At 39.2% G+C, this 133,431-nt stretch overlaps 10 protein-coding genes and 3 long non-coding RNA genes across 23 annotated transcripts in view; 5 read left to right on the top strand and 8 right to left on the bottom strand.

The window, feature by feature from the left end:
- Positions 1 to 350: 350 nt before the first annotated feature.
- LOC103479629 (schwannomin-interacting protein 1-like) lies at positions 351 to 2,728 on the top strand (the record flags this gene model as incomplete). Its single annotated transcript, XM_081606711.1, has 5 exons — positions 351 to 488; positions 608 to 814; positions 1,168 to 1,291; positions 1,523 to 1,616; positions 1,701 to 2,728. Coding segments are annotated over 5 exons (615 nt in total), but the record flags the coding sequence as incomplete, so codon positions are not given.
- Positions 2,729 to 2,829: 101 nt separating this feature from the next.
- LOC103479630 (uncharacterized) lies at positions 2,830 to 6,682 on the top strand. The gene is made up of 7 exons (XM_008434176.3): positions 2,830 to 5,025; positions 5,136 to 5,296; positions 5,374 to 5,460; positions 5,614 to 5,655; positions 5,779 to 5,901; positions 6,027 to 6,071; positions 6,179 to 6,682. Exons 1-7 carry the CDS (start codon positions 5,007 to 5,009, stop codon positions 6,314 to 6,316), a joined length of 615 nt encoding a protein of 204 aa, XP_008432398.2. The 5' UTR covers positions 2,830 to 5,006; the 3' UTR covers positions 6,317 to 6,682.
- An 8,134-nt stretch (positions 6,683 to 14,816) lies between these two features.
- Positions 14,817 to 19,372, top strand: LOC145551760 (uncharacterized). 2 transcript variants are annotated; one of them, XM_081607445.1, is made up of 5 exons: positions 14,817 to 15,224; positions 15,329 to 15,691; positions 17,173 to 17,240; positions 17,736 to 17,779; positions 18,717 to 19,372. In XM_081607445.1, the coding sequence occupies exons 1-5, from the start codon at positions 15,191 to 15,193 to the stop codon at positions 18,817 to 18,819; spliced, it is 612 nt and encodes a 203-aa protein (XP_081463571.1). In that variant the 5' UTR covers positions 14,817 to 15,190; the 3' UTR covers positions 18,820 to 19,372. The 2 variants fall into 2 exon arrangements, with proteins under 2 accessions (XP_081463571.1, XP_081463570.1); XM_081607444.1 differs by having other exon boundaries at positions 14,817 to 15,233.
- A 2,516-nt stretch (positions 19,373 to 21,888) lies between these two features.
- On the bottom strand, positions 21,889 to 23,113 carry LOC145551759 (uncharacterized). The gene is made up of 2 exons (XR_014087670.1): positions 22,942 to 23,113; positions 21,889 to 22,850 (listed from the first exon to the last, which is right to left on the bottom strand). It is a non-coding gene; the product is annotated as an uncharacterized LOC145551759 (long non-coding RNA).
- Positions 23,114 to 43,753: 20,640 nt separating this feature from the next.
- LOC103465475 (uncharacterized) lies at positions 43,754 to 59,538 on the bottom strand. Of its 2 annotated transcripts, none has more exons than XR_014087668.1 (2): positions 59,355 to 59,538; positions 43,754 to 47,446 (listed from the first exon to the last, which is right to left on the bottom strand). It is a non-coding gene; the product is annotated as an uncharacterized LOC103465475 (long non-coding RNA). The 2 variants fall into 2 exon arrangements; XR_014087669.1 differs by lacking the exon at positions 59,355 to 59,538 and adding an exon at positions 55,253 to 55,543.
- LOC145551758 (uncharacterized) lies at positions 50,766 to 51,649 on the bottom strand. The gene is made up of 2 exons (XR_014087667.1): positions 51,546 to 51,649; positions 50,766 to 51,452 (listed from the first exon to the last, which is right to left on the bottom strand). It is a non-coding gene; the product is annotated as an uncharacterized LOC145551758 (long non-coding RNA).
- On the top strand, positions 59,103 to 61,759 carry c5h1orf50 (chromosome 5 C1orf50 homolog). The gene is made up of 5 exons (XM_008410354.3): positions 59,103 to 59,337; positions 60,090 to 60,205; positions 60,281 to 60,367; positions 60,454 to 60,585; positions 61,125 to 61,759. Exons 1-5 carry the CDS (start codon positions 59,289 to 59,291, stop codon positions 61,308 to 61,310), a joined length of 570 nt encoding a protein of 189 aa, XP_008408576.1. The 5' UTR covers positions 59,103 to 59,288; the 3' UTR covers positions 61,311 to 61,759.
- Positions 61,760 to 63,346: 1,587 nt separating this feature from the next.
- ap5b1 (adaptor related protein complex 5 subunit beta 1) lies at positions 63,347 to 67,968 on the bottom strand. The gene is made up of 3 exons (XM_008410357.3): positions 67,660 to 67,968; positions 65,747 to 66,541; positions 63,347 to 65,379 (listed from the first exon to the last, which is right to left on the bottom strand). Exons 1-3 carry the CDS (start codon positions 67,795 to 67,797, stop codon positions 63,487 to 63,489), a joined length of 2,826 nt encoding a protein of 941 aa, XP_008408579.1. The 5' UTR covers positions 67,798 to 67,968; the 3' UTR covers positions 63,347 to 63,486.
- Positions 67,969 to 68,380: 412 nt separating this feature from the next.
- nuf2 (UF2 component of NDC80 kinetochore complex) lies at positions 68,381 to 79,421 on the top strand. Its single transcript, XM_008410358.3, has 13 exons — positions 68,381 to 68,598; positions 70,387 to 70,461; positions 70,581 to 70,657; positions 70,843 to 70,904; positions 73,576 to 73,673; positions 74,517 to 74,590; positions 75,262 to 75,355; positions 75,444 to 75,506; positions 75,591 to 75,728; positions 76,247 to 76,387; positions 76,820 to 76,995; positions 77,077 to 77,212; positions 78,530 to 79,421. The coding sequence occupies exons 1-13, from the start codon at positions 68,476 to 68,478 to the stop codon at positions 78,620 to 78,622; spliced, it is 1,350 nt and encodes a 449-aa protein (XP_008408580.1). The 5' UTR covers positions 68,381 to 68,475; the 3' UTR covers positions 78,623 to 79,421.
- Positions 79,041 to 95,543, bottom strand: cfap57 (cilia and flagella associated protein 57). Its single transcript, XM_008410359.3, has 21 exons — positions 91,751 to 95,543; positions 90,127 to 90,440; positions 89,796 to 90,055; positions 88,314 to 88,488; positions 87,520 to 87,672; positions 87,179 to 87,318; positions 86,606 to 86,771; positions 86,401 to 86,514; positions 86,097 to 86,309; positions 85,836 to 86,009; positions 84,896 to 85,057; positions 84,589 to 84,744; positions 82,876 to 82,969; positions 82,596 to 82,786; positions 82,328 to 82,501; positions 82,070 to 82,228; positions 81,769 to 81,912; positions 81,062 to 81,178; positions 80,502 to 80,636; positions 80,263 to 80,397; positions 79,041 to 79,266 (listed from the first exon to the last, which is right to left on the bottom strand). The coding sequence occupies exons 1-21, from the start codon at positions 91,905 to 91,907 to the stop codon at positions 79,099 to 79,101; spliced, it is 3,501 nt and encodes a 1,166-aa protein (XP_008408581.2). The 5' UTR covers positions 91,908 to 95,543; the 3' UTR covers positions 79,041 to 79,098.
- Positions 95,544 to 95,697: 154 nt separating this feature from the next.
- efcc1 (EF-hand and coiled-coil domain containing 1) lies at positions 95,698 to 109,375 on the bottom strand. Its single transcript, XM_017304644.2, has 7 exons — positions 108,683 to 109,375; positions 106,042 to 106,463; positions 101,090 to 101,211; positions 99,816 to 99,957; positions 98,881 to 99,037; positions 97,350 to 97,508; positions 95,698 to 95,874 (listed from the first exon to the last, which is right to left on the bottom strand). The coding sequence occupies exons 1-7, from the start codon at positions 109,373 to 109,375 to the stop codon at positions 95,698 to 95,700; spliced, it is 1,872 nt and encodes a 623-aa protein (XP_017160133.2).
- A 2,176-nt stretch (positions 109,376 to 111,551) lies between these two features.
- acad9 (acyl-CoA dehydrogenase family, member 9) lies at positions 111,552 to 120,372 on the bottom strand. Its single transcript, XM_008410361.3, has 18 exons — positions 120,087 to 120,372; positions 119,374 to 119,467; positions 119,183 to 119,284; positions 118,761 to 118,867; positions 118,562 to 118,662; positions 117,832 to 117,910; positions 117,553 to 117,724; positions 116,665 to 116,738; positions 116,500 to 116,575; positions 116,358 to 116,428; positions 115,623 to 115,742; positions 115,420 to 115,548; positions 114,824 to 114,903; positions 114,348 to 114,474; positions 114,165 to 114,242; positions 113,514 to 113,642; positions 112,807 to 112,879; positions 111,552 to 112,135 (listed from the first exon to the last, which is right to left on the bottom strand). Exons 1-18 carry the CDS (start codon positions 120,264 to 120,266, stop codon positions 112,035 to 112,037), a joined length of 1,893 nt encoding a protein of 630 aa, XP_008408583.1. The 5' UTR covers positions 120,267 to 120,372; the 3' UTR covers positions 111,552 to 112,034.
- Positions 120,373 to 121,799: 1,427 nt separating this feature from the next.
- The window catches only part of iqsec1b (IQ motif and Sec7 domain ArfGEF 1b), a 77,012-nt gene continuing 65,380 nt past the window's right edge, over positions 121,800 to 133,431 (bottom strand). For 5 of the 9 annotated variants that reach the window (XM_008410363.3, XM_081607441.1, XM_081607438.1 and 2 more), the window contains 10 exons: positions 132,069 to 132,235; positions 131,433 to 131,572; positions 131,015 to 131,044; positions 130,157 to 130,282; positions 129,956 to 130,055; positions 128,868 to 129,029; positions 128,582 to 128,758; positions 126,682 to 126,731; positions 125,737 to 126,260; positions 121,800 to 122,298 (listed from right to left, as the gene is read on the bottom strand). In XM_008410363.3, coding sequence (XP_008408585.2) covers positions 122,220 to 122,298; positions 125,737 to 126,260; positions 126,682 to 126,731; positions 128,582 to 128,758; positions 128,868 to 129,029; positions 129,956 to 130,055; positions 130,157 to 130,282; positions 131,015 to 131,044; positions 131,433 to 131,572; positions 132,069 to 132,235 — 1,555 coding nt within the window. In that variant the 3' untranslated portion in view covers positions 121,800 to 122,219. Of the gene's footprint in view, positions 122,299 to 125,736; positions 126,261 to 126,681; positions 126,732 to 128,581; positions 128,759 to 128,867; positions 129,030 to 129,955; positions 130,056 to 130,156; positions 130,283 to 131,014; positions 131,045 to 131,432; positions 131,573 to 132,068; positions 132,236 to 133,431 lie in introns of those variants that run through there. The other 4 variants (XR_014087665.1, XM_081607443.1, XM_081607442.1 and 1 more) reach the window with 4 other exon arrangements.

The following is a 133,431-nucleotide window of genomic DNA, read 5'->3' as shown; positions in this document are numbered from 1 at the left end:
ATTAAGGCCCTGCATATGCTTAATTATTCCTGATTTATCTATTAATTAGCTTTAACATTTATGTTTTTACTTTTTTTTTTTTTGCAATCTACATTCTACAGCTTAGGCCAAATTTGTTGATGATGTGTTCAAAGCCATTGGTGGTGAAAAAGCTATTATTTGTGGATCTATTCAGAAACGATTCTTCTTTCACTTTTTTTTTATCTAAATATCTAATTTCCCTAACAATAGACATCAATCTTCCAAATTTTGAGGTTTTATTGCCGTCTTGTGCAAAAACAAAAAGAGAGAATGCACATGGAGTTAAAAGTTTTCCCTTTTAACTCCAACTTTGGTGTTGACTAAAAACCTTTCTTATTTTTCGTCTCAGGCTGCAGAGCGGGGTGAATCTGCAGGTTTGCTTCGTCAACGACAGCAGCAGCGACAAAGACAGCGATGCTGAGGACAGTAGGACCGAGACCAGCTTGGACACACCGCTGTCACCGATGGTATGCACCAGCAGATACTCCCTTAGGCATCCCCCTAAGCGCTCTTCACGCATCACAGTTGCATAAAAACGCACCCCGGCTGCTGCGACTTTCCACTAATTCCCCCGCTTCCCGTGCAGAGCAAGCAGAGTTCGTCGCTGTCGGACCGGGACACGGCGGAAGAGGACTCGGATCCGTTGGACGACTGCAGCGGCTTCTGGCGGGTGCAGAGAAGGCTGCAGGAGGAGGCACGGGTGGCGCTGGCACTGGCTCGACCCATGGCTCGCATGCAGGTGGAGGTGGAGAGGCAAATCCAGCTGCATAGACGTTCGCCTGTTGCCGACCTGGTTAGTCAGCGAGAAAGCGATAAGACTTATTGCTGCGCCTTTTTATAAGACAATAAAAGATCCACAGCAAATGAAAAGGGGAAACTAGATGGAAATGGAATGGCTGCTCTTACAGTAAACACAATAAAGATGACATTAGGGACTTGCTGGGCTTCAGTAAACTGTCAATTGTCTGGTTTGTGTGTGTGTGATGCAAGAGAAAACCCCTGGTAAGTGAAGGCCAGCATGTTTGTCCCACTTTTTTATAGATGGGGAATATTTGCAAGGCCCGTTTGAAGTTGACAAATTCTTGAAAACGACTCGATTTTGCTACTGTTCTGATGCGCAACAATTGGTTTGTATGCGTCTTTCAGCTCCCTCATCTGCCCCACATCAGTGAGGGGCTGGTGAAGTGGAACTTGAAGCACGGGGACATGCGGGACATGAGTCTGGGACAGCTCCAAGTCATAACAAACGACTTGCACTCACAGATTCAGAGTGAGTACGTCACACTACACAAGCATGCATGCAAGCTCTTAGACACCAGAGAAATGGGACTTCCATGACCTTCCAAATTTTGTGGTTACCTATGTCAATGATACTTAAAGGCAGTCATATCATAATTTGCTCTGGTACTTTAGTGGGCAACATATTAGTAAACAAAATTATTTTCGGTTGGCACCGTTTAGGGGCTTTCTGACATATAAAACTTTTATTATCTTCACGCAGATCTAAACGAGGAGCTGGTGCAGTTGTTACTAATGAGGGACGAGCTGCATGTGGAACAAGATGCTATGCTGGTGGACATAGAGGACCTAACCAGGTATTCTTCCACTTTGTAGCAGAGATCCAATGTTTCAAATGAGTGAATTTACGTGTCTTTAACTTTCGCTCTTCTCTGCTGCAGGCATGCGCACAGCCATCAGAGGCACCAGACAGAGAAAGCGGTCTCTAAATAAACTTCCTTATCCACATGTGTCCGTTTGCACGCCATCCAGCCTCCCATACCACAGACTGTTGACTGTGTTTTGTGTTTTCACTAACTCGAGCCATGGTCATGATGTTTGGAAACCCCCCCCCAAAAAAAAACAGACCTATAGCATGAACACGCATGCAGTTTATTGCATCGTGTGACTCAGTCTGAAAAGCCCCAAACCAAAGGCAAAAGAGAATAAGGTCACTAATTTAAAAATGGGCACAAATGAGTTGGTGCAGGTTTCTCATTCCCACTAGAGATAAGTCATGTTGTATGATTGTTTGGATAGGGGGGAACCCTGTTGCCCCATTTGTATTCTTGTCATTCTTTTAACATTTGGTGAATTTTTGCACAGAACTCTCATTTTTGGGAACAACTCTACACCCTTGTTTTCCCTTTTCCTTTTAGGACATTGATTTAAACCTCTCAGTGTGCCGCACCAAACGCTTGATTTTGTTGACGTGCTCTGTGTATTTGTAAAGTGTATCATTTATTCCACTATGAGCACTGCATCAAAGCCGTTTCATTACTGAAATTCACTTTTAGCATCTGCTTGCAACAGATTTTATCATTTTGTTTCTATCGATAGTGTAAGAACATCAAGATAGTTTAATGAAAAAAATAAAAATAAAAATGGAGTCGTGTAAAAGTACAAAACCTCCGGATAGGAAATATGCAAAATCATGTTTTATGCTTTATTTGCTTATGCCGACCATAAAACATGTCAGTTCCATATTAGCACATAAGAGTCAGAGAATAATCTATTTTATGTGTGTACATGTCTAAAGAGACTTTATTTAAAGAAGGATTAAATCGATTAGATGTTCGGTGTTTCCACACTCAGCTTTCTAAGAATGTCTATTCACACAAAGATGAACTTTATATTGTTTGCTTCATTAAGAAATGTACTGTACAACGATTGTAATAACAAATCCAGTAATAAATGTTTCAATTGTGAACTGAAGTGAGCTGCATTCAGTTGGATTTCAGAAGAATTTGTTCAAAACTGGTGCTTTGAAAGTCTCACGTTCCTCAGAAACCACTAATAGAATGTGCGATTTCCTTGAAACCGAAAGGCAGCATGACGTCAACTCTCATTAACACATTTATTTCGTACTTTAAAAACCAGCCACTGCTGGGTTTTTGTCCTCATTCACACATTCACGCTTCTGACTGTGTGACAACTTTTGAAAAAGGGTTACAGGAAGCATGCGGGAAACCACTCTGATGAGAATAACTAGGTAACCTACAAAAAATGACAGACATTAATAAATGACAACTAGGGAAAATTGGGCTGAAAATCAGACTAGTTACAAAGGCGGTTGTAGGTATAAGAAGACACTTTTGATTGGATGTTTCATGGACTCAATAATGCTGGTTGAAAAAGCACTTAATACCTATAAACAAGAATGAGTAAAAAATATAAGAAGCCATGGGAAAACCAAATTTAGCTTAAAAAATTCATTCGTAGCATATTTTATTGAATTTAAATGTAGTTATTTAAAGGAGCAGTATTATGCATGATCCAGACACAAAGTAGCATTTTATAGAACAATCAAAGAACCGATAAAAATACTGTACTGTGTAGAGCATAACTAATAATGACTTTGCAATTTTACGCCCTGAGCAACGAGGAACCAAGAACAGAACCTCCCGTACAGAATATTCATCTTGTTCACCAGTGCAAATACTGATTTCTGATCAAGATTAAATCTAACCTGCAACATACTGTCAGCATGTGACTTTATCTGGCAAAATAAATGAACTGCTATTGAGAAGAGTAGAGATCAGTAATTTAGGCATAACACCAGTTGTGTCAAATGAGACTAATATTTTGAAGCGAGAAAGGGCACGGTTATTACCACGTCGTGATGGCTGTTATCCAGGAAAGGCTGCTTGTTGGGACAGCATTTCGAGAGAATGTTGGAAGAAAAAAAGTGTAACAGAGTGACAGACGTTCAGTCTTATTCAAATAAATTAAACTGTGAATTCCAGTGAGGCTTGTTTGTCTGATTAAAAGTACAATTTGAAAACTGCGCAAATCTTTAACCAGGTATTAAACATACTTTTATGAAGCCCACATTTCTGTATTATAACTGTATGTTTATTAGTTTAATGTAATATTCTAATCCTAAGTGTAAACCCACAGTCATCAGTCTGTGTGTAATTAATCATTATAGTGTTATTGTGTGTTTTACTAGAATTAATTTACTGACATGCATTAACTTTCAATAATATTCCAATTTATTGAATATGGCTGTACAATAGTGTAATTGCACTCTGTGTGCTAGAGTAATGAATAGCATTAAAGGGTCATTTCCTCATTTTGTAATTTACGCACTTGAGCTGTTCTGGTTCAAAGTCTGAAACAATGTGAAACATTTTATTCTATATGTCATACCATAAAAAGGGAGCATTTTCAGTTTTCCTTTCATGAGAATTTTATTTTTATTATTTTGCCTGGATTTTTGTTTCAGGGTCAACATAACCATAATACACAACTGCATCCAATAAAAGAGTGACGCTTGGCCCTTGTAAAGCTCAAGAGCGTCTGCACAAAAGTGATTCAATTAGAACGTCTCATTCTTCAAAATTTATTTGCTGCTTTTTTTTTTAATGACGTGAAAATGTGGCCCAAAGTAAAGTTTTTCTCTTTGACCAACTTTGCTCAGATCGCCTTAATGAAAATAAAACATTCCAAAATGTACACAACATATTTCAATGCAGCTGTGTGAAATAAAAATTTTCAAAAGTTCATTTTAAAAACACAATTAAACATTATACTATTTGTTATTCGTGTAACAATTACATATGTGTGTTCTTGTAATAATATTTGCTTATCATCAACTTTTAGACCCCTTTTTTATTTCATAATTTATTTCTTTTTCTTTTCTCTTACAAGAAATGAAATGCATCCAGTTTTGCTTTGAAGATTTTTGAATGGAGAATTGTGAGGCAGTGGAGGGTGAAAATAGCATCAAATAATATTATCGCCCTTCCTTTCAGTATAAAGGTCAATGGTTAATACAAGAGTAACTCACAGATTTGCTAATGTTATTTCCAGTTTCACCCTGACATTCAGGCTCCAAAGGGGGGATGGTGTGACAGAGCACTTTCAGTTTCAAGAAATAAACAAAAAAAAAAAAAAAGATAAGAAAATCCCTACTTAGGGTATAAAACCCTTGAGGATGCCTGAGTTGAGACAGATACACTCAGAGAATTCAACTCAAGTCCAGGATGCCACTCATGAAGCTCTGTGAGTATCAAGTGATTTCTCTGTGTATCTCAGCAAGAAAATAATTAGAAAACTAGAGTTTTTAACATTACTCTGTGTTTATTTATTTTTTATTTTTCTTTTATTACCAGCCTTCACTCCTGGGCTGTTGCTCCTGGCACTCAGCTGCTCTACATGGGTGGTCAGCCGGTCACTGCCACTGATGCCCAGCGGTCAGACGACCGACTCCTGTGTCTTTTATGCAAGGATGCTTCTGGAAAACATCACAAATCTTCTGGCACCGGACGATCCGGTAGGTGACTCGGTGAAGGTCGACTTCTACGTCGTTGTGGCTGTGTTTGGGGAGCTAAACCTCTCTGCTCCCAACAGACGAGGATGTTCAGTGGGATGAACTGCACCAGGCACAACATGGAGCTGAACTTGGAGACCAACACGTCTACTGTGTGTTTGCCACAGGTACAGACAATAAACGTTGACATTGCGTGGCGGTATTTTTGACATTCAAATAATTTATTTATAAAGAGAAATCACAAAAGTTGTGCTGCATATCAACTTTTTTTTTTTATGAAAGTGGTTTTAATGGGTTTTTGTAAACTGTTTGTCCCACAGGGTTCAGTGTGCTCTGGGGAAACTACATCAGCGTTTGATCGGGTAGGCATCTAAATAGCTACCTAATAAAGTTTTATGTGATTAAATATACTTTTTTCTGTCAATAGAATTCAAGGCGTCACTTTTCTTGAGTCTGAAGGTGATATTTCTTGTCTTTCCATGTAGAAGTCATGTTTGAAAAACATCGAGAAGGACCTGAGCTACTACTACCAGGTTCTCTCCAATCAGCCGGATTCTGACGGTACTCTTGGTTCTTCTGTTCTCCTCCCCCTCAGAGAGCTCATGGAGGTTTGTCAAACATTATCACCATTGCTTTTTGAACCGATACTTGTTGCTTTGTACATACTACAAATTGAACTCTATGAAAAAAAAAAACTGAAGTAATTTTTTTTTTGTTATTTTGTAATCAACAGAATTGCTTCATCTCATCTCTACCAACAGACTTGACCTCAAAGGAGGTAAGCCTCAGCTGTTCACTCAAAAACTATTTCTGATAAACCCAAGCACAACTTTACCAGACGAGCCGCTTCCACAAAGCCCTAATAATGCCTCTGTATTTCTTCAGGGTTCTGAGGACCATTCGAGCACCAACGGCTTCAATCAACGGCAGCGTCTCTGCAAGATCATGAAAGGCTTCCACGTCCGCACCATCACGATCAACCGAGCCATTGGCTACATGAACCTCGGTGAACACACTACCTGAAGCCTCACCCATCGCTAGAGCAAGAAACAGGCAGCAAGGAACCACTTCTCAAACAGTTAAACTGCACCATGCTACTTAAAAAAAAAAAGTTAGAAAGAAAGAAAATCCAGCTCTAAAAGAAACACTGAAGTCTATGTTTTATAATGGAATATTATTTATTATTTTTTTGCAAGTCTGTGATGATTTTATTTAACATCAAGATGATGTGTGACAGTGTACTTTTATAAAGTATATTTTGGAACATGTGATATTTACATAATGTAATCATTTTTTTTTATTCGGGACTATTTATTTTAACTATTTATGGTGATGTTGTTTACTTGGTTCTAAAACTGATCAAATAAACATTTTTTTTCCTGCATGATACCTGATGTTCTATCTTGTTTTTAAATAATTGATTCTCGCTCGCCTTGTAAGACAGAATGATTCAATTTGGAATCAAAAATGGCAACTACAGTTAATAAAACCAAAATTTTATAAAAAGAAAAAAAAAATCTGTGCCTTACCATTCAAAAGAATGCATTCCCCTCTGGAGTGTTTACATTTTGTCACATTTAAAACCACAATCCTGCAGAAGTGTCAGATGTAAGATAACACACAATTTTCGGTTATTTATTTTTTTAGCTAATTAAAATCTGAATATGTATCTGTATCTGTGTGCAACCACAACTACAAAGACTCTGCACACTACTACTATTTATCTCTTCACAAAATTGCTCATGCTCAGCAAAACCGACTAGGAGGCACACGTAAACAGCAGCTTTCAATTCCTGCCAGAGATTTGAAATTTGATTTAGGTGTGAATTTTGACTTACACATTAATATTCTTTAACATTCCACTGCAGCTCCGGCTGTACATTTAGCCTAGTTGTCTTGCTAGAAGGTGAACTTCCACACCAGTCTATAGTCTTTCATAGCCTCTAACATGAGTTCTTTCAGGACTGTCCTTTGTTTTTCTTCACCTATCTTCCATTAACATTGGCCATCTTTATGTGCAAAAGAATTTGAACACCAGACTTCATTCTCATATTAAACTGCTGTTATAGCAAATCATTTTGATTTCTCTTGATTTAGACTAGTATTCAGACTTAGCATCAGTCTGTGGCGTTGTTTACATTCCTTTCCTATGTTGAGGAGCTAAAGTGTGAACATACTAGCTTTCATTTTCTCAGAACATAATTCTGAATTCACCAGCCCAGTCATAAGATTCATGAACAGTCTGTAAATGAGCAACTTGACCTGTAAGTTGTGCACGTAGGTTAGTTGAGGGGATGATGTTTCGAAAGCGCAGGTTATCCACTGTCTGTTACTGAAAAAAAATGTACTGAAAGTAAATATTTGGTTTTTTTGTGGCTGCTGAGGTTGAGAGAGACCTATGATGTCAGAGGTGGCTGCCTCTGTGGGAAGCAAGGATTACCCTCCTACAGAGTTTAATTCATCTTCATGAATTAAACTGAGGCAGGCCACCTGTTTTAAAACTACTTAAGTTAACCACAAAATCTCACATTAAAGTTACAATCTGTTAAAGTTTGCTTGGGGTATTATTAATGTTTGAGGCTCAGCAGCTCATGAAGCTCAAAGTTAAGAACAATCAAAGTACAGCATATCATTTTGTTAAAGAAAAAAAATCATCTTGAGTCTTCCATGATGTACATATTTTGTCATTTACTAATGAGCAAAACAGTCTTTGAAAATCACAGCTTATTAAATTTTTTAATTATCTGTAAATGTAGTCATCTGTGCTTCTCAAAAATGTGATTTTTATCAACTTCCTAAAATAATTACGAATGTTATTTTTTGTCAAGAGAAAATAAAATCACCAGCTCTTTTTTTTTTTTTTTAAGATCTTGAAAAAAATCACTTTAGGCAAAAAATGACTGAGGTCCTTATTTTAGGAAGGTGATAATAGTAATATCACCTTAATAAATAATAAAGCTATTTTTATTTTATTTTGTTCAATTCCTAATTAATATTAATACATTAATAATGATTAATACTAATAAAATAATACTGATTAATACTAATTTATCAATCTTAATTGATTAATAAATAGTAATTAATTGATCAATTAGTAGTAAACAGATCAATATATTGTGTAATATATTTATTAATATTTAATGAATAAATATACATTCATTAATATCAATTAAACATAACATTAATTGATTAACAGTCACTGATATTAATATTATTAGCATTATGATTAATAATATTTGATTTTACGTTGATGTTTACAAGCATTACCTAGGATTTACAAGAAGACCTTTATTTGTTTAAGCTGACGCTCTCAATCATTTGTTGATTTGGTTGCCATAAAACACATGATAACTTTTATGTAGAAGAATTTTCCTGTAACCACTACCTTGATTGTTTAATTCACCCTGAAGGCTTAGCTGTGCTTACGCATGCATCATTTGGAAAGTCCAGTGTCTTACAAGCCGATAAGTCTAATCGTCCCTGTAAAAGGCTTTGGGGTTTTAATAGAACTATTACAAAAAACGAGAAAAAAATTATTTTAGTTCCTCTCATCCAGCATTCTGGCTTTATATTGATAATATCCAGTGTAATCCAGAGGGCAACTTTCTTATTTACAGAAAAATGAAAACGAGGTGTTAAGGCGCCACCTTATCGACAACTTTTACCAGAGAACTATGTCCTGTACATCACCCAGTGGATGCCCTAAAATACCACTCGTGAGAATCATCATGGGATGCACATCATGCATCCCATGATGTGCCAACCTTGGGAGTGACTAAACTAAGGTTAGTTGCGGGAAGGATGTTTCAAATGTGCAGGTCTGCAACCTGTTATTCATAAAACAGTACTGAAAGTGAATAGTTGGTTTTGTTTTGTCAGCTTTGGTTTGTATTGTTTCCTTGTTGTGTGAACAAGCTCATAGGATGTTTGTGGTTGCTGAGGTTGAGAGGGACCTGCGATATAATCTCTGAAAATATATCAAAAGAAACAAAAAAACTGTCAAGTACTCAAGATATAAAATTCAATCTATTATTACTGCAAATTTATTCACCATATTAAGTGATACTAAGCTGCTATATCTGGGCAGAAACCACAGATGTAAAAAATTTTATATCTAACTGTTAAAAACTATTTTATTTATAGCAATGAGTTGTTTTTGAGGACAAAACAACTCAAAAATGAGTTATTTTGTCCTTGAAAAAAAAACTAAAGCAATCAAGATGTACATGTAGGAGATACATATGAAATCCCCTGTAATTCCATAATTGTTAATTATGAAACATTTTTACTTGCTGCGATAATACACATTATGATTTTATTTTAGAAATTTTCATCAGCCTCACATTCATTAATTTCAATCTCACAAAATGTTTGCAAGGAATCTCAGTTATAAAACGTTGCTACAATACTGAATCATACATGGTGCTCTAAATGTACAGAATTTCTTTTTCATCTAACTGCCATATGGTTATGGTCTTCAGAAAAACAACAAGGAAGTTACTTAATTTAACCATTCCAGTGTTAAAATGCAATTTATTAAATTCTATATCTGGTCTACTGAAAAGTGTATTTATTGAGAAAAGGAAACAAATGAAGAAGTGAATCTTTGGTAAACATATTTTTTCAATTTTTTTTCATTTTGATTCATGCTGAAATCACAGAGGACTTGCACTTCAACTTGGACTTTAAGGTCTATTAATAACTACTTAGACATGATTTTTTTTTATTCGTTTATGTTCACCAAACACATATCATGGTCAAATATTGCTATTATGTTCTTACACAAATAATGTCTAAAAAAATAAAATAATCTATCAGTTACATGAGTCCAAAGTAGCAACTCTGCCAAGCCCAGTGGCTTGAACCTAAAATTAAATAAAAATACATGAAAGCTGTGAAAATATAAAGAAAATGTTAAGCAGCATTTGTGAAGCTTTACAATATTATGGGCACTTAATCAGTTGTTTAATTATCAATATTTCTGTCTTCAGACAACCCAACTTTAATTTTATTACAAATATGTTTGAAAAACCTCAAAGTCATAACAAGGTAGGTTATGTTTGTTACAAACTGGTAGTATTATTCTTGGTTATTTACCGTCCCTGTAAACTCAAGAAATAATGTCATGCAGCTTTGTTGCCATCTTGTGGACTTTTAAGCATACAGCATTTATGACTTATGAGCAGAAACTAACAAATAAATAACAAAACAACAAAAAAATATGCTAAAGAAAAAAATTCATTATGAACTTTTATCCAGAGCAAAGTCGAGGAAAAACACACTTATAAAGAGCTGGTGGCGGTCATCAATATTCCTCCCTGTGTGTCGGAGGAGCCTTAATCACCTGCAGCTGCGACCATATCTTCAGTGGATTGAAAGCCCACTATCTTCAGAAGGTCTCTTAGAATGGATCACAACCTGCGACGAATCGTGTCCTGGTGGCTCATTGTATATTTATTCACTTTCCACGTTTACAGAAGGTCGGCTGGACTACAGCCGAGGTTCACGAGCAAAGCAGCCCACAAGCTTTGGTCAGAGCATATGGGGGGGGGGAGTCCAGCCTCAGCTGTCGGCCACAGGGCAGCAGCAAAGCTCAGTAGAGTGCTCTATCAAGTCCTGAAGTGCTTTACACCAGTCATTCACCCATTAATTGCTGATGGTTATCTACATTATTGGCACCGCTGCTCTGATGCAGCCTGGTGGAACCAAGGCTGCTATTCAGTCAGCGCCACCAGGCCCTCTGACCACCACCAGCAGACAAGGCAGGTGAAGTGTCTTGCCCATGGACACAACTGAAATGGACAGGGTGGATACTCAAACCAACACCCCAATGGTTACAGCAGAAACCCATTGCCTCATTCAATCTTTAAGGCTACACCACAGAATTTCCTGGATAATCATGTAAAGATCAAATATTTAGTCCCATTTTTTTATTGTGCAACATGTAATATAACACTAACCTCCTGCCAGTTTATGGGCCTTGATATAAATTGCCATATCATTTTATTTAGCATTGGATTCCCTTGAAACCACACACAGAGAGAGAAGTGTATACATGTAAAGAATGCATTGTTTGATACAAACAACGCATCTCTGACAAGAGCAAAGATTCATCTGCAGTAACTTGATACTGACTCGTGTCAATTTAGAAGACATCCAGACATGCTTTCAAGGGCCACTTCCTGCCATTACAACCCACAACCTAATCACGCAGTCACTTTATCGATTATCTTTGCTAAGCTCCATGATGTAACACAAAATGCTGGCTTCAGCATTGCCAGTAAAACGACCCCATACAGATTTAACTCCTTTCTCTTTTTTTTCTGGGCAGAATTAGAAAAACATATGTGCAGCGCTATTGTTTTGGTTTTTTTTTTTGTAAAATTGAGAAACTGTCCAATGAGTAGTGTTTTTTTTGTTGTTGTTGTTTTGTCTCCCCCATCAGTAAAAGGACATCACGTTGTGCTTTGTATCGACGTCGCAGTCTAAGTGGATCAACGAATTGCACTGCTGTGACCCAGCTTGACCCACAAGTGAATACTAAACCTTATTGCAAATGGATCTTACTTGCGCCAGAGAAGAGTTTTAGACCATTTGCTGTTGAAAAAGTCTACGTCAGCGCCACAGACAGCGTGACCCCCGCCCATTATTATTATTATTATTTTTTTTTTTCCTACTGGAGGGCGTATACGCTGTCCGTGGTCCTGAAACAATCCCACAACTCTTCTCGACATGGCTTTCCTCAAGCTGTTTTGGATTTGAAGACCATTTTTCTTTGTTTCCACGAGTCCAATTCTCAATTAGAAATTATGTCCATGAGAGGTTTTACGACTTACCAGCACACTGAACGTCTAATACATCGGAAGGACTTCTGAGTACAATAAAAAGTTCAAGCCGGGCTTGTTGGAGTAGTGTTTTTTGGAAAGAAAATAAAAATAAAAAAATTGGCTGATTGCCAATTGTTGAACACGTATGGCTCAAACTTAATCTGGTCGCTTTGTTTTTCCTCTGGGCATGCGGTGACTCGTTGGTTCTCTATTTCTATGTTTCAATCCGGGAATCTTTCGACGCATCATTCATCCACTCGTAGATTTTTAGAGCTTGAGAGTTTTTTGTTTGTTTGTTTGTTTGTTTGTTTGTTTTTCCGGTTCCGATCCCAACAGACATGTTTTCCAACAGATGCGGATCGCTGATAGTTTTCAGTGTTTGCCTCCTCACCCGCACACTTGTTTCCTCCTACCGAAGATGCGAACTGGGCATCTGCAGGGACGACGAGATCTGCTGTAAAAACACCACGTCCGTCCCTTGCTGCAAACCTCACGCGGACAAGACTTACTACAACATCGCCATGGTCACCCGGAAACTTTCCGGGGTGCTCATCATGCTGCTCCTCTTCGCCCTGGGATATTTTATCCAGAGGATGCTGTGCTCCAAATCCAGGCAGCACAGCCCGCCGCTAAACGGACAGCCGCCGGTCACTCTATCACAAGAAATGCTCATGGAGAGCTGTTCGCGGGACACCTTGGCTGATCCACCTCTAGCTTCTGCTGCAGCTGTGAATCTGCCCACATATGAGGACTGTAAAGATCTCCCGACTTACGAAGAGACCATTAAGGATGGAAGCAAAGGACGAGCGGGCCCCTTCAGGACGAATGACGCGGATATTGTTTGAACATGCTTGAACTTTAAGAAGTCATTATTTTGTGATCTCCTGACTCCTGCTAATGTTTCTGTTTTATGACTGAAACTGCTGACTTTATGAATTCACCGCATTCCCTTGTTTGACCATTGTTAAGACATCATTTGCGTGTTTACTGATCAGAGTAAAATAAGTTGAGAAATGGGAATGTTTCTCCCCGCGGCTTTTGTTGGAACATTTCCAGAAGGGTAATGTCTGTTGTTCTTTTGAAGTTTAAATAATGTAATTCTTGATATTGCGTTATTGAACAACGATTCGAATACCGGCTCAAGCTAGAAATAGTCAACACATTCTCACTCACAACTCGTCACATATTGACGTTTTTTCAGGTACCCTCGGCGTCACATATTGACGCCAAGAGGCTACCCTTGGCGTCAATATGTGACTTGAAGGGTTCTCCCATTGAATGTTGTACGGTTCCCTGAGCGTCCGATATTTACGACTTAGGAACGAATAAGATGACGTATCTAAATTTTTTTAAAAACCTTTATTTACAATGTGTGTGCTAGTTTGAACAGGATATTAATAATATTTACTACATAAACGTTCATAAAACTTTAATTTGGTATTTAAAAATAACTCAGTAAAATATAAAACCGGAGGGTTTTTGTTGTGGTTGTTGTTAAGTTGATTTAAAAGCCTTTTTTTTTTTTTTTTAACTTGATTTAAAATTCTTTATTTTAAATTTACCAACTTAATTTAAGAAAAAATAAGAATTATTTTCTTTTGTGATTGCATGCAAACAGTTCTGTGAACGTTTTAATATTTTGATTGAAATAATAAAAATAAGTACGTATCCGGCAAAAACCCATGAAGAAGAAGACGCTGACGTCATCGCATGCGACGCTGTGAGTACAAACCTGAATCTGTCCAAAATGTTTCTGTACTATAAAACTAAAAAATAACTAGAGTGTTGCGTTATAAAGTTGATGATTGCAGTTTTAGGACTTAATGGCAGTCGGACTGTGCCGCGAGTGGTTGAAGACATTTAGACACGTTTGTAACATTTATAAAAGAAATTTACCGGAAGAACTGGGCGGGAAGCTAGCTACATTAGCCTCTTGGAGTCCATAAGCTTCAACTGAACCTGCACTTAATACATTTAATTAGCCATGCTAGAGTCACAGAATTCTTTATAGTCATGCTTGTTGTAAAATTTGAGGATCGATATAAACGCCAGTGACCCTAGGCTGTAATGATCCTTAAAAGTTTGTCTATGAGCCCCTGTCTGTTTGCAGCTAGGCCATTTACTTCCAATTAAAACGAACTTGGATCATTACAGGGAAAGATCTCTCCACCTGTCTATTTTGTTTATTGCTGTTGCAACTTATAAAGAGAAATCAAGAACTTCCGAAATCTGAACATTTCTTTTTTTTATGTCAACAGGTTCTTCTTTGATCTCATCACCTCACGTATATTTCTGCTCTTTTATATAGCACCCACAAAAGGCACTTTTAAGAGCCACATCTGTTTTATCTGTTCATCATCTTTGTGTCCTTAATTTGTCTATTCTTAACTTGTCAACAGTACTGTCTGTCCGTCCGTCCGTCCGTCTGTCTGTCTGTTTGTTTCTCCATCTGAAGTCTTTGTTGTTTTGTTGTTGTTTTTTTTGCACTTTGCCATTGTTTTTTAAGTATGACACGGCCCAAATTCAGGCCATGCCCAAAGTGTGAAACGCCTAACCAGGCAAACAGAAAAACTTGTTTTGTCTGCCACCAGAGTCTTTCCACCAAAAAAAATCTAAAAGAAAAGCTGCAGATTTTTGACGATCAGTGGAGGGAAGCTGTTTTAAAGTAATATATTCTGCACAAATCGCAGTAAGTATACATTTTTAGACTGAAAAAGTTCTGTTAATGAGCAAAATGTACCCCGTACTCCTCTTGTTAACTTAAACATTCTTCTCTGACTTTTCCATATGAAATAGTTGAGATGTTAACACCACAAAACACACATGACTTTGAAAATATAAATTATTTTATCAATATGTTGCTAAAGATGAAAAACAACTGCTCTAATAGGATGGTGTGTTTAAGTAATTTGTTACATGTTCTTATCAATCGCAGGTACGCAAACTCCATGCTTTAGGCTTCAAGCCCATTTTATTTTTCGCGAAGCAACAATCATCTTCAAGCAAGTGGGTTGCTGACATAACTACACATTTGGAGACCACGGATACTACAAAAAATTTTTTGGATAAGATGCAGAGGGCTTATGAATTTCTTCTCTCTGTTGGTAATGCATGTATGTTTGTGTGAGAGTGTGTACACCTGTAGTGCCTTATATCAGAGAGCGAGCAATACTTATGTATTTTTTCTTTAAAATTATGTCTTTCCTAGGCACACCTGTACCAGTGCAGCCCCAAACCTCTACAGAAGATGCTTTTACACACAAAGAGCAATTGACTGGTAAAAACGCTGAGGACTTCATTAATGAACCAAAGGAGACCACAGCTGAGGAGCAGATAAAGATCTCACCACAAAACCAAGAAGAAACTGTGATTGTGCTTGATCTGGTTCCTGTTCCTCTTCCTCCTATTGTTCCATCCTCATCAGCTTTCCAGACGAAAAGGGCCCGAAGCCCCTCTCCAGCTGCCTCTCCCATAGACCAGCCAGATCAGGAGTCATCTCAATCACCTGCTGCTAATGCCATCTCATCAACTCAGGGTGGCCTATGTGACACTGACAGTAAGAAGAGAAAGCGTAAGTTTTGTTTTCCTCAGTCCTGTGACTATTGCTTTTACATCCATTGATTTTCTTACACCGGGGGGACCAACTACCTACTTAAGGAGTTCAGCACTAAAATGCTGCTGCTGCCTATCTCCAGCTAGAGGAGGGGGTCACCCTGCACAGGTCGCCAGTCTGTCCAGGGTGGTGACCAGGGCAACACAGAGACAGACAGGACAAACAACCATGCACACACACACACACACACACACACACACACACACACACACACACACACACACACACACACAGACACACACACACATACATCTAGGGACAATTTGGAGAGACCAATTAACCCGGAGAAAACCCACGCATGCAGAAAGACCCAGGGCCAGGAATCAAAACCAGAACTTCTTCTATCAACTGTGCCACTGTGCATTTAATGTACATTTCAGCTATACTAACTTCAAATTCTCAATTAATAATGATGCTTGTCTTGACCTTGTTTGTGAACCTGTGGACAAGTACACTGTATTTGTTAGTTAAACAAGTTTAACTAACTGTCCTGAAATCATAAACCAAGCCTTTGCAAATTTTACACAAGTGGGGAGAAGGAAAAGACACTGCTGGAGATGGAGATTAACAAAGATAGCGACAAAGCTTATCCACTTTGTTGCTATGTTCATTGATTTTTTCCTGACTCTTCTACTGACTGGTCAAAACATCTAGTGATATATGTAGCAACTCTTTTTTGTTGTTGTTTTGGAGACTCTTAAATCAGCATTGCTCTGTCATGAGCAAGCAGCATAGGATGCTTAGATTCCCCCTTGCTCCTAAAAGGACCTACAGTCAGTCTAACAGTTGTCTGTCCTGCAGAATTCCTTTGGCAGTAATCAGAGCAGAGCAGGCCCATTCCAATTTTGTCAATATTACAAAGAAACATTTGCAAATGAGAATAATGCTACTATCAATACAGTCTACAACACTTGCTATTCCAACTCATCTCCCCACTGCCCCGCTGCACCGTGTGGGGCAGTGGGACTGAAAGAGATCGCCATATACCAGAATGAGTGCTGAGTGACATGGCTGTGGTATTATTTCATATTTTAATGTTAATGAATTTCACTGTAACTATTAGAAAAACCCAACTACCAACTTGAGGAGTCAAGTATTGAAGTGTCAAAATTTTCACAGAATCAGAAAATAATTATACAGTTTATAAGTGACAAAACTTATTTTGGGTTTAGTTACACTTTAAGTATTATTTTTCAATTTCTTTGGCCAATAGTTAAATAATATTTAACTATTAGTAGTTAAAAATTAGTTATATTTAACTACTAATAATATAACTTTAACCTCTGAAATAATTAGAGAAAATGTGTAAGTCCATGTAAAGAAGATTAAAGTTTAGAATGATTAAAAGTCACCACACTAGTTTTCAGTTTTTCATTGTGCACACTTTGGCTGTATTTCATGTTTTGTTTTTATAATTTTTTTCTTTTCTTGTCATTAAGGTTGCCGGAAATGTAGTAGACAAAAGGTGTTCCTGTTTGACTCAATCACCGGGCATAGGACAAATGCGGTAAGACTAAAATTGTTACTAATACACCCTCTCAAAGTACATTCCCACCCTAGTCAAAAATGCCATGATACACCAAGAGACATTGCCACATGTGGAGATGAGTAGATGGGGGGAGGGGTGATAATTGGGACTGGTCTGCTAAAATAAGCACATTTGTTTACTCATAAACTTTTTGATCATATTTACTTACTCTCAAGACTCAATTGCTTTCTATTTTTCTTTTTTATTATAAGGATAAAAAGGGGCATTACAATAAGTCAGAGCAAAACAATTTCACACAAAAAAGTCAGCATTGGCACAGTAACAGAAGCATAGAGATGGAACACCAAATCACATAATTAGGCATTTTATTATAAAAGCCATGATTCACCACTCATCCTTCAATACTGACTGAAGACTCCTTCCACGCTTAAGTATTTTAGAAACACTTTATGGACATGTTTTTGATGATTGCTTTAATTAATTGATTTCTCTTTTATTTTATATGCTGTCTAGGGAAAAGAGGAAGTAAAAATTCATTGGTTACCCTGCTCTGCTTGGTGAGAAGTGTTTTTTGCACCTATTAGAAATATAATCTTGCTATGTCATGGGGAAATATAATGGAAATGTAAAATTTGGAGATGTATATTACGTTATAATGTCATCAAGCTTTTTGTGGCCTTTTGTCACAAGAGCTTTTCCTTAGGTTTTCAGTCTAGCTGAGATGGCGCCCTACCTCCCCTGATGCAATCCCTTAAGGCTAATGGCAGCTGCAATTAGCAAACGCCTGCTGGACCAGCTCTGCTGAGCTCATTTTGGGGATTGCTTCTCAGTCCAACGCTACTGAGAATGGCTGTAAACCACTTAATGAAGGTGTGATGACATCCTAAAGCCAGTGTCAGAAGAGGAGGTGCTTCTTAGAGAAACAGTGACCCATTTTGAAAATGGGTCTCCAGTAGACATTGGCTTAAACATGGCTACTCTTCCTGGGTTCTATACATTAAAGTGTGTAAATGACAAAGTGACATTTCTTTTAAGTCTTATTTGATATGTACAACATTTGTATAACAACTGAAGGTAACAGTCTTACTTTATTATATTATGAAAAGGCACTATGGTCCTAGAAATTATTTAATACTGTTCTTTTTATAATTGATACAAGCTGGAAATTAAATCTGAAACTGTCACTTTCTTTGAGTTAGGATTTTTGGTAGAATTTTTTCAAAAACTAAACCACTATGAGAGATTTTTCTTGTTTGTGTAGTGGTGAAATTACTGTGCAGTCAGTTTGTCATCGGACACTTAATAATTCAAGATAATATTGTTTGGGACACAACAAGATCCTGTTGTGTCCCAATAAGCTGTTAATTGGGGCAGGGGGTGATTTAGTCAGGGAAAAGTATTTGGCTACAGAAACTCTCTTTTAGAAAGAGAAAAATGTTTACCTTGCAGTACATAAAAATTCCATAACTTGATTTTACTGTTCATCTTTTCTAGTGGGAAAATCTGGGAAGACACATGGGAACCTGCATGTCAGTTCTCACATGTTGCTGTCCCCCAAGAAGAGCCACTTCCTTCAGACAACAAACAAGCGGGATGATGTTGCTTTTTCTTTTTTCTTTTTTTTTGTATTACAAAGTTCTAATTTTCATTTTTTTCTATAACTGCAGTTTCACTTTAGTGAGACGTTTTTTGTTTTATATTGTTTTTGTCATTCACTGAAATAAATGTTACTGTTGTAATGCAGTAGTAATAAGATCATCTTGGGCTGTTCATTGATACGTTTTTGTCATATTCTGTAAAAGCCTTAAGACATGCTGTGACTGGCTGAGTCACTGCATGAACTATTTACTTTGCCTGTATAGAGGTTTAAAATTTTGAATAGGACTGTTTTTACATAGTAAAAGTTGACAGTCTTAAATCCTTTAAACATGGCATTTTACACATTTGTTTTTGAGTGTTTTGAAGGTTGATATGGAATTCCAAATTCAAGTCCATAAAATTTTGTTAAAAAAACATTAATTTCAATATAACTTCTTGGAAGTGTTTTATGCCAAGAAGCTATAATTTCACCATCTGCTTTTTTGTATCATGTATGTTGTCTATCAATATTGTATTTGTAAAATGCTTTAATAAAATTGCTTTCAAATGCAGTACATTTATTTTTGAACACAGCTGCTTTAAGTGCAGTTACTGATGAAGTGGACATTAAAATACCTTTTTAATGTCCAGATCAACTGACCATATAACACATCACACATATATAAATTTAAATAAACCTATGTTGCAAATGTCATGCACATGTTGAAGAACACACATTAATTACTAAGCCTGTAATATATATATTAACCATTTATATATTCCTGCTCTGACCTGTAACTACCAAAAGAAGTCCTTTAAGTCCCGGATGTTGCTGGCTACATTTCCTTAAATGATCCAATGTTATCAGCGCCAGTTTAAATAAAGCTGTTTAGACAAAAGTACCTTGAGGAGAAAACTTTTTCAAACCTGATCTTCCATAATGAAATATAGTTAACCACACAAAATATTTTTGAAACATCACAGCTCCGCAAACTTCTATAAATTCTTACACGGCTGCTCTGCGGGAATTTGAAATGGAATTCAGCCATTGTACGGCAGACAGAGTAAAAGAATAAAGGGACACATCGCGCTCCATCAACACATTGTACCTTACAAGACTATCTCGGGGGACAGGGCACAAATTATCTTTGACAACTTTATGTGTCGGTTGTGAAATCAATTTAGTGGTCAACGAGAAACTGAAATGTTCCCTCAAACAGAAGTTAAAATGTGCATTTGTTATAGTAAGAGTCATAAAGGGATTTATAAACTTTTTTTTGCGTTTGCCCTTCTCAGTGCCTGTCAAGCTGGCCGCCGTTCGAAGTTGGTCAAGTTTGCCATATGTATTGTCTTGAAGGCATGAAGCCAGATTAACTCTACAACCGATTGATTTCCTCTACACTTGCAGTAGTGTGTGAAGCTATGTTATGTGTTTCATAGATAGAGGATTAGTCACCAGTCTTTGTTGAAGAAGGAAAGAAATTAAATCATAGATCGTGGGAAGTGCAGAGCGAAAACTAATCAAACTAATCACACATCAAATGGTAGTCTAAAAACATCACTATCAATCAATATAAGAAAAATATCTGTAAGAGTATAATTTGTGATCTCTGGAGCAGGCGCTTTGGAGCATCTTGCGCAGTTGATGCGCTTCTGCGATCATTTTCTCCTGCTGTGGAGTGTGTGCGGCATCAGGTCTTATCGACTTCTGATTACTTCATTTTGTAAATAAACCTTTTTGAAATGTTACCTGATCTCAAAAATATTCTTATTGTACAGAAAAAAAAAATTTCAGCTTGGCGACTACAGCATTGAAATAAAATGCACTTAGTGTCTCTGAATCATCTGATGTTTCAATGCCTTATGGTGTTCCGCAGGGCTCAATTTTGGGCCCTCTGCTTTTCTCTCTATTTACTGCCTCTGGGTTCTATCCTTAGGATACATGGGATGATTGTCAGATTTATTTGCCCATGAAGCAGAAGGATGTACATTCTATAAACATCTCTTTGCATGTCTAGGTGCTCTCACAACTGAAGCTGGTTAGGATGCTGCTGCACGACTTTTGACAGGAACTAGAAAAAGGGAGCATGTGACTCCTGCCCCGGCCTCACTTCATTGCCTGCCTCTATATTTAGGATTCATTTAAAAATTCTAATGTTTGCTTCAAATCACTGCATAATCTTCCCCCGGCTTACCTCTCAGAGCTTCTTCACCCCTAAATACACTATCGGTCACTCAGGTCAGCAGATCAGCTGCTCTTGGAGGTACCAATATCTAGGAGGAAGCTTAGAGGGGGCAGGGCTTTCTCTGTCATAGGTCCTAAGTTATGGAACGACTTGCCTTTGCAGGACAGAGAGGCCCCTTCACTGTCCACTTTTAAAGCTCGTCTTAAACCCATCTATTCTACTTGGCTTTCAAATCAAGCACAATCTAGTTTTTAATTGTACGTTCTTGTTTTTAAATTGTAAGTTTTTTTTTTTTTTGTTATATTGTGTTTTAATGTACATCACTTTGTATCAGCTGTGGTTGTTTTAAAATGTTTCATAAATAAAGTTGGTATGGTATGGAATGGTTAAAAGCCATCATTGTCTGACGCACTACAAAAAATGTATCTGCTCCAAATGAACATTTTAAACCTTCTGTCCCTTCTTCATTTGTTTTTTCTTTTAAGATGGAGGATCAGAAAATAACTTATTGGAGTTTTATAATCAACACCTGGCATGAAGTGTGCTTTATCTTCTGAGTTGCACCGCAACACAAGAGGAACATCCAGCAGAACTGTATTGGCTCGCTTTTATGAGAACAATTATAATGAAGGCTCTCGCATCTGTTACAAATCAACTTATATTATCACATGGCCTTAGTTTTATACATTTATTTGTATGTATGTCTTTAAAATATCTATCTATGCAATTATAACTAATTTTAAAATGTTCTCAAAAAGTACATAAAAGCTGAAAAACAAATTTCTTGAAATCAGTTTTTTTTTGTGCTCCATTACTGGCTTTTAATAAAGCCAGTAATAAATTAATTTATTCAGTAATAATAAATTCATCAGATATCCTACTTAGTAAAGTGTCCACAAAGGTAGATCCATTTTAGTTTATTAAATCATGCTTGACCATTTTTGTGTAAATGCATTTCATTAAAAATCAGAACCATGAGTACTAAATTATCACTGACAAGTACTAAAACTTTGTTACTCATTTTTCTTTTTAATACTGAAATTGTCAGAAAAATTGGAACAGCGCCGATGTCACCAAAGACAAGAAATCGTTCAACCACTATACACTTTGTTTTTTCATTGACTTCAGAAATAACTCAGAGCTGCACATGTTCATAAAAAAAGAAAAGAAAATTAGAACATCCAGAAATATGTTTCTGTTATGATGGTACAGAATCACTGGGACTGCTAAGTGTAGTCTTGTAGTCATTTTTTAAACTGCTAAACAGAAACACAAAAGTTATTACTCCATTTATAGTTAAAATAGGAAATAAAACAATTACATACAGAAAAATCACTTTTACTATTACATGTAAATACAGTAGACACTCAGAAACAAAAGTGAAAAAAAAAAGAATGACATGCCAGCCTATGTAATCACAGCTCTATTAAGCCTTTGTAGAAAATAAAAAGGCACAAACATATTAACTATTTATAAAGAAAAAGGATAAACAAAATGAAACAATACCAATTTGTAAACATGAAAGCATAACAACAAATTGGATGGTATGTTTTGGTGATTTATAAGCAAACAAACCTTACATGTGACATATGAGTCAATCAGAAGGAGCTGAACACTGTCACACCAGTGCAGGTCTTTGTCAGCTGTACATGCAGAAATGATTACAAACTATTATCAGAAGCTTCTGAGTCACTATCAAAGTCATCATCAGAAGTATCGTCAAAGCTAACACTCTCTGCTCCAGACAAAGTCTGTAGATAATATTCTCTTGCCTGCAGCTTCATCTGTTTTAAGTGCTGCAGCTCTCTAAGGATGATGCTATGGAGACCTCTTAGACCTTCATCGGTTAGGGCACAGGACGGACCTTTAAAGTTGAACATAAGTAAAAATAACAATTAATAAATTTTTTAGATGCTTTAACTATTAATATGTTTATACATCTGTTAAACACATACTTTTAAATTTGCCTCTCGATGACAGGTGGGAAAGGTCCTTCAGAGTGTCTTCTTGGGATAATAGAGATTTCCAATGATGGTCCATCTCTCCTACAAGGATGCTCTTTTCCTCTTCCAGTCTCTTTACTTTCATGAGGCCATCGAATGCCCTTCTTTTTGTGGAAAGACTGACAGAGTCTGAAATACATTCATGAAAAAGACAAATCAACTCAGTTTGAATTTGTAATTGAGTTTAGGTTTACACCTGGAGTATGTACTGACATTATCTGTCAGGTATGATGACAGTATAAAACATATTAGTGTATGTTTACATACCACTGTGTAGTTGCTGTCATGGTAATGTGTCGCCGGACAGGATGTCTTCCAAAGACAGTGCTTCTGTGCCTGCAACAGTCTTGTTGTATTCTTCCAAAGCCAATGCTAAAATGTTTTTCTCATGTTGTATTTTGCGACGAGCCTTGGCACGAGCTTTGTTTCCGTCTGTGTCTTTGTAAAGACGTTGAGATCGCCTTTTGATGCTTGCAGCCAGAACCTCGATTCTGCCTGCCAACGAGTCTGGATCAGTTGTTGTAGATGTTGCTGATGATGATAAATAACAGAGATGCAGTTACATATAAGTACTTTTGGAATGTACTCTAATTTTTAATCTGTAATAGCTCACCTTCTGCCCACTCCTTAATATCATGGACCCATCAAGTTGACCAACAGTCACTGAAAGCTCAGTTTTTAAGGACACCAGATTGTGATGCTGTTTTTGAAGAGCTTTTGTGGCCTGCATTGACAATTTCAAGTAAAAAAAAAAAAAATCAGAGCACAGCAATTATAGGAATGAACAAAAATCAAAAATTTCACTACCTTCTGGTATCGATGAGTTAGTGAGGTGGCCAAGTTGTCATGTTTTTGCTGGTTCCAGCGCATGGCCATAAGGGTCAGCATATCTGTCCGTCCTGTAAACACAAAGAAGCCCACGATAGTAGAGTTTTCAGTTATCATAGTTACTTATAATTTCAGGAAACCAATCTTTGGTCTTCTCACCAGCTTTTGACATATGTTTTGTCGTAACAGCGATCCTTGAAAGAAATGCATTGCACTGTTCAACTTCTTCCCCTAGAGTCAAACCAGCACCCTCTTGATATGCTCCACTCCATTTAACCTAAATAAAAGCATGCAAACACAAACAATTTCAACAGTCAAAGATGTTCATGCATTTATGCAAGGTTATTCAATGGCTATTCAGTGTTCCTTACCTCACATTTGAAGTCATGGGCTTTGGCATGGAACACTGAGAGAAATGGCTTCATTTGAAGCAGGTGTTGGAGCTCAGGACAGCTTTTAGATACTTTTTGAAGATATGGCCAGTACTTGCATGTTACATCCATGCAAAAAAATGTGATCTGTCTGTTGGCCAACCTTTGCTGCAGGTACAAGGGGTATGCAAATATCTCACCCCTATACATGTTCAGGGCACAAAGTAGGACCCCATGTCTACACACTGCTAGCTCCAATCCCTCCTCGTCCAGCTTGCTGCTGGATCTGTGAGACATCTCCCTGGCTGCTGACCATTGCCCACCACAAACACCTCTTCCAGAAATCTAGAATGCATAAAATTAAATCAGACATGCTATCATTACAGGGTATAAGGTTACTGTCATTATAAAGTTATAATCTGCAGTCTTACATGTTTGGTTGATTTGTGTATATAGTCCACAAATTTTACTACATCTTCATCCTTGGCTATGAAAAGGTCCTTAAATATAGCCTGTTCCTCCGATCTGGGGAAAAAAAGGAATAAAAACACTATATAGGTGTTATGGTCCACAGGTAGTGAACATCACTAACTTATACAAAGAATTGTTATATTGCACACATTATACAATACCCTGATGCATTCTTGAAACGGTAATGCTTGCGGTTTCCATCCACTGAAAGTGCAAGCATATCTGGGGTACAAGCTTGACATTTGAAGGGATCCTTTCTTAACATTTTATCTAACTCATGTCTTACAGCTTCCCACTCGAAAAAACTTTTCAGGAAGCTGTCAGCCGAGATCTTTCCTGTCTGATTTAAGATGAGAGACAAATTTAAAAAAGAAAAATTACACAAGGACATAGGTGACCAAATCCAAGGCATCAAGAATAGGTGTTCTTCAAGTTCTAGGTGTGTCCTTTGCTAAAAACAACTCATTCAATCAATTTTGATGTTACCAGGACTTCCGATGATCTGAATGCTGAATGAATGAGGTGATATTGATTCAAGTGTATGTAACCAGTGACATCAAAATGTTGAAGAACATAACCACTCAAAAATGGAGTCAGACAGACCATCTGGGATATGTACGTTAAAGTACTCACACGGCCAAAGCGGACAGTTCGTTGGCCCAACATTTTTAGAAATGCTTGACAGGAGAGACCTGGTGCTGCCATCTTCATTTCTTCAAATGTAAAAAGCACATCAGTTGCATATAGAGTGGAAAAGTGAAGGGTAGCTGGCCAGTAATCAGTTAAATTTAGGTCATGTACTCCACATGTCCAACTAGCCTCACATCCCTCACAACCCAGCTCTGGCATGCTGAGATCATAACGACCTAAAACACCAAAAAAAATGTAAAAGTTGTAATATTTGGTTATTGTAATGTCAGGTTGACATTGTGTCACAAACAATTTCTTATGGTCTGCAAAAAATTACTAAATAATTACATTTTGCTAACATTGGTTTTAATTATATTTTGGTTTTGATTCATGAAAAAATGAAGTTATTCATACCATTGATTGTGACCACAGTGACTGCCTTTCCTGGTTTGATCCTCAAACACTCTGATGGACAATCACAAATTCTAACTGGGATCTCCACAGGTACGAATCGTGCTAAAGAGATTGACATGTTTAAAATATGAATTCACATAATCTGCATATAAGATATGTAGAACCAGATGAACAAAAAACAGAACATTCAAAATACAGTCAAAAGTTAACAGTAAGAAAACACTCTGAAGAGTGTTTAAACAGTACAAATAAAAAGCTTACCATCATTGCAAAGAGTTGTATTTAAAACATAGGTAGTTGGAGGTAATGGCTGGAAGAACCCAGCTATGATGGTTTCTCTGTTGTGGAAGACATGTCTGGTGTGCATCATCACATCACATTTTTCACAAAAGAAGGGGTGTGGTAGGCAATCACGACACCGAAGTGCAGATGGATTTTTTCCACATTGTTGGCAAAAAGGGGCTGACACACTGTGCTGAGCTGCTATGGTGTTAACCAGGCGGGGTCTTTCTGCTTTCCAACTCTCTGAAAATATGCTTTTTCTTGTGCTCCAGTTAGTGGAAGCCAGAGGAACTTTTGGCACTAGTGGTTGACCTGCAGCATCATTCAGCGAGCTCTGGAGTTCTTGTAGAAAAGACTCTTTTAAAAAATAAAAACATTTTTAGATGTTACAAAAGTATAGCACATAGAAGCTTACTATATAGAAAAAATAAAATAAGATGTACTACTGACATACCAACAGTCTCTGGAGCAAAGGCAGCCTCACACTGAATGTTAGAGGGATGACAGGGACATCTGGTCTTCTCACTGTGGGACGCTATAATAATGAATTAAACAAATATAAAAGTAAGGAGTATATCTAACATCTTACTTAAATCCACATTTGGATGTCCAATTCCAATTTAATAACTGTCTTAAATTCCCATATCTCAAGATTCAAATTTGTAGTAGAAACTATTAACTAAAAATTAAGAAAGTAATTTAGATTGTCAGACAAATGGAGGAAAAACACATTTGTTTGTAACCTTTTGTAATAAGGTATGGTTAATGGATAGTGAACCATTTAAATTATGTTGCCTAAATTATCCAAATGTGTAGGCTATTTTTTGTAAATTATTTAAAGGATGTTGCAGACTGTTTAATAATATTTCTCTATTTTGATGAGAACTGGTGGTTTGTATTTTGTTTTGTTTAACTGTATTTGCACTTTGTAAAGTTTTTTTTTGTGTGTTATGTACCTCATGGGCTGCCGTAGCTAAATGAGGGCAGGTCCAATAAAAGCTGGCAGAATCACTGTATCAATGAACATTCAATGACTTGAATGAACTGTCAAAAGTGCTTGGCACTATCAACACTTAGTCGTCCCCGGTGAAAGCAGAAAGTTTTCACGGTGACTAAAGTAATCAAGGTGACTATGGTGATCAAAATGATTGAGTTGACCGATGATCCACATCAAAGAAAATTTAAAAAAAACTTGAAAATTAATACAAGTGCTGGGGGGCTGCTATGACTAAATACATGTACATCAACTGCTGGAAAAGCACTCACTCTGTTGCAACCACATTGTACTGTGTGTCAAAACAGTAAAACTCCTCATTTTTGTTATATAACTAACCTGTTCTTTGTTATTGAGTAATTTCTAGTCAACATACTCTTACCGTATAATTAAAAACAATTTTGTGTTGGGGAAAGATATCAAGCCTTTAACAGATAAATGTTTTACATCCACTTCTCTGGATGTAAAAGCAAACAGAATTAATTACTTGTTAGAAGAAATATATTTTGCCAAAGTATCAATTAGCATTAATTTACTAATATGTGTAAAAAATAGTCTACATGTGTCAGTGATCATGTTTTGAAAGAAGTACTTACTCTTAGGTAATTGATTTCTTGTTGATCTTGCCCTTTTATAAAGTTTGTTACCATCTTTATTCCTTTTTCTCCACCTTACTGTTGGTTCAGGTATCTGCATAGGTACTTGATCTTCATCTTTCTTAAGCTCAACAAGCAAGTCATCAAGTTGTTGAAGCTCGAGATTTATATTTTGCTGTTGTATCTCAGCATCTAGGACCATTAATGGATCAGATATGTTTGAGACACTCATGGTGAAGGACAGACAGACGGACGGACGGACAGACAGTACTGTTGACAAGTTAAGAATAGACAAATTAAGGACACAAAGATGATGAACAGATAAAACAGATGTGGCTCTTAAAAGTGCCTTTTGTGGGTGCTATATAAAAGAGCAGAAATATACGTGAGGTGATGAGATCAAAGAAGAACCTGTTGACATAAAAAAAAGAAATGTTCAGATTTCGGAAGTTCTTGATTTCTCTTTATAAGTTGCAACAGCAATAAACAAAATAGACAGGTGGAGAGATCTTTCCCTGTAATGATCCAAGTTCGTTTTAATTGGAAGTAAATGGCCTAGCTGCAAACAGACAGGGGCTCATAGACAAACTTTTAAGGATCATTACAGCCTAGGGTCACTGGCGTTTATATCGATCCTCAATTTTACAACAAGCATGACTATAAAGAATTCTGTGACTCTAGCATGGCTAATTAAATGTATTAAGTGCAGGTTCAGTTGAAGCTTATGGACTCCAAGAGGCTAATGTAGCTAGCTTCCCGCCCAGTTCTTCCGGTAAATTTCTTTTATAAATGTTACAAACGTGTCTAAATGTCTTCAACCACTCGCGGCACAGTCCGACTGCCATTAAGTCCTAAAACTGCAATCATCAACTTTATAACGCAACACTCTAGTTATTTTTTAGTTTTATAGTACAGAAACATTTTGGACAGATTCAGGTTTGTACTCACAGCGTCGCATGCGATGACGTCAGCGTCTTCTTCTTCATGGGTTTTTGCCGGATACGTACTTATTTTTATTATTTCAATCAAAAATATTAAAACGTTCACAGAACTGTTTGCATGCAATCACAAAAGAAAATAATTCTTATTTTTTCTTAAATTAAGTTGGTAAATTTAAAATAAAGGATTTTAAATCAAGTAAAAAAAAAAAAAAAAAAAAAAAAAAAAAGGCTTTTAAATCAACCTAACAACAACCACAACAAAAACCCTCCGGTTTTATATTTTACTGAGTTATTTTTAAATACCAAATTAAAGTTTTATGAACGTTTATGTAGTAAATATTATTAATATCCTGTTCAAACTAGCACACACATTGTAAATAAAGGTTTTTAAAAAAATTTAGATACGTCATCTTATTCGTTCCTAAGTCGTAAATATCGGACGCTCAGGGAACCGTACAACATTCAATGGGAGAACCCTTCAAGTCACATATTGACGCCAAGGGGGTACCCTTGGCGTCAATATGTGACGCCGAGGGTACCTGAAAAAACGTCAATATGTGACGAGTTGGGAGTGAGAATGTGTTGGAAATAAATGGTCCCCCTGTCTTCTCTCTGTCGATTATTACACTGAAAACTTGGATTTGTGATGAGTGTTTGCATTCCTCTATTCTTGCCATCAAACTGCTCAGGGTAAACTGTCCTGAATTAATCCCGGGGAACAACACGCTCCGTTTGCGGACGTTGTGCGGAAACGCGCATCTTGTTCCTGACTTATTTGCACATTCCCTCACAAAAAGCAAAATTCGCTCATTAGCCCGTTTCCTATTTCATTCAAATAAAAACATCGACTTGTGAGCGGCGAACGACGTGCGCGCTCGAACACGCGCATGTCGCTCACAGAGCCGACCTGCGCCCGCAGGCCGCGGGACACGAACATCAGTAAACAACCTTAAGCGGGCAAGTTGGCCTTTTCTTCGCACTCTTTCTCTGGATTTCCCTCACATCTGAGCGGCGGCCGCAATATCCACAAACACAAACCCTGAGTGGGAGCTTTACTTAAGGCGCGCGCCCACACGGCGGAGATTACGGGTCGCGGGAGCGCGCGCTAATCAGCTGTCAGCAACACGAGGACGTCTTCATACGCCCCCCCCCCCCCCCCCCGCCCCCCACCTCCGACGGGGGTCCGCCGAAGGGGGATTTAGACAATTTGCGGGCCACAAAGGAGCTCGTTTGGGACAGGAAGAGAAGAAAAGCGCGAGGCGGACTCTTTGTCTGTCTCAGTGAATTGATTTTAAAATGGGAGATTAACGGGAAGCTTCGTCTGCGGCCCGCAAGAGCCTCACTGAGGTGAAAAGAGAGAAAAGGACCAATTAATTCGACCAAATGTTAACTTACATGAGCTTCCCCTCTGTTTAGCCCGCATGAAATTCCAATTAAAGCGTCCCCGCTGTAGCGACGAGGACTTTTTCTTCTTAAGAGGATGAAGAGGGGACAGTTTGTGTCAGCGCAGCCAGTAGATAAAGTTCCCACAACATTGCAAAATGACAGAGAGCAGTGGCATGCACAGATATTTTGGGGGGCAGGTGCTCCAGTGGGAAAAAAGGGCACCTTGTGCGGCACATGGAGCTACCTTGGTTTTTGAGATTTTTTACATGGAAAACTGCAACACGATCAACTTAGCAATCAAATTGGCAGCAACAGAAAAAAAATGTAGCAATGCAACAGTACAGGATATGGCTAAGAGAAAAATTATTAATACTCAGAGGGGGGCAGAGTACCTGAAACTTGTACTCAAGTAACCATAGTGATACGTCAACTTAGTTTTACTCAAGTAAAAGTAAAGAGTAGCCGTCCAAAAAAAATTACTCAAGTAAGAGTAATAAAATATGTGGTAAAATAATCTACTCAAGTACTGAGTAACTGATCAAATTATCAATCATTTCATATTTAAACATTACTTAATCAGATGGATCAAATTTCAAGTTAAATGGAAATTTTAGATTTTTAAGGACCAAAATGACCATAATTTATAAAAGCAACAAAGAAACCCCCCCAAAATCAGGCAAAATATATTTTTCTCCAATCAGTTTCTTTCAATAGAAAACTTATAAAACTTTAACAAAAACTGCAGCTGTGTGTGTGCCTGGTGAATTTTTGGTTAAAACATGTTTGTTTTTCATTCAGTGGGTAAAAACTCCAGAAATTTTACTCAAATAAGTGTACTGATTCATAGAAGTAGAGTAGATGAGTAAAAATATTTCTAAAAGTACTTTTTTTTCTAAAAACGTTACTCAAGTAAATGTAGCAGAGTAAATGTAACTATAGCTACTGTCTATACTTCTGCATGTAGCCTGTGTGATATCTGACAGAAATTATTCTTACAATTAAGATTAAGCCCTGAGGACTGATAACAAGATGTCTCCTGATAGAATTTACATATTAAAATACTTAATCTAAATGTGCCATTTTTACTGAATGTTTATTACAGGTAAAGAAAGAATTATGTTACTCAGCTCATTTGTCCTTAGTGTATTTTAAATTAAATGTTTCCTAGACAGAGGTAGGTTGTTGTTTCTTTTCATGTTGAGAGGCTCTTGGTGGGGCATGTCATGTATGTGTGTGTGTGTGTGTGTATGCGTGTGTGTGTGTGTGGGTGTGTGTGTGTTTGTGTGAAGGATGGAGGTGGGGTGTGGAGATCTTAGGCAAAATTACAACAATTTGGAAATACTTGCTTTTTAAATCCAGAATTTACACAGTAAAAAAAAAATCTGAAAAATATTGGTCCAGAACAGAAACAGCAGGTGTCTGTCACCTCCTGGCGTCTAGTTCTGCACATCCCTGCTAGAAAGTAAAATAAGCTTGAAACAAACAGTACTCCACAACTCGGTTAACCGATTAACATGTATTAAATAGTAAAAGGAAAAAGATGACAAATAAGTTTATTATTGTCCCTTTTTGCTTCAGTGAGGATAACAATGATAAACAGAAAATGTGGACAAAAAGGCAACTTTTATGTTAATCAATCAATCAAGTTTATTTGTGTAGCACATTTCAGCAACAAGGCAGTTCAAAGTGCTTTACATCACAAAAACAAACAAAAAAATACAAACTGTTTTCTAACAAAATAATAAAATAGATTTGCATTATAGCACAGTAACATTTCAGTAATTCAACTGCTGTACGTTTTCAACCTGTTAGCAGGATGTAGCTCTGTGATCAGAGAACTCTGATGAATATTAATGCAAAAAATGAAAAATAAAATCCATAAGTAGTGATGAACATGTTGAATTCAATAACACTATAAATGGTATTAGAGGTCAAGTCCCTTTGAGATATGACCTAAAAGGAAATACAGCATGTGAAAGACTGCTAATGATGTACATTTACTTGTAATTCGACCTTTCGACAACTTCCTCCTTCACAAATCGCGCCGTGGTGAGGAGGTTTTCTACTGGCCTGGGCTGGACTCGCTGGGAAGAGACAAGTTTTGTTTTACATGAATATATCAAATGATGGCTGGCCGCAAACTGTCAGAAATGCTGTGCGCCAAATTCTTTGGTCTGTCCTCAGTTAAAAATGTTCAGATAAAATTGTTTCTGTATTTACCTGTCGCCATTTCAATCACGTGTTGCTCTTAAGAGTTATTGCTCAATCGACCGCTAATGTGTTTGGCACAAAAGTAAAACTCATGCAATTTCATTCTGCGGCTTTTGAGAGAAATATTGGATTTTACCATTGTGCTGGAAAATTGAATCCCCCCCAACACACACACACACACGCACACACACACACACCCCACCCCCACCCAGATGATACCTAGTTAGAGGAGTGCTGGCTCTTTGGCACAGTGCGCCTCCAGGACTCATTGTAAAGTGTGGAGGGGTTAATGAGCAGGGCCTTCTCCTCAATCCCTGGCTTTTTTTCGTCTTTTAAAGGAGAAGTAGTTGAAAAGACACAGAGTGGATTTAGCCACAATGGGTTTTTGGAACTGCTGAGGTGCTGTGTTTAAAAAACACGTTTACGTCAAGTTTCTCATAATTATCGAATTTGGCATCATGTTTGCAAAGAAATATGCTCCTATTGACCCTGGTTTGCTGGGAAGACCCAGACTATGGACGCCTTGGGGAGAGCACTTTGCTAATCCAGGGATTAATGCATATCAAATTAGACTTTCAGGAATTAAGCCCAATCAACCCGCTAAACATAGTACTACTTCAGCTTTGACTCACATCTGACTCGTGCTAATTTAAAAAGTCTCTTGGGAACTTTTCTCCATCAAAACTAGTCCAAGTATTAGGGATAAAGAACCCGCTCCGGGATGAGTCCGTCAGCGGACAAAGATATGACCTGGAGACGGTGCTTGGCTTGAAAAGTGTGGTGTTGGGAACTCAACCAGGCAGCAGGCTCTCATCACTGATCTGCTGTCAGACAATACTCACTGACCCCATGCGGCTGTCCATACAACCCTCCAGAAGTCTGCAGATACCAATGTGCCCACAGGCAAGGGTGAATGTGCTGCATGGAGGCCAGTATGGCTCAAAAAGTGATGCATCGGTACAATTCAGTTGCTTAAGTTGCAGCTAAAGCTTGATGCTGTTGAGGAAAAAGTTGCCGTAATTTCTGAAGAGTATCAGTGTGGCTAAATGCCCCGCCCGGTTGCTTACTGGATCTATTCTTTTTTTCTGTATTCATTCCTTGCATGAAACATGAAAATATTCTGATTTTATCTATAAAACACAACAAAAATAAGTTACAGTTTAGCTTTCTTAACCAAGTACTGCAATAACATTTTATGTGTTTATTTAAAGATCTTTTCCACTACAATCCTTTAACAGAAAGTGACACTGTTTCTTAAAAATGTTTTAGTCTTCAACTTGATATTGTCTATGATATTGCTTTATTTGTACTGACAAACACGAATGAAGAAAACAGTCACCACTGCAACTGGAAGGTGGTGCAAAGTTGGCAAATGTTTAACCACTAATAAGCTGCATGCAAGTTTAATGTCATTATTAAAATCAGTTATTTTGTGCTGCAAGCACTGGCTTCGTAAAACACATTCACACACACTTCACCTACGACAACTTCCTTCTGCCTCTGTGATTTTATTCCCAGTTGTTTTGCTTTCTAATTGATGCGATGTTTCAATATTCAAGACAAACATAACAAACAAGATAATTAGTTACAAATAGGCTCATTAGTCACCATGTGAAACATTTTCTTGGACCAGTGACAGAGATCCCTCATTAGCTCCTCAAAAAACAGAAGCCACAGCAAATCTGGCAATTTTTCAAATGACACTTACAGCTTGACCACATGTAAAGATGGAAGAACAAGATTCCATTCAAAGTAGAGAATTTGTGGCCATTTTTGTTTTTACATCTTTTTTTAATTATCAGAAATAAACAGAATTTGATTATTGACCACACCATTTTTTTTAACAAGGTTCTTTACTTTTGCCAAGAAAGCTCATATTTAAATCCAGTGTATGCATGTTCAAACTGTTTTAATGGATTGTCTGGCAACTGTTTGTTAAATATCGCCAAGGTAACAGTGTTTATCATTCTTCTTATGTTAATTTTTTTTCTACCCAGGTGAAAAAAAAGTATACTTTAGTATACTAAATTTTAACATACTTTAGTATACTTTAATTGATGTACTAAAACTGTACTATTTTGGAACAACTAATTTTGTGCTTAGTATACTTTAGTAGTTTTTAAATAGTTTTAAATTACAACTAATAGTATATTTTAGTATACTATACATACTTTTTTGGAACAACTTCAAGTATACTTAGTGTACTTAAAGTATACTTTTTAAATATATTTCAGAGCTTAATTATATTTTGATATAAATATATTTTTCAGTGTAATAATTCTGTCTCAGAATTATATTAAAAAAATATGATATACTTCAAATATATTTTAAATATACTATTAATATATTAGTAATGTATTAAAATTACACTTAATTTGTATTTTTGATTTCCTTCTATTAAATTTATCTATATAAACTACAATTTTAATTACTCGTGAAAGTCTTTATTAATACGCATCTATTTTGTAAATGACATCCATAACTACACGACAGTACTTACATTGTTTTAGTCTAAAATTACATGGGAAGATTAATTACACAAGATGTTCAAGGTAATTCAAATATTGTTTTATTACAGATATTTTAAAACTGTCCAATATTAATCAAAACATTATAAATTTAACACAAATGATCAGTTTACACATCAAAAGTGAGCACATGAAAATGAAAATTTAAGTGTGACAATAAAACATGATAGTGAGGATCAACGACAGAACATTCCATTCACTGCACCTTACAGAAACCTACAAACAAGAACAATAGAGCAATTAAACAGAGAAAGTATTTGTATTTAAAGAGAACAGAAAAATGGCAAATAAAAAAATAATACTTGCAATTTTAAGATGTTGTGGACTCGCCAGGTGTGTGACATCATCAGAACTGATGATGATTGGGACTGGATACCTGGGGTGGAAAACATTTCTGGGCGTCTTCTTTGCCTGTTTATGTTAGAATAGCGGTTCTCAACGTGGGCGGTACCACCCCCCAGGGATGTTCAGAGGACAACAAGGGGGCGCTGGCGGACATTTTTACAAAAGGGGGGTGCTGGGATTCCTTTGGGGGGCGTTTGGTTGAAGGTAAACTTTACACCTTAAATGCACAACAATGCCAGTTTAGACTTTGAGCACTTGGTAAAACTGTATTGTGTAACATTAAACCATGCTTGGCTGCAACGATATCGATGGCAGCTCTTCTTCTCCTTCTATTCAGTGTTTGTAGTTTCTTCAGTTCAGCGTTACACCGGCTGATGACGTTGCTGTGATTCACTTTGCCTGGTATTTTTGTACATATGTTTTGCCAGTTCTGTGATCATGTTAAGCAGCAACTTATATTAAAAAGTGTTTTATTTCCGTTTGAAAGCTGCCCGCTTCCATGGAAGGACAACAGAAAATCGCTCTTATAAACATGTAATTACTAAAATCAAGTTACTCTCACTTTGTATCCCTCTGAAAAAATGAACCCATTTAAATAAAGAAATCCCTCCATGGGTGATACCACGATAGAGAGCGTTCATTTTATAGAGTTAACCCCGGTGCTGTAAGTGGTCCGACATGAAACGGGTGTGATAGAACAACGGTACCACAGCACTTAAAATTTCAATAATCAGAATACCGAAATTGTTTCTGTTGTTTTAAAAGATTTATGTCAGTCTGCCTTTTCCCCATCAAAACGCTTCCCGACTGCCCTGCACCTCAGGGGGTTAAAAAAACAACAAAAAAACACAAAAAAACAAACGACGCGCACATTGCGCAAAACTCTGAAACAGGAGAAGCGGGACATAAAATGGAGCGACGAACTAGATGTGAATTATGGCATAAAAACAGAGAATCTGACGCTGAACAGTGAAAAATCAACACATGATGTGAAACATGACGATTAGGCGGCGCAGCAGGTGATGAGTGAAAATTACTGATGGTCAATAAATGATGAAAATAAATCTAGCAACTGGAAAGAAACTAAAGTGGACATAGCAATAAACCAAGAGAGAATAAAACTAATCAAATGAAACTAAATGGAAATGAATGAAGAACAAAATGCAAGAATAAACTAAGAAACTAAAGTAAATACAGAGGAATAAAGTGGTATGGCAAGACATTTTGAGCAATAATTAATACAGAGGACTGTATGTCAAGAATAAACAGACACTATTTCCAGATAAAAGGTAAAATAATATTGTTGAAGTGCCATGGGTTTGTTGAGACCACATCTAGTACTGAGAATAAATATATCTTACAGACCATAACAGTAAAGAACTGATCACTTATTTATGTTTTTAATTAGATTTATTATTTCTTCAATATTATTTTTCATGTCAGTGTTAATGTCATGAGGCTGTTCACTGACTCCATGACACTTTCAATTTGACTCATTAGGATTTGATTAAGAACCAGATTTGTTCTTTGTAATTTCTGTCCAATAAAACTATTAATCTATAAATCAATAGACAGATCTATATAAAGATATAATCCATGTTTCTGTCTCATATTTGTACGGCATTAAAAGGATCTGGAACTTTTGTTTTTCACTGAAAGCTCTGGTTTGCACATTAAATGCCATGTGGGTGAAATTTTATGGATGATACTCTGATGTCCCATTCTCCTGAAGGCAGCACAGAGCTGCACCACCAGAAACCGACAAACACTGATGAGAAGAAGAGTTATGATTAATGTAGTTACAGTTCTATCCATGTTTAATGCTGCAGAGCTCAGTCGTTTTGCAAATAGATCAAAGTTTAAACGGGCATTGCTGTACATATTTTATCTGGTAATTTTGTGGAATATTTAACAACTAGAAAATGGCAAAGAATAAGAATATTTTTTCCACTCTGACTGCCTGCTGTTAGGCCTAACAATTTTAAGTTGAATGTCCATTGCATTTTTTGTAGACGCCTGTGAAAATAATTTCTATTCATATGGCTTTTTTGTTCTCTGGGAAATTAGTTTTGATGATAATACAGAAACAAGCATAAAAATCAAAATATTTACAATAGTGATAGTAATATTAATAATAAAATCATAGTCAGTGCAAAGTAGCCTACAAATTCTTTGGTGAGGGGCGGTGAGGAACCTGGATAAAGGCTGGGGGGGCGCTGGCCCAAAAAAGGTTGAGAAACACTGTGTTAAAAGTAGAAAAAAAATAGTCAGCAATGTCATAGAATCAGTTGATGTTGGCATTAACTATGAAGCTATTTTAAGTGTGGACTTAAGGAGACAAACTACCTTAAAATCTTTCCATTCATGATCTGAACACACTGATCCTTGCAGGGTAGCGAGGGGAGCTGGTGGTGCCCATCTCCAGCAGCCATCAGATGAGAGGCAGGGTTCACCCTGGACAGGTCACCAGTCCATCACAGGGCCCTGAAAGCCAACAACAAATAAAAAAAAGAAAGATAAATGTTAGATTAACAAGAAGAGAAAAATTCTTTCCAGTTACCTTTAAATCAAATCATGTTTATTAAGCACTTGGTGTTGGTAACACAGCAGTTTTTGTTGTTGAAAATGTAGCTAGCTCCTCATTGAAAAAACAAACTTACATCATGAAGACGATGTGGAGGTTCATCCTTAGAGCTGGTTGGTGATCTGGTGGAGTCAGAGCTTCTTCTGAGACAGAAAGTCTTTAGGTTTTCTAACACCCGATTTCTCTGGCTTCCTCTTTCATCTTCATTTGCTTAGTTAGACCGCAAACATATGTTGAAGATAAAATCATTGCTGAACGAGTTAGAACAACAACCTCACAATATCAAAGTCTCTTTGTCTTATGGAGCTTAATAAAAACCAGGTTAGTTTATGAATTAAAGTATAAGTGGCAACAAACAGCTTCCTGCAACATTAAGCTGAATGATTCCTATTATAATAATCATACAAGTCACAATAAAATTGATAAAATTATTATTTATGAAACCAACGTAAGTTATATATCTTTACTGCACTGTTTATATTAAAAGAAGATAATTAATAAACAAACTTACCACCAGTTAGCAACACTTAGCAGCCTTCAACCCTCCCGGCTCCTTTTGTGACACACATTTCCTTTCTCTCGGTTGTTGTCCCGTTGTGTTGTCGTCTAACTCAGATTAGGACGTCACCATCTTAAATTGACCTAAATTAGTAACTATTGTCAAGGCCTTCTCTACTTTTAAGGCATTATGCGAGTAAAAATGGCGAATTTGAACAGCGTCTGTTATCTTCACTGCGTTCAAGTTTTTCTTCTCTTTGTGGCGTTTTATAAATAAATGAAAGTGTGCAATACCGCCACCATCTGGTCTGGAGTATGAACTGGAGCTAATGCCGTTAATTATAAGGTTTTACATCACACCTCTGAAAATGGATTGGATACTTTCTTAAAAATTACATCATGATTATAATTTTTTTTATTGTATGCAATTTTAATAAATAGTAAAAGATTATTAAGGCACTTAAAAATTCATACATATTTATATTTTTTGTTCACTTAAAGTTATGTAATATATGAAAAGTGTATTTTGGTACTATTATGTCTAAGTGTGTTTAAAGTTCTAATTTCGAAATTGGTACAAGTGTAGTACACTTAATATTTAGTATTCTTAAAGTGTACTTGCACAAATTTAAGTATGTTTGAAATATACTAGTATACTTTTTTTCACCTGGGTATCTTATAGGAAAACAGGTGAATAAATATGCTACATGTCTTCCATGTGATTGCCAAATGCTGAACATGACTGAACAATTAGCAGAGGCCAATATATTTACTATGACTGCAGAATATAAGGTGATTTTTCTAATCTTTTTGATGACAAGTCCAAAATATTGAAGCTGGTATGTTAGGCATTAGATTGCATTTATAATGTAACAGGTGAAACTCTTGGAAAATATGTCAGAATGAGTGAACACAGGAGTCGATGGCTGACAGCACTTTAAATTTCATTGTGCAGCTCGACAATCACAACCAATTCAGGCATTTGTGAGATGGTTTATTTATAAATGGCATAAAAAGGAACAAAAATAAAGAAGAAATTGTTTGCAAGACATTATACACTCACTCACACACACACACATACACACACGCACGCACACACACACACACACGCACACACACACACACACACACACACACGCACACACACAAAATACAATCTATTCAAATATCTCACATCATTGTTGGAGCAAATTACTCTGATCTTCTGTCGTTTTCTCCGCCTCGCTCTGCCGGCGCTCGGCCCTTTGTCGTCGCGTTAAGGAGACGGTCATTGTTGAGGCGGATCAGTTGATTTGGGGATGTCCGGTGCCACGGCTAATCCTTGTGACCTGACCTGTCTCCAGTGGGAAACATTCGCTCGCCCTCCACTTTGGGCAGCCGTGTTGACAACACAGCACCCGGCTACCTCAGACAAACAGCCGATCTTCTCAGGAACCAAATGAAACTCTACAGAATTCAGCATTGAATTTTAAAAAAACTTCAGAAATGTTGGAGATATAATTTTACGTTTGCCATTTCTAAAACTCGTGGGTATTAATCCGTTTTTTTATTGCACTGAGTAGGATTATTACAACTCACTCACTGGATCAGTCAGGCCTCCTCTCAGCTCACTCAGGATGCCAGTACCAGTTTTTTAATCATTACATCCAAACACAAATATGTTTTCAATGACATTTTGACACTGTGAGTTAGCAAAACGAGTTAGCTTGTTTTGCTAACTCACAGTGGGGCTAATGCCTGCAGCTAACAGATGAGTTATGTTAGTGGATAACCTGACCTTTTATGATATCTAGATTTCCTGTAGGTGACCAGTTATGATGTGAAAAGTACTATTTCTTCGAACCAGTTAGTCTAATAGAAAGTAGAGTAAACAGTTTAGTAATGATAAGGGGCTTTGAAACACAACACAGTAATGCCACATGAATCTACTCAGGGGAAAAAAAATCAATATCAACAAATGGCATTTGCACACAAACATCAAGTTGCTGCGTCCTTTCGGCGGCCCAGTCGATATGATTAGCACCACAGACTCAGACTTAACCAGTCACAGACAGCAGGATGTTACTGGAGGAACCGATCAATACAGTTAGCAACACCACTTCCCTCCCAGACTCTTCTTCTCTAACTGATCTTACACTAAGTTCAAGATCAGACCAGGTACAAATAAAGTCCAGTTTTGGGTGGAATCTTATAAAAACAAAATATGATTTGCATTTATAAAGACTTTTTTTCATTGCTGTTTATCATGAAAAGCTTAATTTGGACCAGCACAGTCAACATGCTGCTTTTGGCCCTACATTTAACAACAGCTGTTATTAGAGGTGCACCGATTGTAGTTTATTGGCTGATCCCCGGTTACCGATCTTTAAAGAGCCTGACCTGCTGATTCCAATTTTGGCCAAAACCAATTTTCTTTTTATCTAAAATGTTGCTAAATGTAGCAAGAAAGTCACTGAGCTGGCAACAGTGGGGTGAGTATTGTTAACTGTAAACATGACCTGGTGGACGGGGCTAACAGTCTTTGCAGAGGTAAATAAGATCGGAGACTAAAATTGGCTTTACATATTGACCAATCATCGCTCTCACAAAATTAAGGAAATCTGCTAGCCGATAAATCGGTGCACCCATAGTTGTTACATGAACCACAGTGAGGGCCCAAAGCATTGACATCCCATGCTTTGTAACACATGATCAGCGGGAACCCAGAAACTCGTCTATTTGCAGCTGGAAATAGACGAGTTTCTGTGATTGTGCAAAGCAGCACAAATCACAGGCAGATTCTCAATCAAAATGTTGCAAAACAAATCCTCCAAAAAAAAAAGTTAAATTGTGATTTGTAACATTTGACAAAGAAACTCAAGGTTCAGGAGTCAACTGTGTGGCAAAACTTTAAAGTGGCTGCAAACACGTACCGTGCCATTATGTTTTTTTTCTTCAGTACTTTCTCACACCCACACACTTGCCCCCACTACACCAGGAGCATATCACTGAATGAAATGGAGCTTGCAATTGCCCATTATTCAATTGACTGGAGTCCACACTTAACCATTTGCACGACTGTGGTTCAGCTAATTGTCTGTTGAGGCTCCCAGTAGGCTTTCACCGGCTGAACAACGTTGCATAATCTAATAGCTTCGGATTCATGGCACGTCACCAGGGATGGAGGGCAAAGGGAGAGCAAGGCTGCTGGTTAGATTTTAGGGGCAGTTAGGATGAACCTCAGTCCGATGGTTGCGAAAATTGGCAACTACAACCTCAGCACCCTTTGGGCCCAAGCCATTAGAACACATTATACTGATAGTTACTTGGAAAGGCTCCAGATTGTTCTCTTTAGAACCCTTAAGAAATTGTCATACACTTCTCATCCATATTTATCTTTCTCAATCTCACCCACCCTCTTCCTAATCCCTTCAGCCACCATTGAACCGGCCCCCTGTAATACCTCCCCTTCCTTTCTTTTAAATCCTGTCCTTGACCTCGCAGCACTCCTCAGTCCACCTCCTCCTCCTCCCCCATCTTTCCATCCAGCTCCTTCACCGAACAGTTCCCCCAACACCCAGCTCAAATCCACCCAGACTGGTCCAGTCAGTAGTGGCCCATGGCAGTGATGACCCCCCTCGGGGCCTAAAACATAGGGGCCCCAGCTGAGGAGTCGGGGCAGCTGCCAACCACCGGCCACTCAACCCCAGGCTGTCCGGATGATTGCGTTTGTCAAGCCGCCACTCTGAGTCAGCCTGTCGCAGATCTGATCTTGACAATTAGGGATACAGTGAGGGAGGGGTACGGACATGTGGTTAAAAAAACAGTGAGGGGCTTGTGGCAGGGTAGGTTTTCACCACCCCAGTGAAGCAGTGAAGAAGTAGGGACTTACATATTCATGAATTAAAAAAATGTTGTAGCTTTCCTAGTGGAGGTTCATGTCTTATCTCTGTACACACAGAGAGTGGCAGATAGATGAGAAAAACAAATCTCACATGAGTTGTTATGACCCCTGGAACCTAATTTTGCACACATTCATGACCCCTGAATGTGTGTTCATGGGACAAGCGCAACTGCTCTTATCACAAATTACACTTCTCCATGTCAAAATTTATATTACACACACACACACACACGCACACACACACACACACACATATATATATATATATGTATAAAATTATAAATAAAATGTCATTTTTTAATGATTTTCACCAAAGTGTTTATTTGCTGTGGATAGATGTTATGCAAGACCTCTTGCTTTCTTCTGCACTCATGCAGGTCATTTTAAAGACACACATGAAAGTGTGACGTCTTAAACAGATTTGACATTAAAACATTTCTGTCAAAAGGACTGAAGTGAGGATGAGAGAACATCCAGAAACATTCAAAGAAAAGAAATCTGAAAGCCTAGACAACTGTTCAACTAAAGTAACATTAACGTACATGAAACAAAATGACAAGCACTGGATTTTTCTCACTCAAAATTAAATGTCAATCATATGAAAACCTTAAAAATCATAAATAGGCCAGCCATTCTCTTCGTAACTATATACTTTTAAAATGTATGGTGATTGCACCCTCTAGTGGTCATTACGGAACACTGGGATCATTTAGAACAGGTAGGGGTCCCCAAACCTTTTCCTGTGAGGGCCACATAACTTTTCCCTTCTCTGGTGGGGGTCCGGAGTCAGTTTGTAACAGAAAAAGTGTGACGATTACAGGAGTGCCTAAATGTAAAAATGTATTGTTTTCCAGAAAGCATAATCAAATAACCCTCTCTGGGTTTTTCACAGAAAAATCCAGGAAGGATTATATTCCATATTTTCCGAACTATGAGCCGCACCGGACTATAAGCCACAACCCCAAAGTTTTTTGTTTTTTTTAAAAACCAGTAAACATACACATATAAGTCGCAGATATCTCTTTCGCTCCAGGTTTTCCACAACGATGCAGCAGCAAGAGAGGGGCGGACAGCCAAAATTTGAGTAATATCAGGTCAATTGAATATCACATTTATTATGGTTGAAAAAGAAAAAGTTGCCAAGTTTAGATTTAACTGAACTGATTACGGTAGTTTCCGAACGGTAACTGTAACAGTAAAAGTGCTGATCCTTCATGTCTGCTACTAGCATGTGCTAAATGAAAATGGGCACCTTCTTCTTCTTCTTTAGATTTCAACAGCAGCTTGCAGTATCTTGGCTGTGCCTAGAACACTGTAAAAGGCAATATCTATTCTTACTTAAATTAAGTTTGTATGCTTTACTCAAGTCTCACTAAATTGTTTATTAAACTCAAGTAATGTGAGTAATGTACATGTTTGACCTGAGAAAAATACAAGACTACGTTATTTTGAGTAAACTGGATTTGACTATTTTTGTCACTGGAGTGAATGCTTCAGCTCAGCGGTGCGCATGCGCAGTAAAGTGCGGGAAGCTTCCATTGGAAGAAACAGAGCTTCTTTAAAGGTGAGTTATTTGTCTTCAGTATATTTTCATGTGTCATGTATGCCTTTACTACTCGCATATATGGTTACAGGTTAATTTTTCTTTAAAAAGATGACGCATAAAAGTCTTTGCAGGCTCATATGCTAATGTTAGCATGGGCTCCTGGGTCCAACATTAGCTAAAACTGCCATGCCTTTTACTTGAGAGTCTTTAATGTTTTTGTCCATTGTTGTGGAAAAAAAACTCTTACCAAGCACTGTTCAGGTAAAATCACTCAATCAGGTTTATTTATGAATTGTGCACAATACAGAGAGCTCGTAGGACAATCAATCATGAAGCAATTCTGGATGGAAAGCTCTGCCAGGCAGAGACAACACATGAGACTTTTACACACATTAAAGTTAATTTTAAATTGACTTCTCTTATGTCTAGAAGAATGAATTTCTAAACTCTTAAACATCCTTAGGAGTCAAACAAATAAGAATGATCATAATTAAGCTACCCAATTCCATGTGTTTTCTAGGAAACCCCACAAATAAATGACATTAGTGCAGTGAAGGTATAGATAAGTGTCCATTCAAAACCCAACAAGAAAGCACAGATTTTACATCTGGAAAGTAGGTAAAGCGTAGAAGCAGGAACACAGATCGTCTGTCTGCTCAGGAGGATTTGTTACCTCCTGTCAAAAAGTAACCTCACTCAGGTTGCCATTTGCTTGTGGTATTCCCAGGTACTTGTAACTGTCCTCTATGTCTGCTATTATTCCTTCTGAGAGTAATGACCTTCTGTGTGGATGACCTTCCCTCTCTTTGTAACCATCCGCCACACTTCTCTAGTCCAAATGACATCCCAATGTCAGTGCTGTAGATCCTGGTGGTGTGGATCAGTGAGTCGATGTCTCGCTCGCTCTTGGCGTACAGCCTGATGCCATCCATGTAGAGGAGGAAACTTATGGTGACCCCATTCTTGAGTCGGTATCCATAGCTTGTTGAAGTTCGGAGCCGTCCCGTTCTTCCAAATAGCGATGGTGCTCAGAGGGGCTTTCCCCCGTTGCTCCTTCCCGCCTGCCTCACCCGGAGAGGGGCATCTGCCTGCGCCTGCTTACCAGCAAGTTTCTGGAGGTCCATATGGCGTCTTTGATGGTGGCTAGGGTGAGCCACATCTCCGGTGGCTTACCCCGTGCAGCATTAGCTGTGTGTCGAGGACCTCCCTTACTGGCAAGTATGGGAATTGCAAAGAGCCGGCCTTTGCCCACAGCAGCGCTGCATTCCCACAGAAGGTGCCTAACCGACCGCGGGTCGGGGGCAGATGTCGCGGGAGTGCATGACGGCTCTGACCGGGAGGATCCCATGAGCCACCATCCCGGAGTCTGTTTGGAAGGACGGGATGCTCTTGATGATTTGGCTGAGGGGGTTCAGACATATGCAGAAGAGCAGTGGGGGCAGAGCATCTCCTGGAAAGAATTATGGTTCTTTCCAGAGTTTTTGATCTCTGCCCCATTTGATAGACACTTGTGCAAGTGCTTTGCAGTTGCAAGTTTTTTTAAAGATTTTTTTTGTCTCTAGTGGTCTTTATTTGAAAGTTAATTGACAGGAAAGTAGGTAATGAGAGAAGGGGGAAGACATGCAGCAAAGGTCGCCAAGGCCGGGAATCAAACCTGCGACAGCTGCGTCGAGGACTAAGGCCTCCATATGTGGGATGTGCTTAACCCAGCACAGTGTGAGGGCTGCCGAGTTCAAAAAGGCTAATCTTAAACCTACCTAACGAGGCCAGAGGCAACTGTTTACAAGTAAAGCAACTTTTAAAGACAGTTGCTGTACCTCCACCGGACCCCGACATCCTTGGAGCATTAAAATTAGCCGCAGTTCCGCGGTACAAGTTCATTAAAAATGTTGGAGTCACCCAAACCACTTGTCCATGATTCTGTTAATCAGGGGCAGATCTACTGGAGTGGCATGGGGTGGCAGTTGCCACCCCAAACGAGAGCCTTGCCACCCCGGTTGCAAACCCCAGCTAGCAACAATGAATTCAATAAATAGTTATGGCAAATTGGACATTAAGCGCATAAAAATCTTTTGTCCGACAACATTGAATGCAACACAATGTAACCTTACACCCACTGCTAAGTAGCGGGAAGTGCGAGAGAAGGACAGAATGCAGCATTGATGGATATGGATGATTTTGCCATTTGTTATATGTTACTGGACTGGACATTAAGTGATTTATCGTAAGTCACACATGCGCCATTGCTGTCCATTGAGTCAGGAATATCGGTGGTCAGGAAACTACTAAAATCACGCAAAGAATCAGAACAACGGACGCAATGTTTAGCAGTTAATTCAACCGTAGATAATGGTAATAAGGGCTTCAGATTTCGGTAATCTCAGCTCTATCTGCTCGTTGAGCTGTTTTGTCGGTTGCTATGGCAACCGGTCATGCGTAATACCGACATACAGAGTGAGAAAAGGCGGAATAGAAGTTGCTGTAGCTATTTTTTCTTTATTTCTTCATCCATTTGAATTTAGTTACTTTATTCCTGAATTTCTATTTTTTTGTATTATTTACAGAGTTTATTTGTAGGTTGATAATTGTTGATTTTATTTACTTTTTGTTTTATTTTCTAAATTTAGACAGGAAATAATGTGGGTCAGTCCACTTTCTATAAGTGCAGGGGCCTGGAGAAGGACCAGCAGTCATTTGGGTTTGGAGCTGATGGTTTTTAAGAATGGTAGCACGAGAACACATAAAAGTTTGATCTTTGTAATTGTTTGGTGAAAGAGGAAAATAAATCACCAAGCACAATCAGTAAGTTTGGACATTGAACCTTGTTTTGCCTGTGTCGAGAAACATGACCCCAGTGCCTTAGTAGTGGCTTTGTGGAACTTTTATTGGATGTTTGGCTTTGCGAACAGTCAGAAGTGGTTCTGTCTAGTTTGGTTCTTCACCTGTTTATCAGCTTTATTGTACCTTTATTGTGGTACACTGCAGCCGCTGCAGTACCTAAAAACAAGCGACAGAAACTGAGCTAATCCTCTCTGTTCGTAAAATGTGGTGATATTTATAACAGTCGTCAAACTACGGCTCCTACAGCATATTTAAAATAAAACAATTGACCAATATAAGGGAAATTCGCCCCTTCTTGCATCTTGACAGAACTAACAGAAACTAAATTGTTTATAGATTTGTATCATGGAGAATTTATCAAGTATAAGTTTTCTAATCTTTATTTTAAGTCGTATTTAATAGATATATCCAATAACAAATGATGGTGCTATGAATATATTCGTGTCAGATTTCTCCTTGTCCTGTATTGGGAAAAAATGGTTTTCTGGACACAATGAATCACATAGCGACTAATAGGTGCAGTCCAGTCCAGTAATACACATCAATTAGCAGGAGAATGAAAGACGTAAAAATAATTAACTATACTACATTAAGAAATTGTATTTAAGCCTCGGTGCTACATGAAGCTCATTTTGAAACAATGCAAGTTAAAAACAATATTTTGTGTGTGTACCCCTGAAAAAAATCCCTGCCCCCCCCTTGCCACCCCATAAATATTTTTCTAGATCCGCCCCTGCTGTTAATAAAACATCCAATCAATGAAAGGAAAAGAAATCCCTAATGATGAAAGTTTTATTTGTCAGCGACCTGGCATTTACCAAACCGATCCTGGCAGAAATCGGAGGGTCTACGCTGGCGTCGGGTGCTCCCGGCAAAGAGAATTCACCCTGCGTCTACAGAGCAGAGGAGCGCAGGGACCTGTGGTCATCGGGGCCCTCAGGGCAGTCACCCCCAAACTGGAGCAGTGTCTAAAACAGATCCCAGGAACAGCATCAGACTTCTCAGTCCAGAAATGTCAGGTTCTAGGCACAGCCAAGACACTGCGCAGAACCCTCAATCTCCCAGGCTTCTGGTAGAGGACCTGAGCTCAGAGGATGAAAGAGACCACCTGCGGAAGGGTGAGAAGGGAATTTTTATAAATAAATATATATATATACATTGTCTGTCTGAGTATCTCCAAATAGGTTTGATTTTAACTAGTGCTTCACCTTGCAGTAGACTACATTATTTTTTTCTTATGTGCACAGCTATCAAACATTTCCCAAATACAATGTGATCCCAACACTGAAACTGTGAATTTCTGTAACAGTATATGTTGAGTAACTGAGGGAAATAACATAAACACACAATATTTAGGACTCTCTTAACAAGCACCATGATGTGAGGAAGTGCTCACATCCCATAACTAGCATCCCATAGCATTTGCAATGCTGCAGCCACAAATTCCAAGATATTTTACAACAAAGATGATTACTTCAGATCAACACAAAGTGCTGCATAACTGTAAAGTGTAAGGAAAATAATTTGCAAACTTTCTACCTTTCTGATAACATTTTAAAACTTAGAAATCTGACTCGTTATCAAATTTCTGGGCCTCGTCAGAGAACTTGGGAACAGGACATTTAACAAGGCAAGTGATATCAGATCTGAACCTGTCCGAATAATATCAGATGACACATAGGGTGCTCACAGAAAGGAATATTTTAAGGCTGCTTTTAAAGCGTGTGTTCCTGCTTTTTAACAGAATTCCTTTAACTCAAGAGTTAAAGCCAGTACTTAGGAGTTTAAGATAAATGGTGTTTTTTTTTCTCATTTCTACCTTTCCAATGATTCTGCTTAAACGTCTCTTTCTGTAAATATTTCTGTCTTGTTCTCCTATACTTGGTATCACAAAACATTAGGCAATATCAAGATTTAACAATGGTAATATTAGCCTAAATGCAGCCAGTGGCATGTGAGCTATAACTAGCATGTTGTCTTATTGACTTCCTCCATTCAGTGTGCTACACTGCAAAAAGTCCCCTTTCAAAAACAAGGGAAAAAAGTACAAAAATAGGGTATAATTTTCTTAAAATAAGAAAAATTATCTGCCAACAGAACAAGAAAATTTATCTTGTCAAGATTTTCTAAAACAAGAAAAAATATCTAACCAAGATAAACCTACATCTTAAAATTAGTGTATTTGTACTTAAAAAACAAGCCAATTTTACTTACATGAGTAAGATATATTATCTTATTTTAAGAAAAATTATCTCAAGTAAAGAAAATGTTACTTGACACTGAATTTCTTGAAATAGCGTAAAATTTTCTTATTTTAAGAAAAATGTTCTATGTATTAAGAAAATAAATCTCATATATTCTATTTGTATTAGTAAAATTGGCTTGTTTTAAGTACAAATACACTAATTTTAAGATATTTGTAGGTTTATCTTGGTTAAATATTTTTTCTTGTTTTGGAAAATCTTGACAAGATAAATTTTCTTGTTCTGTTGGCAGATAATTTTTCTTATTTTAAGAAAATTATACCCTATTTTTGTACTTTTTTTTCTTGTTTTTGAAAGGGGACTTTTTGCAGTGATATACCTAAATCTAGTTTATTTTTATTGTTGCATAGGATTAAAATATATATTTTGTCACAGCTTTACTCAGTTGGTTTAATAGTTAAAATACAAGAAAAGTAAAAAACCAAGACTCATAACCAGTTTACAGGAAAGCATAGAAATTGACTCATTTATCTCCTTCCCGGCTATCAGCAATATGGGCTGCTGACGCTGTGCTGCTGTTGGTGTCAAGCTCAGTTACACAAAAAAAGCTGGAAGACATTACGTTCTGTCTATTGTTTACGTTTCCGCACCGTACAGAACAGATGTGTTCGAGTGGGTTGTTTACAATCCATCAAGTATGGTGTGGCAGCGTCATTTCTTTGGGATCATCTTTTATTGTATTTTTATGCTAACGTGTAAAATTATTAAACTAAAATTATTTATTTGTAGCTCTTTTCCAAGCAGGCAAAATTTCTTGTCAATTTACAACAGCAGCAGCAGCAGCAAATGTTTGTCAGTTACATTTAATTTTTTTTTGAAGATATTTTTAGTCAAGTATAATTCTAAATTTTAAACCCGATAGAATGATGAAAAACCCTACTTAAATTAATGATTTTAACATAACATTGTCAATCTAAACTTAATATTCAGCCATTAAAATCCGTGGTTTTAATCCCTAGCCTCCTGAAATATACCCTTCTGAAGTCCGTCATGGCGCCTCGAATGATTAAGTGATGGAGTTGCAAAGGGTTAATAGTTTGAGACATGCAGAACTGATTTGACTGTTTCCATAGCAATGATCAGAAGCAAGATATTCCCCCAGAACTACAGTGAGCTCATTGTAGCTATGACCTCATCAATGACATAGATCAAAGAACATCTGAGGTTATGAATGCTTGGGTCTCAAAACAGGAGGTTATATCCAAGTATCTCTTTTAGCAATAGCACCGTGTTTGACATTTTCATAATGCAACACATCGGATTTACCACAATGTTTTTTCCCCTGACGTTTGGAGCTGGCTATTTGATCACGACAGGAGTGAGAAAACTTTTTAACAAGGTACTGCCTGGGATCACTTTCGACATAAGCAGTTACAAGGACGAGAATGAGTATGACGAATTTGATCAGTACCTTTTCAAGCCTTCCCCAACTGTCAAGCAAGCTGCCCCGGCTGGGGCAGAACAGACGTCCTCGGCCGAGGACGTCTGTTCTGACAATAAAGGGCAGACGTCCTCGGCTGAGGGCGTCTGCTCTGACAATAAAGGGCAGACGTCCTCGGCTGAGGGCGTCTGCTCTAAAAAATTAACTGGTATTTTGAAGGAAGGGAAAGGAAAAAAGAAAATCCACCGCGTTCAATTTGCTGATCCGCCAGAAACGTTTTGTCCGTCTTGTTGTCCGTCTTGTTGTCCGTCATCTTGACGGACAACAAGATGGGCATCAGGGGGAGTGCAACAGATGTTGCACTCCCCCTGATTTTTAGAATGGCAGAGAACTTAGCCAGATAGCACATCACAGCAAGCTTCCCCGGCTGCTTGCTGTGATGGGGTCTACACTAGGAGAGACCCCGGTAGAAGGGAACGATGTATCCAAAATTTCTAAAGAGCAGACTTCCTCGGGCAAGAAAAAAGAACTTACGTGTGCAATTCGCCGATCAGCACAAAGATAGAAATTCTTGTGGCCACAAATTCTTGTGGCCATAGTGGGAGTTTTCAGTCAGCTCTGTCTGACGAAAAAGCAGTTTGGAGCGGAAAGGAAAAAGACAAAACTAGAAGAGAAGAGGAAAGACGGATCTGCTGTGTGAGCTGAATATTACAGTGTTTGCAGCGATTCTTCTGTTCATCGATAGAGAAAATTCATCAGAGATCGTCTGACTGCCGCTGCTGGATAAATATTCAACATCACTAAGTAGTAGAAAAAAAGAAAACAGATCGACCATCAACTCAGAAATCCGGGATCATAGAGCCGTTAGCGGTTGAGATTCGTTAGCCACTAACGGTCTCACCTCACTTTGCGAGGAAAAAGACAACAATCAAGAGAAGTTTTTTCTGAGTTGAATATTTGGACATATCATTAAGAGACGGAAAGATTCTGGTTTAAGCGCAGTGCTAGATGTTTATTCAGTAATTGTTGCTATAATTATCAGCGAAGGCGGCAGGGAATTTCAGAAAGAACCAACCGTTAAACATTGTATCAAAGTGAGGACGCCTGAGAGCCGTTAGCCAGACTTGATATTTATTTTTGTTATTATTAATAAGTGCTCCCCTGAACACAGCGGTGGTTATTTAGTTAATTTTAAACTCCTGCTCTGCTAGTTATTTTGGTAATGGAACCGAAACGCACAGAAATGCGCAGCATCTTGTTGAAACAATAATCACTGAGATTATTATTGTTGTTGGGTCATTAATTTGAACACACGGTGGCCCCACACACGGATGCTGAAAGTGTAGTAGCTATGATGTCCTCCTTTCAGAAGATCAGGGCAGGCATGGTTCCAATGGCCAGTAGAAAGTTGGTTTCACGATCACCACAGAGCTGAAAAGTGGTCTTGTTTGAAATTGTTGGGTCATTTGCTAATTGGAGCACAGACAGAAAAACAATCACAAAAAAAAACACGTTTTAGGGACTAATCAGTGTAATGATGAATGGTATCATAAATTTCTTACCTCAAGAATGTGAAGGACGTCGTCACTTGCGATTCCCAAAGTTTTTTGTAGATGGTGCAATACGTGATTGACGATGTGTCTGGCATAACCTTCACCATGGCAACAGTTTGGTTTAGTTGAAAAATAAAACAAGTCTTATTTTAGTTTATGTGCTCATGAATTCAAGATGGCAAGAAAGTTATTTTAATTAAATCAAACAAGGACTACTTAAATTCACCAATCAAAAATAGTGTTTAAAATATCCTGGTAACAGTGTGGAGTATCTAACCTAGGCTTTTAGACTCATTGCATTTAAGTTTTTAAATTACAGCACATCAAACACCCTCAGTTAGTGAAATACTAGGCGGAATTGCCCTTTAACCATTTCCCGAATCAGAAGCTACGAATGAGAAGCCACCTTAGCTGTGTTAAAAAACGGAAGCTACCAAGAACTCGTGTCGATATTATTTTTAAGCCACAGCTATTGTGGTTAATAACTGTTCAAAGCTCATATTCACAAGAGCGGCTCTTTAACCGCGGATGAAAATTGGCATTTCACGACATGCTAACTAGCTTCAGTTAGCTTATCTTAGAAAGACTGACTTTAAACTTACCTCTCAGTACAGCAGCTGTAGGATCTATACACGTAAAAAAGTCCTCCATCGTCATTCATGTCCAACCGAGATTAGAGAATTTGCCAAAAGAAAATCTTATAAAAGTACAGTAGATAAAAGCTTAGTTAGGCTGTTACAACTGAATTAACCGTTAATGAGGGCAGTTAAATGATCTCTGGCGTTGCCGTTAGTGATGTGCGGATTGATACTGAAATATCGATTCTTCCGATACCAGAACTTAATTCTTTAAAATCTATTGTCAGATCCAAGGATCAATACTTTCAACACTTTAGTAATTTGAGATAATGTAGATTAACTAGAGTACGTTAGAAAGTAACTAAATTATTGAGATCTTGCCTAAATGAAACGTTGTTAATGGGAACTACTTTTTCTTCCGCTTGGTAAGTATGTAATGTGTAAGGACGTAATGCCCAAGCGCAGCGTGCTGCCGACTCTCACTCACTCAGAAATGGACATGTTGACAAGATTATAAAAAAAGTGACATGGAGCTATTTCAGCTGTCATTTTATAGTAGTTTTAATAATTAAACAAGGATGTATTTAGTAGGGTTATTACTTTACTAATTTTCTTTTTTTTAGTTTGCAACTCGATTTTCACATCTTTTGTATATTTCAGCTGAATTAAAATAGCTTATAGTAAACGAGATTGTTCTCAATGTACTTCTGAGTTTAAAATGAGTGCATCAGAGTACATTGTGTTCTTTTTATGAAGCCAAGATATGGATTACATTTATTTTTTATTTAATTAAGAAACAAATTGACTGTCTTTGCACAAAGTATGGGATCTGTATTGCCAATACCAGCTTAAATTTTACTCGGTATCGGATCGGAAAGAAAATCTGTTGGATCGAACATTAATACTATCTCACTGTCATTTTGGGCGCTTTCCCATTTGGATTGTATGATGTCATAATTAAATCAAACAAGGACTACTTGTTATTGTTAGTTTGAACAATAAAATATTGTTCAAACTAATATTAATAACTTATAAAGTAAGAATTTGAAATATAAACCAAAAGTTAAAATATTTATCATGACATTGAGCTAATCAATATTGTTGATTCTAATCTCATTGTGTAGAATACCAGCCATTTCAAATCACACATCAATAGAAATTTAATGACATGTCAGTAAGAGGTCCCACATCTTGCATCAAGAAGATCAGATTAAGAAGGTCCAGATGGAAACATGCCAAGAATTATCTTGATATATAAACTGATATTGTCTCTGAAATTGTTGTGTTAAATGTCAACCGTTTAAATATTAAATTATAATTTCCAGTACACTCTGCCAACTTATACAAGAGTATAAGTTCATGGGGGTTTTTATTTTTCATTGTCAATAACACAAAGGATTCCATTTGGACATAGTCTGTTTTAATTATCTGAAGACATTTCATTAAGTATGTGATTTCGCTTTATGTGCTTGAAATAAGAAATTTTTACTTATATATAATAAGTTCTAGACTTGAAGTTTGATTGGTAAATATTGATATTCTCGATTCTAGCACATATTTACTCATAATAAGTAATATTTTCTTAATATTAAGCTTTTATATCTTACTGAGATAATTAAGTACAAAAACACTTAAAATAAGAAAAATATTCTAACATAAATCCCTCTTGGTGAGAAAAATTATCTTGTCAGAAAGAAAACAAGAAAAATCTCCTTAATTTAAGATATTTAATCTTACTAAGATTTCAGTTTTTGCAGTGTAAACATGGTTAATAAATAAACAAAATAGCTAAAAAGCTTATTTTAGGAAAAAAGGCTACTGTTAATGTGGGCAGTAGTTACATTAGAAGTATTTGTGATAATGCTTATGCACTGCTTTCTGATTTTTACTTCCGCAAAAGTAAAAATCAGATGTTTACTTCGTGGCACTTGGTTAGCAGTAAACACACTCATCTCTTAGCAACAGATTAACAACAAATATTGTTCAAAAAACATATTTCTTCTGCTCTTTTGAAATGCCACTTATTTTATACTTGTACACAATTGTGTAGTTGGTTAATTTTGCAGAAAAGTATTTTTTTTTTGTCATTAGTGGTATTATAAAATACAAATTCAACACAAAAGTTAAAATCTCGATTTATACTTCGTGGCAGTTCGTTACCAGAAAAAAACCTGCCTATCTCTTAACACCAAATTAATAATAAGTAATATTGTTTATTAAACATAAGCTCTTTCAAAAATAATGCTTAGCTTAGATACAAGAAATTTACTGTTGTTACATTTTGCAAAAGTGAAAATCAGAAAAGTATTGCAAAGATGTTTACTTTGTGGAACTTTGCTGAACTTCGCGATCATCTCCTAGCAACAGGTTAATAGATTAGCAACAAAAATTCTTATAGTTCAAAAAATATATTTCTTCTGCTCTTTTGAAATACCACTTATTTTACATTAACAAGGATTGTGCAGTTGGCAAATTTTGCAGAAAAGTTAAAGGTTTTTGTCATTAGTGGCAATTAAACACACATTCAACACAAAACTAAAAATCTCGATTTATACTTCGTGGCAGTTCGTTACCAGAAAAAAACCCGGTTATCTCTTAACACCAAATTAATAAGTTATGTAGTTTATAAAACATAAGCTCTTTCGAAATAACGCTTACCTGATTAGATACAAGACATTTACCTTTGGCAAATTTTGCAAAAGTAAAAATTAGATGTTCACTTCATGGCACTTGGTTACCAGTAAACACGCTCATCTCTTAGCAACAGATTAGCAACAAATATTGTTATTGTTCAAAAACATAAAATTTATTCTGCTCTATTGAAATACTACTTATATTACACTATTTAACAAGAATTGTGTAGCTAGTGAATTTTGCAGAAAAGTATTGTTTTTTTTTTGTTTGTCATTAGTGGTAAATATATTGTAAAACAGACATTCAACACAAAAGTAAAAATCTGATTTACTTCGTGGCAGTTCGTTACAAGTAGAAATCGCTCAACTCTTAACACCAAAATAATTATTCTGTGTTTCTTTAGGCGTAGAATAATAGGTGCCTTACATGTTACGAGTAAACCAGGAATCAAAAAATATAGTTTTCTTATTATTTAGGATGTCCTTATTATTCCAAATGAAATACCTTTGAGGAGAGAAGTTGTGTTTGTAGATGAGTAACCATGATAAAAAGGCCTGCCGGTGAAAGTTGGAGTTTTGTTGGGAGTTTCGCTATATCAAAATTACAAACTAAAAAGAAATTCAGACCACCAAATTTAGAAAAAATATGGGAAGGTATAAAATCCCAGAAAGTCGCTGGAGAATAAAAAAAAAATGACGGATCCAATTTATTTTAAAAGTATTAGTCAAAATAGAGAAAGATAAACAATTAAGTCCTCCGTTTTCATATGAATTCATTAGAGAGCACTGTCAGTCCTTCCGGTCTTGTGAGAAATTCTGTTCCCCTGAGAAAATCTGTTCCCCCTGTGTCGGGAGCGCGCATAGCAGCCAGAGAAGTGGATCCGGCGGATCTGACCATATTCACGGCGCTTCTGATCGATTTCTCGGTAAAACTACTCATATAATCACGTCACTGTTGTAACTTTCAGTTTAATCGGCAGCTATCAAAATAAAAATACATACATAAATAAACGAGGTCTTGTGTGGAGGTCTTTTTACGCTGTTTTGTGTTATTTTAAACGCGAAGTGAATCGATCTTTTTTCAGCTTTTGTCTCGTAAGCCTGACAAATAAAAGTCAGTCAACAAACACAGGTTTCCAACACGTTGTGTGCATTTATAATTTTTCATTTCTCATAAAGGAGGAGGAGGGAAGCTGGCCGATAGCAGGGCAAAAAAACAAAGACTTCCTGAAAAGATCAGAGTGTAAACGTTTTGGTAAATCCCGTTGTAATGTAAAATATGACATTACTGGATTAAGGAAATGTCTAGTATGGTATCACACATAATATTTTTTGAGAATTTGGAAACAGGTGCTTTTTATTTCACAAAGGTATTGGAGGGGAAGAGGAGAGGATGGAAATTTCAGCTGCCTGAAATAATGTGTTTGCCCTCTATAAAATGGAAACAAATTAATTTACCTGCAAGTCTTTTGCTGTGTTTATTCCCCTTATGATAAATAAGAAATCCTGCAAGTTTGAAAACATTTGCTCTTTTGCCAAAGTTAGGATGGGGGAACAAAATATCTTAAGAGCCTGATAAAATCTGTTCCCCCCCTTAAAATGGAAACAAATTAATTTACCTGAAAAGTCTTTTACTGTGTTCATTCCTCTTATCAACAATAATTCCTGTGATTTTCATAACATTTGCTCTTTTATTGACAAAGTTAGGATGGGGGAACAAAATATCTTAAGCGCCTGATAAAATCTGTTCCCAACCTTAAAATGGAAACAAATTAATTTACCTGAAAAGTCTTTTACTGTGTTCATTCCTCTTATCATCAACAATAATTCCTGTGATTTTCATAACAATTGCTCTTTTTTTGACAAAGGTAGGATGGGGGAACAAAATATTTTAAGCTCCTGATAAAATCTGTTCCCCCTCTCTAAAATGGAAAACAAAGAATTTACCTGCAAGTCTTTTACTGTTTTCATTCCTCTTATTATCAACAATATTTCCTGTGATTTTCATAACATTTGCTCTTTAAAATAAAGTGTTAAAGCGGGGGAACCGTTTATTTTAAATGTCTGTAATGATCCATTCTCCCCGTAACATTGGAATAAATAAATACATTCTATTAATTCTTTATTATTTTTCCATATAAAGTTTGAAGTCCAAAATGGTTTAAATAAATATGACTGTTTCACAATCTTTATTAAATGTATTTTATGTTTAAATATTTATCAACAAATTTAGGATTTTTTTTTCTGATATTGCATCTAACAAAGTACATTACAATATAAAGACATACGGTGTTTTCTGGAAAGTCAAAAATCACGTGACACTATTCCTTCAATCAATTATGGAAATATCCATGTCCGCTCGGTGTTTGGCAGGTTATCACTTTTTGCTTTATGTTAAGCCAAATATTTCATTAATATAAGGTAGCTATGGAAAGATGATTTAAATCAGACAATGAAGTGCAAATATTTTAAAAACACAGTAAAAGACTTTGCAGGTAAATTAATTTGTTTCCATTTTAGAGAGGGGGAACAGATTTTATCAGGCACTTAAGATATTTTGTTCCCCCATCCTAACTTTGGCAAAAGAGCAAATGTTTTCAAACTTGCAGGATTTCTTATTTATCATAAGGGGAATAAACACAGTAAAAGACTTTTCAGGTAAATTAATTTGTTTCCATTTTAAGGTTGGGAACAGATTTTATCAGGCGCTTAAGATATTTTGTTCCCCCATCCAAACTTTGGCAAAAAAAGAGCAAATGTTTTCAAACTTGCAGGATTTATTATTGATCATAAGGGGAATGAACACAGTAAAAGACTTTTCAGGTAAATTAATGTGTTTCCATTTTAGAGAGGGGGAACAGATTTTATCAGGCACTTAAGATATTTTGTTCCCCCATCCTAACTTTGGCAAAAAAAGAGCAAATGTTATGAAAATCACAGGAATTATTGTTGATGATAAGAGGAATGAACACAGTAAAAGACTTTTCAGGTAAATTAATTTGTTTCCATTTTAAGGGGGGAACAGATTTTATCAGGCGCTTAAAATATTTTGTTCCCCCATGCTAACTTTGTCAATAAAAGAGCAAATGTTATGAAAATCACAGGAATTATTGTTGATGATAAGAGGAATGAACACAGTAAAAGACTTTTCAGGTAAATTAATTTGTTTCCATTTTAGAGAGGGGGAACAGATTTTATCAGGCACTTAAGATATTTTGTTCCCCCATCCTAACTTTGGCAAAAGAGCAAATGTTTTCAAACTTGCAGGATTTCTTATTTATCATAAGGGGAATAAACACAGCAAAAGACTTGCAGGTAAATTAATTTGTTTCCATTTTATAGAGGGCAAACACATTATTTCAGGCAGCTGAAATATCCATCTTCTCCTCTTCCCCTCCAATACCTTTGTGAAATAAAAAGCACCTGTTTCCAAATTCTCAAAAAATATTATGTGTGATACCATACTAGACATTTCCTTAATCCAGTAATGTCATATTTTACATTACAACGGGATTTACCAAAACGTTTACACTCTGATCTTTTCAGGAAGTCTTTATTTTTTTGCCCTGCTATCGGCCAGCTTCCCTCCTCCTCCTTTATGAGAAATGAAAAATTATAAATGCACACAACGTGTTGGAAACCTGTGTTTGTTGACTGACTTTTATTTGTCAGGCTTACGAGACAAAAGCTGAAAAAAGATCGATTCACTTCGCGTTTAAAATAACACAAAACAGCGTAAAAAGACCTCCACACAAGACCTCGTTTATTTATGTATGTATTTTTATTTTGATAGCTGCCGATTAAACTGAAAGTAACAACAGTGACGTGATTATATGAGTAGTTTTACCGAGAAATCGATCAGAAGCGCCGTGAATATGGTCAGATCCGCCGGATCCACTTCTCTGGCTGCTATGCGCGCTCCCGACACAGGGGGAACAGATTTTCTCAGGGGAACAGAATTTCTCACAAGACCTCGACAGATCGTGCAGTGACGACACTGCCGACATAGAAATGAAGACATAGATGTCGCCTCTAACACTGAAAGCGTACGACAGTATCGCTCCCTTCGTGTCAGGTGGACAGCTCCCCGCGGTCCGGACCAATGCAGCTAAAGACCGACAAAATCCAGATGTCAGCTTTTTTTGAGCTGCTTCCTGGAGTTGTATTGTAAGAAAATAAAACAATTTTCTTATTAAAATTTTCGTATTGAAATTGTTTTAATTTCAATACGACCTTCCAGTTGACACGTTGTTTCTTCCGCTTTTATAATTTAAATATTTTTATTTAACAGCCTTTTTGATCCATCATGTGTTACAGCAACACTCCGGATTCCAGAGTCAGATTAAATTAACAGGTAAAAAAAACCCGGCAGTCGTCGAGGCAACATCTATGTATCCATATCTACGTTTTTGCTGCTAACGACAGAAGCTAAACCCTTAGTTCTCTGCGAGACGGTCAGAAGCAGTAGCCGGTCACCGGCTTTTGGCTGGAGGAAGGGAGGCAAGTTGAAAAGAGCACCATTCAAAACGAGAGAAAAGAAAATGGACAGGGCAGTCAGTCTTCCTAGCCAACCAGAAAAGGTCACCACAGGTAACACCTTTACTCACTAGTGCGAAAGATGAAGAAAACGTTTATTCTGCGCCGAATCAAAAAAGAAGAAGAAGAAGAAAAAAACCATGTGACCAGATATCGATCTGCGTCGTCATATAATTTCTGTGTTATATTTGGTCGGAGATAGTTGCTAATGTTATTTTTTGGTGTAGCGAAACTGTCAGTAGGTATTACATGAGCGTAAACCAGTGACAGAGTGGTTACACAAGCAAGCTCTGACTGCACAATATGTCCACTCGGAACCCTAAACTTATGAAGTTATTAGGGTTCCGAGCCCGCAGAAGCTGACGGGCGGCCACTGCAAGGAACCCATGATCATTGCTTGCAGTTGTAGTAACAAAATTACATTTTATTTGGTCAAATACTACACCGTAGGGATGTTTTAATTGCTAAATCCTGTTTAACTAATATAGTTATTGATCCCAGTATCAAACAATGTTATTTAAAGAATAAGAACACTGAAGCGAACACGTTGCTTGATAATATGAGTTAAGAATTGATTATCTCTGTAGATGTCATCTTTGCGTTATGTTGCTTGGTCTTATTCCTTGACGTTCAGTCACATTACATTATGTCCAATTCAAATATTTATTTTTTCTATGTATTTTTCTACGATTAGAACCATAACTGGTTCTATGTGAACCAATTCACTTGCAAAAAATAAATCATAAAATCAGGGGTTACCAGGACTCTGTGACAGTCCTGATGTGACCTTGCTATGTGTGTTGTAGTGAACCTGGTTGAGACCAGCACAGCCCCCAGTGGAATGGAACTGGTCAGCTCCTATCAGACCAACAGAGTGGGAGACCCCATGGACCTGGTAGCCCTTGCGGAGCAAGTGCAGAAGGTGAAGTGTTTCGTCAAGTTGTCTTAGCTCACAATAACAATTTTTAACTCCTGAAGTGACGTGGGTGTTTCTCAGGGGGACGACTTTATTAAAGCCAACGCTTGCAACAAACTGACAGTAATCGCTGACCAGATCAGGTACCTGCAGGAGCAGGCCAAAAAGGTATGACCGTCAATTCATAAAATAGCTGGGTTTATGTTCAGACGGGTCACATTCGCGTGGCATTGATCGCTGATTGACTATCGCAGGTTTTAGAAGAAGCAAAGAGAGATGCTGACCTCCACCATGCTGCCTGTAATATTGTAAAAAAGCCAGGCAACATGTACTACTTGTACCAGCGGCCATCTGGACAGAAATACTTCTCCATCATTTCACCTAAGGTTGGTTCCATGAAACGTAAGCTTCGAGTTATGTCACCTCCACTCATTATGTGTATTATCTAATGCACCCGGAGGGGGAGTCTGTAGGGAGCTCATATGAATACCTAATATGACTCAGCAGTTCTGTGTGTGTGTGTGTGTGTGAGAGATGTCACAACAGTTGCAGTCCAAAATTTGAACTGTTGCCAGTGAGTTTTTTGTCCTTGTTATTTACCAGGAGAGTTCAGTATTGTTTTAACAGCTGCTTACATTTCACCCCCAGCTGTTGCCGACAAAGGATATGAAGTCATTGGTTCAGTTGTTGCTGAGCTACAGACGTGGCACCCCAATGCGTTTCCTCTAGAAGGAATTAGTAAATGCATAAGACATTGTGCAGGAATAAGTAACTCGGAGCGACAACCTTTGAGTAAAATTTGTCAGTGGACAAAATCTCACGTTCAATTGGCAGCTGAATTTTTATTAGGTTAGCATGACAGTATTTTGATAGTCATCTTGTTTTGTCTCTATCTGACTTACTTGTTTTCCGTTTTCCTTTGAAGGAGTGGGGACCAAGCTGCCCTCATCCGTTTCTTGGTGCATTCAAGCTTCAGCATGACATGTCCTGGACTCCTGTGGATGAGGTGGAAAAGAGGGACGCAGAGCTCGCCGCCATGAGCAAACTGCTCAGCCAGCAAACAGCCTTACCTCCATGTACGGGACCCAACTTCAGAGGTCTAGACGAATAAAATCTCGTTTAAACTGGACCAAAAATATGATTGGTATATACAGATACATGTCCAAGGCAGGGACTAAAAAAAAACTGCCATCAGTGAGTCACTGATTTGTCTTCAGCTGCCATAAATGCATAATGGCGTATTTTTAAAGAATGTGTGTTTTTCATTTTCTGGAAAATATCAAACCGGGACTCAGGAGAGTGTGTGCGTTTAACTTAAAACTGTTTGGAATGTTTTTACTGTGCTCGTATTTGACCAATCATTAACACAAGCCAATGATTTACATCGGACAGCCATACCTCTACAGCAGTCGGACATCAACGCGCTTTGGACACAGAGAAAAACTTCAGAGAATAGAAAAGTGTTTACATTTTCAACAGGTGCAGTTTGTAGGTCTATGTCTTTCTGGAATTCTGTTCGAAAAGTAAAACTCGTGTTACACACAATTTGTTACACACAGAGACATGCATTTCAAGTGTTTACTTTTCTTAATTTAATTTCTGGTATCAAGTTGACAAAAACCCCCAAACAAAGTTTTTCAAAACATTGAAATGTTGCATCAGGCTAATAAAACCAGATTTTCTTACAGAAGCATCTGCACTCAGCACTTGGTCAGGGCTCCTTTTGACTGAAATACTGCATCAATGCGCCGTGGCGTGGAGGCAGTCAGCCTGTGGTACTGCTGAGGTGTAATGGACCTTCTTCTCTGTTAGTTCTGGTTTGTCTTATTCTTTCCAAAAGCCAATAGATTTTCTGTGGGATTCAAGTTAGGCCAGTTTGTTAGTGTTAAAATGGTCATTAAATCAGCATTTGGTAAGTTCAGTAGTGTGAGCAGGTATCCAGTCCTGCTAGAAAATAAAATCGGCATCTCCATAAAGCTCGTCGGCAACAGGAAAAGACAGCGGTCTTCAGTAAACCCAGTGAACCAACACCGGCCCATGACATGGCAACCCAAATCACCTGTGAAAACTTAACACTGGACAAGAGCAGAGTGGAGTCTGTGCCTCTCCACTCTGGATCTTGATTTCCAAATGAAATACAAACTTTACTTTCATCCGTTTTGCGAGGTAAAGCTCTTTGAACTGCCCTGTTGCTGAAATGTGCTGTACAAATAAACCTGATTGATTGAAATTGATCTGAAAGGAAAACTTTGGACTACCAAACCAAAGTATAGTTCTTTTTCTCCAGGTCAGGTAAGACACATATGACTTTTGTCTCTGGCTCAGGACTGGTTCCATACAACGAACGTGTGTTGATCTGGAATCTGACTCCAGCTGCAGTCCACGCCTTCTCAGATTTTTCAAAGAGCTTTGCTTCGCAGTTCTCTTACAGCTGCAGTATATATATAAACTTTTTTAGGGCTGTCAACATTGATGGGTTAACGCAATCTGAAAATTTTAACATGTTATTACATAATGCAGATTAATCAACGCACCTAATTTGACCTGAGCCTAAATTTCAAATTCCCCCCATTTTTAAATTTGCATTTACAAAAAAAAGGTAGTCCTCTGAAGAGACATTACTTGTACGTACAAAATAAAAAGGAAATTAGAGAGCCGACTGACACCTCCAAAATGAACCAACTCATTACTACCATTTTTTTTTATTAATCATCTAATATTCTTGCATGTTGAGTTTAACATAAGGTTCCCCGTTTGGACCATAGGATTGTAAACTTTTTCATCTCTAAATGGTCTGAGAAGTTTAATCTTTCCATCTCATAGATGACATTAACACATTCTGTCCATATGCGTCTTCTTGTGGCTTGACTGTCGGCTAGTCCATCTCTGCGTTAAAAATACTTTGATTTAATGTAATTTATTTGGCACCAGTGGGGTTTGACAGTAATATGACAGGATGGCGGCAGAGAGGGAAGACATGCAGCAAAGGAACCGAGGATGGGAGTCGTACTCACGACGCCCCCGATGTAATTATTGTTCTTTTAGTTTGAACAGATCAGAGTATTTTATTATGGAGAATTAATCTAAACTTGACTTTCTGAATCAGCAAAGTAGGGGAACTTTTCAAACGTAGTCAAAAGAAGACAATAAATTTAACTTGATATATTTATGAAAAGATCATCAAAGTGCAATAGTATGATTTCAAATCAATTATCTGCTTTTTTACTCTACACTGAAAAATTTCCATGTTAAAATGATTATCTTCGGTATAAAAAAAAACAATGTGATCATGAGACAGAATTCTCTAGTGAAGAAGTGACTTTCAGCAGGTATGAGTTCATGTGAGGAAGCAGCCGATAGTCATCGGTGGCCATGTTGAAGTGCGCGGCGTCTTCCGTAGAGCTGATCTTAAGCAGGATGTGAGACTTCGGTGGGAGAAACAAGAGCGCCCTGAACTCGGCTGACTCCTCCAACGGGTCCGACACAAGGAAGGAGTGGAAGTGTTTCTCCACCAGAGCTTTCAGAGCGGCCTCCCCCAGCTGGCAGCAGAACAGACTGATACAAGACTCTCCCGTCTCACGGCTCATTTCATCCCACAGGCCCTCAAAGACGTCTCGTATGCTAGCGCTGCTCCAGGTTGGGGGTGCAGGCAGAGGCAGGAAGACCTGCTGGAATGTCACGTGGATGTCCGGCATAGCGGTGTGCCAGGTGAGCCCGTCCTTAGAGGTGAAGATGGCGCTCACGTGGATGGTGGTTGGGTACGGTCGTCTGGGCTTCAGTGTCAGCTGCACCACGGGCGGTGGTCCCTGTCTGAAGAGACAGGGGACGTTGATGTCCTGCAGCTCTTCGTAGTGATCGTCTGTGTGGCTGAAGTGGAGCTGGATGCTGAAAAGCTGCTCGAAGTGAGGATCATGGGGCTCCGTATGGGTCAGGTGGTACTTTAAAACAACAAGTGAAGCAAATCCAGACTTGCTGAGCTGAGTCCTGTAACATTCCAGTGTTTTGTAGTCATCCTCCTGATTCAGCTGAAGGTTTTCTGCCTCCTGATGTGGCCCAGGTAAAGCCTCAGACAGCTGAAATATGGGTTTCTCAGTCTGGTGGACAGTCAGGGTGTTTGTCAGCCCCTCGCTCTCCGCCATGACGCAAGACAGCGTTCGCTTCTTGACTTGACTGCCGCCCTCCGCGGCACTCTGCACCAGCACTGCGGACAGCTTCTCCCGGGACAACATGGTGAGCAGCGTGTAGTAGAGGCGGGCGTGGTCCCTGATGTCCGTGTCGCCATAGTGGAAGGCAAGATGCTGCAGAATGTCCGCCAAAGGAATAAGCATAGAGTCCAGATTGGGATGGAGGAGCACACGGCGGCAAACTCCCAGCAGACCATTTCCCAACCGCCAGTCGCCGCTGGTACACAGTGAGGAGGAAGTTTGGGTGACAATGGTGGACAGAAAGCCAAGGGAGCTGCGCTGACAGATTTCTTCTTCTTCTGCCACGCGAGCCAGCACCTTAAGGTGGCTGCTAAGGTCTTGTAGGCGGAGCTGGCCAAACGGGACCCTGGTTATCACTCTCTGGAGACCCTGCAGGAGCCCCACAAACCACTTGCACTCCGGGAACCTCTCTTGAGTCTGGTTGACCAGGTTGAGGATGTGTGGGGCCAGGCGGGTGTGTTGGAGGTAGAGATGACATAGCTGCTCGCTAAGGCAAGTTGCGTACCGCTCCACATGATGGAAGTAAAACAGGAAGAGGAAGGCAGCTCTGAAAAAGGTCACAACAATATCTCTGCTGCCTCCCCTGTCCACGATGTGCAAGAGCGCCGCAAGGTGGTCGTAGATGTAGGCCAGGCCCCGGCTCTCCTCGTCCCCCTCTTCCAGGAAGACCAGAGCCTGCAGGTTGAGCCGGCTCAGCAAGGTGGCGCTGTCATTAAACACCGAAGGCAGCAGGACCGAGGCCAGCCGTGGGGTCAGCAGCACAGGAGGGGCCTCGTCGCCGTCACCGCAGCTGATTGGACGGTTCTCTGGAAAGTGCAGGATGCAGTCCATGTAGAAGAGCTTCTCGGGTGAGCTCAGAAGCGGGTGCTGGGAGAGGACTACCAAGCGCTTCAGGAGGAAGGCTTCGTCTTCAGCGCTGAAGAGGCTGTCGGTGAAGCCACACTTCATCAGCAGGGTGATGTGGAGGAGGCAAACCTGACAGTGTCAACAGCAGAGGGAAAAACCTGGTCAGCAGTTTTAGGAAATCTTGGTGCTGCTAACTCAAAGTCATGCCATTTCAGACAAAACCAAAAATGATGCAAGTAGCTAAAACCATTCCAGCACTGGGCTCTAAAGGAATCTTGACGTACGGCTTAAACTGAAACTAATTTACAGTGCCTGGCAAACACACCAACAACCCAGCCTATTTTATATGACATGCCAACACAAAGTAGTGTAAAATTATAAGCTGGGAGGAAGCTTATTATTTCCTCCCAGCAGATTTGTCTTTTTAGCATTAAAAAGAAAAATCTGAAAGATTTAGCATCCCACTTTACTTTGAAAATAATCCCTGAACACAAACCTCGTTGGTTCCGAGCAGCCGCAGGAGCTGAGCTCGAAATACGGTTGGAGGGATCCCAGGAACCATGGTAACCACCTCGGTTAGTCTGTGGAAAAGTGCAGCCTGACACAAAGGCGTGAGGAGGTAGGACTCTTCTAATAGGGAGGAGAGGACAGACCGTAGCTCCTTACAGTCGGGTCCAGTGTGAAGGGTTGGCACTCTGCCCATTGGTCCTAGGATGAGGGACAACAGCATGGCTGCATCCTTGGTGTCCATGTGGACGGCTTCCTGGTCTGCCTCCCACACAACGGAGCCATTTCCTCCTAACAGAGCTTTAAGATGCGCAGCGCCTGCACCTGGTTGCTTAGTGAGCTGATAAACAGCATTTCTCAACACCAGGATCTGCAGCACCCCAAATGCCTGATGTAGCCTGGAGGTCTCCAGCTGCCGCAGCCCGGCCAGGAGCTCGAGGCGCTGGGAGAGAAGTCCGGGACAACTGGCCTCCATCTCGCGCAGGCAGTCACAGGCCGTTGCTCTGAGAAGGCGCTGTGTGCCATCGCCAGGGGGGTCGCTGGCGTCCTGAGCTATCCGAAGGAGCAAGTCGAGAAAGTCCAGCGAAGCTCGGGAGTGGCTGTTCACACAGGAGGAGCAGACGAGGACGCTGGTGAGGGCCACGAGGAGACGGCAGCGAAACTGGCTGAACCTGGATGGACACTGGGTGAACACCGACATCAGATCCAGGGCTGTCTCCTCGCCGGCAGATTCTGAGGAGCACAGCAGGGTCGGATATTCACAGAGGGGAGACAACAGGAGGACCTGGGTGGGATAAAGAACACAAGGGATCAGAAACTCTTATGAGAAACATCAATATACGATTAGGAGCAAGTCCAGGATAAGTGGAGACAGCACAGTTTTATTCCCAGACATCTCCCCATGGTCATTTTGAACCTTTGCAGAACATACAGTAAATCTCAAAGTAAGTAATCTCAAAGCCTGATAATGCAGCTTGTAAGACCACAATAAACCAATAAACGACCCAAGTCAATGGATTTCACAGGATCAATGTTAGCCCCGCCCACTGACTTCCTGCTGGTTAAATTATTTCATGACACTTACATGGGAGCCATGCAATAAATAAATACAGAGTAAAATACATTTTTAATGCATGTTTTCTTTAAAAATAACATTTTATTATTTAAATTATTTATTTAAAAAGATAAATTTATTTCATTTGATATTTAACTATTTAATTGCAAATTTCATGATATATTGAGTCACTCGATGTATTTAACTATTTGATGATACGTTTAATTATCTAGTGGCAAATTTAATGGGTTATTTTTAAAGAATTTTATAATTAATTAATTACTGGGAGACTTACACATTTTCATGGTTCATTTATTTATTTGCTTAATCTTGAAGCACAAGATTATGGATCAACAGTCATCCTGAAATCTTAACTTCTTCACTTCTAAATGATCATGTAAAAACTTATGGAAACTAAACGTCTAAATAAATCTAACACTGACACATCGTGCAGTCTCACTTTTCTTTTGACATTTGTCATCAACATCAATATGACTGCATGTGATCAGTTATAGCAGATGTTTGATTTTATACACATTGACTTTGTTGTCCTTAAGCCACTGTACATTTTTGGCAATAAACACAGTCAAAGTACCCATTACCTTTTGTTATTGCTCCAAAAATCTACAGGAAAATTATTGTATGTATGTAAAAGAAATAGTTTTGCCAAACATATTTTTTTATGATGCTTATGCTTCTCATTTTCTTTTCATTCCTGTTTTTTCGCCTGCAAGGGACCTTCTAGTATTCGGTAAGAAAGAGGCTGGCGTGACCGCAAAAACTTACGTCCACGTAATTGGCCTTTTTAGTGTTGAAGTCAAATTAGTCTAAGTTTGTGCTGTTCTAACCTTGACTCCGTAGCTGGCTCTGTCATCCCGCAGCTCTCGTAGCAGCTCTGACAGGAAAGTATCCGGGCTTGTTTCTGACAGGAAGCCACTTGGACTGCAGCAGAAAGCACCAATTCTCTCCGTCCAGCTTGTCGCCATTTTTGTTAATATAAGACTCTAATGCCTGCGTGTGTTTACGCCAGAAAATCCCTTCAAAGTCATCGTACCCGGGAATTTCTTTACAGTAAAGACAACCCCAAGAAAACCACTTAAATTTACGCCCTACGATTACTCTCGTGTTGAGTCACGTGCCTATTGAATATCCACAGCGCCCCCTGCAGTGTCGGATGAGGGACTTTTTAGTAGTGTACTTGTTTGTTTTATTAAATAGATAAAATAAATGTTACCAAATCAATCAATACATCATGAAATATGTTAAACCAATATACTCTGTATCGTTTCTTTTTTTAAATTAGCACCTAGAAACAGTAATTTATTTTGTAACTGTCATACCACAAGGAAATTTTGGACGGAATGTTTCAACTTAGACTATGTCATTGTGATACAGAAAGCAGAACACAAAGAAAAAAAAACTAAAGCAGCAATAGGGATATACAATAAATTCTTTAAGACATTGTCACTTGCACAATAGGATCTTTTTTTTTTTCTTCCGTCATGCGGTCCACACTTCTTACCTGTAGGAGGCAGTAATGTGTCTTTCTCTTGTTTGCCGACCGCCAACACATTAAAGAAGAAGGAGGAGGAGTTTATAAAATAGAAGGCGCCAATATTGTACTGCCAGCGGAGTGACAGTTGATTTAGATTTTTTTTTAAGCGATGGCTGAAATCACCTTTCCCCTCCAAAATGTGGACTCTATTGTTAATTTCTACCGCAATGAGGTTCTAACCGGCCAGGAGGCCAAACAGTTCACTAAAGGAGACCTGACCCCGGTTCCCAGGGTAAACTGAAAGCTTTATTATTAACATTGCTGTCTGACTCTGAGCGGAGACGGAGCTGTGAACTAAAGTTAACAAGCTGCAGACAAGTTGGTTTGAATCTCAATATTTGACGGTCGTCTTTCGTACCGGGTTGTGCAACAACGCGTTTACCCCGACTCTGAAAACTGTGGTTTGGTGGGACCACTGAAACACATTTCGACTCGTTTGAAACGTTTTGCACAAAACAATAGCTTCTTTTTGGGTCCTTGGGTCATGTGACTCAAATCAAAGCCGAATTGTGGTACAACGTTAGCTTGACCGTTGCCTTCTTGCACAATTTCGCTCGATTCAAATGTCTATTTACAGCTTAGTCTGTGCTTTCTTCCATTGACTTGGATTCCTCCGGTAGAATTTCAACTCTGTAATACAGACCAGACCTTTCCTGCCCGCAGCCATCACCGTCTACAATAACTTTTTAATTAAATGAGTTACAGCAGTTAATTTCCCCTTTGGGATCAATAAAGTATTTTTGATTTGGCTTGTATATGACGGTTGAGGAGAGACAAATATGACCGAATTCAAGTTTGGAGTTTCTTCAAACCTCCATCTCTTTTTAATAAGCTGTGACTACTATTCGGAGGATGGCAGATTTATTGCACTTCAAGTTTTTCTTGAAGTGCAATATTTCAATGATTATTTGCTCTAAAAACAAATATCCAAACATGTATGACTTAAAAGGGGATCAAAGTAAAAGTTAATTCAACTTTTACTTTGAGTCAACTTTATAAACTGTGAGTTTCTGGTTTATACAGTTTTTTGTTGGTTTCTTCCATAGTTCTAACATGTTACAAGCAACACAGAACCCCTTGCTGTATTGTTTGGCTACCTGATTGTTTCACTTGCTGAACTCTCTAAGTGGCAGACTGTGACTGGTAAATAAATGAAATCTATGACCACCCATTGGCATACAGAACTCCCTAAAACCTACGTATTTATACATGGAACACCTGCGTCCCAAACTGAAATTCCGTGACTAAAGAAATTACTAACAATTCATTCTAAATAACTGAAATTAAGCAAAAATTCTAATTATAAATCAACCAGAAACTAAACAAATTAATAAAATAAACAAAATGATCTAAAGTCCAAGATTTAACTGACAGTAGAGAAATGGCTCAAACTTGTCTTAATTGCTTATTTTGTTTTCTTGTATTTAGATGCCAGGGTGGTACTGCCATTTTGAAATTGTTGAGCTCGGCCCAAACTCTATTCCTATGATGCGTACTCTGTTTTTGTCTTTATTTTATTGTGTCCGTTTCTGCCCTCAAAGAATTTCCTTTAGGGGGACAATAAAGTATAACAGTATCTTGAGTTTTTTTTTATTTTTTATCCCACTAAAAATACCTTTTAGTGGGCTCGGTTTTATAGAGTCAGTTAACAATAGTCACTCCGCTGTTGCCAACTCGACGACTTTCTTGCTATATTTTTAGACAAGAAAAAATTGGTATTGGCTTAAGTCGGAACTGGCAGGTCAGGCTTTTTTAAAGATTAGTAATCAATGATCATTAATCGGTACAACCCTGCTTATAAGCTAAATTGATTGAAGTAGACATCTGTATCGTAGGTCTATCTCATTCTGGACAACAGAGTCCAAATGAAACAGAATTCTGTTTCATTCGGCTCCCTAAAGTCAGGAAGAGCAGAGGACAAAGCTGCAGCATAGATCTGGTTAGGCATGGTCCGTTATGGTACCAATTCAGGTTTCAGCTCCTCAGAATCCAGTGTTTTTCTGGTTCTTTGTATTTACAGCCAGAAGCAGTTCAGACGCTGTACATGAGAATCCTGCATCTCCTGTACCGCTTCAGGCCTGAGTTCAACTCCATGGTGAGACCTCCGTTTTACCCGTAAACATTTTATTACGTGCTGCTTCCATTTTCTATGTAGCGGAAACTTAAGTATTTCACCCCGAGTCACGGCTACGTATTTGCTTTGTTTACCAACAGGTTCCCCTTTTGGAGAACATCCAGGATCCAGGCTACTATGAGGGTGTTACTGCCATAATGAGTGTCTACACACGCATGTGGGATTTATTTTCTTTATAATTTGTCAAATTTAAACACCTATGTGTCAGTGCAGAAACTAGGACATGATGTTGCTAACATGCTTGAAGTGTAAATTTATGAAATGGCTGAGCAGTTGGCTCCACTTGTCTAAGAACTCACACATGATTCTTAAAATATGATTTTTTTTTGGTGGTTTTTTTAGGAGGCAGTTTCTGCCATTGTGCCTGGTGTACGATTTTTCATTGAATGACCTTCTGGCTCCAAGTAAGTATGTCTTTCTGCACATTCCTATTCTCTTCCATAACTACAAATTAGGAAAACATGCATTATGTTTTAATGTTGATAAATGTTGCGTTAATGATGTAACTTGTGATAAGTGATCAAATAAGTTCAAGACTTCCCCCAGAAAGTTTGCCAAGTGTTACAGCAGCCCATCTTGTTTCTGTGTTAGAAATGTTGTAAGTTGGTAGGAAATATGAAAATATGATTAGGTATTGTCAATAATGTCTTCCAATAACTTAATGACCCAATTCCGATTTTTTTATTTCATTTATTTTTTTTGACATAATGCTACCTGTATTTGATCTCTTCATGACAGTCTGAACAACACAGGTCGGATTCTTTTCAAATGTGACCCAGGCCATTTGGGTGTCCGATTCAAATGCGACCTAAAGTCCAGGACGCATTCATCTGACCTGAACATCACTGATACTCGACAAATGTCATTATTCTGCTTCCTGATACGAGCAAATGGGAAGAAAACCAACAATCATGACTGACTGTAATGGGGGTTAAGTTGTTAATAAGCTGCTCAGGTCGGACAACAACTTCAAAATCATAAGATCCTCCACTGTTAGAATCCATGTTTACTTCTGCAAACACTGAGCACTTCTTCTTTTTATAGCGGTTAACAAAACACTGAGAACGCTGACTGACGTTATCGCTCCCTTTTACTGCGCATGCAGGACACTTTCAGGTCGTTTGCCCTGTTCACACAGGAGATCACATACAAGTCGCATATGTTTGGAAGTACAAACGGCCACGGCAAAAAAAAAAAAAGATTTGACAAAAATCGGACTTGGGTCACTTCAGGCTGCAGTGTGAACGCAGACTTTGGCACCAACTATAGTCTTAAAAAGGGGTGGGAGGAAATACAATAAATTCTAATTAATTATTTGCACTTTACATTCTAAGGAAGTAATTAGCCAGTGTATGTTAAAATAAAGTACGGTCACATTTAAGTATAAAATTAATTAAAATAAATATTGCGTATTATGGACAATGATGAATACTTCTATGCTTAACTAAATATTCTTGAGGTACAATATTGTTTCCTGTGAAGAGAGCGGCGGCATCCTCTTTTTGATGGCAGCTGTACTACAACTAGGCCTGTCATAACAAATTTTGCTGAGCGATTAATTGTCTAAAAAAATTATTGCGATAAACGATATTGTTTCAAGACCTTTTGACACTGATTTAATGGAAATGACGTAATAATGCACGCGATTTCCTGCCATAGATACATACATTTTATTTTCAAAAGAACACAACACTGGAACTGAAACTAAATAAACAAAATAATCAAAAATAAAATGGATTCTCAGTCTCCATTAACAAAAAAACGTACTTTAATAAAAACTAAACAACATAAAGCCAAAGTGGAAATAAATACTACATTCAACCAAAAGAGTGCAGATTATGAAGTTTGTATACTATATTGGCCTTCAGTAATCACTAGATTTAAATAGAGAAGATGGGCGCATCTGACTACCTAATGTAATAGTTCATAATGCACGATTTCTTTGCCCCTACTTTCCCCTGATGATAATCTTACGTCGTTGGCCGTTCTAAGATTGTCACTGGTGATTTCGTAACCGATCATCCTGTAGTGTGATTTAGATCGTCGTGGCAGCTCCGATCTAAATCAGGGGTTTTCCCCAACTGGGAGCTTAACGCTGAATGTGACGGTAGCCAATCAGAAAGCGCGGATTCTCCTCTGCGCTTTCTGAGGGGAAATTATGGCGGAGAATGCCAAACAGCTGACACGGTGCAACCCGAAGTCCAGCGGACATCGGAGATGATATATGGAAACATTAATATTTATTCAACATTTCGTGCAAAGAATATAGAAATGAGAAGGAGAGGAGTTGAAGCCAAATTGCTACTGCAGTTGATGAACCCGGTAACTTTTACAGCTGTTCTTCGTTAACGTGACATAAATAGGTTATATTGATTTTCATTCAGTCAGGACTTTACGCTGACTTTAGCCACATGCGTCACAGGTAGATTCTAGTAAAGCATTGATTAATGCCTGATTTTAAAATTAGTTAACTGGACTTGTAGTCATGACTTTGTGCCCATGTGGCTGGACATCACGCGGCACGACGAACCCGATCGAACCGTTATACCTGGGATTTCTGTCGGCTAATGTGTCTCTCAGGTTTTGAAAATGGGCCGACAACTCTTAGTGTGCGCTGGGCATTACACTAAAGGAATGAGGATGGGAGGGTCGGTGGAGAGCACCGGAGTTGAGCCGTTTTTCATTCAGTGTGTCATCAACAGAAAGAAAAAAGGCAGTAAGAGACGATAATTAAAATGAGGTCAATAGGTTTAATTTATCGTGCGATTAATTGATTTATCGTTTATCACGACAGGCCTAACTACAACAGTAAAAAAAGGTCCAAGCAGACATTATTAGTTAATTGATTGGAACTAATTTTAACCTAACAATTGCAAGTTGATTAATTGTTTGCATCCCTAGTTTACAAAGAAAAAATCTTCATATAAAATATCAATGAGATTCAATGTAGCTGTAACAACAAAATGGGGAAAATTTCTAAAAGGTGATGTATCGTTTTGCAGGGGACTGTTTTCATGATTAATCTGGTGATAATGTTAGTCTTGACCCAAGGTGATCAAGATTTTTTTTCTCCAGAAAAACAGAAGACTCTGGTCATTCTGAGTGCCATCATGAACTTTCTTCACTTCAGGAAGGAGAGGATGGTGTTGATGCTGGAAAAACAGGCCAAATTTGTATGTTCCATCTGATCCGTAACACAAATAATCAATTTCATCCGTACAGAAACGATCTGTAATGCACTGTATTGATATTTGATGTGACAGACGGACATTAAGTAGTGCAGAGTGGTGATGTTACGAAGCAGATATATGGGTTTCAGGTTGTTTTTGATATTGTACAAGTGCTAATCTGAAAAGTGTGGCTTTCATTTTTTTGTTTCAGATCTGTTGGGTGAGTATTGGGGATGGGCAGCATGAGAAGTATATCACAATATTGTGTGGTAACTATTGCAGTAATAATAATGATAGTATATTTCAAAACATTTTTTGGTCTTTGGCAACAGATTGTATGAGTGGGACAGTACATCACTGCCACCAAATGGCCTACTTCAGGAAGCCAGCTGCATAAATTACCTAAATTTTCTTGCCGACTATGACACAATTACTTTATATTGTCATATTTTTAAAAAGGAAAGAAAAAAAAAAGTTAATACACACGTGCTTCTCACAGTGTCACGAAGTCCAGTCCTTGAATGTTACTGTCCAGAAGTTTTAAGATGCAGCTCTTCTCCAGCGCAGCAGAATGACATAAAATGACTCGTTAACATCCCTTTGCAGAGCTGAGTGACTGACTGGTGGTTAGGGAATTTATGTAAAAGTTTGAAAAGCTGTGCACATTTTCCATTCACTTTACAGTTTTAAACTACTTTGTGTTGCTCTGTCAGTCCAATCCAGGCTTTTAATAGCAACGTACGCCAGTTTAATTCAGATTTCTAACGATACTGAATCAACCCCAAAAGCTTTGGTCACAAGTAGTGCAATAAGTTGAAAATTTATGTTTGTTTCCCCTGTTGTTAGAGGGCGGACATGGACAAACTGCAGACATTCACCAGAGGCAACCAGGAAGCGGAGAAGAAGATTGAGCAGCTAACGTAAGTTTTCTCCTGAACATGTTCAGATCTTTTGGGGGGTTTGCTGTTACCAGCGCAGCGATTTTATTGCTATATTTACCAAAATGTAAAAACAACAAAAATATTGTATTGCAAGGTTTCGCTCAGAAAACTTGTTAAGCCTGGTGGTTGAGCGCTCGCCAGTCATTCATCCAGCGGCCTGTCATGTTTTAAAAATGTTTAAAGTTGACATGAAATTTGAAAATTATTATGCGCCGTCGGATGATTAATACCTGAACACCAACTAAAAAATCTTAAATAAACAATGCGAAGCCTGGTGGCCCACCAGGCTTATAGTGGGGGAAACTGGTATCAGCCAAAGTTGGAGACAGCAGACGTCTTAAAGACTGATAATCGGCAATTGGCCAGAAAACAGCTAATCTGAAGTATTGAAAAAAGAACGTTTGAATTTCAGTAAAAGTATTTGTAAGTACATTTGAATATTTAACAAACCGTATGAATATAGTTAAAATAAAAACCGGAGAGCAAGTCGATGCCGTCCAATCGTTGTCTTCTATGTAAAAGGCAAAGAACGTTCCAACATAAACACAAGCTGCTAGTCGTTGCGTTTGAAACTGTATTGAAAAATCCTTGAAAAAAAACCTCAAACAGGAACAGTGTGACGTGTTCTGATCCGTCTCATCCTGACCCAGGACCATCCCACCAGAGCAGCAGGCCGAGGCAGACGAGCTGGCCGCCGCTCTCTCTGAGCTGCAGGCCACCACCGTGCATGAATACCAGGAAGTGGTAGGCGCTGACACGGACACACACAGCCGAAGTTGTGATGTGTGAGTGTGTGTTCAATTAAAGTCTGACACTGTCGTTTTCCTTTCAGAACATCAAAAACGATAACATTGCAGAGTGGAAAACCAAAATAGCAGAGAAGACGCAGAAGCTGGTATGTGATCCAGACTCGTATGTCTAAGCTCGTAGAGTCTGCCGTGTCATTAAACGCGTACGTGTGCGCCTGTTCGTCTTTCAGTCCCAAACGAAGGTGGACGTCAGTAACCTGAAAGACGACATCACCAAACTCAAGTCTCAGATCGTGGAGTCTCCAGAGGAGCTGAAGAGCCAGATGGAGAAGATGAAGGAAGCTGCGAAGAAAATCAAGAACTCCATAGTAAGTAGGAAAGTGTTTGGTCTGCAGATGTAACTCGATCTTTCCTGCGTTGCGCTGGTTACTAGTTGAAGGATTAAACCGTCTTGGAGGACAGTTCTCCGTTTATTCTGACGAACGACAAACGGAAAACGAAGTCATCGGCCGCCTACACCAAATCCTGCACAAAATAAAAGTTTGTAACAATCTAAACGCTATGAATCTATGAGCTGGATGTATTTGGGTGAAAAATAACCAACTTCTGTAGGACAATGTTACAAAAGGTTGTGGCCTAAGAGCACAAATGACTGGCCGAAACAATACCACAGAAGAAGAAATAAAGATGAGGGGCGCCTGATCTTAATGTCACATCATAGCAGTTTCTGAAGTGTTTAGTCAAGTATACGAACAATCTGAGTAACAGAAGACATTTTGTGTAATTATAATAACATAGCAATACAACCCTGATACATAATCAGAGCCAATATGTTGGGATTTCTCGCACACCTGTTTGATTTTTTTCTTTTTTTTTAAACTTTCAGGCAGAAACAGACGAGTATGTGGTGGAGATGCAGAACAGGGTGCAGAGTGTGGCCCACACTGAGGCTGAGCTCCAGCAGATTAACGGCCTGCTGCAGGACCTGGAGAGCAGCATGAACAACACCAGGCTGCGTCAGGAAGAGGTACGTTCAACTCTCACATCCACCTGGGTGTCGGGTTTCAAATCCCTAAACTTCCATCTCTTTCAGAGATGATCTATCTGACTGAGCTATCGTTGGGTGTGTGGATGTTCGAAGCTAGAAGAGACGCCTGCGGCCAGAAGACGATTCTACAAAATAAACGCCACACGTTTCATATTTTTATTTGTAAAGACATTTTTCCATTCACTTAACAATTATTTAGTCACTTTTTAGTTGCTCTTCTGGATGAAACTCCAACAAGATCCAAGCGATCACCGGAGAGTAGTTTGTGGTTGTGGCATAACAAAATATGAACAGAACAGCTGTCAGAGTGTGGAAATGTGACCTCATGTTCACTGTAGAACACACACAGTAGAAATTGGTAAAGGGGAAACGATATTTAAATTTTTCTTTTTTTATGTTGCATGTTAACAGTACCAGGAGCTGTTGGTTCAAAGCGAGAAGATGCAAAAGGAGCTGAAAAGTCTGTGCAGTGAGGAGGTCCAGCTGAAGAGGGCTCTGGGCATGAAGCTGGATAAGGAGTGCAAACAGAACATCCGCAGGCAGAAAAAGAGGGAGACGACGGAACAGCATGTCCAAGAAGTGTTGGGGTACCGACTCAAACGTCACGACCCGTAGAATTAACCTGAGCAAAGCATTCGTTTGACAACCTAACACCGGCTGTTCTCCAGGCAGTGCAACCAAATCCACCAGAAACGCGAGGAGATGGCAGATAAGATCCAAGCGATCACTGGAGAGACCCGTCAGGTGAAGGCCAAGATCAAGAGCCTGAGAGACGTCTGCAACAAAGAGACAGAGAAGGCCCAGGTATGTTGATGATGGGGGTACCTCTGATGGTTTAAGGGGGAATCCTTCGCGGGGCTCCAGAGCGCAACCAAATTTCTCAGTGGCACTACTAAAAAAAAAGAAAAAAAGAAATGAGATCGCACCGGAACAGCCAGTCATTCCAGGAAATAACTAAAAAAACACGGAAAGTCTCCCTGCAGTCCAATGACACTCATTAGGCTCAAACCTAATGATTCTTCTAAACCAGTGGTTCTCAAACATTTTCATGCTGAGGATCTCTCTCACGGACCACCTGACTCGAAATTGGCCCCACAAAAATACATAAAATATACAATCTGAAATGAAAATCAGTCTTTTAACTCACTTTGTTCATTCATGCTATTTAGTAAATACAGCAGGACACAACAAAATCATCATGAACACGTGTTCTCCCAGCATTCTGAGTTATTTACAGAGTCTGTAAGTGTGGATTTTATCGGTATTTCATCGGTATCTTCAGTTTTTCTTTGGAGTGACCAGATTTTAATCAATTTGTCCATTGTTATTTTTTAGCACAATCCTTTGCTAAACCCACTGTAGCTCGCACTTTCAGCTCACGTCATTGCAAATAAAGGGCCGTTTACATCCAGTACCTGGCTGACCACTAGGGGGCGAGTGCTGCAGTCAGACAGAAGTACGTCGAGCTGAATCTCCTTCGTTGGAAGTCCAAAGCTTCTGCAGTTTCGGAGGAAACTAGAAATTGGATCAAACAAACTAGGAAGAACTGTTAAAGTTCTCGAGTTCTGTTATGCACTCCTCTGAGTGAGATTGTTATATCAGGGGTGTCCAAACTTTTTATCACATGGGTCAAAAGTACTCCCAGGCAAAAACAAAAAACCTTTAACAAAAAAAGTCGTAATTTAAAAACATAATTTAACTTTTAGTTAATTGCTTAACGATTTACCGTTAAGCAATTAACAGTAATATTTGGGTTTTGGGTTAGAAAAGTACTTATAGTTGCACTTACAGATTCTTTAATCTTGAGATGTTTAAATTTCACCTATTTGAAGCACTTTAAACACTTTTTCAGTAAGATACCCGTTTTATACAATTGTGCTTCAAACACAACTTAGTTTGACAAATTAATCGTTTACAAGTCATGTTCCTTTTTCTGTACAGGGATTATTTTCTCAAAGCAAACTTGTAAAGTTATCCTGTTAAATGTGATGCAGTTGAAAATGTGGGTGTGCCTGACTTGACTGTTGAATCTAACAAAGAAAAATGTTGGTAAAAAACAAAAAAAGTTTGAGAACTTGGCTTAGAGCCCTGCTTCATGGTGGAACATGTTCCTGTTTCCAGGCGCTGTTTGACACCCTGTCAACATCATTGGATGGTCTCCACAAGAGGATCGAGATGCACATTACAGACCTGAAACTTCACCAAGATGTCTAACTTTTCCATGTGTCTTAACTTTTTTTTTTCTTTCCATCTGTTGAGTTTTTTTAATTTAATCATCTTTGTAAGTCAACTTGACTGTCTGGTTGGCTGAGTAAAATAACTTCTGTCAACATTTTTTCTCCCACTTTCTTACACATTTTGGTAACACTATTTGAAGAGGTGTGACATAACATCTGTCAGAACATGATGGTGTTTTTATGAATGTTTGAGTTGTCATGAAATGTTTCATACGGTAAATGAAAAGTTGCATTAAAACTTGTATTGTCATTATTTACAGCATGACACTTCATGACGACTCCTTCAGTTTCCTGACGGTGCCATGTCAGTCTTATGCACAACTCTTCATTAAAGTGTTCCCCAAATTTTTAGAAGTTGAAGTACAAGGTAGACAACGTAGATTTTACCTTAAAAAAAAAAAAAAAAGATTTTTATTCTACGTAAATGTTAATATCCTCTAAACAAGGAGGGGCTCAGTTGATTCCACCTTGTAAAGTTTCTTCTTCACCTCCTTTGTTTTGAAGTGGGATGTGACCTGGACCATTGAAGGTGGTTTTGCTGAACTTTGCTTTCTCCTTGCTCCGCTCGGTGTGCAGCGCCTTACGGAGCTCGTTGATTTCGGTAACAAGAGCCACATTGTCCTGCAGAGAACAAAGACATTAGCAGCTGATATGTTGAAAGTCAGTCTCATCCACTTCGCATGTTTATCCATATACGTTTTGTCTTAAGAGTTTGGAATGTGATTTTAGCCCTTTGTTAAGCGTATTGCTAAAAATAAACATTGCTTTTGAACAAATTGAATCGTCAACCAAGGATGTGTTCTTGCCAAATGTGAGGGGGGGGGAAAGAGTATTTCTAGGCTTATTTATCCTGTATATACATTAGGAATACACAACTTACAATTTAATCTGGTAATCAGATGGATATTTTTTTTTATCATAAAATACTATCAGAAAATGTAATTAAATCAGTTTGACAATTAAATTACTGAATGAATGCCACTTAAAAATAGGCTTCTGTCATTTTTAACAAATCAATATGTCTTATGGTTCCATATTCCAAGCAAGATAATCTGTGGGGAGTTGACTCCCTTCTTGGAGAGGAAAAAAAGCTGTCTGGTGAATCATTATGCGCTAAATCTTTAAATATACGAGTGACGTAAAAAAAAAGGGATAAAGTCATTTGCTAGTAATTATCAAGACTGCTTAGCGGGGGTGAATCCAGGAAGTATTTAAAGAGGGCTGGATGGGGGCCAGTGATCAAGAAATTCAGAAAACTGCCAGATTTTGTAATTTTATTTATATGAATAACTAAAATTCAGATCTTTACAATGCCAAATTTAGCACATAAATGTATATTTTGCTCTGTAAGACAATGCAATTTTTAAATATCAAATGATGTTTTGATCTATTCTTTTTACCAAATACCTTTTTACTACAAAGTAATGTATTTTTGCTTTTACTTGAGTAAATGTATATTGAAGTAGTTCTGTTCTTGAAACTCTTGGGTCCTCCACCCACCTCCGCATCAGAGCCACCAAGAATTTCTTTCACCAGCCGCTACTGAGACCAGACCTTCCTAAAACGCCTCACGCAATAGACATGGGGGAAACACTGGTCTTTGATTGTAGTCTTTACCTTCATCATCCTGGTGTAGACATCCTCGTGATTCTTAGCAGATTTGACCAGCTTCTTCTCAAGACCGCTAACAGTCATCTCCAGTTGACTACATTGGGAGCACACACCCTCATCAACTGCAATGATCCTCTTTGGCTAGAAAAAAAAGCAAAAAACAGATTGTCTCGCGCAGGGTCATCCAATCTCATCGATGCTGTCAACAACATGCATCAAACTAACACTCGACAATCGGCTCTTACACTCTCTGTGCCTGAGGCGTATCGGCTGTATATCATCAAAATGTTGTCTTTCAGTTTCCTGGGATCCTGGATGAGGGAGACACAAACCTGGAGGTCTGACCTGACCCGCTCAAGAAGCGTAGTCAAATCCTGCACCTGTACAAAGGAAGTCGTCAGACGTAAAAACTTCCCCGACCATTTTCAGCTTCAGCAACATTAGAGAAAAAAATAGAGCCATCTTCCACTTTCATATTAATATCTTGAATTCAGACTGCTGTCGAGCATTGGCTACCTTCTGGATTGGGTGCCTTTCTTTTTTAAAACAAACTATTTTGGATTTAAAATAAAAACAAAATGAACCAGGTTTTTATATCCTTGTGGGGTCCTATTTCTGTCTACATTGTGGGGTTGTGGGGACCTTTTCTTGGTCCCCATAGGGGAGAATGCTGCTTTTTTTTGTTATAAGTGGTTTGTGATGCTTAGGGGTAAGGTAAGAGTTGAGCTGTTGAAGATGAATGGAAGTCAACGTAAAGTCTCCTCAAGACATGAAATCATGACTGTGTGTGTGTGCGTGCGCTGACCTTTTGCATCTCCTTTTGGATTTCTTTGTCTTTGGTTCTCAGTCTGAGCCTCAGTTCAGATATGGTGACCTTCAGACGATTGCCGCTCCTAGTGATCATCATGAGCTCCTCCTTAAGCTGTTGAACAGGGATTATCAATTGTCTTTGACTTGGCATGTTTTGTTCATACAAGGATAGAGAGACGCCTGTACACTTGATTTTGATCACATCGTTTATGGACAATAACTCAATAATCAGGCAAACGTTTGGACTGCAATAACACACGACAATTATGGCCACTCTGAGTGTGACGGTGTCAATGTTATCAATACATGTCTAACGCCAACAACAAAACCCAGGATTGCAAAGTGTTCAGTTAGTTAGAAATGAGTAGTTCCCCTTTCTTTGCACAACTAAAACAAAAAACGTGAAAGACAAAAAAATCAACCCTTAAATCCATTGTGTGTCTTTTTTCAAAGTCAACTAAAATAAATGAGTTAAAACAGCAGCATGTCTTTTGTAGATGCATGCAGGAAAAACAAAATGGCAGATCATGCTGAGGGTTTCTTTAATCATGTTGGCGTTGACTACTTCCATTGAAATAAAAAAGAGAATCAAATGGCTTTTCAATAAAGAAGACTCAGTTCTATCTAATAAAAAGAACAAATTCAGGATGAAACTCCTGGAGCCTGGAGCCAATCTAGAATTTTCCGAGCCCTCTCACGTACCTTTTCTATCGTTTCTGCTTTTTTGTTTATGTCTTCCTGTTGTGGCTTGATCTGCCTCTTCATGTCCTTCAGCTTGAATTCCAAGACGACCTTCAACTTGAGCAGATCCTGGTTCATAGAATTCACGTTGTATATAACTGTGTCCTGCGTGAGAACGGGCGGAGGTGGACTGTTTACTGTGTTCCCACTACAGTCAGTTCCCCATTTACCCAAGGTCATTTAATTCTGTCTCTTCTTGGTGTATAAAACTAAACTTCTAATGTGAAACTAAAAGCACGGTGGGACGCTGCTCCTCGCTCACCTTTTCCTGGTTGGTCTTTCTATATTTAGCAACCTGTCTCTTCAGAACATCGATATCGGTCTCCAGAGTGCGGATGAACCCCGTCAGAGTCTGGCGCTCCTTCTTCATGGAGATCATGTCATCCAAGTGGTCATCGATCTGCGTCTGGAGACTGCGGATCTGCGTGACCGTCATTAAAAAGACGCTGTAATCTTTCTGGGCAACTGACACCAACAAAAGTAAACAAAATTTAAAGATAGCTTGAAAATCTTTGGTCACCTTTTGTGTCATATTGCCAGTGTTTCCCTTCAGCCTGGTGAAGGCCTCTTTCTCTGACTGGAGTTTCTTCTCGTACTTGTCTTTCATGGTGTCGATCTTCTGGTGCTCTTCCTCCGCTGCCTGCCTTATGGTTTCTTCATACTCTCGGATCCTTCGCTCAGCCTCCTCCTGAAACTGTGAATGAAATGAAATCGGTGAGAATTCAGAGGTGTCTCGATGACGCGAGCGGTCCCGGATTTCTGCTGCTTTCTTCCTCGGTCTTTCGGACCTTATTCATTTGTTCAGTCTTCACTTGCAGCTCGGCCTGGTACATCTGCGTGACCTCAGCCAGACTCTGGGTATGGTCCTTCTCTGCATGCGTCAACCGTGTCTCGTAGTCCTCCTGCATTTCTTTTAACTTCTGGAGAAGGTCGTCGTACTTTTCTTGCTCCGTAGTCAGCTTGGAGTTGTAAAATGTTTCTGTGTGGGATTAAAAATATTCATAAACTTCCCTTTGAGCTTATAAAGAAGGCATCGGATAGGCAGGGATGTCGCCCCTATTGTCCTACCTAGATACGTCAAGTCTTCGCAGTGTTTCACTTCAATTTCTGCAGAATTCTGCTGGGTTTCTTCTTCACACAGCTCTATTTCCGCACTCAGGACCTACAAATGTAAGAGTTTCAAAGAAGTTTTTTGAATCACAAGGATTTTTGGAATCTAGTTATTCCGGTATTGTACTATTACTTTTTTTTTTTTTTTTTATCACAATCAGAGATGAAGTTGGATACTTTTCATTGAATGTTTTTACCATTATGTACTTGCAAAACTCTTCATACCTCTTGAGCGTTTTCACACTTTTGTCACTTTACAACCAGAAAACTCAAAGGCATATTACTAGGCAAAACAACACCAAATACAACATAATTGTAAACAGACGGAATATGTTTCGTTTTTCTATAGTCACATTTTTGTTCAGAAGGGACTCGATTTACAGGAAGTTTGACAGGGCTGAATTCAGAGCAACCCTGCGAGAAATATTGTAAAGACATGAGACTTTGGTTTTGATCTGCTAGAGTGGCAAAGAGCAGCTCCTCCAACGATTTAGTCAAGGAGCAGACATAAATACAGTTGACATTTTGTGGAAGGACTTCATTTAATCTGAGCTTCAGATGACTGTCTATAATAGACAATATGTGATAGATTGTCCTTCTATCTAATAAGTATTCACCGATTTATCGGCCAGCCTATTTATCAGCATACATTTCCTTAATTTTGGGAGATTATGTGAAGCCGATCTTATCTACCTTAGCAAAGGTCTAAAAATCAACCTCTGTCCTCTTCTGAGAGGTTTATCTGTTAGCCCCGCCCACCAGGTCATGTCTGCATGTTTGCTGTTAATAGTCACTCCACTGTTGCCAGCTCAGCAACTTTCTTTCTATACTTACCGACATGTCAAACAAAAAAAAAAAAATTGGTATCGGGAAAATCAGAATCAGCAGGTCAGGCTTTTTAAAGATCGGTAATCAGGGATCAGCTAGAGAACTGCAATCGGTGCAGCGCTGCTCTCTAAAGTAACTAATGTTACATCAAACACTGATTAAAAAAGCTCTACAAATGAAATTTAGTTGCTTAGCATTATGTGCTGCTGTAAGCAGAACAGTCTAAAATTAAGCTTCCTTGCTATGACCAAGAGTTTTTCCAGTTTTTCCATACTGTTATTATATATATATATATATATATATATATATATATATACATGTTTTCACCTCTCGCCCATGGCGATGGTAATGGCGAACCAACCGGACATTGTGGTGGTGGATAAAGAACAGAGGAAAGCCGTTGTGGTGGATGTAGCAATACCAAGTGACTACAACATCAGGAAAAAGGAGCATGAGAAATTGGAGAAATACCAGGGCCTCAGGGAGGAACTGGAAAAGACCTGGAAGGTGAAGACCACAGTGGTGCCTGTGGTCATTGGGGCCCTCGGGGCAGACAGTCACCCCCAAACTGGAGCAGTGGCTCAAACAGATCCCAGGAACAACATCAGACATCTCAGTCCAGAAATGTGCAGTTCTAGGCACAGCCAAGATACTGCGCAGAACCCTCAAGCTCCCAGGCCTCTGGTAGAGGACCCGAGCTCAGAGGATGAAACAGACCACCCGCGGAGGGTGAGAAGGGAATTTTTATATATATATATATATATATATATATATATATATATATATATATATATATATATATATATAAGCAGATGCACACATGTCTGACTGACAGCAGCAGACCTGCTGTGTTCTTGTCAGAGACTTGATTTCCTCCATGAACTTGTTTGACACTTGTTGGAGCTCCTCTTTGTAGTTCATGTCTTTCAGGCGGAGTTGGTATTCATTCTCCATGTGCAGCTCCTCCAGATGCATCTTCAGCTCCAACAAGTTGTGAGCCTGAAACACACACACCAAGAAAGTGCCAACCAATTAAAGTAAACTCCACAAATATTTGGCCAAAAATGTTTCCATATCCAGTTAGAATAATGCTAGATGCTAGTTCACGGTTCCAAAATGTGCATATTAGAGGTCCAACTTCCCAACAGACCCTTTCCTCCAGGTCCGCCTTTGTAACAAGAATCTCTTCGGTGTGAACAATCTGCCTGTTGCTCCTCAGACTTCGACCCTTTTCATCGATGATTTTGGATATCAACAGGCAGCCATCTTCGGACGCCGTCAGCAGGAACTGATCGTCGTACGTTATCACCATCTGTGGACATTCGTCGGCGGCATTAGTAACACATTACATGACAGATGAAATGGTCAATTATTTCCATTTAAAAATTGATATTTTAACTGACATTAGAATCTAGATTTTTTTTTTTTTTACATTAAAATTTGAATTAAAATAGTTTTTGTTCCAAAGGCTGAATTATATTGACTGTGATTCTATTTATAAAAGTACTAAAGAGGATGAAAAAGGGGGTGAATACTGTCTACCACCTAAGTGAAACTGACCCCGTCCCTCCACCTTCTTCAGTTCAGACAAAATTGGTGTCAAACGTTGTTTGTGCCTCTATCACCTTAAAGATATTTAGAAATGTTTCCAGAGGTCATGAAAGGTCAATCAAGCCCCACATCTTCTTCAAATTGGATAAAATTGGTGTCGGCAAAAAAAAAATATGTTTGCTTCTTTGGCTTTGAAGATATTAAAGTTTAAAGGTAATTTTGATTTAGTAAAAGTGGGGAGGCTGGATGACCTTTAAAGTTTCATTAATATCTTAAAGCAGCACAAATCAAAACATTTTCTGCACAAACGTAGTTTAGTTGATTGACAACTTTTGTCTGATTTGAAGAAGGTGCAGGAGAGATCTGGCTGACCTTTCATGACCTCTGGAAACATTTCTTACTATGTTTAAAGTGATAGCGGCACAAATGAACATTTTTGCTGCACTAACGCAGCACAAATGTTTGACACCAACTGTGTCTGATTTGAAGAAGGTGGAAGGGGGAGGGCAACTTCTCTCAGGCTGTGTTTGGACTCTCACCTTGGTGACGGGGCTGCAGTGAGCCTGCTGTGTGATCCACTCCTTCTGATCGGGTAAGGGGTATTTAACGGCTCTAACGGTTCCGCCGGTGGTACCGGTGAAGACGACCCTTCCGGACTGAGACACGGCAAGAGCGGTGTGAGCCACCACATCAGCGGGAACCTCCCTCAGCACCTGTGGAGTCAATTTCAAATCACTTTTATTTCACACTCTCCAAAGTTTGCGTTAAAGAAATGTTGCTGTAGCTGTTCTCCTCCTGGCCTGGCAGTCCTGTATCTCCCTCAGGATGAGGTCCGTTCCTACAGCCAGGACGGTCTTGTAGTCCCAGGAGAAAGTAGCGCCGTAGTAGCTGCAGGCCTGGAGCACAGTCTCACACTCCAGCTTCCCGGTGTGGGTGTTCCACTCGTACACGGCGCCATCCGTCCCACAAGACACCAAGCGGCTGTCGTCGAAGCTCCACTCAACAGTTCGCACCTGATCAGCGAGAAAAACCGGCGACTGGATCAGTCCCGCGTTTTGGCTTTGGATCCGACGGCCAGCCGTCTGTTCGTCAGCATCAACTCACCTTCCCAAAGTGGCCGTTTAGATTGAGAATGTTCTCAAACGAGGTGAAAGAGTAGATGTGAATAATGTTTCCGTCGACGGCCGCAAACCTGTGGCCACCGTGGCTGAAGGCACACTGGAAGGATGAGAAGGAAGCAGGTTGAAACAGGATGCACGCGGGAAGCCGCAGGTTTCAGGGTCACTGTTCGCAGAGCGAGTACAATCACCTCTCTGCAGCCGGGCAGCTCAAACTCTTTAAAGGTAGAGATGTTGTTGATGAACAGGTTCATCAGCCGGAGTTTGTCTGAAAAGCCCACCAGCACAAAGAGGCCCGTGGGATGCAAAGCCACACTGAACGCCTTCTGTTGGAACTCTTTGTACAACTCCAACTCTCTTTTGGAGAAAAAAAAGACATTATGTGTTGACTGTCTATAATAAATATTGTAAATGGACTGTCAGCAATATTTAATATTTGTTAAATATTGTAGATATATAAATGATAAACCAATTTATCCTTTTATGCACTTCACCACGCACCATGTTTTTCATATTAGTTATCAGAAGAAACTGATTTTTACTGTTGCATAATAATAATACAGCAAAATAAATTAAATTTGTGGTTGGAAAATAACAAAATGTAGAAAAGCTTAAAGAATGTGAACTGTTATAAACCCCCACTAGGCTTATTTACTTTTTTTTTTTCACCATGAACTGCAGGAGTTAGCTGTCATTCCGAACCTGCCTGAAACAATGAGGTCACAAGAAGAAAAGGAAACAAGGAACATTGCAGAAAGTCCTACTTCGTCTCGTAATTCCAGATCCGTACGGAGCAATCCAAAGAGCTTGTGGCCATGAAGGGCTTACGGATGCAGATGGACAAACCGGTGATGGAGTCAGAGTGGAAGGGCTGGGACAAAAAGTCAAAATGCAGTTGTTCCTCCTGATGGACAGAGCACAGCTTACATCAACTTCAAAAATGTTTAAATCGACACCTTTAATAAATAAAAAGATAGTAAGACATCTAAGCTTTTGCAAAACTGGACTTTTGAACTGGAGGACTCGCTCCACACAAAAGCAGGTCGAAGTCATAAAGCTGCAAAGTATGAACTTTTGATCTGTTAGGCTGTGCTAATAGCAGCACCCTCTTCATTTCAGCAGATGAAAGATTAATGCTGTACAGTTGGCCTCGGTCTGTGCTGACAGCCAGCGTCTCCTCTGCAGGACTCATGCATATGGTGTCTATCTCCTGACACTGGGCTGGAGCTGAGCCACTGCTGGCTGGAGCTAGGAGAATCTGGCACAAAACAAAAAAACTCATAAAAATGCGATATCCATAGACCTGGTGAATATTATCCTATATGCATAGTCATAGTTACATTCACTCAGTTACTCAGTTACTTGAGTAACTTTTTGGAAAAAAAATGGTACTTTTACTATGCTGTACTTTTTACTTTTACTTGAGTAATTTTATTATTAACTATTTCTGCTCTGGATAATGTGGATTCTCTACCCACTGAATGAAGAACAAACACGTTTTAACCAAAGACTCACCAGACACAGACACACAGCTGGAGTTTCTGTTAAAGTTTTGTAAGTTTTTTATTGAGAGAAACTGATTTGGAAACATTTTCTTTTGCCTGATTGTTATTTTTGTTACTGATATTAATTAAAACTCCAAAATTTCCACATAACTTCATATTTTGGTTCATCTGATGATGCAATTTTTAAATATTAAATGATTGACGTTTTGATCAGTTACTCAGTACTCGAGTAGACTTTGTTACCAAATACTTTTTTTACTCTTGAGTAATTTCTTGGATGGCTCCTTTTTACTAATATGTTGAAGTAATGTGATTCTAAGTTGAGCATATTTTTTGCGTACTCTGCCCACCTCTGGCTGTCAGATATATAAAAATTCACAACTGGAACGTTTACCTGTATCTCTCTGCTTTTCCTGTAGACGTCCAGCTCTATCTGTTCAAACAGAGAGACTGTGCCCGGACCGGAGGAGCACACAAAACCCTTGGAGTAGGACAGGACGGCGGTGATGCAACACTTGGCCACGCCTTCTGTCACATTCCCTGCTTTGATTCGTCTCACTTCCAGGTTCCTGTGCAGTGAACCAAAAGCATTACGGGCAAGTTGTGTGCTGTCTCTAAGAATACATTTTAGAGAAATAACAGATTCAATGGCAAGAGTTCCTGGCTAAAACCAGAAAAATATGCAGTTTGTTTCAATATCTCAAAATATCTAAATAAAAACACAATAAACCGATTGCTACTAACGGTGAGGAGGAATGGTGTCTTCCAAATAGAATAGAATAGAATAGAATAGAATAGAATGTATTTTATTGTCAATACAAGTGTACAACAAAATTATAAGTCCTTTAATTTGGAAAGAAACAATGTCGGTTTCTTTACGGATATGTTGGAAACCATTCATGTAATCCAAAAAAAATTATATGCCAACGAATCGGAAAAGACTGAAAACTGTCATACAAGTTATGTTTGTCATAACGTAGCTGAAGGCATAATTATCTCATCCTGAATGTCAATAAAACAATAGTTTGGGTCCCGTCCTCGGTTCTGGTGCCGTATGTCTTTCCCACCTTCTCTCTACTGTCAAATAAAGTTCATCGGCACCAAAAAATTCCTTAAAAAGGATCTTTTTTTTAAAAAGAAACAGAAAGAAACAAACAAAAAAAAAGTTTTGAAAAACAAAAAAAGTTAGAATATGGCGCTGATTGCAAATTATGTCAAACTACTAAGCCAGGAACAGTGCGCCGTAATCCTGTGTAGTGAAAGAGTATAAGTCAAATCGTTTTCTCCACAGCGATAAAAAAATGACAAAGTCAGATCACAGGGGGTTTTATTTCAGAGATGCTGTTGTTGTACGGGTTTCTGCATGAGCTGCTTCATGGACTTATTGCTTAGTGTGTTTTGGGAGAAATCGTCTGTGTGTTTAACAGCTGATTTTGTTTGTGATCAGCTGTTTTAGATTATGAATATGTACAGATTAATGTCCAGCAATAGTTGTTTGCCAGCCACAAAAAAACTCAAGATGAAGAACTGTTTTATATGCCACAGCGTTGTGACAGTGCTGCTCACAGCGAGACAGGATATCTTATCGGTTCACAGGCTTTTCTGAATTGATATTTCAATGGAATAATGAATCAATATTTTTACCTAAACCGATTTCTGAGCGGGAAACTTGGCAAAATAGGCCCAGATAACTTTAGAGCTAGCGAGCACTAGCTACCACAGAGATCGAAGAGCGAATAAGACAAAACATAAATGGAAAAAAAAAAAAAAGCTCTTTTTTTTCTGAAAATATTTACAACCTAAACTTTATTCATCACACTTAGGCAAAAATTCCACATCACAAAGTAAAAAGTATAATTCAATTCTCCAATCTGACCTCTCAGTCTGGCCCTGTGCAGGTTCAGAGGACATCTTGATCTCCCTCCTCACGTCACCGGACTCAGACACCAGCAGCCTTCCTGTGTCTGTCCCTGCTATGACTCGGCCTTCTGACACCCAGGTGTGACACAGGAAGTTGATTGACTCCACCTTTGCAATGCTGTTCTGTTTCAGGTTGCCTTCTGAGTACCGAAACAGCTTGAACACGCCTTTGCCACTCACACAGACGTGCATGTTGTTGTGAGGACTGAAGCTGATCTGGCAAGACAAAAAAAAAAGAAAATAGCATCCCAGCACTCCATGTATGAATGAAGGTGTGACTGGCTCACCTGTGAAATGGGATTATTAGAGTTGGTTGTCTTCACTGTTGCCAAGACTTTGTTTTTCTCCCAACTCCAGAAGATCAACAACCACTCTGGGGCTCCACTTTGACCGACAAGATACTTGGAATCAGGAGAGAAAGCCATGCACAAGAACTCTTGAACTAGAAAATCTCCTGCAGTTAGAACTTTTTTCTTTATGCCGTGTTCCTGATGAAGGTCAAACACGGTGATGGAGACCTCCTCAGCCTTCTCTGACACTGCCAAGTAGCGCTGGTTTGGACTTAGAGCCAAAGCACGTAGGCCAAGGCTTCCCTCTAAACCTGAAGGGGCACACAGAAAACACAAACCAGTAAATAACATTTATTGCATGTGAAGCATAGAATTTACTTTACGGTTCACTGATTGTATGTAAGGTGTGTGTGTAACTACACACACAGATTAACCTAATGTATATCCACTTGCCTACAGCCAGGTCACTTGACCCCTTGACCAGAATGAATTGATTTTGTGTATGATTTTATTGTTATGGTCAAAATTGCTGAATTATACGTTGCCTGTTCAAATACAAGATAGAAGAGAAATGTGAGACAGTGACTGTGGCCTCACACACACACACACACACACACACACACACACACACACACACGCACACACCCATACACACACACACACACACACACACACACACAGGTTAGAGCCGACAGCTGTCTCTATTTACACTGCCAACATATTACCAGAGGTGAGCAGAAGATTGCACTCTAGTAAGAGTAGCAATACTTTAACATATTTTTACACAAGTAAAAAGCAGCCATCTAACAAATTACTAAAATAAGAGGTAAAAAAGTATTTTGTAAAAGGTTTACTTAACTACTGAGTCACTAATCCGATTATCAATCATTTAATATTCAAAAATTACATAATCAGACGGACCAAAATATAAACTTAAGTGGAAATTTTGGGTATTTTAAGGCAAAAAATGACAATAATTCACATAAGTAACAAAAAAATAACAAAAGAAGGCAACTTTTTTCCAAAGCTGTTTGAAACTTTAACAAAAACTGCAGGTGTGTCTGTGTCTGGCGAATTTTTTAATTTTTGTTTATTCTTCATTTAGTGAATACAGAATCCAAACATTTTACTCGTCCTAATAAAATCACTCTAGTAAAAGTAAAAAGCACAGCGTAGTAAAAAGTACTTAAAAGTACTTTTTTTTCAAATGTAAGTAACTACAGTTACTTCCTAACTGCATATTTGCCAACAGCCAAGTGTAGTGGTAACATTTAATCTGGCTCATAAACATACTACTAGGCTTTCATTTTCACTGCTAATGTGCTGTGAAAATTCAAAAAAAAAGTGCAGGTTTTGTGGCGGAGATTAAATGAATTATTTATATGGACTTATTGAGGACTGATTCATTTTTCCATTTGATCAGATTTGCCTGGATTGTCTTTTTTCCCCACATTAAAATACATAATTTTGTATTTACTCAGGCTATTTTTGAATAAACAGAAATTTGACTGTGTTCAATCAAATATATCTGCTTGAACACAGCATGGTGAAATGATGCTCTACATATTAAAACGCAGAGGAATAAACATGAAGAAAAATCCCCCCCTCGGTCATAGCGTACCTGGAATGAAGTGCTGCCATCTTTTGACGGTGTTATGGATCACACAGCTGTTCCCGCTGGGGAACACCACCGTTTGCTCGTCAACAAAACACAAATTGTTCTTCACGCCTTTCCGGAGGCCGAAAATAAAATGGGGCTGAGATAACACGGTCGACATCGTGTTGAAAGCTGCGGACAAACTTTAGAAAGTGCAAAACTAGCAAACGGAGAGATGAAAGAGCACAACCTACAACCTGAAAGGTTTCCTCGTGCAGTTTGAGTCATGTTGCTATGCGACAGATCCCGCAATAACCTGAGAACAAATGTAGCTCCACGGTTCTAATTCTCATCGTCTGTATTTATTAGTTAGGCCTATGTACAGATATGTCAAAACTCAGGAATGTAACTATTTCTTTTTTCTTTTCTTATTTTTGCCTCTATATTTTTTTAAATGTCCTGTTGTCAAACTATGTTTTTCCCGCAGTGTACATATTTTTGGAGTACAAACCTGCTTTTTAGCTGTAATTTTCATGGAACTGTAGCGAAGAACATTTAAAATGTTTTAAAAGTTCAAGGGTTTTACTTGTAAAGACTCAATATTTTACAATGTTGTTCCTTGATTGCTTCAATTTAACCCCCAAAGCTTCGTTGCTTAATTGAAATTGACAACAACTTGTGTTTTTGAAAAACTGATTAAAGACTGAAGATTTTCCTGACACTGAAAGCTTTGGACGTGTGGTCAACATGTCCAAACTTTCATTTTCTACATATGAACCACGTCATCATTGGTTTTGCTTTGCTTTGATGATGATGCTGGAAAATACACAGTCTATTCAATAATTCCCAATTGTTAATGTTGAGAGTACTGTGCAAACAATATGTGACAGCCATAACAACAAAAATATTTTGAACTTAGAAAAATAAGGCAATGTAAAAACTGGTTAGTTTTGGTCTCAAAATTTTAGGTGAGTGTTTTTGTGCATGGTTGTTTGTCCTGTCTGTCTCTGTGTTGCCCTGCGACTGGTGACCTGTCCAGGGTCACCCTGCCTCTCCCCCGAAATGTCTGGAGATAGGCACCAGCACCCCTGCCAACCCCACTAGGGACAAAGGTGTAGAGATGGATGGATGGATGGATGGATGGATGGATGGATGGATGGATGGATGGATGGATGGATATTATGTCCTCCTCACCTGCCACAAACTGCAAAGTTTCTGAAAGAGGTTAAATCCTTGATTCCATAAGTATAACTGCGTCCTGGCGATTCCAACTTTTGATTCTCCTTTTAAGACGTGAAGACAAGCGTTCAAAAAATCTAAAAATGATTGTAAACCAAGCCTATTAGACCTCTTACACAATTTGCCTCTGAAACCTCTTTGGACAATAAAGGCTTGACCAAAATGCTGGTCAAGTCTTCGCTATTCTTCATCACTGCTACAAAATGTTCCAGACATTTGTTTTGCTGGACCTGCGGCATACTGTACCTTTACATTAGGTGAAGCTTGTCAGCAGATATATCTTTACAGTCCACAAGAGAGATGAAAGACGTCCTCCATTCATTACAGGTAATTGGGTCTCCGTTGAAAACAGTTGGCATTGGTCCTGGGATTCTGTTTAACGTTTTGAATAGCTCTGGCTAACTGGCAAGTCTCTGCAAGAGGTGCTTGAGAGACTTGAGGGTTTGAATAACTTGTTAGGATTTTTGGGGTTTGACACGTTCCTTTGTGGCATTAATGTCATGGCCAAGCCAGTAGGGGGTGTGCTTGTGCTGCATAGTGTCAATTTTATATTTCTAGTTTTCTTTAAGACATTTAAGACCCAAACCCACACTTAAAAGAGGACACAAACACAAAAACAAGAAAAAACCCCAACTACAATTTACAAAATTAATGATTTACTGATAACAAAACTGTACTAAATCAAAGTAAGTCCAACCTCAGACACATACATCAAGACTCCAAATAAAGAACCTAAAACTCTAAGGCCTCTAATAGGAGCGAGACATGAGGCTACACTGAATAAAACCCCAAACCAAAAACAAGGAAAAGAAAATCCAATGCAAGAAAACAAAAATGGGAAAAACAAAATTGGAAGAGAAGTTGCGAAGCTTAACAACAGTGAAGGCGCAAAACAGCAGGGTCTGACTACATGGCTGACGACGACGGCTCGCGTTACATTGGACACGTCACTGCTTTATTTTGCGTGTCGGATTTCAAAATGAAAGCGCAATGAGTCGTGAGAAGTTGTGGGTAGTTTGGCTATGAATCAGCAGAGGTAACAGCATCTGAGGGGAGCGTTTTTATTCAGCAGCAGCTGAAATGAAGCCAACTAAAAAAAAGAGAAAAACTTCCATTTGGGAATACTTTGAAATGAAACGCTCACAAGGTTCTGTAAATACAAATGAACCCCCATGTTTTGTTGATAAAAAAAAAATGTCTTTAAGGACCTCTGTGAACTTAAGTCAACTTTAAAATCTTTTCCATAAGAAAAAAAAGAGGAAACAATGATTAAGTGTGTAGAAACATCAACATTTAATCAACAATTTATCCAATAAATCGGACAAAATTAGCTTTTGTTGTGTTTTTAACGTAATCTCTGGTCGGCTTGTGGAGCGCAGGAGGTTGCCATGGCAACGGATGTGCTTAAATGACACAGAGAAAAAGAGAATAAAAATGTGCGAGTGGTTTTGAGTTGATCACCTGTTCAGGTTGTTTTACCTTTGCTGTGGCTCATTACAGCGGCTGTAGTTTCTGAACGAATAAACAACAAACTTGGACTAATTACCTCGTTCTTTGTGACTAACAAACATCAAACACGGTAAATATGTTTCATTAAGTAGGCTATTTAACAATTTAACAAACAAATGTCTGCGATAATTATGTGAAATTTAATTGTCTAATATATTAAAAAATAGTTTGGTGCTGTCGGGCTCAGAGTCTGAGAGGCTTTTCCTTTATCAAACAATTGTTTTTTTTGCCTCTTATTAAGTGGAAATATTAATGTTGAGATTTTCTCCAAAATATTAACCTTTCTCAACCTTTATAGCTCCACGGTTGAAAATGAGGCTCTAACATTCACAAATGACATTGAAATAAAATCCAGACCAACATCTGGTTTGAGGTGATTCCTCTGGAACCTGTTGGAGGAAAAATATCCCAACTTCAGAAGATGAGCTTTAACCTAACAGAGCTCTTTTGTTCCTCCTGTCAGTATGAGAGTCAGGGTGAGGAGGCGCCATGTTAGGAAGAGAAGTGGAAGCTGCAGTATCTTCAGAACAAACAGGTCATGATGCTGGGCTACTGATTATCCCTCTGTCTGGACACAGGACTAACAATACACTAGTGGAACAAGTCAGCGTCGGGCTGGGGAGCGGGCCAATTACCGGACCCCTAACGAATCACCAGGCCCCTTACGTGCATCAGCTGCTGGAAACGAAACTGAAACTGTTGACTTTAACATTAAATACACCTTTGTCAACAGGTGAGGGCGCACTTTTTCCGTCTATAATCAGACATTTAAGCGACTTGAAACCATTCCTCCCTCCCTGGCACCTCCAGACCCGGGCCCCCATCCGGCCCCCAGCCCCCCCTATAGCTCCGCGCCTGGACCAATATAACCAGCTTAAAAGCTAAAATTAATGGCTATACGCCAGACATGGAAAACTGGGATGACTTCATGCCATGATGTTCAGGATTTAGGTCTCATGGCATCTCAAGGTGTCAACATGAGGGAAATACAGCTTTATTTTGTAGCAATTCAAGAGCTATCGCTTCACAAAAAAATGAATCACACAGAAACTCCAAAGCACACAAAGAAGCATATATATATATATATATATATATATATATATATATATATATATATATATATATATATATATATATATATATATATATATATATATATATATATATATATATATATATATATATATATATATATATATATATATACTGGAAACCAACTACGTTTAGGTCTCCTTGGGCGGTGGGCCCAGAGGGTGGCGGTCTTGTTCAGCAGGAGATGATGAGGTTGTGGAGTGACTGCTGACTCTGCGGTGCCTGCAGACGTCCATGAGATGAAAGGATCTCGCACGCAGCCAGTTCGTGGTAAAGAGCGCTGAGCACCTCCAGGATGTGCGCTTTGCCTGTGAAGAAGACGGGAGCTGAGTCGGAGCACGTTTACAAGCAAACCAACAGAAACTTAACGTGATTCCCCGTTCTGTTCTGTTCTAACAGTAAACGCCACTGTCTCGTTTCGCAGAACTCGTAGCGTGTTTTTGGCCGTGCGTGTTCCACTAACCGTGTTGTGGGTTGTTGCCAGACTCCAAAGTACTGAGCAACATTTTCCCCAGGGTCCTTCGGGAGACGTTCTGAAACAAACGGCGACTAGTTTCAGCTGGATGTTGGGTCATTAAAAGGCACTTTAAAAGAGAAACATGACCACACACACACTTTCACACATGTGCAACAAGTGCTATAAATGTTCTCATTCTCACACTGTTGGGATTACAGGACGTACGTCTAATCAGAAACATGGGAGAAGGACAGAAAAAAGTTATTACAAGTAAAGAGGGGAAAACCCCCCAGCAATTTTGACATTTATGTCATTAAACATGTAATTATTTACAATTAGTCTAATCTTGTAGATACTTTTTCAAGCTGTTTTTGATTATTGATCAATAATCCTATTGTATGCTCTCAGTTTTCATTAGTGAGGCAGACAGAATGGCTGCTGTCAGCTTGAGACCTTACCTTTGGATAAAAGTTTCAGTGGATTCCATTATCCTGGGTTAAGTCTAAAAGTATTCACACCCCAAATTTAATGTCAATGCAGATTTATTCACAAAACACTTTAAAAACAGCTATGAACAGCAATTTTTTGTGTTTAAAGTTCCCTTTCATTTTGACTGCAATTTTTTACACATACCTGCAGTTTTTAGTTTCTTAAGTTTTTTTTGTTGTTCTTGTTATTTTTTGTTATTTATATTAATTATTGTCATTTTGGTCCTTAAAAATATATAAACGTACATTTATCTTAATATTCTGGTCTGTCTGATGATGTAATTTTTAAATATTAAATGATTTATGATCTGTTACTCAGCACACTTTCTACCAAATACTTTTTTAATCTTACTTGATAGTTGTTGCTTTTACTCGAGTAAAAATAGGTTGAAGTAGTTCTACTCTTACTTTTGTACAATCTTTGGGCTCTCTGCTGGCAGGGATACAGCCATGCCAAGAATGTACAAAGAAAACTGATTAGGTTAGAGTCGTATATGTGTACTTTTCATATAATATACATTTTTGAGACTTATCCAAAAATTTATATTTCTTGATTAAAAAGTACTCCATCTTTAAAAGGGCTATCAGTGCAAGTTTGATTTATAAATAACAAAAAACATTTCAGTGTTTTACCTTCCTAAAACTATAATTAAAATTATATTATCAGAGTGAATCAAGTTTTTATGTTCTGTTTTGTTTCGTTTTTTTTAAGTATCTTACTGATGGTTCTTATATGTGTGAATATGTTTATGCAAAATACAGAGTAACAGCAACGTTTGCTTGAGGACTTAATCAGAATTGACCTGCAGAATCACAGAACAGATGCACTGAAACTAACCAAGTCTCTGAGCTGCTGCAGAAGCTGCAGGATGTCCACCAGCTTCTCCTCCACCAGCGAAAGACGGACCTTCTCTCTTTCCAGCGACTGCAGCTCCACGGTAAGCAGCTCCGTGTCCTCGACCCTCTGCTGCAGCTCCTGCACCAGAGAGTCCTTCATCTGGAAGGAGATCAAAGCTTGTAACTAATGCACCGCAACACAAGGATCCTTACTTCATTTTAAAAACACTATTTTATGTGAACAAATTAGAAAAATCTATGTCAAACCAGAGTATTCTTCATGTTGGAAAAGTGTCACCTAAAAATAATTGAGCAAAGACCCATCTGTCCATTGGCTCTTTGGAGGAGTTTTAGTGTTTATGTTACGCTTTGCACAAAAAATAACAAAACTATCTTTCTCAACAATCGCAGAAACAAAACAAACAAAAAAAAACCTCTACAACAATCAAACATTGAAGACAATTTGTGGGTTTGTTTGTGTGAAAACAGATCACAACTACTAACCAATAAGAATCGATTCGGGTCTCCAGGTTCCAACCCACCATGTAGGCAAAGTGTGTTAAAGGGGAAAGCGACAATCACATCCTGATAAAGTCACTGCGCTCCGTGTGTTGATGCTTCCGCAGCTGTGTGTGTGTTACCAGAAGAGCTCTGCAGCCCTTGGCCTCAGGGGTGAAACAAACATCTATCATGTGCAACGCAGCTGCATTCATTCTATGTAACTCTATTTTCACCCTGTGGATGAACACCACAACCTCTGGGTTGATCACTAACAACGTGACAACGGGGTGATTTTGCAAAAGTCACTTTAGGCAAAAAAAAAAAAAGGACATAAACCAGATTTGGAAGTATGGGTGCACTGATTGCAGAGTTCTGGCCGATCTCCAGTTACCGATCTTTAAAAAGCCTGACCTGCTGATTTTGATTTTTGCCAATACCAATTCTTTTTGTCTGAAATGTCGCTAAATACAGCAAGAAAGTTGCTGAGCTGGCAACCGTGACTGTTGTTAACTGCAACCATGCAGCCATGACCTGGTGGGCGGGGCTAACAGTCAGACTTCTCTCACTGCAGGACTGAAGAGGACAGCCGTTGATTTTTAGATCTTTGCTGAGGTAGAATATCGGCTGATAAAAAAGTTCCCAAAATTAAGGAAATCTGTGCCGATAAAAATCAGTACCCCCATATTAGGAAGGTGATGACATGTGAATTTCATTGAGTGACAAAGGAGACCAAACACTGCAAAACTCTTTGAAAACTGACTTCTTGTTTTATTTCGTCATCGGTGGACATTCTAATTAGCCTGAGCCTTCACAACTGGCTCTGATGTCAGAAAGAAGCTGCAATGTAACAGAGAGCATAGGGGACTGGGGGCGGACGAGCAGCGCCACACAGAGGATGATTGACAGCGAGCGCTAAGATCCTTCTCCGGTCTCTGATTGGCTGTTTCTAATTGGCACCAGCGTAAGGCAGAGGAGCTAAATCTGACCTAACCGTCCTGGTTGGGTCAGTGGTCATGGCTGGCAGTGTGTACCTGGTCCATGTTCATCTCTGCTCGGCTTTCCTTCAGCTTCAGCTCTTTATGCAGCCTGGTGACTCTCTCCAGCAGCTCCACCACAGCACTGTGACATTCTTCGCTCCTCGAGCTTCCAAAACGAAACATCAGCTTCTCCAGTGCCTCGTCACCACATCTGGTGAAGAACACAGACGAATAGAAGGTCATTCTGTCAGTGTCTGGTAGCAGCCCCACAGTCCTAAGGTTTTCATTCCCCTTCTGCTTTTACAAACACAAACTTCACTGGTTTTTGTGCAACAGGCCACTGTATTTATATGGATTTTACCATATGAAACCACAGCTGCCAATATTTTACCATAAATTACAGACTTTTTTTTTTCTTTTTGTTTGTTTTACAGTGCAAGGGGAAGTGGAAGACCCTGTGTGTCCGTCCATATTGTCACTCGAGGATGTTGAAGATGTGCACATAGTTAGATCTGTGATAACGGGATTTCTGCTTTTTGGATTTGGGCACACTGTGAAATTTGTAAAAAGCGGGCAGCTGTTCGGGTCTTTGAGAAGCTGCCCGGCTCGAACGAGGGACGGTGACCGCTCAGACTCAGATGCTGGGCGAGCAGAACTGCAAACTGGACGTGATTTTTGTCGAGAGTCGCGGGTCGGCTGCAGTTCCAGGAGGACCAAAAGGTTTGACTGTTTGGGAGTCAACATTGAGATATGTACTCTAAGGCAGATTAACGGAGTCGGTCTGATCCAAAACAATGCCTGAACCGACTCCCTCTGTGTCCAGCCTTTTCACTTCACTTCTACTTTCATAATACGACACCCAGGTAACACAGTAGCACATTTCAAAGGAACCTTCCACCCCAAAAACATTTTCTATGCAATTGTGAGTTTCCTCCTAGTGACCTCCCAGTAGACATGTCCATATGGGTGACCCCCCCAGGTGAGTTTACCTTCCGCCACAGCAGGACAGCCTGGTTAGGATCCTCTTCACCTCCTCCACCTGCCTCTGTTGGTCCCCGGCCCGTTTGTCCTCTTCTTCATCCGAGGCAGCCTGGCCCTCCACCGAGCGGAACAGCTGCTCCTCGACTGGCACTGCAGCACATGGACAACGTTACTGCTGCAGCACCGTTACCTGACAACACCTAAAAGCTGCGTGTATTTTATTCTGAACTGAAGGACTAAGAGCTCGACAGTCATTCGACGTTTTTGCAATGACAAAAATCTTTTAAGATTTTTGTCATTGCAAAAAGAAAAAGTTTTTTTCTTTATGTTTTTGTGAGAAAACTAAGAAACATTTCATCAGACCAAAGGCTTTGATTTTCAATAACGCCAAGTTTGTATAAAGTCTTTATTTGCAGCATCTTCTTCAAAACGCCTCTAATTCTCCCTGACTTCTGTCAGTTTGTTGGTTTTAGTCGATCCACCTACTTTTTGAGGAGCTGGATTTATCAGTAAAATCTACCCAGTAACAGGGAAGACGGTCAGAATAAAGTGTGAAGATGGATGGAGTTAAATCCAGGAGAATCCCAGAAGAAAACCTGCAGAAGACTTTAGACAGGGGTGAAGGTCACAGACAATCAACCTACATGCTGTATTCATTCAAGGCTACAATCAAATTGTTTAAATCACGGCCTAGTCAAAGCCCTGACCTAAATTTCTCCCTGTCACGTCATGATTTTGGGCTAATTTGTTCTGTTCTATCAAAAAAATAAATAAAAATAAAAAATCCCCAAAAAAGACACTGATGGTCTGGAGGTGTAATGGGACATTCAAAGGGTTTGAAAACTTTTTGAGACAATGTACGTATTCAGATAAAAGTAAAATGTGTAGCTACTGGGTAGGCCTGTCAGAATGAGCAATAGATCAATTAATCGTATGATAAATTAAAACACGTTCAATAATTTCCATTTGCATGATTTATCTTTTCTCTCTCTGTCAAAAACTGCATGATGAAAGTCTTCAGTCTGGTGATTTGGACTCTACTAGGACAATTAATTTACAGAGGCTTCAAAATAAAAAAATTTTGTGGGATATTTAAAATGTCTTCCAGTTGCAGTTGTTAAACGTTCATTAGAGTTCAAAGTTTATTGAGAACGTCTTCCCGCATTATATTACTTGAAAATGGTCTCAAAACAACAATATTATTGTTTATCGCAATAACATCTGGGACAATTTATTGTCCAGGTGTTATCATGACGGGGCCAATAAAGCAAAGATGCCTCACTCTTGTCAGGGGTGGTCACAGCGCGGCCTGTTGGTGAACGGCGGTCATGTTGGAGGTCCTGGCAGTACGGCCGCTGCTCTGCCCCGGCGCTGCTCGCTGGCTGAAGTCTGGACATCTCAGACCTGAAAGACATCGGGGTCAGAACAGGCATGGAATCGTTCAATCTTCTACACACTTCCATCCCGACCTGAGATTTTCATTCGCAGTATTTATTGCGATGACAATGACGATGATGAGTGCTAAATAACATAATGGTAGAAATCATGGGATTGAATATAACATTTTGTGCATGCATTCTGATGGAGCTCGTTTGTCGGATCAAGAGTAGCTTTTGAGCTTAAGCGTTAAGCAGGTGTTAAGCATACTTTTCTTTTATTAAGCCTATATTTCTGTTTTTTCTTTATTGGTCTGTTGGATTATTCCAATCATAAATGTTATATTTTGATTAGCTGTAAGCAGGAAATCATCATAATGAACAGGAATTAACTATCAATCTGTGTAGATTGATGTTTTGCTAAAAGTGCATGGTTATATTTAACACATTTTTAATGACTATTGATGTCAACTTATTGCTTAAATGAATAGTGGAAAAATGCAAATCTATGGGTAGGTTTGCATTGGTTTGAATCCTCAAGATATGCGATGAGAGGCCGTCTCTACGTTCTCAGAGTACACTGCACTGAAACCGCACTTTACATGTACACACCGTCGACAGTTCGGTTGTAACCGATTTGCAAACATGAAAGAGAACATACAACAAAAAGAAGTGCGCGTTACTGCGCTGCCACGATAATTTTATAGAGGCTGTGTGATGCCGTACGCCAGATCTGGGTGGGGTAATTGAAGCCAGACTCTGGGTCTTTGAGACATTTTTACAGCAAAGTGGGTCAGTGGTAGAACAGCGCTGTTAGTGTGCAGCGTTGGGGGAAAAAAAAACTTCAGAAAACACGGCTTCGTACATGCAGGTAGATGTAAACATATTCAGCTGTTCCCGAGCATATTTAACAAATTTATTGGTGTCATAATCAGTTTAACATCTTTTGCCCTGATATGTATATATATATGTAAAAAAACCTGATGATGCAGTTTGGGTGGATAAGTGCTTCTGTAATGCTTGAAAATTTTCAAACTTTCTTTTGCTGGCTGCCCTTTTTGTTGGGGGGAAATCCAATAAGGGGCCTTCATAAATCACTGTGTAAGTGTTTCCAGATGATGATATCTTGGAGGAGGAAAGCAAAAAGGTGGGGGGAAAAAAAGAGAGCAGATTTTTTAGCAGCCTGCCTCGAAAATCACCGGCCACTTGCACTTACGTCCCGCTATCACAAGTCAGGCGATACTGTAAGACGTTTCTTTTGGGCTCTCTTTGTTCAGTAGTAAGCGTAATGGACTTCCAGGCAATCAGTCGGAGAGTTGTGTTTAAGTCACTGTGGGGGAGGAGGCCGGCAGCTGTAGTGAAACAAACACAAGGCTTCCTGGTTGCTCTGGTTACACTCACATTCAAGAGCTCACCCCGCTGAAGGTTGTCACATGCAGGTTAACCAGCGACTGAATCCTCTTTAATTGACGTCAGTCAGAGCAAGGCTGCCGTTCCAAGCATTCCTGATGATACGATGACATTTTAAATGTCACATGAAACTCTTTGTTTTGCCCTTTAGAAACACTTACACCTGGATCATCCTCTGATATGCTTTGGTGGAACTTCTGGGAACCAGAGAGTCCAGCTGGGAAAGCAAACACTGATTCTGATTCGGAAGCAAACGACGTATGGCAACGGCGTGACGTCTGACTTCGCCACCAGCAGAAACTCCTTTTGCTTTAAAGCAAGTGAGACCAACCTGTTATCTGTGATATATGACACAAGATTATGTTGATTAGGTCAAAAGGGTCTAGAGAGTGGAGTGTTCCAAGAAAGAAAAAAAATAGTGACTTCCTGTTCTGATGGGGCGGGGCTTTGATGATGTGAATATATGACCACATCAGTATCGTTGGGCATGCAGCATGGATGACTCATGATAAATTTGATGCATCTGTGTGAAAGTTATAGGGATTTGCTTGCTGTGGCGAGAACACCACGGTTACCACTTGGCCACGTCCAGGATTTTGATAACTTTTAATCCCCCCCGTCCCTTAACTGAAGCCAATAGCTTAAAATACTTAAAAGGAGTTCTTTAAATTTGATTAATAATTGCTGAGGGCAATTATTTAGACTTTAACTAACTGGGTTTTTAACTCTTTTTTTAAAAGACTCAACCTCCTGAAGTCTTCTTCAAAGCTACCTTTGGCAGCTGGATTCACTACAGGTCCAAGAGCTCAACCAGTAATTCTTTTTCTTCCATAAACAAGGAGTCATATTGTACAGAATTTACCCACACAATGACTGCAAAGTGTTGAGTTCCGGCTCACCCAATACAAGTTCATGTCATTAACTTTCTAGCATTGAGCTTTACAGTTGTTGAGTGTTTTGTCATTTTGATTTTGATGTCATCTGTCTGAGGTAACCTTGTTCCCGAAGTAGTGTGGTTTGCTCGGTAGAACACAAAAGAAAAATCCATGTTTTATTTACATGGGAGAAGTATTACATGTCTTTAGTGATGTAAAAAGATTGTATCTGACTTGATACAATCTTGATATGACGTCCAAGACTAGTTGCAAAATGGCTGCAAAAGCCTATGTAGAAATGAAACACCTGTTATAAATGCTTAGGGAAGAAAAAGAAATAAATGGATTTCTGCATTGTGAATTTAGTTCAAATTTTGAATTGATGAACATCAGCTTTAACCTGAACTTTGCTTGTGAAATGTGAATCAGACGAATGCTGATAGTCAGAGACGAACCATCTGTATAATAAATAATTAGGAAAAATAATAGGATCAACAATCTACTTCAAATTCCTAATTACACAACTTGACGTTGTACCATCTAAAGTAGTATTTGGGTGAGCTGAGACCAAGGAAGTGTCAGGCCTTCAGTTCAAACAGTCACAGGGAATCGGTTGCTAAGATCTTTCTATAGGGCAGAGTCTGTGGGATTGTTCATTTGGAGGCAGAATGAAAGAAGTGAGCAGAGATTGATGAGGACCGTCAGCTGTTCAGGTTCTCACTCAATAGGCCTCTCTGTTGCTTTTGTGGTGTTGAATTATTTGCCATCACAGCGTCTATGGAAGAGCGGTGAGAAGACTTTGGAACCCTGTTTGCGTAGATTAGCAGAATGTGGGTCACAGGACAACACTTAGACTTCTCAAATTTGTTATTAGAAATAACCCAAAAGCAGGCTGAAGCATGAGCTTTAATCACATGTCTGCTCATGCCAGACTATGTCTTAGCAGTATAAAGTGAACATTACAAGTATTTAGAGACATCTGCGAGCCAAAAAGCCACAGTTGCGGACACTGATTATACGGTTGAAGCAGGAGCAACTGAATGAGAGATAAACATTCGACCGAAAGGCTTTGTACTTCAAAAGTTCAATTACACCTTGACTCCCACCAAAGCGAACAGTTCCAAAACAAGAGTTTGAGCCAGACCGGCCGGCCGACCGGCTGCACACGAAGCTTGGTCAGCAAAGTTCAACAGATCAGGGCTGAAAATGGAAAAAGTTACCCACGTCAGCCCTCCGAACAGCAAGGCACGAGCATCTCAGCCATTAAGCCCAAGGTAAACAGAGTCATTTTGTTCTGCTTTAGGAGGGTCTACGATTCATCAGTGCAGGATTTTTCGTCACTAAGGTTCTTCTCGTGCAACTACCTGCCAAAAACCGGCCCCTTTATTTCAACAAGGCTGACAAATGAGCGTTTTTCAAGCCCCGACTTAAAAATGGGCTCGATACACGGGAGGTGACGCTAAACAGCTCATACACGGTATAGCAGATGGAACATCTGTTCGGTCTGTTAGAGCTCCCAGAGCCAGAACGGCTCCACAGCCCACACACCTAGCCGCACTCTTCACTAGCTATTTTCTTGGGATATTTTGCCTTTTTTATTTTTTCTGAATCATAATGCACAATTTTTATCAAGTTTCATATATTTGTTGTTGTTGTGTCAACCTTCCACACCACTCAAGTCTTCTGGTTCTGGTTCTGCTCTGCACCTCAGAACCAGAACCAAACCTGGGAGAAGCAGCATTCAGCTTCTATGCACCACAAATCTGGAACAAACGTCCAGAAAAACCGCAAAACAGCCGAAACGCTGAGTTCCTTTGAATCCAGACTAAACACCCAGCTGTTTTAAAGTTGCCTTTGAACCATAATAAATGAAACACTGACCAACGTATTTGACCTTTAATGATTTTTGGTGATGGCACTTGACAAAATGTAACGTTTGTTGAATTGTTGTCTGTATGGTGTTTTCTTTATAAATTTGTAATTTTGTTTTATTGTGTAAAGCACGTTTCAGCTGAAATATGCTACACACACAAAAAAAACATAATATTGATGAAAATGCATAGGGAGCTTATTTCACTTATAACAAGACATTTTTCCCCTCTATAAGAGAAATTATCTAACGACACCCGCACTTTTTCATCACTATTAAGAAGTTGTTTACTTAAAACAAGCTCCTGTAACTTGCTGAACAGTTACTTGTAAGTTAGTTTTGTCTTTTCTTTAAGTGCAGTAAGAGATTTGCACTAGAAAATAGACCAAAAATATTTGGTGAGATTTTGTATGTTTTTTTTTTTGCAGTACTGGAATCGATTATTTATTGTTAACGCCACAAACCTGTCACTTCATGCAGAAAAACTAACCCTGAACACAGTTGTGCATACACAGATTCAGTCACTACATTACTCTGACCAGGACTGCTGTCGTATACACACCAGAAGGTATGATCAGTACATATATATATATATATATATATATATATATATTCCACTGACTGTGCTTCTGAGGTCGTCTAAAACACATGTGGAGTTGCTCTGATAAACAGCTTAATGTTACGTGAAGCGAAGCGTCTGCACCTGTAGTAAAGCAGCTCAGACTCCATCTGGACAACGTGCCTCTGCAGCGCCGGAACACGACTGGCCTTCGCTTCCAGGTCCTTCACCTTCTCCAGTCCGCTCAGCAGAGCCTGCCGGGCCTCCTCCACCTTCCTCCTCATGCTCGCCTGCTCCGTCTTCAGAAGCCTGTTGCTATCTTCCAACGCAGCGACGGCCTCCTTACAGCTCCACAGTTCCTGCTCCAGTCTCTGGTTGCGCGACACCGTCTCCTCCACCTGCCACTCTCTGGAGCTGTGCAGGTACTCTATCTCGTGGATGAGGTTCTGCAGGCTCTTGAGGTTGCTGTTGGAGCTGTTGGACACGTTGTGGGGGGCCAGCGTCCGCGGGGAAACGAAGCGTCCTTCTCTTGGTTTATGCTTGGAGTGGCTTTTCCAGAGGCCGACCTGAGATGTGAAGAGACGAGACGAAGATAATCCCACAAACTGACTAAACATTTTGTTGTTTGACTGGTTGACAAAGTTCATTAAAGGAATGTTTCAGATTAAAAGAGAACTGGGAATGTAAATGCAAGCAACTGGAACATCATGAGCTTTAAAGAGCTTGAATGGTGCCAACAAGTGGAGTGATGGTGAGCTTCTTTTTTTTCATTTCCAAAATACCTCAATCATATGCTGTTTACTTTTAATCTCCTCTAAAAAATACATATTTAGATCAACTTCAAATATGCTTTCAGAAGTCAACCAGCACATCAATTTTAACATCTTTCATTGGATGTAAATAATGTTAAGAAATAATTACTCTTCTGTATTAGAACACAACCTGTAACAATGGCAGCTCAGTTTGGAAGTCACACAGCAAAAAAAATTACAGAAAAAATAATCTAAAATTATATTCTGAAAAATAAAAATAATAATAATAATAATAATAATAATAATAATAATAATAATAATAATAATAATAATAATAATAATAATAATAATAATAATAATAATAATAAGTATTGTACTTTCAATGTAATCAGCCTCAGAAATGCACTTTAAAAATTGTGTGGTCTGACATAAAGCTATACTTGTGCATTTTAAACTGTCTATCAATGGATAATAATTATTATATCAATATTATATATAATAATAATAATAATAATAATAATAATAATAATAATAATAATAATAAATTTTCCTAACATTCATTACAAAAAAATAAAGTAATTATAACTTTAACAAACTTAACAGTATGTCATAAAAAGTGGACATATTTGTGAAAACCAGGACCTCTGATGACCCTGGTGTTGTTACAGGTCAGCTGGGCTCACAGGAACGTCTGCAGACGTGTTATTAGGAATCCCACAGGTGAGAGTCTGCATGACAACAGGTGATTGTAACGGGCAACTGGGCAGCATGTGGGACGGACTGATGTCCCAGCAGACCAGTGATGACATCAGAGGGTCGTGGTGGACGAGACTTTGTACAGTTCTGAGTCGTAAAAAGTTCTAGATCAAATGCATTTAGTCCTGAGCACTGACTGAATATTTGAGCCTTTTCTATTTTACAGATTGCATGCTAATTTATCAGCCTAATATGAGAGATTTGTCAGACGTCGTCTCCCATCCCGGTTGCAGCTGTTTACAGATCAGAAGCTGCAGCGGTGACTGTGGTAGTGTGAGCAGCAACTGCCGTCTGATGTTTTCTATTGTAGCAACCCGTCCAGGCCGGAGGCCTCTGTGGAACCTGCGACGGCGTAATAAAATACACAAACACGACCATTCAGTTTCAGCGTTGTTTACTGACTGGCTGCAAAAAGTTGCCACCACAGAATAGTCATATAACACCTGGTGTTAGGTCACCATTCAGAGCCCCCAGTGCCTGTTGGGAACATGCCAGCTCCTCACCAGTCAGATCTTTTCAATACTCACCAGCAATCTTCATGTGTGAGATTCTGCTCTCCATAAAACTACACTGTGTGCACAATTATTAGCCGAGTGAGTATTTTGACCACATCATAATTAAAGGCATGCTGTCTAACTCCAAACTGGGTTAACTTGAATGCCCTAACCCTAACGCGGCATGAGGAGGTCAACACCAGAGCTGGATTGGTAGTATAATTACATTACATTTATTTAATTGTTTTTTTAATATGCCTCTAGGAGTATTTTTACTATGCTGTACTTTTTGCTTTTACCTGAGTAGTTTTATAGTGAAGCATTACATGTTTAAACCAAAAATTCACCAGACACACCCACACACACACCTGCAGTTTTCCAGAGGTGTGTGTGTTTTTTTAATAAGCCGTTCCAGGGTTTAGGAAAACATTCTTTTAACTGATTTTGTTAATTTTTGTTATATTATTGTCTTTTTTGTTGCCCTTAAAATACCAAAAAAATCCAGTTAACTTTAACATACATCCGCCTGATGATGCAGCTCCATCAAAAATGACCAATCCGATCCGTACAGTACATACAACCTTGTGTATGTACTGCTCAGTGTGCTGACTGTTCTGTATATCCGGTGTCATCAGTGGCTGTGCTAACTGAGCATTCATGGCTCTGTTGTTAAGACGAAGGAAGAAAGTACACGCGAGTGATTGTCAGCGCTGAGACCCTCCTCCTGTCTCCAATCGGTTGCTTCCGATGGAGTTAAATAAATAAAGTTCAAACCTTTCTCACCTGCAGAGCCAAACAACGAGCATCGCTGCTCTGCAGCGCGGCTCTCATGTCCTCAACCAGCTCCCTGAGACTCGCATTCTCATCCTCCAGCTTCCCTATCCTGTCCTCCGCCTCCTCCAGAGCCACGATCTCCTCGTAGCACTCCCTGCTGCAGGAGCCCGGGGAGCCGAGCCTGCAGCCGAAAGCGCGCCGCTGCGCCGGGGAGGGTGAGGGAGAACAACCGCCACCGGCCGCCCCGACCGAAAGCAGCGTCTCCCGCCGCTTTAGGGGGCTCCGCAGACGGATCTGAGTTTCTATGTGTTCGCTGTCGGTCCCGACCAGCAGCCGGTCGTTCTCGTACTGGCATCCCGCCTTCGTGGTGAAGTAGCCGCACAGCTTGGCGTGGAAGTGCCTGAAGGTGAGCGCGCTGGGGAGGTTGTCCAACACTCCGGCGGACTCTTCCGATTCCGAGTCCTCGCTCAGCCCCAGAACCTCACACAGGACGTTGAAGTCCTCCTCTGGGATTTTGCCGAGTCCTCGATGGTCCAGGTGGTGGAATATCTCCTGCAGATACTGATCCAGTCCGGTGGCCAGGACGATGATTTCGTTCTCCACTCCCCGGTCCAGTCCGTAATGGTAAGCCAGGGTGCTCACGATCCACTGCGTCCTGCGCGCCGGGCGGCTGTACGGGTCAGGGGAGTCGGTGGCATCCATCGTTTGGACCGGACAACATTTCCACGAAACGCGAGCCGCTCGCCACTATTCTGACTGACTGACTCCTTCCGCTGAATGTGTCCCCCTGCTCTGCGAGAGGCCAAGATCTGACTGAAGCACTGCCCCCAACATCCACAAGTACACTGGAAAAAAAAAAAAAAAAAAAAAAAGGAGAGCAACCTTTGGAAAAAAAAAAAAAAGAAGCTTGGAAGCAAATTGAACAAAAGTTTCTAGATTTAAAATGCATGATTGACAGAATGTAATCCACTCCAGACGCAAAGTCAACCTTTCACCAATGTTTTTAACTTTTATTCACAATAGTTAAATAATGATTGTAAAAATAAAAACATGAGCTGCAGTCTCCACATGCCTTGACCTAAACAGATGAAACAGATGACGTCTATGCAGAGTTGGTAGATACATTCAACCGTCTATGCATTCAACTATTCAATTAGTTAGAGAAAAAAAAAAAAAAATAATATATATATATATATATATATATATATATATATATATATATATATATACTTTTACAATTAATTGTAAATAATGATTTATAATTTTATAATTATTTAGTAAAATAATAGAATTATTTTAATTATATTATTTGTCTGTCTTTTTTGTTTTCAGAATATGTCCTGGAGCTGCACCTGCAGAGAGATGTGGCTCGAATAAAAATACACGCCACACTTTTCAGATTTTAAACACAAAATAAATGTGAAAACCATAAAACATGCAACCTCAGCTCCGAGTTGATTCGTAGCATAAAATCCCAACAAAATACTCTGCAGTTTGTGGTTACAAAATAATTTTAAAAAAGTTCAAAGCATGTAGATTTGTTTTATTATTTAATGCAACTAATTGGTTGGTTTTCATTTTTATTTGGGCCCGACATGGACTAGATGAAGCGCTCCACAGACTGAAAAGCATTTCAATAAGGTTTTACACACATGACAAGCACTTTATTGCAATTTCAGATTCCCTCGTTACTCTGCTGGAGCACATTTGCTTCAGATAGCAAGCCCTAAAACTTAATTTAGACTTTTTATTAAGGGGGTTGCTTGTAAAATGTCTTATGAAGGTCTCATAATTAAATCCCCACAGGTACAGCAACGTGTTTAATATCAAAGACAAGCATTCATCATGACAGAGTTCTGATAGAAAACCCTTTAAAAAGAATCCTGTACCTTTACCACATTAACAGATTGTTATCCTTCATCTCAAGCAGCTGAACCCAGAACTCTGTGGTGGTTCTCCTGCTCTGGTTTTGCTTTCTTTTGGTTCAACGGGTTCTTAAACACAGGATAAAAAGATCTGTAAAAGCTAAAAGACGTAAAGTTCTGGCTCCTTGCAGTAGACTGAGATCAGAGCTATCTGTCCAAGCAGTGAGTATTTCGCACAAGACCGACCCTTATTGACATGTTATTGATGGAAGCTCCAGATGGTGGAATTTCAGCCAGTTTGCACATAACAGCCCAGTCTTCCCACACAACACTGGAAAAGAACTTTTCTCACAGAAGACATTAATCAAAACGAGTAATTCCCTCGTTTCATTTGCTACTTTTACTCCTATAAACCTTCACTCTGTGTTCAGTTTTAGATGATCTCTTCTGTAAACAGGACGAAGAGCTAAATGCTTGGAGCCAAGGGTGTGTCCGCTCTTGATTCCCAGGTTACCACTCCGTAAAGCCAGAGCTCAGTCCAGACACCGGATCTGTCGTTTGGTTATAAAAGCAGGTCACTCAGGCTGTACTGCGTGGAGACGACCAACTCGCCTCCTGTGAGCAGGTCTTCTGCTTTCACCATCTTTACCTCAGAACAGCATGTCGGACGTAAGGCCTGTTTGATGAAGATTGACAGGATCCTTTTGGATGAAGGTCCAGGGATCGAGTGTTGGGGATGTGCAGATTGATCGGCCAAATTTCTTTCATTTTGGATGATTGACAATCGGTCCATAATTGAGCATGAAGCAGATCTTCTCCACAGATCTTTTCTATTGCCACAACTCTCTGAGAGAGGGCTGCGTTTCACAATAGTCAGACTACTGTTGGAAGACTTTGCAACGTTTATGAAACAAATTGGTGGAGGCCAAAGTCAGTCCACAGTGAAGCTGTGGAAAGTTAAAGGAGAGGAGCCACCAGCACGCGACGCAACATCAGCAGCAGAAACGATGCAGTTCCCAGGTACAGCTTTCTGATTAAAGCTGCTTATTTTATTGTGAAAGGTTCAAAACCTGACGGCTGCAACAAAAACATTGAAACGAGTTTACTGCTCACTGAAACCGTAAATAAGCATGACAAATGATACTTGAAGCAGCAGCAGACTCCTCAGCTCTGACTGATGAGGGAAGCACCAGCTGAACTTCCTCAGAGAACAAGTCCGACTGGGAGAAGCACATATGATCCATCTCCTAAACATGTTACACACGGCAATTTACAAGAAATCTGGACTTTCTGTTAAAAACTGGCTTTCATTTAACATTTTCTTCACTGATGGTTTGTTAAAGAGCACTTTGGGATAGTTTCCTCCCGGTAGGACGGCTTTGTCCATCGACCTCACAGGTTAGCTCAAAGACCACAGTTGATAAAACACAGGAATCATGCTACGTTTCTCCTCCAGCCACAGAAACAGAGGCGGATCCAACGTCACAGGAGACAAATCAGAATGTTCTTTCAAGAGGGTGCGAGCAAATATAGGATCTGTTCTCCAAAACCGCCTGGGCGATCTTCTTGATGCTGGCGTCGTTGTTTTCTGGAGAATCTGGGGAGGAGAAATGCATTTGTTTAATCATCATCTGTCTGGACTGTGGCGCAGATTAAAAACCCGTGTAAAAAAATAACTATATCCTTTGAACATTTTGACATTTTGTCACATTCATTTATTCAGAAAGACACAAAGTAGAGCATCGCTGCAAAGTGAAATGGTGGTTTTTGAGGAAAACAACCAGGGATGGAAACCAAAGGACCATGCCAAGTTCCCAGGACAAATATTAGCTCACCGCACTAAGCTAACCTGTGGCTAACAGAAAGCCCTGGTTGAAAGAAGCTCAGAAAAAAACTCTGTTTGCACTGCAACTAAACTTTTTGAGAAACGTCCTAGAGATTAAACAATGCAGTGAGGTTCAGTTTATGATTGAGATTGATGAAAATATTGTTGATCCAATATCTAAAAACAATATTTTTTTAAATAATTCACTGGGGAAGTGAATCCTGCAAGTGAAACAAGTCAATGCAATCTGCTGTTTCTGTAGATAGACAATATTTTCATTTAAATAATGAACTGAACTAACCTGACAACCGACATTGCTGGGAATCTGTGTGTGTGACTGAACTGTAAAGATTTACTTGATGTGAACTGGTGCTATATGAATATTTTTTGTGTCGGACATCCTCCATTAATCTGGACGCAATCTTAACTTAACTTATGCTTACGTTTCTGCAGCTGAACCATGGAGTAATTGTTCTTGAAGAAGGCGTCGTTGCAGAATGTGTTGGCGAGCAGCACCTGGAAGGAGCGACGACATCACAGCAGGATTTAGAAAATACAAATAAAAGCATTTTTAAAAGCACCAGTCAGCTCCACAGTGCATCCAGAAGGTTTTGCAGTGTTTTACAAATTTATTAAAATTGAATAAATAAATACATAAGATTTCACAGCCTTTGCTTCACACTCTGTTCATCCAATTAAAGCCTGAATGTGACGCCACAAGCTCAGCACATGCATCTGTTGGCAGTTCTTCTCTAGCTGAATCAGACTGGATGGGTGACGACTGGGCAGCCATTTTCAAATCTCTCCAGAATGGAGTAAAATGTGGGAAATACTGTAAACACATCCACGTTAATCTGCAGTGGTAAGATTTCACACTGAACGAGACAAATCCAACTTTGAAAGGAGGAAAAATGAACTGTTCTCTGCTCTTAGTTTTCAATGAGAACCGTGAGAATCAATTTTTGATTCGTTTGGCAAATAAAATTTTCCTGCTGAACAAATAGACTTAAATGAAAGGTGGACTTTTTCTGGGGGATGACAGTAGCTGGGATTTTTTTTTTTAAAGAAAGCCATCAGCTGCTGGTAAGACGTTAACTGCTCGTACGGTCTGCGTGGAGCCCAGCTGTAACAGCTCTTGGCCGACACACACCTCGTGGTCGTGATTCCTGAGGCCGATGCTGATGGAGCGGCTGGCTCTGGACAGGACGGCTGTCATGGCGTACATGTTGATCAGGACGTCCGCCACCCTCTTCAGGACGAGCTGTTCGTCCACGATGCTCTGAAACCGGTTCAAAGAAACAGAACAACATGAAGCGATGACTCTGTAAAACCGATGAAAAAACCTGGTGCAGACCGGACGACGTGTCAGGGAGGTTGGAATAATGCAGGGGGCGCACCGGAGTCACGTTCCAATAGTATCCAATTGGCTTCTTGAGACATTAAGAAATGTCATTTGCATCTGGTTTGATGTAAAACGTATGACGCATGTGTGATTTAGAGCCAGTGATGAATATTTGTAATTTATCATTCTGCTATGCACAAATGCAGAGCTTGGTGAGTTTTTGTAAATGTTTAGGTCTCCAAAAACCAAATTCATTTGACTGAAGAAAAAAACTAAAAACAAACAGATTGATTACAATCAGCATTAGCAGAAAAATGACTTTTTAGTCACTTCCTGTTTTGTGGCGAGGTCTTGTGTCTGTTACAAAAGACTGATTAGATTTTCTCTAAGTTATCAACAGGACCAAATACCAAGCGTCCGTCTGTCCATCCATTTAAAGAAATTAGAAAATGAAAATACCTTTCCGTATCTGTACAGAAGGCTCTCCACCGTCATCCCGAAAAGGCTCACGTTCTGCTCCAGTTTCTTAGCGCTTTCCTTTAAAACAGAAACAGAAAGTCACCAAGGTGCCGGAAAACCACCTGGAGGAAGATGAGAAAAGAAAAGAACAGAAATCCTGCTGAGGTTGAAGCAGCTTCTGACCTCCAGGCTGGGATGAACCACCCCATCCTTCCCCGTCAGGCCGAGGTCCACCGATGCTCCCAGCGACGTCCTCAGCTTCTTCCCAGCCATGTTCATGGCCATGAATATATTTCCTTTCTTCATCTCCCTGAGAGGGAAAAAAACAAAAAATCAACGCCTCTCAGACTAGAAAAAGTATTCACCGACTTGGATGTTGAACTACTTTTGTTGCTGTCAAAGGTCGGCTTGTTTGAGAAACAAATTGACAACAAAAGAGCAGAGATGAGAGTAAAGACAGGTTTCAACTGAATGATGACCAATTCAGCCTCATGAACAAACCGTGCACAAAAAAAAACAAAAAAAACTTGTGACGCTATATTTTACACACAAGATGCATGAATGGATATGGTCTGAAAGTTTGCATAAATATATGAAAACTTTTTACTTGTCGTGAAATCGTGTGGCAGCTGAGCAACGCCGTGGCGTTTTATACGTACTTGATTTTTCCCGTGAGCACGTTGCCGGCGTACTGCATCCCGGTGAGCGCGACGTACATCCTCAGGATTTCGTTTGTCCCCTGGACACAAACGGCAGGTTTACTGTCCTGACGTTGTTTACTACTAAAAACACTCAAAATGATAAAAACAGCAGCGTGTGGGAGCTTGTTGACTGTGGCAGAGAAAGATTCGGATTTTTATGGCATTCATTTTTGATCCCACTTCTAATATTTAACTCAAATTTGATGAAGAAAGAAACTCATCCCCCATGAGAGCTCCGAGTTACAAAGTCACCTGCCACCTGCTGGCCACTTACAGCAATAACATGCTGTCCTCCTGTAGATAACACACTTGGCACTACTTTGTTTCTCTCCTAGACCTTGTGACCAGCTGGCTAACTGTGGAATCACTTCTCATAGATGTAGATGCATGACAAAAATTTTTTTTTTGCTCATTTTTGTTCATCTAAACCAAATGTTATAAAGTCAAGAAGGACAATCTTTTCATTTTGGTCAAGAGGTTAACTAGTTGTCCGTCAGTCATTTAAAAAAAACAAAGAAGAAGAAAAGAAATCCCCATCCTGTTAGCTAACACACCTCAAAGATGGGCAGGATGCGACAGTCCCTGACGTAGCGCTCAAACGGGTAGTTCTTGGTGTAGCCCAGACCTCCGAGAACCTGCAGAGCCTCACTGCAACAGATCCAGCCTCCCTCTGAGCTGAAGACCTGCACGCAGCGTTCACACTGTGACCTCTCTGGTTGTTATTGGCTTTGACATGAACGACGTCCGGCTGTCCAACCTTCACCATGGCGGCCTCTAACGAGCAGTCTGGGACGCCCGGGCGATCCATCATCCCCGCAGTCAGGTACGCCATGCTCTCCATCACAAAGGCATTGATGGCCATCAGAGCAAACTTCTCCTGCAAAAACAAACGAGTCAGAGCACATCATTATGTGGGCAGAGTAGCCAAAGACTGTACTCAAGTTAGAGCAGCACTACTTCAACATATTTTATTACTCCAGTGAAAGCAAAACGTATCCAGCCAAGAAGTTACTCAAATAAGAGTGAAAATGTATTTCGTAAAAAGTACTGAGTAACTGATGAAATTATGAAATACTGCTCATTATCATTTAATATTTAAAATTTGCGTCATCAGATGGACCAAAATATAACGGCGAGTGGAAATTTTTGAATTTTACGGACCAAAATGACAATTTATATAAGTAACAAAAAAACTAAATTATGAAATTTTACAAAAACATCCGGTGTGTGTCTTTATTTGGTGAATTTTTGTTTAAAACATGTTTGTTCTCCATTCAGTGGGTAGAAAATCCAGAAATTTGACTCAAGAGCAGAAATACTTCATAATAAAATGACTCAGGTAAAAGTAAAAAGTACAGTGTACTAAAAATACTCCTAAAAGTACCTTTTAAAAAAAGAAAAGTTACTCAAGTAAATGTAATTGAGTAAATGGAACTAGTTACTGCAGTACTCTGCACCAGGAGCAGTGAAGGGAAACCTGCATGCCTCCTACCTGGATCATCCCAAACTCACTCAGGTTTCTGTTAAACTGCTTCCTGCTGACGGCGTACTCTGAGGTCAGCTCTAAAGACAAAAATGAATAAATAAAACCACTTCTGTTTCTGGGAGTAGATATTTTATTTTATTTTTTTTACCCATCAGCTTTTTGATCATTCCAGCACAAGAACTGCCCATACTGAACCTCCCAGAGTTCAGGATGTTCATGGCGACCTGTTGAACAAAGACAGAACTTCATTAAAACTGGGGGGGGAAAAGCAACATATGATTACAAGTTAGCCTGACGTCAGAGCAGAGTTTACCTTGAATCCGCCTCCTACTTCTCCAATCACGTTTTCCACGGGAACAGGAACGTCGTCAAAGGACACTTCACACGCTTCAAAACAAAGAACAATTATGCTAACATTGTCGCTTAGCGTCATGTATGGAGAACTGCAGGACTCGTACTAAACGTGTATGTTTGGCCAAAAGGTAAAGATGATGTTCACCAAAAAAAAATGTCGAATTTACAAAACCATACACATGCACACCAGCACGCAATTTTCCTGATAAACCACAGCTGTGCCTAAACGTTTACACACGAGGTTCTGCACTCAACACACACATGAAACCATACATTTCCGATGCAAAACTCCTCGGTAATATTAGTTTCACGTCAAGTTTGTTTTTTATGAATCACAGTCTTTGCGTGGAAAGCGGTGCGCACACATTTCAGGACCCATTTTGTGCAAATTGCACATTTTGTGCAAATGCATCGTTCTCTCTGAAATGGCAGCAGAGAAATCAGAGGACAAAAAGAAACCAATATGTGGTTTGACTTTTTTAGCAAATAAAATATGTTTATATGAAAGCGTAGCATGTATGGAAGTAAATACCTTGAGGCGTGTTTCAGTTTTAAACATCTACAGAACAGTTTTTCTCATTTTCTTTGAAAATCAGTCAAGCTTAGTTTGATTGGGTGAACGACCTCCGTTTACCGTGAGCAAAGTTTCTTTTCAAATTCTTTACCTTCCAAAAGAAAGGGTTGGATTACAGGTTGGATTACAGGCTTGGCATTAGAAAGGTACAACCATGATGTCTGTGGTTGTGGCGCGACAAAATGTACAACTCTTCCATGAGTATGAATACTTTTGCATAGCAGAGGTAATACAGCCACAGAAGGCATTGCCAGGTATGAATGAACGTCTTACTGTAGGAACCCCTGATGCCAAGTTTGTCTTCAGGTTTGCCGCTGGTGATGCCCCCAAAAGCTTTCTCAACGATAAAGGCGGTAATCTTGTCTTTCTTCACACCGTCTACCTCCACTACGGTCCGAGCAAACACCGTCATGATGTCTGCGAAGCCCCCGTTTGAAATCCAAAACTGAAAACAAGAGAACGAACGAGGAACTCAAGAGTCGCTCCACAGAAATAGGGACATGCTGGGAGAGGTTTTTTTTTTTTTTTTTTTGTAAAATTGATATGCGTCACCTTGGAACCATTGATCCGGTAATGTTTTCCATCTTCAGACAGAGTCGCTAGAGTCTGAATGGAAGCTGCATCACTTCCACTGAAGGGAAAAGAAAACGATAAGAACGTCAAACTGGTTGGCAATGTCAAGCTGCTCTCCTAAGATGACAACAACGAAAAGGATGTCTGGATATTTGGAAGTTGTTTTTTTGCTATAATCGTCTGACTGGCCAGTCAAACAGTCAAAGACTTTTGTAGACATTAGAAGTGAACCGATTTATCAACCAGCTGATTTATTGGTGTCGATTTCCTTAATTTTGGGAGATCGGTGATCAGCTGGTACTTAAAATGATCAGTTTTTCTTTTTTTACTTTTCATAGGTGTATATTAGAGTAAAATGAACATTGTCCTTTTATTCTATGAACTACAGAAAACATGTCTCTGAAATTCTGAAGCAAATATTTTGTATTTATTTGCAGAAAATGAGAAAAGGTCAAAATAATAAAAAAGATGCAGTGCTTACAGACCTCAAATAATGCAGAGAAAACAAGTTTATATTCATTTAGAAACAACAATGTGAATGTTTTAACTCAGGAAGAGTTTAGAAATCAAGATTTGTTGGGATAACCAGGAGGTTTTCAGTGGGGTTCTGTGCAGCGGGTTCTTCATTTTTATAAGTATAAAACTTTAAAAAAAATAATTTCAGAGGAAACTGTGGACCCGGTCCTGAAGGAGTTGTCAGGATCTGTACCTGCCAGGTTCTGTAAGGCAGAAAGCGGCGATGTGTTCTCCTGAAGCCAGCTTGGGCAGATACTTCTTCTTCTGTGCTTCGTTCCCAGCAATCAGAATCCCCTGAAACCACACGACTCTTAGCACGCACACGTCCCAACGTGTTCCACTAGGTTAGCAGACCGAGACTCAACACAAATGAAGCGCCATGCGACAGCTACCTTCAGACCAATGGCCTGATGTGCAGCCAGAGTGACGGCAATAGAGCCGTCCAGCGCGATGATCTCGTTCAGCCGGGCATACATGGTGTTGGAGAGTCCGAGACCACCTGCAGTTAGGAAGGCAGAGATTTTTATGAATGCATAAGAACACATCCGGCGATGGTGAGGATTATCTGCTTACTTTTCTGCACAACTTCACTTTAGGGAAGGACCCAAAGATTGTACTCAAGTAAGAGTAACACTACTTTAACATATTTTTACTCAAGTGACAGTAAAAAGTAGCCGTCCAAAAATTGCTTGAGTGAGAGTTAAAAAAAAAAAAAAGTGTTTGGTAAAAAAGCGATTCAAGTACTGAGTGACTGATCAAAATCTACATTATTTAATATTTTAAAATGATTATTGCTGTGATCCCACCATCTCACCATATTCCTCAGGGATCATGATTCCAAACAAGCCCAGCTCCTTCAGGCCATTCAGGGTCTCTGCTGGGATTTTGGCTTCTCGATCTATTTTCGCTGAATCAACTGGAATTGTGGGGGAAGAGGGGAAAGACACTTAATAAAATCATTTCATAACCAATTGACTGACATGACTTCAGATCCTCCTTGCTCACCTTCCTCGTTGAAGAACTTCTCCACTGGTGCAACAAACTGCTTAACCTCCTCCAACTCATCGCTTCCAATCTCTGGATAAGGGAAGACCTCAGCCTGGAGGAGACAAATACGATGACTCCAAATGCTGCCTCGTCAATAAAAATTGTGAATTTCAGTTGTATTGTTGTCATGTTTTTATTCTGGTTTAAAGAGGCGGGTACAGAACCCAAAGATTGCACTCGAGTAAGAGTAGCACTACATCAACGTATTTTTACTCAAGTAAAAATAAATGAAGATAAATACATAGACTAAAAACTGGACTGTAGACATTTTTAATGTGCCTTCGTGAACCTGCTGCTAATTTTTTATTCTTTAATTGAATATGATTTCAGGTTTTTGGTGAGTTTTCTCGACCTGGTCGACTCAAAAAGTGAGCTATTACTGCTACAGGTTAACTTTCGAAGCTTCACAGAAAGACTACTGTTTTGTTTTTCCGTGTTTCCGTGGCTTCCGAAAGCATTACATCATTTTCGGAGTGTCAGAGTACAGAGGAAGTAAACGTCATGTATATCTTGCTTTGTGTTGCTCTGTCCTATAAAGTCACATTGATACCAGTGAAGTTTGAACAGACTAACTTCAGGTCATGTGAAAACCTTTGTACCGTTTCGCCTTGTTACAAGTAACTCTGTTCGCTGTCAACTGTCACGCATCTAAAGACACCTTCCCCCGTTACCTTGTTGATCTGACCCAGGAACAGATCCTTGGCGTAGGCCAGACTCCTTGAATGAGTTCTGATCGTCCTCCGCTGCTGAACACGCAGCGCCTGTTTCCCCAGGTGCCACGCGTGACACACGAGTCTGTTCTTTTCGCGTGGAAAAGCTCTGGATAACGCGAGGAAGCTGTTGACATTCATTGTTCTTTGAAGCACGTAAACCTTAAACCAACCTCCGTGTACTTGCTTTATCAAACACTGGCGGAGTACCCTTTCACCCGTCTTTGACGCATGTTGATGACGTTGGTATTTTCACTGGAGATGCTTTCAGTGTCCCTCGTAAAATATAAGTGTAAGATAAAAAATAATATCAACCATTGCCAGGTTTCTTCTTCATTTTTTGATACATTTTTTTAAAAACCTTTAAAAAAAAGGGGAAAAAAAGCGTAACATTTTTTCTAAAACCCTTTTTCCTTTTTCAAACATAAAACTATTTCTAAAGACTCTTTTAAAGTTTTATTGTTAGTTATGTTCTACACTTACAGACATTTTTGGGTTTATATCAGAACCCTGTTTTGGAATGCTTTAATAAATATTAGATCATGACTGTCTAACACACACACTATGAAACAAGGTATTGTTACACTCATGCCTAGACTTGGGAAAGATCCAACTCTTCTTGACGATTTAAGACTTGTAACACTATTAAACAATGATTACAAACTCCTGTCTTTCATTTTTTGCTAACAGTTTAAAATCTGGCACATCTCAAATTATTTCTGACAGTCTGGATTTCTAAAAGTACATATTCACCTTATTTTGGACTTAATTGTTTATAACCACTTAGTTGAAAATGAAGGTTCTGAATCATTTTTACACTTTTATAAAGTCTTCGCTCTGATAGCGCATGAATTTATGTTCAAACCTTTATATTAATTTCAGTTTGGAAAAAAGACATATATTCTTAATGTAATTAAGACATCTTAGGAAGATGCAAACAGCTCAGCGTGTTTGTATCCCAAATCTCGCAAAGATTTGAGATCAACAGTCAATCAGTCAATCTTCTCAAACAACCTGAATGAAGTTTCAAAAATTCTCTAATGCGTTGAAGAATTTTCGAAGGCTTGAGGCCTTATATTAAATTTAAAGAAATGTGGAAATTTCCTTCAATAGACTGTCATGTATCTACCGGTTTTACTAATCCTGTAAAATCCAACGTCAAATATCTGGGTGCGTATATAAATAAAAAATAAGTCAGAATTAGAAATGACTGACTTCAAAAATGTAAAACTAATTTTTACATTTACATTTACAGAGATTTTATATTTATACATAAATATATAAACACGGGCTGATGGGTACGAGAGGGGCAGGAAATCACACGATCTTGTATCTTCTACCTGCTCCTGTTTGAACAGATAATAATTGCATGTCAATTTGCCATCATAATTTGTTTCATTTTCTTATTTTTGTCTGTTCTAAATAAATAGAAATATTTCTCACCAAACTGGAAAGTATTTCTAGGCTTATCTACCCTGCAGATACACTAGGTACACCCAGTCAGCAATCAAATCTATTAATTGGATACATTTTGATTTTATATGGATGCAAAAAAAAACACAATATACCATGACTCTGGTAACCAGCCCATGCTTAGCTGCCATTGGCCTGAAGGAAGTGCTGTTCATACAGTCATTCACATCAACCATAAGTAAAATCAAGAGACACTTCAGCTCTTATAGTGCATCATTTTATTATGTTCTCAATAATCATCACAGGACTGGTTTGACATTAACAGGGAATTTGTCTACTTCCAAACAGAACGCCTTCCCTTCGACTTCCACGCTTGACCACAAGAGATGAAGAATGGAAGCAAAGGCGAGGAGCATGAAGACCGTGTGACGTTCCTGGATCTGGTGATAATTCAGTCCTATCAGAGGCAAACAGCAGCAGCTCTGTGATTATGTGGAAGTCATGGGGAGGAGGGATGTACTTTCAATTCACCTGTAGACATTGATAATAATTATACCTAGTTAAAAGTATAATTTACAGAGTATGTACAAGTATTTATCGTTCTTTGCTACCACAAAAAACATACCATCGGTTTCCAAACTGCTCCACACCATACGTTTAAATCACAGTAGGTTTTCACACTCAGCAACGTGTCGCAATGTGCAAAGAGTGAACAGGAGCGCGTCGGAGTGACAAGGCCGGATGACACGGCAGAAATCGTCTACATGTAAACAAGCAACAGAGATGAACCAGATTGTTTTAGTCACACATGCTGATGATAGAAAACAGTAAAAAAAAAAGAAAAAAAGAAAAGAAATGGACAGATCAAAGAAGACGTAGGCATCAACGGCATGCAGCGAAGCATCTCACTCTGAATTTGGATGGGCTGCTGAGATTCACTGTCATTAGCTTAGCCAGAGCCAGCATGACTGACACTGAATAAAGCCGCTCAGCTTTGTGGTTTATGAATCCGTTTCATCATTTTTATACTCAGAACAACGACGGCGTATTACAGATTCCACAGAACATGAGCATCATAAAGTTTGTGTTTCAGTGTTTTCTCCTGTAACGCAGACATACGATATTTTCACCAGGCTTTTTAAATTACATCATTTATTTGTGATGCGAGGCGCCATCTTTGCCACAGCATTAAACTCTTTGTTGCACAGAAGCATATACTTTCAATTACTTTATTATTATTATTATTTTAGCATTTCTAAAAAACCACTGAATGGGAATTATTGGACCAGTGAGGACAACTTGAAGCTTTGATTTTTTGTTTGTTTGTTTACTTGAAATGCAAAGAAAACCATAGATATGCTGGAAAGATCATTTTCAGACATGTGCTTTTAAATAAGACGATTGGTCTGAAATGTGTTTACTGAAAGCTTTAGAGCAAATTAGTTGGTGGAAGGGAAAAAAAGAGAAACTGAGTAGTCTCAATGTAACCCAAGGATTAAGAAGGTGAAAATAGAAGAGTTCCATCTGAAAAACTAAATCAGTGATGTGATTTACAAGTGGGAAAGTTCCTGTGAAGGTTTTACAATCTATAGAAAATGAATGGAGACTTTTTTACCCACACTTCAAAAACACAAAACCTTACCACGTAATTTTGGTCTAGTTTCTAGAACAAACATCTTAGATCACTTTAAATAAGACAAAACTAACTTAGAAGTAATTCTTCAGCAAGAAAAAAAAAGTTCTAGTTCCATTGGCAGATTATTTGGAAAATTTATTTTCATAAGTGAAATAATCTGCCAATGGAACTCGAATGTTTTTGTCAATATTAAGGAAAAATTTACTTGAAACTATTGCTGAAAAGTTACTTGTTAGTTAGTTTAGTCCTATTTCAGGAGTGCAAAGATATTTGCATTATAGACGAAGAAGATTTTGAATTTTTGCAGAACACTTGAAAACTAATGTTCAGACTCTCTCCTTCCAATCTGACTCAGCTTTAAGTAGAAAATGGGCAAAAAAAGTCAGTTTGTCTGTTCAAAGACTGTAGAAACATCCAGAAAAACCAGCCGCTGGACCTGCAGTGAACAGCAGCAACATTTATTCTCCACTTTGGTTGATGCTCCACTTTTTGTATGCCTTTCATACAATCCAAATAAAGCACACCTCTTCTATAATTCTGTTCTAGTTCTTTTATGTATTTAATTAACTGAGATAGTTCTGGGAACACGGTGTTGCTCGCCCAGCGTTTCTTTTGCCCGTCTCAGTGTGGAAGGGGTTCACCCCATCCAAATCCACGTGGATGCCAACTGCACTGAAACACCGGAGGACATGACAGAGAACACAAACAAAACGTTAGGATCCACCGAACAAATAAAATCAGACAAAACAAGTAAAACAACAACAAAAAACTCTTACATAAAAAATGAGACTTCATGTGTTGATATTCGTCACTCTATCCACTGAAAATGCTACAGAGGCATCCAGCAATATGTCTGCTGGGTCGCTGATATAGAACTGCTTTCTGAAGTGAGGAAAGCATACAGGCGCTGGCTGCCACGGTCAGTGACTCGGCGTGGCGTCTTCAAAACGCAAACTTGTAGAACCCTTCGAGGTAGCGGAGCAACACGGAACTCAGATTTTTACTTTTTTTTTTGTTGTTTTGTTTTGTTTTTTAAAACTCGTTTGACTTAAAAAGAAGAAAAGCTGAGCGGTTTACAGCCAGGAGCGAACGACGGCCAACTCCTAACACAACGAACCCCAGCGGATTACCGACATCGTCAACACGGATGGGCATCCAGTGACCGAACACCAGCGCCATACTGGTTCCTAACTACGGCCCCCTCATGTGCAGCGCTACTGAGTTTAACTGAACCCATTTGCTTGGCATTAATTAGAATAGTAACAGCCAATATTATTATTATTTTTTTTACAAAATATAATGCACAATAGATATTGAGTAAATTTTAGTTACTACCTCGATAAATCCTGTCGGTAATTGGCACATTTAGAACTGCTACCAGAGATATATCACAGTGCACTGTGAGCTACTGCTACATTAAATAACCACTGTCTCTGCGACGCCGTTTAGCATTTTCTGTTAAATACATGGAGGTTAAATCTTGTTGCTTTTTATGAATTTGAGACACACAGTGCTACACTGCAAAAACACAAAATCCTACCAAGTCATTTCGATCTAGTTTCTTGTGCAAATATCTTAGTACACTTGAAATAAGGCAAAACTAAATTACAAGTAAATTTTCAGCAGGATAAAGTAGCTAACTTTAAGTCAATAATTCCTTAATATTGATGAAAAAGTACTAATTCCACTGACAGATTATGTCACTTAAAACAATATATTTTTCCCATAAGTGACATAATCTGCCAATGGAACTAGAACTTTTCCATCAATATTACAGATTATTGACTTAGAGCAGTGCTTATCAATTCCAGTCCTCGGGTCCCCCCTGCTCTGCATGTTTTAGATGTGCCTCTATTCCAGAACAGCTGATTCAAATGATTGCATGACCACCAAGCACTGCAGAAGCCTGGTAATCATCAACATATTCAATCCAGGTGTGGCAGAAGGAAAACACCTAAAACATGCAGGGCAGGGAGGCCTGAGGACTGGAGTTGAGAAACACTGACTTAGAGCAAAGCTACTTATCTTGCTGAAAAGTTACGTGTCAGTTTTGTCTTATCTCAAATGCACTAAGTAGCGATTTATCGGTGCCGATTTCCTTCATTTTGGGAGTTCAGTGATCGACCAATTTTTACATGTGAAGCCCATCTTATCCACCGATCTTATCTAGCTTGGCAAAGGTCTAAGAATCAACCACTGTCCTCTTTTGCTCTCCGGTGAGAAAGGTTTTACTGACAGACCAGCCCACCAAGTCATGTATGCATGTTTACAATTAACAATAGTCACCTCACTGTTGCCAACTCCACAACTTTCTTGCCAGAAAACTGCAATCGGTGCACCTCTAGTACCAAGACATTTGCTCTAGAAACTAGACCAAAAAGTCTTGGTAAGATATTTTGTATTTTGAAATGCAGGGGATGAAGGAGGGAAAGTTTTCAGAAACATGACGCCAAACAAAGTCCATGCTCGAGTCTGGAATCATCTGCAGACCAGAGACGCACAGTGTGACGATTTCATCCGGTAAAAGTCTTTACATGGTATGGTTCACCGTGATCCACTCACACCACTGTGCTGATGCCGCTGTGTTTGGGCTTGGTGCTGCTGCTGGGAACCTGAGACGATGGCGTTGGCGTCGGTGGCGGGCCGTGAAGGTGGCCGCCGTGGACAGAGTGGCTGCCGTGGCTGTGCTGTGGGTATGGCGGGTAGGGCGGCTGCTGGCCGTGAGACGGAGGCGCATGGCACTGGTGTGGCGCCTGCTGCAGATGGGGCGGTGGGTGGTAGTGATGGTGGTGGTGGTAAGGCGGGGGATTCTGGGTCACATGGCAGAAGGGGATGGGGTGAGGATGGACAGGAACGGACGAGTCCGACTCCGCTCGAGCCGCATGGTGCAGGTTAGCCGGGTGCGGGGCGTGGGAGACGAGGGTGGGGTGTGGGCTCTGGGGGCCGGGCGACTTCACCCGCCTGGTGCCAAACAGAGACCCGAGCAGGGAAGAGGAGCTGGGCAGGGAGTGTCCGCTGTGACGAGACGCACAGTCTCGACCCGAAGGGGTTCTCCGCCGGATGTGAGGACTGCTAATGATGGAGCCCTGCAACGGAGAAAACAAACGTCATGGAAACACGGGGCAAAAACTTCTTCTTAACCACACAGATGCAGGGAACATGCTGAAAGGACAACTTCCCTAACGCAACTGTGCACCATCTGTTATTGCATCAATGGAAGAGTAGAACTACAACAGTCAGCTTCCACGTATGGGTTTCAAGGTGAGTCTAAGGTCAGCAGAGCAGCATGACGACATGAGTCTGAACTACAGTTAGTCTAGTCATGCAGTGAACAACCAAGCCTAATTCCACAGCCACAGCAGAATGCATGCACAGTGCTGCAAAGAAGCAACGGAAGCTGGACAGCACAGCACACAGAAACAATAAATCTCATAGAATCTGCACACTGAGAGCGAGCAACGCAAAAGGCGGCCGGAGGCAACGTGGCAGCAGCCGCTGCCTACTTACTTCCAGATTGCTGTCTAGTGATCCTGCACTGCTGCGTCTCCCGCGCTTTCCTGCCCAGGATACGGCACATGACAGATAAGACATGCCTGGTTAAAACATGGAGGTGCACACACCCTGTCTGTCCACAGGGGGGCGATGCGGACACATTCTGAGAGCCACACGACTAGCTAAGCAGCTGACTTTGGTCAGGGTGTTTGGGAAGCTAAGGGTCGGGGACAAAACTTATCCAAACTAACGCCAGAACATGGAGTCTGTGTGAGGAAAGTGAGGGTTTGTTTGGGTGGCTACATGGCGAGCTAAGGTTCTACTAGCAGGAGACTCTTGGAGCAACAAATAAGCTCCACTTGGAGAGAAATGAAGGAAGTTTATTCATTTTCAATATCATTTCCAAATAAGACAGAAAAATAAAACACCCCAGGTTAAAATATTGTTAATTATAGCTTTCTCAAAATAGAACTAGCTCTATTTATTTAACTGTTCATCTTTATTTCAGCTTGTAAATGGCAAAACTTGAAAGTGTGTGGTGAGTGTGTATTCACCTTCCTGAGTTAGTACGCTACATAACCTGCTCCCCCTTTAGCTCCAGCTTCAGATCTGTTGGCGTACAGACTGAACATTTCACCAACTGTTCTTTATGAAACTGTCAGGCTCAGTCAGACAGTTTGGAGAACATCCGCTTTTAAATTGTGCTCAGATTCATGGTTGAAACTAGGTTGAGACTTTGACTTGGCCATTCTAACTCACAAATACCTTTTGACCTAAAGCGTCCAATTGCATCTCCAGCGGCGTTCACAGGAAGGATAACCTCTGTCCCACCTGAGAGAAGTTGGTCCCCCCACCTTCTTCAAATTGGACAAAATTGGTGTCAAATGTTTTTGCTGGCTTGTGTAGCAAAAATTGTTGTTTTTACCGCTATCATTTTAAAGATATTAAGAAATGTTTCCAGAGGTCATAAAAGGTCAACCAGCCGCTCCTAAATTCTTCAATTCAGATAGAATTGGAGTCAATCAACTCTCCTATGCTTGTGTAGGAAAACTTTTTGTTTGTGCTGCTTTGGCTTTGAAGATAATAATGAAGGTTTAAAGGTCAAAAGGTCAACCAGCCCCCACATTTACTTGACCAAAATGACCCATGTTGTAGTGGGACACAAGGCGATGTTGTGTTCAAGGTCATGTGTGACACTTGTTATTGGCTACACGTGGCATTTCACGTAGTACGTTTAATTTCTGTCGGCCTGGTGGTTGTCTTGGTGATTGGCTTACCTGAATTTTATCTTGAATAAAAGAGAAAAGGAACGATTTCCTTCCAGTCCACAGTTATCCACTGGTTTATGTCGTAATAAAATGCACTGAAAGTTGTGGTTGTGATTAAAAAAATAAGCAAGCATCCTGAATTGTTTTTTGAAAACTGTATGGGGAACAGGCAACATACTACCTTATTTTTTATTCTCAAAAGCAGGTTTGAGATAAAGCTCAAACCAGCCGTGTCATTTTACTGGCGTCCTCGGGTTTTTGTGCCAATGCTTTTCTGCAGTGGAGCATCTTCTGCTGCTGCTCGCTTTGCATGAATAACTGGAGAACGTTAATCCCTCCTTCTCACTAAGCAGCTTGGATTGATCACAGTGACCTACAAAACGGTGTTCCTCCCTCCTGCTAGCAACACAAGCCTATTAGTGGGCGGCTTCAAGTGAAGAACACCTGGGTGTCTCGGCAATGGCGTCGATTTCCTTCCCTGCTCCTGTACTGGGAATCTGACTATCCAAATCTTCCTTTTCCCAAACGTCAAATGAAACCGGAGTGAAAAGCGTCATGCTGGCATCCAGCTGGACTATTTGCTTTTCTCCAACCAAAAAGTAAAACGAGATGGGAGTCAAGGCACTGATGTAACATTCAGACCTTACCTGCATCAGAGAGATCCCGTAGGGAGCTGCTGAGCGCGCTCCTCTTCAGACCCTCACCGACGGCGTAGCTGTCGTCCAGGCTGGCTCGGCTCAGGTTTCCATTCCCAGTTTCCTTCTTTAACCCAGAACACTGGGACATGCTGGGCCTCACCAAACCCTTCTGCTTCTCCAGCTCAGCTGCGCACCAAGCAAACACGCAACATCTGAGTGTCTGTCGCTTGGGCACCACATATTTAAAAGGAAAGAGAGTATGAAGAGAAAGGACAGTATGAAAGGCTCTGCTTACATTCTATCCGATACTTCTCCATCTCTTGGACTTCAGCAATAGATTCTCGCAAATCGTCGGTAAACTTCTTGCGGTCCTGAGGATTGGGAGCATTGAAATTGATGAGGACCTTGATGTCTGCGCCGGGAATGGCCGAGGTCAGGCGCAGGCCGTTGGGATAATCTGAAAAAAAAGAAAAGAAAAAGAAACAAAAGATCTTCATATCTAGGAGTGCTTCCTATCTGGAGCACTCCTAAATATTATATTTTATATATTTAAACTGATTCATGGAGACAGAGAGGTCACTGTAGCTCAAATAACTGCTGAGTGTCGTCTTTGAATGTCCACAATGTGAACCTTGAAGCAGACGGGCGCCCTGGGTGTCAGCTAAGACCAGGCGTCTCGTCTTAGCTTTAATCCTATAGTTTTTTCTAATGTTTAGCTACTTCATCTTAAAACTAATTTTTGTTAGTTATTGCTGGTGACCCAATGCATTGTGGGATGACTCGTTGGCCGATCCCAACTGCCACATTTGAACCAGTTGAACTAAACTAAATAGCAAAGGCATTTTGCTATTATACGCTATATGGGAATAAGCTCTTTGGTCAAGACTTTTCCAATATCTTTTCCAGAACTGGTCTGAAGTGTTATATTCATCAGTGTGTTTTAGGTGTGGCCTTAAAATACATCCACAGGTTTAACTCCAATTCACTCAGATGAGTCAGGGAACCTATTAGATGTTAGTGAAAGAAAGCTTAAAGGTTTAACCAAATATGTAGAATATAACTTGCCAGGACTAAAGCAATATATCTGATTAATGGTGATTGAAATAGTTGTCAACTAATCATCCTTTTCTATCTGTAAATATGGTCTATGTAACTCCTCAAGTGGCTCAGTTTCAGCTTCACCCAGTTTAAGAAAAGAAAAAAAAGTAAAATAAAATATTCTGTTGACTGTCTTCTTTGCAGAAAGTCAGAATAAAACAGATGAGATCCTGGTCTAGTACCGGAAACACTCTGGTGGGAGAACCCAACCTGAAAACTCAGAACCCTAAATGTGTCCTGACTAAACATGAAACTTATTCAAATAAATAAAGAAAACATACTTACACTGATTCTCAAATAGCAGAACTTGCATGCTGTAGAGCGAGAAGGACTGACGAAAACTGTATGTCACCGAGTTCTTTTTCTTTTGAAATATTTTGGTAACCTAAGAAAAATAAGCAGATATGTCTTGCTGAGACTCTGATAAACGGTAAAACCTTCAGTCTTAGTGTTTGTGGAAGAGCAGTTTGCCACTAGTGGACGTACCACTAGCAAGTCATTAAAGAGGAAGATCTCCCTCTGGTGCAGGCCCAGCTTCTGCTGCTTGTTGGGATCAGGTACTTCGAACAACCTGCAGTAACACACCAGCCTCCGGTGGGGTAGCGACAGCACCTGCACATGATCCGTCATCATCTCAGAGTCAAAGAGGCAATATGATATCTCTCCAGCAGATACACATAGATCATTTGAGAAGTATAATTAGCGAAAGTCGCCCCACTGCTGCCAATTCAGCAACTTTCTCGCTATATGTTTAGTGACATATCGGTAATCGGCCAGAAAACTGCAATCGGTGCAACCCTATTAGTAACTACTGGCATAACAGAAGTATTAATATTGGATATCAATATTAGCATACAGTTAAGACATACAGCCAGAGCCACAAGGAAATGGCTCCGATCAAAGAACATCCATACATTGGACTGACATGCGGTCAACTTAGGTGGAACCTAACGCTCAAACTTCAAGTCAAAAGACTTGAAGACCAATTCCACAGATGATCTCCATCAAATCTGAAGCCAAAAGCTTTAAATACATTTACTAAGAACAATGGGCAAAAAAATTCAGCCTGCAAAACTTCAAAGATGGTGGAGACATTTACAAAAAAAAGTGGTTGTAAAAATCATTGAGCCAGACATTTTGCATATTGAAATGTTTTTCATATTTTTCATTTCATTCATTCCCACTCACAGTGTTGCACAACTGTTTTTTTTGGACTTTTATATAACATTCTAGTAAAATACACTGAAAGTTTTTTGTGTAACAGGGGCAGGATGAGTCAAAGTTCAAGGGGCATGAATGCTAACATGAGAATGCTACATATCAACACATAGAAATAATACTTACACAGCCAAGACCTTGGTGTAAAGACCCAATCTGCAATTACAATGAAAACACATTTTGAGGTTATTGAACGCGTGGAAACTTTTGCAATAGGAAAACAATACAAGTTGACATCAGATCAGATTTACAAATCTTAGCAAACATCCTGGAATATTTTTCAGGGTTTTTTTTAGTTTTTTTTTTTCATAATAAAGACATTGTTATGGCCTTTTTGCAGTTCTGGCCCTGACAAATTCTAAAATAAATAAATTAATTAATTAAATCAACCAAAGTGGGCCAGGACATTTGTCACTGTTCCTATTTACACTTTACAGTCAAGTTTAAATGCATATTTCAGTATGCCGGCATGAAGGGCTCTTCAAAACTGATGTCTAACATTATAAAGACAATGGCTTCACATAAAGAATGAAAACAACCTTACCGGTTTTTTCCCAACAATCAGTTTTTCCACTTTCTGAACCTGGGACACGTGATCTTCATTAGTCCTGAGCTCTCGCTTTCGAATCCGCTCGTATATCCCCACCAGCATCTCTCGGGGTATGTCCTCCCCGTCGTCAACACCTTTCAGAAAATGAGGAAGAGGTATTGAGAGAGGAAGAGTTAGTTTCATTTTAATGGATTTATGACTGCAAATGAACTGCTGATTTTAGATTAATCTTGCTTTTCGCATTTTTAGCTAGCTTATTTATTCTTAGCTAGCTTATTTGTTTTTAGCTAGCTTATTTGTTTTTAGCTGGTTTATTCATTTTTAGCTAGCTTCACTGCACAGTCACATTTAGCTTGCAGAAAGAGCCCAAAGCCGTAAAATAAACAAAAGTAAACTGACCAGTTAGATTTAGGTTTAGCTGATTTTGAATAATACCCTCAGTTTAATGGGATTTTATGAGATAAGACGATACAAATTAGTGCGTAAGAGTGAAGTGGGGACTTTTAGTTTTGGGTTTTAATGTGACAAAAGGCACCTGACAAGTTAGGAGTTAAGTTTATAGTGAGTTGAATGTTGAAGCAGAGTTGTGACAGTGAGCTGGAAGCTGTGAGTGGAAGGAAGACAAAGCACCTCGAAGGTTTTTAACAAAGTCTTCCAGTTTCATCTTCCTCTCAGGCTTCACATTGGGGCTGTACATGTCGGTGTTGAGGAGGATGATGGCGAAAGCGAGGATGAAGATGGTGTCTGGGTTCCTGAACTGTCTCACCACACCGGGGTTGCAAATGCAATAGCGCTGGCTAGATATCAGAGACACAAACACACACACAGAAAGCCAAAAGGTATTTAGATGGCATCATTTGTTGTTCTGTTATCAAGAAACCACAGATATGTCACATGCATCCCAACGTATGTAAGCATGAATGAAAGAAAAATAGACTGTTTGAAAGAGCGAGACACAGTCAAACTTGATGTCCCAACAATGTTGAGTTAGTTGTTCTGCTGTCAGACTAAATCTGATGATGTTGGGATTCTAAAAACACTTTGTATTATGTAATTCTGCTTTTATTCACATGTAACAGTTTTTCAGCTGCTTTGCCAAGAATCCCATTTGAACTGGAGCCCATTTCTGTTAATGACAGAAAAACCCACAACGGTCAAATAACTCGAAACTGACAAAAGTAACAAATAAACTTACTGAAAATAACACATTGCTTTTGAAATGTGGCTCAGAAGAATTATTTTATTATTCATGTGTATCCATGGTGTCATGATGCAAACCATCATGACTTTAAACTTTAAACTAATTACCATAGTAAAAGCTGATAGTCCTATTGCTTCCAAAAGACCAAAGACAAAATGTCACAAAGTTTGATTAGTTCATTTTATGTGCTAAACTGTAACAAGAACGTTCAAAAATTACCAAGGTCAGAATTGCTAGACTTATTGTGATTCTTCTAATATTTGTGACATATGTGATTAAAACATGTCTTTGGGGGTTTCTCTAATGGGATATTCAAAATTTCTGAGACACTTAATTATTATTATTAGTTTTTTTGTCTGTAAGCCACTAAAATTTGACCAAAAATTTAATTATTTCGATGAATCTCTATAAAATCATTGTTTCACTTTCTTAGATGACTGGCAAGAAATATACAACTTTTATACAAGATTCTAATTTTTTGAGCTGTATAGCAAATGACACCCAAAAGCAGCTCTTAAGAATATTTTTCTTTAACAATGACTTGCCACAATTGAAAAAGAAATCTGAAATCTGAGGTACGTTAGCCTTACCCTTGGAGAATTTGAGTTAAAATACAAAACTAACATTCAAGAGTGTTTTCTGCACTACAGAAATGGGGCTGAAATCTGGTTTGCTAGTATGTCCATATTTCATAATAACTCTACTGGAATATCGCTGTGAGCTTTTAAACATCGTGGAATCCCTTACCGTAGTCTTGCTGAGCTGATCATAGAAATGAATCCGTGTCTCACA

This window comes from Poecilia reticulata, chromosome 5 (genome assembly GCF_904066995.2).
Source record: "Poecilia reticulata chromosome 5, P_reticulata-male-v2, whole genome shotgun sequence".
Lineage (NCBI taxonomy): Eukaryota > Metazoa > Chordata > Actinopteri > Cyprinodontiformes > Poeciliidae > Poecilia > Poecilia reticulata.
The sequence above is the reverse complement of the archived record's forward strand: the minus strand, read 5'-3'. Positions and strand labels throughout refer to the sequence as shown.

What these genes read in the sequence shown, in the direction of transcription:
- LOC103479630 (XM_008434176.3), top strand. An exon ending in TTCTGGCACCGGACGATCCG is followed by an intron (nt 5,297 to 5,373) that starts GTAGGTGACTCG and finishes TGCTCCCAACAG; the next exon opens with ACGAGGATGTTCAGTGGGAT. An exon ending in CTACTGTGTGTTTGCCACAG is followed by an intron (nt 5,461 to 5,613) that starts GTACAGACAATA and finishes TTTGTCCCACAG; the next exon opens with GGTTCAGTGTGCTCTGGGGA.
- LOC145551760 (XM_081607444.1), top strand. Translation starts at nt 15,191, where the DNA reads ATGCAGAGGGCTTATGAATTTCTTCTCTCTGTTGGTAATGCAT. An exon ending in TCTCTCTGTTGGTAATGCAT is followed by an intron (nt 15,234 to 15,328) that starts GTATGTTTGTGT and finishes TGTCTTTCCTAG; the next exon opens with GCACACCTGTACCAGTGCAG. An exon ending in TGGTTACCCTGCTCTGCTTG is followed by an intron (nt 17,780 to 18,716) that starts GTGAGAAGTGTT and finishes CATCTTTTCTAG; the next exon opens with TGGGAAAATCTGGGAAGACA.
- c5h1orf50 (XM_008410354.3), top strand. Translation starts at nt 59,289, where the DNA reads ATGGACAGGGCAGTCAGTCTTCCTAGCCAACCAGAAAAGGTCACCACA. An exon ending in ACCAGAAAAGGTCACCACAG is followed by an intron (nt 59,338 to 60,089) that starts GTAACACCTTTA and finishes TGTGTGTTGTAG; the next exon opens with TGAACCTGGTTGAGACCAGC. An exon ending in TGCAGGAGCAGGCCAAAAAG is followed by an intron (nt 60,368 to 60,453) that starts GTATGACCGTCA and finishes TGACTATCGCAG; the next exon opens with GTTTTAGAAGAAGCAAAGAG.
- ap5b1 (XM_008410357.3), bottom strand. Translation starts at nt 67,797, where the DNA reads ATGGCGACAAGCTGGACGGAGAGAATTGGTGCTTTCTGCTGCAGTCCA. An exon ending in GAGCCAGCTACGGAGTCAAG is followed by an intron (nt 66,542 to 67,659) that starts GTTAGAACAGCA and finishes TATCCCACCCAG; the next exon opens with GTCCTCCTGTTGTCTCCCCT. An exon ending in GGCTGCTCGGAACCAACGAG is followed by an intron (nt 65,380 to 65,746) that starts GTTTGTGTTCAG and finishes TGACACTGTCAG; the next exon opens with GTTTGCCTCCTCCACATCAC.
- nuf2 (XM_008410358.3), top strand. Translation starts at nt 68,476, where the DNA reads ATGGCTGAAATCACCTTTCCCCTCCAAAATGTGGACTCTATTGTTAAT. An exon ending in GGCCTGAGTTCAACTCCATG is followed by an intron (nt 70,462 to 70,580) that starts GTGAGACCTCCG and finishes GTTTACCAACAG; the next exon opens with GTTCCCCTTTTGGAGAACAT. An exon ending in GAATGACCTTCTGGCTCCAA is followed by an intron (nt 70,905 to 73,575) that starts GTAAGTATGTCT and finishes TTTTTTCTCCAG; the next exon opens with AAAAACAGAAGACTCTGGTC.
- cfap57 (XM_008410359.3), bottom strand. Translation starts at nt 91,907, where the DNA reads ATGTCGACCGTGTTATCTCAGCCCCATTTTATTTTCGGCCTCCGGAAA. An exon ending in CTAATAATCCCATTTCACAG is followed by an intron (nt 90,056 to 90,126) that starts GTGAGCCAGTCA and finishes TTGTCTTGCCAG; the next exon opens with ATCAGCTTCAGTCCTCACAA. An exon ending in CTGGCAATATGACACAAAAG is followed by an intron (nt 82,229 to 82,327) that starts GTGACCAAAGAT and finishes ACGGTCACGCAG; the next exon opens with ATCCGCAGTCTCCAGACGCA.
- efcc1 (XM_017304644.2), bottom strand. Translation starts at nt 109,375, where the DNA reads ATGGATGCCACCGACTCCCCTGACCCGTACAGCCGCCCGGCGCGCAGG. An exon ending in CTCGTTGTTTGGCTCTGCAG is followed by an intron (nt 106,464 to 108,682) that starts GTGAGAAAGGTT and finishes TTCACATCTCAG; the next exon opens with GTCGGCCTCTGGAAAAGCCA. An exon ending in TGTGACCACCCCTGACAAGA is followed by an intron (nt 99,958 to 101,089) that starts GTGAGGCATCTT and finishes CATGTGCTGCAG; the next exon opens with TGCCAGTCGAGGAGCAGCTG.
- acad9 (XM_008410361.3), bottom strand. Translation starts at nt 120,266, where the DNA reads ATGAATGTCAACAGCTTCCTCGCGTTATCCAGAGCTTTTCCACGCGAA. An exon ending in CATGATCCCTGAGGAATATG is followed by an intron (nt 118,868 to 119,182) that starts GTGAGATGGTGG and finishes TCCTAACTGCAG; the next exon opens with GTGGTCTCGGACTCTCCAAC. An exon ending in TGGTTCATCCCAGCCTGGAG is followed by an intron (nt 114,243 to 114,347) that starts GTCAGAAGCTGC and finishes TCTGTTTTAAAG; the next exon opens with GAAAGCGCTAAGAAACTGGA.